At 41.4% G+C, this 144,179-nt stretch overlaps 5 protein-coding genes and 1 long non-coding RNA gene across 7 annotated transcripts; 2 read left to right on the top strand and 4 right to left on the bottom strand.

Moving 5' to 3' along the window:
* Nucleotides 1-26,319: 26,319 nt before the first annotated feature.
* Nucleotides 26,320-32,207, top strand: fgf16 (fibroblast growth factor 16). 2 transcript variants are annotated; one of them, XM_083915684.1, is made up of 3 exons: nucleotides 26,320-27,134; nucleotides 28,856-28,959; nucleotides 31,204-32,207. In XM_083915684.1, the coding sequence occupies exons 1-3, from the start codon at nucleotides 26,831-26,833 to the stop codon at nucleotides 31,444-31,446; spliced, it is 651 nt and encodes a 216-aa protein (XP_083771810.1). In that variant the 5' UTR covers nucleotides 26,320-26,830; the 3' UTR covers nucleotides 31,447-32,207. The 2 variants fall into 2 exon arrangements, with proteins under 2 accessions (XP_083771810.1, XP_083771809.1); XM_083915683.1 differs by having other exon boundaries at nucleotides 31,201-32,207.
* Nucleotides 32,208-34,786: 2,579 nt separating this feature from the next.
* On the bottom strand, nucleotides 34,787-71,249 carry atrx (ATRX chromatin remodeler). The gene is made up of 34 exons (XM_083915539.1): nucleotides 71,085-71,249; nucleotides 65,942-66,004; nucleotides 65,196-65,239; nucleotides 64,965-65,086; nucleotides 64,792-64,872; nucleotides 64,502-64,611; nucleotides 64,314-64,381; nucleotides 61,338-63,619; nucleotides 60,156-60,228; nucleotides 58,922-59,076; nucleotides 58,678-58,830; nucleotides 58,469-58,589; nucleotides 58,263-58,362; nucleotides 57,807-57,977; nucleotides 56,928-57,069; nucleotides 56,703-56,812; nucleotides 56,189-56,335; nucleotides 55,889-56,066; nucleotides 55,333-55,470; nucleotides 55,066-55,241; nucleotides 54,855-54,972; nucleotides 53,691-53,821; nucleotides 53,333-53,427; nucleotides 53,075-53,214; nucleotides 52,267-52,414; nucleotides 52,020-52,120; nucleotides 51,100-51,208; nucleotides 50,776-50,953; nucleotides 50,501-50,692; nucleotides 42,647-42,796; nucleotides 40,765-40,878; nucleotides 38,304-38,399; nucleotides 37,971-38,099; nucleotides 34,787-36,398 (listed from the first exon to the last, which is right to left on the bottom strand). The coding sequence occupies exons 2-34, from the start codon at nucleotides 65,996-65,998 to the stop codon at nucleotides 36,174-36,176; spliced, it is 6,354 nt and encodes a 2,117-aa protein (XP_083771665.1). The 5' UTR covers nucleotides 65,999-66,004; nucleotides 71,085-71,249; the 3' UTR covers nucleotides 34,787-36,173.
* Nucleotides 71,250-81,948: 10,699 nt separating this feature from the next.
* LOC310948078 lies at nucleotides 81,949-82,559 on the top strand. Its single transcript, XR_014593233.1, has 3 exons — nucleotides 81,949-82,003; nucleotides 82,151-82,261; nucleotides 82,453-82,559. It is a non-coding gene; the product is annotated as an uncharacterized lncRNA (long non-coding RNA).
* A 430-nt stretch (nucleotides 82,560-82,989) lies between these two features.
* Nucleotides 82,990-99,458, bottom strand: kif3a (kinesin family member 3A). Its single transcript, XM_083915188.1, has 17 exons — nucleotides 99,311-99,458; nucleotides 97,768-98,050; nucleotides 97,364-97,508; nucleotides 96,686-96,770; nucleotides 96,383-96,488; nucleotides 95,839-95,978; nucleotides 95,501-95,698; nucleotides 95,117-95,291; nucleotides 94,931-95,029; nucleotides 90,357-90,513; nucleotides 90,027-90,207; nucleotides 88,291-88,401; nucleotides 87,911-88,036; nucleotides 86,102-86,155; nucleotides 85,944-86,012; nucleotides 85,696-85,826; nucleotides 82,990-84,196 (listed from the first exon to the last, which is right to left on the bottom strand). The coding sequence occupies exons 1-17, from the start codon at nucleotides 99,314-99,316 to the stop codon at nucleotides 84,148-84,150; spliced, it is 2,115 nt and encodes a 704-aa protein (XP_083771314.1). The 5' UTR covers nucleotides 99,317-99,458; the 3' UTR covers nucleotides 82,990-84,147.
* A 1,166-nt stretch (nucleotides 99,459-100,624) lies between these two features.
* sh3rf2 (SH3 domain containing ring finger 2) lies at nucleotides 100,625-116,503 on the bottom strand. Its single transcript, XM_083915913.1, has 11 exons — nucleotides 116,259-116,503; nucleotides 115,535-115,965; nucleotides 111,968-112,234; nucleotides 110,156-110,251; nucleotides 108,713-109,114; nucleotides 102,975-103,096; nucleotides 102,640-102,810; nucleotides 102,134-102,408; nucleotides 101,750-102,048; nucleotides 101,338-101,642; nucleotides 100,625-101,207 (listed from the first exon to the last, which is right to left on the bottom strand). Exons 1-11 carry the CDS (start codon nucleotides 116,260-116,262, stop codon nucleotides 101,027-101,029), a joined length of 2,553 nt encoding a protein of 850 aa, XP_083772039.1. The 5' UTR covers nucleotides 116,263-116,503; the 3' UTR covers nucleotides 100,625-101,026.
* A 15,570-nt stretch (nucleotides 116,504-132,073) lies between these two features.
* Nucleotides 132,074-141,797, bottom strand: LOC310948019 (BTB/POZ domain-containing protein KCTD16-like). Its single transcript, XM_083915019.1, has 2 exons — nucleotides 140,841-141,797; nucleotides 132,074-132,534 (listed from the first exon to the last, which is right to left on the bottom strand). Exons 1-2 carry the CDS (start codon nucleotides 141,661-141,663, stop codon nucleotides 132,083-132,085), a joined length of 1,275 nt encoding a protein of 424 aa, XP_083771145.1. The 5' UTR covers nucleotides 141,664-141,797; the 3' UTR covers nucleotides 132,074-132,082.
* Between the last annotated feature and the right edge of the window lie 2,382 nt (nucleotides 141,798-144,179).

Here is a 144,179-nt window from a genome sequence, read left to right as displayed (position 1 = left end):
TTCCCAAAGGCTTAAAAACAAAATGCAGGTGGCATGGAAAAATATTATCAGACCTAGGTCCACCCAGGTCAAGTATTTAACCTGTAGAAATTAACCAAGTTGCATTATTACCTGATGAAGATCAAGTTAAACAACTTCAACAGTCACATTGACATGATAGGAAGCCAACATCCTTACAGCACAAGAACAATTAGTTCCAGCAGTGTTAAAGGTAAAATAGCCAGAGGCTCTTTTTTCTACACTGGGATCTGGAACAACCTCTCTCTACAGATTAAACAAAGCCAAACAAAGGACATTTTTAAAGCAAACGTTGAGGTGGCTCTGTGGGCAGAGTGAATGGTCCACTTTTAAGGTAGGGAGTTTGTACATGGGCGTGGAGTTGTAAGGGGGAATAGAGGGTTTATGCTGTAATGTGTTGTTTCCACCGTTGTATGTTTCTGTGTGTGTTTGTTGTTTCCAGCGAGAACAACTTTGGAAACAAGTCTTTTTAGTCATGCAAGTGCAATCCTCTGGGATTATCGTGACATAATACTCATTCAAGTTGTTGTGCGTTTAAATTCCTAATAAAAATCAGATCAAATCAATTGAAAATGGCCGCTGTACACAGCCGGCCTCTCACAGCTCAGCCTAAAACACCTCAGACAGCTTGATAGGCAAAGTAGACTCGCTCTGTCCACCAGTTCCCACAATTTAACTACCTGGAAAAAGTCATTACATGAGTGTGAACTTCAAAGTTCATTTGGATTTCTGAGCTTTACGCACTTATTGCCTCACTCCTACATGAGAGTCATGAGCAATACTTAAACCGGCTGTAAAATTACAATGTGACTGTAATGTTAAATGCAGTTTCTGGTGTTTGCTGCGTAGCGCAAGACTTAATGTTTCCTTTCCCCACAGCCAAACCTTATTTCAGTGCATGCTCCAGTGATCGCTTTGCATTTACACTCTGCAGCACTTTGGTCCAAACACAGACACACATCTAGAATCATCTGTGTCACATGTGATTATGTGAGCAGATGGAGACAGAGTGTCAATGTGCAGCAAGGCTGGAGAAGGAGGAAAGTAGTGAAATGGGAAAACAAAATGGCCCAGGTTAAAGTAACAGAGAGTTGCTGACTGGCCCCCAGTGGCCCAGTAGACCTCTGCTTGTTTCACCGCTCTCTGAATAAATTAAGAGTTTTGAGCGTCTCTCTCTCTCTCTCTCTCTGGCTTTCAAAGGTTCTTTGCTCTTACTTTCTGACTCTATACTCTTGTTACACTGTCTAAACTAATTGGTCATGTTCTCCTGTTAGACACAATTCCACCTACTTCCATGATGCATGGACAGGACAGGGAAGTAGTCCTTAAAGGGTCAAAACTCTTAAAGAGGAAAGCCTTATTATGTGACCACTGTTAAACAACCCTGATGAAGGCTAAAAGCCAAAATGTCTTGGACTCACAATGAAGTTTTTCTTCATAGTTTCCGGAGTTTTGACGCTTTACGAACAAAAATTGGGTATTGCTTTCAAATAAGGTACCCTTTATAAATCCTCATCCAACATGACCCTTAATATTAGAGGTGTAAATCACAAGGTTCTTCTCAATACGTTTATATATCAATTCATTTCAGGGACCTGCGATCGATATGAGACAATATTTCCATTTAACACAATCAGTTACATTTATATCAATATAAATTACAATATAATCATTACTGCATTTAAATTAAAAACAAACTATTGTTTTTAATAAAAAAGAATAAATATAAAGCAGTCATTTTCAAAATAAAGGCGTATCTTAAGCAAATGTATTTTCACTTTGCATCGATGATATTAAATTGTTTTGATTTATTGATTCATATATATGTATCATTACACCCCTACTTTTTAATTATTAAAATAGGCTGATGTTGATTAAATTGTTAACAGATGGACATAGGATGTAGCTGAAAGGATAAAACAAGTGTAATCCTGGAGGAGGATTTTCCACAACCTAGTAACCTAAAAGTCATCCTTGGAAATAGCTTATTAGTGATTTATAAAGCATTAGTGAATAATCTATTATCCAATAATAAAGTCAGTGAACTCTCTGTTTCTTATTGTCTTTGTATTCACCTTATGATGGACTTATTCAACTCTGGCGATTTCATTTGACTTTATTAGGCCTGCGGGTGTGCTTAAAGTCAATTAATATATTAAACAATAAACAGCTTCACACAGGCATTTAAAATAAGACTATGCCAATGGCCTTCACCAGTCCAGCACATAAAACACCTAAACAGTAGGTTTCATCATGCCCTCTGACCTCTACTGAGTCAAAGCAAAATACAAACAATTATCTGCTGAGGTCAGTGAAGGTCCAAGGGTTCACTTCCAGTGCGCTCTGCTGCCAAACACTAAGACTCTATTAGTTCACACCTTGTAGTGCAATGAAACATGCTTGTGTTAGTTTTACGGGTTTTGGCCAATGGTGCTCTGTATCCACACTGACCAGTAAAAACCTCAGAGTGAACAGTGGAAAGTCAAGGTAGTTGGCCCATGTGTGCAATCAGACAAAGACAGTCGGGATGGGAGAGATACAGGCTCTCACAGCTCACCAAGCACACAATAATGTCACACAGCGGAGAAATGAATCCATGGAAAAGACACATAATCCTTATTACAAAAGGTTTGGCCTCTCTTTTTATGACACATGTGACTGGCGGACAATCGTGTATTCTATAATGCCATCAACCAGTCGGCAGCCAGCTTTCTGCAGGCTTAACCTTTGTAGTAATAATGGAATCTCCCCCATCAAAACAGGAACATGTCAGGTTCCTCTCTTTCCTTCACTCTCTGTCCTCATTATGTTCATCGAGCACCAGTCTGACAAATTAGCATGTGCACAGACCAGTATGTGGAGAACTGTTCACATGTCCATCTGAATGCTCATGAACAGGATAATAGTAAGGAAAAGGCTCCTCATTTGGCGCTGACTTGCAGGATTTCATTTGTTCACAGCTCTATGCTTTTTTATTTTTTTTTTGTTGCTACGGCCACAGATTATTTCAGACATTTCTTGTCAGTGTAATAAGGCTATCTGTGAGTGTTTTGCTTTGTTTTAAAGGGGAATGGAAGAGGATAGAATTGGAGAGGCTGGCAGCAATGGTTGAAATAAGACACAGTGAACAATCACACACTGATGAGCCTCTGCAAGATGAGGATGTGTACAGTGCGTGTGCACATCTGATAATCTGCATCCGAAGGCATGCATGTGGTGCATGTGAGTATTGTTTGAGAGGATGGGGTTCGCTCAGTGACCCCGCACAGGGCTTCTCCAGCAGCTTGTCAGGGTTGGCTGCTCCTTCCCTGGGACCTCTGGCTCTCTTATCCAAATTGCAGTCAAGCTTCAAAAATAAAGAGCCCTTGAGTCCCATTCGCCTGAGCAGGCAAACCCCGCACCGACAATGCGTCACAAACTCCACTTTGACACTTTCATGGCTGATTCTTTTTTTCTTTCTTCATCTCTCTCTCTCTCTCTATATATATATATATATATATACACATATATATCACACACACTCACATTTTTATTTTTATATATAAAAAATACAGTATATATATTTATTTTTTTTACCAGTGCTTTGACCTTTGGAGAATTTTCACAATTGTTTCCTGCCTCATTCCCTCTTTTCTTCGTCTACATTTTCCCCCCATTATAGTTGTTTTGTTTTTCTGTTTCTCGCTCTTGATTTCTATGGTGACAGTGCGCTTCCCAGGAATAATGGAGGCTGTGGGATTAGGAGGCGTGAAGGCGGATGGATGGCTTTCTCATAAATAGGTAGGAAACTCCTGGAGCTGGGTGGATGGGATCAGCAGATGTGTGACATGAGCTCAGGCTCTAATTGGAGACTTTTCTATCACTCAGAGAGAACCAGGAAACATTCACACAGCAGAAACACAGGCACCCTCTTTTACAGACCTTCATATCATCTCATCTGAACTGAGGGGCCACTCTGAAACACCACTTATTCTTTCTTACTGTATAACCAAACATAAGGAATACACACTGCATGCACGTGTTAAAGCTCACACATCTCCTAAGCTCCTATGGGTGACGACATCATCTGATGCCAATTGCAGGCTTCATCACAGCGAGGCTCCATGCTGACAGGATCCCATCCAGTGCAGCTCCAAATAGCATGTGAACCACACACACCGCAAAAAGCCTCAAGTCAAAACACATCAAAACACTCAGCACACACACACAGGCAGCAGAACGGGAGGTCGAACAGAAACAAGCTCAGTATGTTTATAGTCTGATTTGACTTGTTTGGAAGATAAGTTTGGACTATTGGTGGGGTCACTGGTGTGTTTCGGTGCAGTGTGCAGCGATTCAAACACAGTGTAATGAGGGAGTTCGACAAGTGGTTTCGACAAATGAAAATGCCAACCTCTGTGGTACAGCACCTTTGGCCTTTAGAGAGTGAGAGAGAGAGTATTGCTGCTCAGTGTGTGTGTGTGTTTGTGTGTGTGTGTGTGTGTGTGTGTGTGTGTGTGTGTGTGTGTGTGTGTGTGTGTGTGTGTGTGTGTGTGTGTGTGTGTATGTGTGTCTTAGAGAGCATTCGTGTGTTTGGGAGCCTAAAACATCCAGTGGCTGCCACGCTCCATACTTGCCTGACCGCGGTAACCACAGGCGAGCCACAGCTGAGCCTCCAAAGCCAATTAAAATGTTATGAAGTGGAGTTCCCTTTATTTATTTATTTATTCCTCCTGGCGGGGAATAGCCAGACACTTACTGTAACTGCACAAAACTGGCTTCAAGCATCAGGCCTCCTCCTTCTGCTGCTGCTGCTGCTGCCTGTGGGAAACATGTGAGTGAAGGTCCTTCTGAGGCCTGGCAGGGCAGACCAGACCTCCAGATTTTTTGAACAAGCTTTCTGACAGACTGACAGCAGGGAGGAGAAGGCGTACGCGCCTGGCTGCCATGAAGCAGACACCAGACAGAGGCTACAGGAAAGGCCCCGCCGCTGCACTGAGGCCGACCTACCCGCTGCATACCGAACATATTGTGCAGTGACGCATGGTGCACTGACCACGTAACCCTTAGAAGAGCTAAGGCCTGTAAGCACCTGTGTGTGTGTGTGTGTGTGTGTGTGTGTGTGTGTGTGTGTGTGTGTGTGTGTGTGTGTGTGTGTGTGTGTGGATCGCCTCCCTTATAAAAACATCCTGCAGGTCCAGCTGAACACACACCGGAGTCCCCAGCAGCCCTAAGCGCAGCACATTGGGCCGTATGGCAACACCCCAGGAACACACACTTCTTCAGGCCTCACACACATCCCCACCCTTACCCCACCCCCCAAACCCCACCCCCACCCCAACTTCCCCAAGGGAACCACAACCATGCTTTTCCCAGGCTTTGCTCATATCGTGTGTCACAGGTGTTTAAGTAGAGAAACAGCGTTGAGGCTTCAGAAATACTCTCACTGCCAGTCGCAGGCGTGAGGGAACATGCTTGATATTGCCTTGACAACATGTTTATTTCTTTGCTGTTTTGCCTTTGCCTCGGCAAAACGCCTCTCCCTGGAGTTCGCTGCATAAGTCCATGTACAACACCAACACCCTTTAGATGACAAGGCATCACCTGAAGTAATACCCGATTCCTGATGTAATCCACCTGGCCTCGCTCTGCAGCAGTGTGTCTCTGTTGCCTTTGTGTGTGTGTCTGAACGAGAGGAGGAGCGCTTTCTTATTTCATACCCTGCTTGTGTGTGTGTGTGTGTGTGTGTGTGTGTGTGTGTGTGTGTGTGTGTGTGTGTGTGTGTGTGTGTGTGTGTGTGTTTGTGTGTGTGTGTGTGTGTGTGTGTGTGTGTGTGTGTGTGTGTGTGTGTGTGTGTGTGTGTGTGTGTGTGTGCCTCCTGCGCACTGCAACAGGAGGGATTACAGTTTATTGTATCCACAATCTTGTCGGGGGAAAAAACTGCAGTGAAATGACTCCTTTGTCTTTCTCTTCTCTGTCTCTATCACACACACACAGACACACACACACACACACACACACAATCCTTCAGGGCACCTTCACCTCCTGACTGAGGAATGTTTTTCTCGCTCACCCATCAACACAGGGGGAAATTGTTCGTGCACATGCGTTTGTGTGCTTGTGTGTGTGTGTGTGTGTGTGTGTGTGTGTGTGTGTGTGTGTGTGTGTGTGTGTGTGTGTGTGTGTGTGTGTGTGTGTGTGTGTGTGTGTGGGTGTGGGTGTGTGTGGGCAGGCTCAGGGGAGACAGCTTGTAGAATACCTGTGAGTGGGAAGACAATATCTCATGTCTTAGCAGGTTGAGGAGACAAAGTAAACAGCGAGTAAGATGACAACCTGTTCCTAAAACAGGCGGAAAGTTCCACCGCACACACATTGTTTTCCATCAGTTATCTAGATTGCTATCAGGAAAGATCAAATTTTCAGGCATTACCACTCTCCTTGACGTGAAAGATGCATAGAATGGAAAAATCAGATGGACACCAAACTGCACTTAATGGAAAAACGTATTTATGCCCCATGAAATTGCTGAAAAGACACACACAGCTTGTACCATCTTTTCCTCATGTCTCGCATTGGGTTTTCTGGTAACCACTAGAGACCGTAGTTTGCTCTGAAGTGCAATTTGTCCAAAAAAAAAAAAACACATCCAAGGACGAGGTTATGAGAGGGATGCTCTGAAAGGAATGGAGGAATTCAGATTGCATGTTCGGTAAGAGAAATCCAACTTGAGCAAGATGCTTTGTCCTCCGCTGGGTGAAGAATGACGACATTAATGAGGCTCTTGTGGGATGATGGATGTGTGAAGAGTTGTGCTTCGCCATGGCCCAAGAGGTGTGCTTCCTCACTCTCCAAATCCTCCCCAGCCCTTTGATATCATGTCTTCCCTGCAGCATGTTTGACCCTGGCAAGAACAGCAACACTTATCCTCCCTTCTGGAAGGAGTGAGAATACTTGTATTTGTCAAAATGAGGGGAAACATGGAAGCCAGAGAGAGAATGATTCCCACATATCTGAGGTGAAACTTTGAAGAAACACTTTTGAAAAGCCAGAGGATAACTGCACTGTATGAGCACGTGTATATTCGTGTGTCAATAGAGATACTTCTGATAAAAAACAGTCAGCGTCTGAGGACAAGTGATGGATTATAAAAAGTGTCTGAGAGGAGGGAGTTCTTTGGGCTTTGGGAGGAATTAAAAGACAATCATGTCCTCCAAAAACAGCCAGCAGGAAATACCGCAAACACATAAAGTTGTGTGAGGAGCTGAGAGGCTTCATGTATAATTTGCTCTGCCTTGTCCACTTTTGATTTAAAGTTCTTGGATATGCATGGAATCTAAAACAAGCAAGTAAATCTGAATATAGAGCTAAACGTCAGAACTTTGACTCATTTCTCGCAAATAAAGACTGTTAGCCATGGCAAAGCAGATATAACAGATCATATTTTCTTCACAATTATCAAAGGGAGCAGCACCAGACTTCACCGGGGAACAGGGGGGTGTAATTTACTTCGGAGTGGTGCATGAAGATCATCTCATATCGCAAACCCTCTTTGATCTCATGTGGTAAAGGATGTGAGTTTTTTTTCCTTCGCTTGAAAAAACAAACAATGGTGTTCTTTCCAATCGAGTCTACTGTATGTGCAGGCGAATATTTGTTTTCCCTTTTCCTGCCCCCTCACCCCCCACCCCCCAATCCCCAATCCCCAATCCCAATCAATTCCTGATAGAATTACTGCATTATTCCATGGAAACTGCCTAACATGAGCAGGTGTCTCAGACTTCGAGCTGATTGCCAGACGGAGCAGGCCAGGGTGCAGCTGACTGTTAGCGCTAATGTGAAGTGACAGGGCCTCTGACGCCGGGGAAAGAATAGACGATCCTTCTACTTTCCAGAGCTGCAAGAGTTATCAGGTTAACCACAGGTTAAACGCAAATCAGAGAAAACACTTAGATCCAACAGTAACTCTTTTTTAACTGCAGTTGATTAAATGGCACATTGCAGTTCATTGCTTAATAGTAAAATAAATCATATTATAGAAATAAATAATGATACAGATTATTAATGTAAAGCCTCAACTGTATATCATATTGTTCACTTTATAAAGACTGAACACTTTATGCAGGACTAAATCACAAGGAGGTGAAAGTACAACATTCTTTGAGGCTGAAATAATAAAACAAAAAGATATATCAGTGATATTTTATCCCTGAGTTTACTGAAGATTATATAATACCAAGATAATACTTCAGCAGGGCATAAATGAATGATGAATGCTGCTTCTCTCTCCCACAAACCATCCGTGAAATGAACTCTCCCCACCTTCAAATCACAGCTCAAAACACATTGTTGTAATATTAGCATATTCTGTCTGACCACTCACTTCTCATTATTTCTCTTTTTTTCATGCAGTTGTCTGTATTCTTGTTTTTAATTAATGTTTTACTGCTGAAAGGTCACCTTGAGTGACAAGAAAGGCGCCCATAAATAAAATGAATTATTATTATTTCTCCTTAATTTTAATGCAAGCATATGGCACACATTTACCTGTTTTATGAGCGTATCAAAAATATTCACAAATCATATGTCAACCAAGAAATAGTTTTCACTTTGTATTCTTTCACGTTGTCCATTTTCCTGTTTGACTTTCTTTTGTGAGACGTGAGAGTATCAACTTTGATTCGCCATCCGCCCCAGCACAGCAGGTGTTTTGAAAGCGGAGAGACACTCCATAAATCCAATGAAGAACATGTTCACAGGCAAACAAAATGTCATCAATCCGACCATCTACCAGGTTTTCAATCGAAAACAGAAACCAGCAGGAATCTTGCTCACATCTGTTTCTTGTGACGCCAACGGACAAAAGTCATGAAATCACTCACTAGAGAGGCAGGGAGGGATGGAGGGAGAGAAAGAAACAAGAGTCAAGGTGGTTTCAATTAGAGAGCTATAGATAACCCTTCATTTATTTGAGGCTTGGCCTCAATGAACAAACGTTAAATTCACACTATTGGCTAATAGATTCTTCCTTAATGAAAGCAGATACCTCTATCAGTCCTGGACATCATCAGCTGCTGGCTGTTTTTAGCCAAGTATCCAGCCATGCTGACAGGATGAAGAGTAAACACTGGGGAGGGCGCACGCAAGGCCCGAACCTGTACTCCCTGGGCTGAACCTCTGACAGAGAATAACTGAACGTCTGCCACGGCAGCCTGGACTAGGAACAGAGAGAGGGCCACATCTGTTAGGCTCATGACTGGGACGATCTACACAGAGTCTGTGCCCCTATGCAGGAGCCGAGACTAAAAGCAAAAAGTCAGAGCCACCGTCAGAACTGTTCCACACCTCGCCCCCTTGTCCCAGCCCCCCCACCCCCCCCAAAAACATGATATCCCCCAATAAAGACCATGCTGTTTTTAAATCACCCTGGTCACCCTGTCAGGACAATAGCACCTAATATTGCACCACAGAGCAGTCTGCTAAAAGACGACAGCACCACTCAGTTTGACTTTTTGTCAGTGTTTTAATATTCAGAGGCAGAGGACATATGAGTGAAACCTTATGGGCCAGGTGCATCCGCAGTGCAGCGTCAGAGTCTCTGATTGAGACACACAGAGAGAGGAGGCAGACAATAGACGGGCTTTGTGAGGACAATGAAAAAGCCATGTGTCCACGTGGGCATTTCCAGACCCCGGGGTCAGAGATGTAAAATTTCATAATGCAGCAGTCACTCTGCAAAACCTAAACAAGCCTGTGATTTTAACATCGCCGACTCTCCACCTTCTCTGGAAAATGACTTAGGTCTTTGCCTCTGGAATGTGTTTATATACGGCAGTCCACCTGACAAAACCATCGGCAGATATATGAACTACTGTCACCAGTCACTTCAAAGGTTATGCTCATATCTTCCAAAGAAGCTGCCGCTGTGTGTGTTCTGTCTCCATTATCCTAATACTGAATTCAACAGAGGGAAATTTACTTATTACCATAGTGTCTATTTCCTCTATTTCCCACAAATTAAAGTCACCCACTATATGAGTGTTCACTTTATTGCTACTTGGCTGTTCCTTAATTCCCTCCCCCGAAAAGCGATTGCCCAATCACATCTTAGCAACTGTGATCAGGCATGGCAGGCCTGCCGAGCTTTGGATTTCTCCACATGCTGAAGCACTGTGCACATATAGACTGTATATAAAGATGGACAACATGATAGCTCCCAAAAGTGAAGCCAAATCTCGATCACTGCAGTATAGGGCCCATTACATTTTTTTTATTTTAGGTCGCTCTTATCACGCTGATGTGTGTCAGCATGTAGGTGCAACTTCTCTTGAAGGAGTACAGCATCTAAATTTAGTTTTCATACAGTGTATGTAAGCAGTGAGAATATACCATATGTTACTGCAATCCTTGTTTTTATCTGTTGCTGCTTTTTACGTATTGTTCTTATGGGATGAAATGACATGATTAACTGCTGTGACTGACACCACTACTACTACTACAAATCCAAAATTACAAGCTGGCAGTGCCCATATCCAAGATATTTGGGATTTTGTACAGTTGGAGGAAGTGGAGACACAGTGTCAGCCATCTTTTAATATAGTCCATGGTTGTGCACAAGACTGTAATAGGAGCAAAATTCAACATCTAAAGAGTTTGGAGTGTAGTGTCCTTTTGTTAGCCTTTCCGAAACCAGTGTGTCCATCTGCTCTAGCAAAAGCTGCAACTGTTAGCATTTCCAACCAACCAGCTTACTACCTACAGCGTTACTGAACGTTACTTCCAAGGCCAACGATCACATCTTAGCTAGATAACTGACCAGGTCATTTTCTGGGTTACAGGTCATAAAATGACTTTGAAGAATTCCCTCACTATCCGTAAGCTGGTCCTGGCTAATGCAAAGATTCTCTATTATGTAGATAGCATGTTACAAGCTGCGTCAATGGTATAAAATGTTACACTTCCCGTCTCCTAAGTGTGCACAGACTTATTTGGAAGTGTATGAACGTGGGGATCAATGAAAAGTTATATTTCATAATGTATTTATATTTTATTTTCCTAAGAATAGATTTGAATAGATAGATCAAGGTCCTGCTGAATGTGAAGAAGAGGGCCTTCAGAGAAGGGGACAGAGAGCAGATGAGGCAGGTCCAGAGGGAGCTGAAGGAGAGGATCCAACAGGGCAAATGTCTTTTAGGTGGAAAAAGGCAGCTCTGGTGATTTGATTGACGTGGTGTTCAAAGGAGAGGTAGCTGTAAAATATAACTCAGAGGTTGCCGATAAGTGGGGAGGGAGACAGGGTTAAGTTGATGATGATGATCATGTCTGATTCATAACATGTTATGTTGGAGAAAGGTGATTTAACTTTGGTGAGGTGGTTGGTCACAGTGGAGTGAGTTGCATAGGAGATGTAGAGCGTAGTAGTAGAAGTGGAGGCTGTGATGGCGTATGTTATACGATATTATTATATTGTTATATGATATTGCCAAGGGGTAGCATTTAGAGGATGAACTGGAGAGGACCAAGCACTGAACCCTGGGGGACACCTTGAGACAGAGGAGCGGATGAGAAGGTGCAGTTGTTGATGTTGATGAACTGTTTTCGGACATAAGCCAGGAGAGGGCAGTACCAGTGGGTGGTATGAGTCGAAGAATGAGGGATGGGTCAAGGTGGGATGAGTCAAGGTGGGTCGTACCATAAGCCTTAATGAAGGCTGTTTCAGTGCTGTGCTGCGAGCGTAAACCAGATTGAAATAGTTTAAACAAGTTGCTGGAGATGAGTTGGGCTTTGAGATGTTAGGCGACGACACATGTCGGTATTTTTGACTGAAAGGGGAGATTGGAGATGGGCCTGAAATTATTCATTATATTAGGATAGAGTCCAGGTTTTTTGAGAATGGATGTGACAGCATGCAGTTTGAGTGGATTAAGCCAGAGCTGAAGGAAGAGTTTATGATTTCTGTGATGAATGAGGATATAGATGGGAGACAGTGCTTAACAAAGTTGGATGGGATGGGGTCCAGAACACAAGTGGAGATTTTCATTTCGACCATGAAGTTGCTCTATTGGGGACACTGGGCTGGGTGGTAAAGCTAGATTTGGTATGTCACAAATTCTAAAGGCAATTGCTGTCTAGTATGCTGACAAAGAAACCTGAAACTTCCAATGCAGCGGAAGAGTTTGCATTTGCATAGTGAAAGTTTTGACAGCAAACATGGTGGAGTGTGCAGATTTGGGATGTAACTGGACCCTGGAGCTTCCTTCCACTATCTACCAAAATGTGCCAACATCGTAGCAGATATAATCGTATGTCTGACAACCACTCGCTTAGTCATCCACTGCCAGGGACAAGCTAACAAACAACATAAAGCAAACTATTACTGCTATGATTAGTATTTCTACATATTTTAAAATGTGTCGGGGGGGGGGGCGACTTCAGTCAATCACACTGCGCTCTGGTAAAACAAGTTGCATACAATGTATTGATAAAGAAGTAAATAAGTAGTCTATATGTTGAATTGCTAGATAAACATTCACTTTCCCTTTTCTCTCAGTCTCTTCAGCTCTCTGATGGCTTGTGAGAAACACCTCACTCTGAGGCACAAAGGTCTATTTCTGTCTCTCTTTATATACAAAGCTGCCTGTAAGTCCTCTGAAATGCAGCTGTTGCCTTTACTACAGCTGAGAGACTGTGATAATTAATAACCTCACTTGTGCCTCACAAGCAAAAGCCAATAAGAGCATGTTTAAAGTCAAAACACACACAATGCCATGACAAATTGTTCCATATTTCATCCATGAAGTTACTGTTTTGGTCTTCAATGGCCAGCAGAGTCTCATATCCAATCTGGTGTGGCTGGCAGCAAGCTGATGTTGTGTACTCTGTGATGTTGATTTGTTATAACTTTTTTGGAAATGAAGTGGATGATATCAGAGGATGATTTAAAGGTTCTCTGTGTAACTTTCAGAAAACCCTTGTAAATAGAGACACCAGTGGCCATTATGACCAAAACAGTGAGACTGAACATAACTGACCAGCATCCCGTTGGCATAATGCCGTAAAATGAATTAAAATCCTATTTAGAAGCTTGCTGCTTGCAAATCACTCCATCAGCCAGCGCAGATTCATCTCGCACAGCAGAGCCACAGCCGGCTTAGGTGTCAGTCAGCAAACAGCAAGCCAGCCACAGCATTTAGCTCTGTCTGATAGCTATCAATTCAGCCGCATTAGAAAGCAAGCTAACATCAGCTAACATTAGCCAGCTAAAACCAAAATATTTCACATGTTAGTGTTTCTTCTAGGAAAGTCCACACATGCTGTGCCTCAACTACACACACTCTGCAGCATACCCTCAGCCAGCATAAACCCTGGCACCAAGAGTCTGGTCCCAGACCACAGGTGCAGCAAACTAGGTAAGTTGCTGCCATTACAGAGGACTGTGACCAACCATTGATCCATCTCCAGGCTGCCGCTGCAGAGAACAGCACAAGAGGACTCAGGTCATTTGTTGACGTTAGTAGACTCCATTTAGTTATCCCTGTTGGCTGGCAAGTTGAAGAGAGATGGGCGCTTTAGGAGCGTGCATGACGTTTTGACCTTCCTTAGGAGTTTCCAAGAAAATCTGTCCCGAAACCTTGATATAGAAATGTCAGTCCACAGGCTGACAACTGAAAAAGTTGGTGAAGGTTAAAAATGTACTTATTACTTTACTTATTTTCAAGTTGCAAAACAACCCATTTGCCCACTGGCAATATAAAATGATGAATATGTGTAAAACGTTACACACAAGACCTTTAAGAGGGATTTTGTCAGACTTTCAGAACCTGAAAAGGGCAAAGAGACTTAGCCAGTTGGGAATTTGTGTGTTTTTTTTAAGTTTGGAAAAGCAAATATGCTCAAATACTATACATGCAAGTCCACATAAAGCAGAAAACATACACATGTGCCTCATCTCTATGAGTGTGACTAGCTGTTCAAACGAAACAGCTGCTGTCTTTTCTCACTGACAGATTAGAACCTGCGCCGCCTGGAACCACAAAGGGCAGTTAGAGTGAGGGTTCGATTCCAACTCTGCATTGTAAAATAGACTAAAGATGTGAACAAGAGTATGTAACCACAGGGAAGAGGCCAATAGGGCAGCACAGTTTAAAACAGGAATTCACTACTTACGTATTTGCCCAGTAGAATCACACATCTATCAGGATAAAGTTTAATATTCTGACATATAGAAAAAGAGTTAGATGAAAAGGTATTTATGATTATCGTAGCTTATCATCACAGCTAGAAACAGAGGGAAACAGCTAGCCTGGCTCTAAATGTAGTAAGTTCTGCTGGTTGTTAAATGTATTTATTTGTTCTGATCCCAGAAGGAAAAAAATGTTATTACCAGCAGAATAATAAACACACAAGTAACAAGCAGACAAAGAACACAACATTTTTCAATAGGGCACAAAGGGGCCCCCAAGCTACTATTGGGTAAGGTCAACTTGAATTTGAGAGAAAACAGTCAGGAGTGAACCAGAATGATGCATTTACAAGTTAAATGGATGCATGAACCACTTACGAGGATTATGAGGGTTTGGATCTCCCCACTAGTTTCAGAAAAAAAGGGGCTCCTCAAACAACATTTTGCATAGGCCCCCAAAAAGCTAGAAACGTTCTTGTTTTTCATGAATATATGTACTCATTTACACTTGATGATCTCTTGATTTATTTAACAGTGACCTTTTGAAGTGTATGTATGTTCATTTCACTTTCTGAGTTTGTTTTTTGTTTTTCAATCTCACCAGATCAAATGTTTTTCAGTTTGTATATTTTTGGGGTTTTGTGTTTTGTTACCTGTGCAAACAAGTAAACTTTATAAATCTTTTCTGTTCAGCATGTCTTGATCCTAAATTCCATGAAAAACCAAATCCTCTAGAACTATCAACCAAAGCAAAAGGGCACCACAAAGACACTGTTCAAGCAAAATGGAAAAGGAGAACAACCTGCAGGTAAACCAAAGAGCCTTTGTTCCACCACGGTGTGTCCGATAACTACTTTTATCTTTGCCCACATTTTTCCCTTCCTAATCCCCTGCACATCGACTAAAAACAAGGAAATGAAAACTTTTATTTGATTCCATAAATCCATTTGGCACGTAAACAAGGCCTTCTCTTAGTGTGTGATCCCAAAGAGAGGCAGCGCCTCATCAAATTACCACAGCTATTCATATCTGCCTCCCAGAAAGATTTAGGTATAAACCAATCCTCTCGCTCAACAATCTTCAATTTCTCTTAATCGTCCACTGTTTAACTACTGGATTAAATAGCATCAGATGTACAGCCAGCGAGAGTAAGATTAGGCTTTCATTATGTAAACTAATAAAAAATAACCTAAAAATGCATCTTCTTTTGATAGTCTTTAAACGTTTGTATCAAACACTTTGTCTCTTTGTCTCGTTTGAACCAGCTAGTAAGAGGCACAAAGTTTAATGTGGAGTACAACCCACTATTTATTAAGATAAATGTTTCTTATGGAAGGATAAGAAAGACCCTCTTAATCCAAATTTAATAGACATTTTCCAACTCTCTAGACAAATTATGGATCTGCAAAGCCCAAAAAACTTCTTTTAAACTTTTTTTAAACGTATTTAATGTAATTAGATTTTTTTAACCAAACAATATCAAATTTGGGTTCAATTTGTTCGACTTGAATAAAAACTTCATGGTTGGCCTTCACAAGCTGGAGACGCCTGGTTGTTTCTCCCCTGAGAAGAAACACAATCAACTGTTGTCCAAAGATAATCAATGAAATTACTTTGCATGCCATTTCTTTTAACAGCCATGAATCGAGCACCAAAGTGTCTTTGAAATAGCAACACGCAAACATTATCTCAGCTTGGCTTTGCTTGCTGAAAAATGAATTACCTTGTGAGTTAGAAGGAAGAATACATCTATGACAAATATGGGTTCAAATAGTTCTTTTTGGCACGAGTCAAAATGCCTTGCAATGGCTGTATTTTTTAAGTGGTTATAATTCTTTATTTTGTTCAGCCTGGACCACAGGGACGGAGCAGCTAGGAGTTTGGAAGACTCATTTTCTTTGGGAGATGCACAAAGCTTCTGTGAGTTTGAGGACAGGGAATGCACCCTGGTGTCCTGCAGTGCTGAAGTTTCCTCTTGCTCAGAAAATGTACTATTTTACTTATGCAGCTTAGAACTGCACAACTGTCTTGTTCGTGTTGCAGACTGACAGTGAATGGAAATTCCTATTTGATTCAAAAAGCTTCACAATATTGCAAAGCTTGATGTTAAAAATTGTGTAGAATCACTGAATTGGCATTGTTATCCAATCGCTGCAACTGGCCAAAAGCAAAACACAAACTCAACTTTTTTTTAATCACATGAAACTTGACAAACTGAATACAAGATGGCATTTGTGTTTGTTTGGCTGCAAACACCTAGATTGATTAAGCCTTTGTATGAGAGTCAAACAACAGGTGTCTTTGTGCATATAAGGCTGCAGCGGGCAGAGAGCGGACGGCGCTTAGGGTTTCACTCTTTGAAACTGATATGGGTGAGCTGCTTTTCTCAGGCCTAACCCCAAATCTGCCGTTGATGGACGGACCACCCAACTCTCAGCTCTTATAGGCGCACAGTGGGGCCGCTCGCAGCAAAAGCAGCCCCCTGTCATTCTCCTTTGGGAAGGAAATGGATCAGCCGACTGTTTGTCAAGCACATTGTCAGAGTCTCCTTCGCAATCAAACAGCCAGATTTCCTAAACAACGGCATTACACTAATGGATACCTCTGGAATCCATACAGCGCTTTACAAACCGAAACCCTTTACATCAGTCTTAAGATGGCTGAACATGTGACAGCACCAACAGGAAAAAAAAGTTCAGGCCTTGCTCTTTGTTGAAGTACAAAAAGGTATCTTGTAGGAAAAATGGGACCGTGTGATCAGAAAAGAAGGATCCGTAAGATAAATTACATTTTTATGGTGGTCGGTCTTCTTCGGCTCTCCAGTGAAGTCTCTGTTTCACTTTATTGTGGGACTTTATAGGAGGTTTTGATCACAATAAGGATTCCCTCAGGATGTTACAGTGCCAGAGCCGAGGATGCCAGAGCCATTGGTCAGAGGCGGAGGGTCGAGGGTTAGCCTCAGTGGGCTGCTCAACTGACAGCGCTTCGTCGCCAAAAGTGGACTCAGACTGAGACAAAAGATTCACACCCATCCTCTCCTCTCCAGAAGGAGCCCGTCCCTAAAGTCTTTCTGATCAGTCACAGGGCGAACAAAGCCAAAACTGCCCTTGGATTTAGTTTTCTATATTGTTCTAGTTCCTAAATCATCTTTATATTTACACAAAATGGCAACGCACTGGAGGAAAAATATTAGTCGGGAATTCAGTTCACCCCCCCCCCCCCTTCTTTCCCTCACTAACTCAAGAAAAGCCAAACAAATCCAGAGCCAAGAACGAGCTGCTCTACCTCTTCTCCTGGCACATCACACCAACTATCTTCTTGGACAAAAAACCCTTCATCTATCTTTCTCCCAGATCTTTTTTTTCTGTCAGAAGACATGTTACTACATACGTAGCCTAGCTGCGCACCCAGTTTTCTAAAGGATACAAGTCGTGTTTGGCTGGTGAAGGGGGCACCCCTGTATAAATCCAAATCCTAAACATATGTTCCCCCCGCCCACCCCCTTGCTGGATGAGATCTGAGATACGGATAATTACTTTCATGGCTTTTCTGGGGTGAGCTCTTCTGAGGGAACCCCTCCCCAATTAAAGTGGGGCCCCATGTGTCTCTCCAATCAATAAAATGGGAACCGGATCGAATAGCTCGGCCAACAAACAACACTTTGTAAGCCACACAAATTAAAGCCTACCCTCAAGAAGGGAAAAACACAATAGCTGGCCTATATTTATGCAGTTCTTTTCTTTTCTTTTTTTTAATCAAAATATGTATATAATCCATATGCTTATGGAAGCAGGATATGTTAGAAAAAATTTCAGAGGCTTGAATTGGTGACTTTCCTAAAGTAATCCAGCATCTCTGCCCTGAAATAAATCAATCCATAGTCACATGAATCATACAGCATGTTAAACAACGTGGATTGAGAAGAAGTCAAAGCCGTGATTAATTTTTCTGTGGATGTTTTTGTCAAAACGCTTACTTCATCCTACACGTTGTTCATTACTCAAACACATCTGGCTGACAGGTGCCCTGTCTGTTAAATGTTGAGTTATTTCATTCCAGCAAAGAAGAGCAAATGGAGAGGAGTGGAGGATAAGGTACTCTATCTTCTATCTGTGATGACTTCAGGGCTCCGAGAGCTTGTTAGAGATGGAGAGTTAGAGCGGTGTTGCTCCGTTTCTACAGACAGTAATCCAGCCCACCGCTGTCAGTGCCCTTTCAAAGCACTGATTACTCCATTTCCAAGGGCCTAATCTCTGTAAACAATCTCTGTTTTCATTATCTTTTAAACTGATTAGCCCTATGAATATAACTTTCCAACGCTGGACTGAGACAGAAAAAAGCCCTGCCATATTGATGCCAGCTGTAGCTGCATGGCCTTACAAGAGAAATAAAGACGTGATACAAACACAGATAGAGGAGTGGACTGCAGAGAAACATATGTGACTAAGACATGTTTGAGAAGTACGACAGGCATCGGATAAAAAAAGATTTCCTGAGGGAAAATCCTTAACCTGCTTGTGGTTTTGCACAATTTGCAGCTGGATATTGTAGTGGAAACCTGGGAATAAACAAAAGTCTCAACCATTTTCTATCAGACCAGATTGACAGTTACAACACAAGTATAAAGAGGTTTTTGTGGTTGATCTTACTATATACATGCAAATATTATAATTACATCTTGATTGACTTCTCTCTGTCTCTGTCTCTGTCTCTCTCTCTCTTTCTCCCTCAATGTCCTCCGTGCCATTGGAAATTCAATGTAGCTTTCCACCCCATCCTTTTCCTCGCCCCTCTTTCTGGACAAAGTGAGGGAACATTTGCCAGCACATGTCTCCATCTGTTAACAAACACTTCCAATATGTTGAGAACAACATCTTGGCCCTCAGCCTTCTCCATCAGGATGTGATGAACGCGGTGCACCTGTCTCAGCCTCCAGCCTTGTTTCTGGCAGCAGAGAGACTGTCTCAAACTAAAAACTATTCGCCCCCGTGACATCAAAGACAGGGAGGTTGAAGACTTCAGATGAAAATAGTGGGTTTCTGCACTTTCCTTTCCATTTTAGCCTCCCAAAACAAATCATCAACAACGAACCCGTTGCCCCCATTAGTTCATTTGGCGTTTCCTCATTTGCCAAAAATCACTTTAAGTCAATTAAAACGTCTGTGGTGGAGGAACTGTTTAATGTCAATGAGCATGTGAAAGACATGCCTTCTGTTAATCCTATTTGGTAAACAAATGTTAAGCATTCACATGCACAGTCCCACACAGTCACCCCAAACTGTAAATCACTCTGGACAGTAAATTACCTCCACTAATATACCAGATCTGAACGTTCACTTAAGTCAACAGGGGAGGGGAGAATAACAGTAAAACTACGTCAGAAGCTGAAGCGGCCTTGATTAAAGAGACTGAGCAAGAACTCGACAGGAGAGTCAGCGAGTTGGACTCTGCCTCTGTATCGTGACACGGAGGAATGTTGAAGAATGAAAGCACAAAAAAGGATGACCAGCGTCACCCCGCTCTGAACCCCACTTTAATTAACTAATGTATCTCCATTTGTCATAGCGTGACATTGCATGATTCTGAGGCAATCTGAGATGTTGGCTGGGAACTGAAAGGGGAAAACATCAGCACCCTCTACTGACGAGCCGGCCAGCTTCAGGGCCCCAGCGGACTTTGATTACATTTCCTTTTGTTTATATGAAGGTTGCTTGTCTAATTATCATCTTATGATAATGCTGCCACTGAGCTGCCTGCTAACGAGGACCAGATCCATCCTCTGAGCGAGAAAAACTCTGCGCTGTTTTGCATAATTTAAGTCATCGTGACTGTTATTAAACCCTAAGGATTATGAAAAGGAAAACTGTCAGAACCACACAAGGGTTACACATTAAGGAGGTGGTCCTAAATAAGTGGATGAATAAAGTCTAGTGTCCACACTTGTTTTACTGTTTCTAGCTTCCAGAAAGGTTGTGAGGTTGTCACATTTACACTTAATATCATTCTTGCCACGTGAGATTTATTAAATTAAAAAATATTTTCCTATTAGCATATTAAGGTTTAATTGGGTTATCTTAAATTCCTAATCCACCTTTAGTCATCAGTGAGGAAATAATGGCAAAACAAAAATGGTTAAATGGTAAATAAGTGTAAGTAAATAAGTGACCGACCTAATGACATGTTTACAGTCTTACCTTCAACCTCTATTTATGTCTTAAAGATGAACAACTGTAAAAATAAAAAAGAGAAACTTTCAGCCCCTCTCTCTACTACTATAATTTCTGTACAGTCCCTTAAGTACTCCGAGCTTGATAGATGATTTAAATCAAATTAAATAAAAGACTTTAACAAATGACTTTCCTCCAGCTATGCGCATATCAAAGGCCACGTCGGCTAAAATAAAAGGGCAAAGCATTTTATATCAACTCACGAGATTAGTGAGAAAGCAAATATAAACTCTGGTGCCAGGAACGGTTATCATTATAAATCCTTCCCTCCCACATCTGCTTGGACTAGAGGGGACAATAAGTCAGCGTAGCAGGTAGAAATCTTTGGGATATATTTGGCTTTTCTGTGAAAGGGAATGACTAAATATAAAGTGTGGGGTAAAGGTTTGCGTCAGCACTGAGATATTCTGAGATACGGGACGCCTGGCCTTTTTCATCTCTGTGTAACTGGACCTGCATCAGTATGTCACTGTCTGCTCAGCTAAACAAATTAGTATGTTTGATTGATCAAAGTTTATATGAGAGGGGGTATTTGATTTCAAACAGTGAGGGGAGAGAAGGAGGGAGGAGGAGGAAGAGAGAGAGAGAGAGAAGGGGGGGTGTAAATGTAAAGACACAGGCAGAGTGAGAGGGCAAGGGAGGGGTGAAAGAAAGAGAGAGAAGAAGAAAAAGAGACTGAGCAGCTGGATTGCCATGTAAATAGCTGTGCAGATAGGTAGGGTTGGGCTCCGTGCCAAAGGCTCTACAAAGGGCTCCTAACATCTGTTTGAGGGTAGATTCCTGCTCTGTGTTGTTGTAAGAATAATAGTCTCGCTCTGAGGGCCTGTTCCCTCATCAGAGAGGATCATGATCACGCATATACACTCTCTAACATGAGACCGCAGCCCTGAAGAGCTGAGAAACACAAGTCAAGGCTGTTATTGATGTTATTACACCGCAGCTCAGTCATCAGCATGGACGGACAGGTGGAACATCGCTCAGATAGCGAGGGCTCCTTTCAGCTTGTCATGAGGCTTGAGCAGACTAATGTGCTTCTGCAATTAATTAGGCCGTACAATTCCCAAAGATGTAAATTCATTGATGAATATGTGCTTGTGAGATTGAAAAAGCTTAAAAACCGTACTTATATCGCCGATAAGTAGGAGTTTACAACATGAAATTCAACTTTTGGTTTTCCAGTTTATCTTCAAGTAAAACTGCAAGTTTGGAGTACGGACAATTAACTGCTAAACCAAAGTGCTGGAGACGGACTTAAAATATTCCTACCAAGGTTTTCCCATGGAGTAGAAAAAAAAATAGTGGGACATCTCTGTTGGTGTGTCATGACAAGGATCTTTTTCCCTCTCCCAAGAACATATGCAAGCAATTTGTACAACAAATGTTGGTTTTAGAGTGTGTTCCTTGCATACTAGTGGCTTCTCAAAACCTGTAGGGCTCCATTCGTTAGTGCTTGAAAGCAAAGCAAACAAATTAATTAACACTATCTTTACATGGGGTGGCCAAGGAAAGCATGCACTGAAATGTTACACCATTACCTAAATTCGCATGCATCTGTCTGCCCCCCACCCCACCCCCCCTGCCCCGGCACACACAGCGCCCTTGAACAAGGCCGAAGGACCACCTGCGTGAAAGAGGAGACCCTCTCTGTTATGTCTCTGCTAGGGAATGAAATAACACGGAATCCAGCTCTGCAAATAACTCACAGTGAAGATCATTTTCCACATGCTGCTTGACAAAAGGTAAAATAAGAACAGATGATGTCCTCTCTCTCCTCTCTTTCTCACTGGGAGTTTGTAGCTCTGCTCTGTCGCTACACTCAACAGTTCTCATACTTTGTTGTGCTGCTTTGCTAGCCAGGAGACACAGGGGTCTGACCCCTTTAGTCGCCTTGTTAACCGGGTGGTATGAGATACGAGGTCTCGTTCCTAATAGCCGCTGACATCGAGTCAGCCACTTTTTTTTTCATGCCCTCACTTGGCTGAGGTTAAGAGGAAGGTTCGAGGAACCTGATCCCAGACCTGATGATTGTGTGTGAGCCATCAGGAGCAGCAGGAGGCCTTCTTCAAAACTGGGCATCCATCACAGGAGAAGGAGGCTGCAACTGGCTCCACTCTTACTGGCATGAGAGGAGGGATGGGGGGGGGCTCTGTTTCAATACTCTCATTTTTACTTAGATTAAGACGTTTGTCTGACAAATATGAAGCTACAACCAGCTCCTCTAAAACTCACATATTGCCCCATTATATTTTATCAGTTTGATCCGTTCAGAAATCCATTGAAAAACAACAACGGCTGAATATGTGAACAATTACGATCACCTCTTTCGTACATTAGAAACGTTTTTCATCGAAAAGAAAGAGTTTAAATTAAAAATCTCAGATCCGTTCAAACAACGAGGAACACATCACTGCGGCATTGTAGAAATACGAGGCTTGGACACGGAAATCATATTTTGAAAGGCCGTTACGTCACGTCTTAACAGCTGGATAGACCGTATTAAACATGGACGTGTAGTCGCTGTGACGTCATCCATAGGTTATTTTAAAGAGCCAAAATTAAGCTAAGTTTGGTCGCCTCTCCATCTTGGCCGTGCCTGGCGCGGCCGGCTCCTGGTTAATTTAAAACACGAGGTGGAACGCAGTGGAGCTGAGGCTCAATGACGCCTAAAGGCTCCTGTGACGGCACGCACCTGTCACTCAAAGCAGCCATATCCTTAATGATTCAGAGCTCTAAGCCTTCATAGAGCTTCAAGCAACTAAAAACCGGCTAGCACTGTTTCTAGTCTTCATGCTAAGCTAAGCTAACCTGCTGCTGGCTATAACTTCATATTTACCATATACAGACATGAGAGTGTTCTTCTCATCTAACTCTCAGCGAGAAAGCTTATTTCCTCAAAAATTGGACATCAGTTATGACTGTGCAGAATAAAGACAAGCGACTCCAGGGCATCACACCTCAGTCCGCACAACATACCGACCTTTGCTCGCCCCTCTGAAGAGGACACGTGAAGTTTGTCTAATCCAAATAAACAGGTGAGGCACTCATTAGCCTCCAAATTCCCACTGCAAGTGTAACTTCATTTTCAATTTTGACTCTCTGGCTGTGACTCGTGGGAGAGTAACTTCAAAGCTGTGGCCATGCACTTGAGGTCATTATCTTCATTTCTATATCCTTTGCAGGTCCTCAGCATATGGGAACATTTTAACTCTGGATTTCTTTTTTTTGTGAGTGTGTCTGTAGCCATAAATCTGCCATGTCAACTATAAAATATAGCTGACCAGCAACAGATGTAGCTCTAATAGCTACCAAAAAAGAAATGAAATCCAAATTTACCTCCTCTCGATTTTTATTTTAACACCTGAGGCCTGTAAGATTGATTCCACCTCAGTACACAGGAGATTGACAGTGAGCGAAAGTCAGATCATGCTCTCTAGGAGGGAAGAAAAGGGGGTTGGGTGTTTACTTTTAATTTTATATTACTCTGTTTCACTTGCTCAATCCCCTTTCTTTCCATCTCCCCTTCTCTCTTTTCTTTAATCCCTGTCCTTCCACCCTTTAGCTGAGACGAATCCTCCTTTCATCCTCTTCTGCAGCGAGGGCCCTGATGTCTGTTCGCACAAAGCCTGACCATCCCTGACTCCTCATCCACCCCTTTGCCCAATTCATCAAGCAGAGGCCCACGGGCATTCATCACCCGCACCACCTTTCATATCCCACACCAGCTGAAAGCCACTGTCCCTCCTCTGACTTCAATGCAGCCATGACACACCCGTAAGATTTATAATGGCTTAATTAGTAGCAGTGAAAAAAGGCCTGCGTGCTTCGGAGGGTCAATCATACTGTATCCCAGTCAGGGGAGCTCTCAAAGCCAATCGCATCTGCTCATTGCACTGCCACCACAAAAGTTGATGAATTAGCCAAAGACAAGAAGCCAAGAAATTCATCAAAGCCTGACATCAAAATAATCATACATACTTTTGGTCATTTTAACATACTATTTGTCACTATTCATAGAAGCGGGACGCTCTCACAACTCCCTTTTCTCTGCAGGGAAGCTGCTGCTGCTGCTTGTGATGAGCAGCTTTGAGGAGAGAACTCCCCCTCAGGACGGGGTTTTCCGAAAACAGCTTGAAGGAGGTCTAAAATAACATGCCTAATAGTTAAACGGTGTTATTGATGTAATCATGCCCTCCTCTCCCACCCATCCTGCTGTCACTGATATCTCAAGAACAGTGCACTAATTAAAACACTCCTGGAGTTTGTTTTCATTTTGATTCTCACACAGAAATAAAAGTCCTAAACAGACTAAACAGCTGCGTTTTTTTCTTTTTTTTTCTTACGAAGCCACAAGTTGGGACCCGTTGCCCGACCGTACACAGAAGAGATGCAAAAATCCCCATTCAATCATAAATTACACCTATTATTCATTATTCCTGTCCTGGCTTTCTCTGAGTTCTCTCTCATGGTGGCAAAGCTCACTGTGCACCTGAAACATCAAAATGTTTGACCTCAGTGGAGGACATGAGATGTCAAGTAACTAAGTACATTTAGGGTGGGTTTAAGGTACTTGTACTTTTCTTGGATATTCAAATGTTATGCTACTTTATGGAGTTACAACCAAGACATCTTTAAAGGTCCATATGATGTTCATTTTCAGGTTCATGCTTGTATTTTGGGTTTCTACTAGAACACGTTTACATGCTTTAATGTTCAGAAAAACACATTATTTTTCTCATACTGTCTGTCTGAATATACCGTATTCACCCTCTGTCTGAAATGCTCCATCTTAGCGCCTGTCTCTTTAAGCCCCCCTCCTGAAAAATCCCGGTCTGCTGTGATTGGTCAGTGTTTCAGGGTCTTCAGCAAGGAGGGTAAAAAGAGGAGAAGTCACTGCATCATATACAGCCTTGGGACTAAATATATTGTGTTCGAACAATAAAGATGTATATATCCATTTGAGCGTTCCCAAAATGTTCCGTCAGTCAGTAGTACAACCAAAGAGCACCTGAGCAGAAACCATCCCTCTACGCCATCTGCTGTAACCCTCCAAAAGCGCAGGTCATGTTTCATTGTGCATGTGTCATCATACTCCAAAGCTCAGAGACGAGTCTCAGCCTCCCTCAATCATCTACCTATATATAGTATAGTTTCTGTTCTAGTACACAGTTTCTGGGCTGTGTGCATTTCTCTGTGGATTGAGCGTTTTGATACTTTCACAGTATTTATAGAGCAGCTCGAAGTGCTTTAAAAAAAAAAGACATGGAAATCACACTTTTTACAATATGGGACCACTAAAAAAACTTTGCACAAAGGTCAGCAGGGGAGTTTTTGTAAGGTTCATTTTGGAGACATATTGTATATATTTATTTATATATATATATATATATATATATATATATATATATATATATACATCTAAAATAACCTCTGATTCCAAAAGCTCATAGAGTCTCTGCAGCACTCAGATTTGAATCTACACGTCATCAGCATTTGGAGTTTCCTTTTTTTTTCTTCCTTGCCAGTAGTACAAGTGGTTAAGCTGCTGGTTTGCTGGAGCACATTGCAAACGTTGTGCAGAGGGGCGAGGAAGCACCTGCTTCCAACAAGGAGGTGGAGAAAATGCTCTCATGAAAACGTCCAGTGGTTGGCACTGACTCTTGTGCAGGAGGTTGGATTGCTCTGAGATGATACACAGGTTATTTTGATAATCTGAAACGTTCTGAAACGTTCGTCTGATGCTTTGTGGTTTTTCTTTTTTTTTCCCTTTCTTTTTTTTTGTTTTGTCACCACAAAAAACATTCATTGTAAATTATGGATTGCCTCTGTGGTGGAGTGGTTGTTACAGTTTATGATAAATGTAGCTTTTCGGCTTTTTTGTCTGCTTCCCTTTGGGTTCGAACGACGGTGATCTTTGCTCCTGCATCCCTGTCGCATTTTAACGCACCTCAAACTGATGCCATGAGTTCCCTGTGCCAGGATCGGTGATGTGGTTTTATCAGACAGCCTCGGACCGCAGTCAGGAGCGCAGGAGCTATGAGAAGATACTTCTGGAGTTGGATTTGCTCGGTCGGGAAGATAGATACAGCTTTACGAAGAGAGCAGTGACACAGTCGTATAGACAGCGGCATCATCAGTGGTAAAAGTTGGACTGAAAGTACACATTCAGTGAGGAAACTGATGCGCGTAAGAAGGGATGCCAGCCAGGCGTGGCTTGTGTTTGAATATCCAATGTGAGAATGCGTGGGGAGTATGTATATAATAGAGTCTTTCCATCTGATAAACAGAGATATCAAACTGATGATTATAGCATAGGGCGATCAATAAACTGAAAGGCACAGCTGCTGGTTATTTGGAGGAGCACGGCGCGCTGGGTACGCTTTGGACTTGTGTAAACTTTTCTCCCTCCTCGAGTCACCGAACATTTTTAATGCCTTCGCTTAATTTGACAGCTGTGCACACAATGGCTGAGGTCGGGAGTTTTCTGGGGACAATCGACTTGGATTTACAAAGCTTTCCTGCACTCGGGAATATGCCCTTACCGGAGCCTCCAGTGGGCTTGAATGAGCGGCTGGGGCAGATTGAAGGGAGGCTTCAGCGGGGGTCTCCGACGGATTTCGGACACCTCAAAGGGATCCTGAGGCGGCGGCAGCTCTACTGCAGGACCGGCTTTCAGCTGGAGATATTCCCCAATGGGACCGTGCATGGGACAAGACAGGACCACAGCAGATTCGGTGAGGCCATTTCCTCTTTTTTAAGTATGAGAAATTAGAAATACTGAAGATTCTGTCAGAAATAGGCCTATAGTTGTGTCATTATTATTGTGATTATTATTCATATTTTATGGTTTTATGGTTTTTCACGGTTCATATTTTTAGTAGTAGGCTAGTAGTAGTAATAACCACCAGAAACTCCTTATATAGCCTACAATTATTTGTCAGAGGTCTAAATGAAAAGGGGTGAACTATGGCCTCAGGGAATCTCGAAAGCAATTATAAATATTCTAAAATGTAATTACAGTTCTGCCATGCTCTACCGTGCTATCACTTAAGATACTTCTCATCGATGTTCATCTAAAACAGTGTGTTTAATTAAGAGGCTTTTTCCTGCAGCGCGTCCCCACTGAATACTCCTTCGTGCGTCACTATCACCTGGCGCGCAGCGAAGCGGAGCCACTCACCTTTATCTGCCAATCCCCGTTGCGCATGGGAGGCAGGTGTCTCTGCCACAAACAAGCAGCGCGTGCGCGTGCAGCGATCGCGGCAACAACTTGGCGCGCACGCGCCGGCAGCTCTGAAGATTTGGTACCATTAATGTAAATGGGGCGAGGTGCGGCTCACGGGAGAACGATAAACAAATGAGGTCAGAGAGGGCAGATACGCATATGTCTCGCGCCTCATGTCCATGCAGTCATCTCGCAGGTGCAGGACGGCTCGCTCGCGGAATAACTCTAAATTAGAGCATGACCACTGCGGAATTCAGGGAAGGTTTAATGTTCAGACTTCAGCCAAAACAAGCCGGTTTACAGGGATGGGTGGTCCGCGTGTTTGTTTCTGGCTTCACTTAGTTTTAAAATACAAGGTCTTTGTCAGAGCTGCAAGGAAGATATGGCTTTGATTAGAGGGATACGAAACACACTCTTCACCCCATAAAAAAAAAAAAAAAATTAGAGGGATCTTCTCTGTCATCCTCTGGCATCAGATGAGGTCGGGGAGATGGGGACCAGGTGGCTGTAAGCTGGCCTCTGCCAGTCAGCACAGCCAGCTGGATCCTCTGTGACGAACCTTTGTATCACAACAGCCAATGGCTTCTAATTTGACCACTTGTTTCCCTGCCATTGAAGTAGGCCTACATGTTCGCTTTACTGTAACTTCCAGTGAGTCAGCAGCCCACTAAACAACTTACCCACATCTCTGCTTCATAAAAGGGACTTCTCACTCTGCGTTAGTAGCCACTGGGAAGTCCAAAAGACAAGATGCACACATTTATAGGCACCACAAGCTTTTATGTTTGAGTGAGTGATGTATGCTTTATAAAAAGCACGCTAGAAATTCAAATCAATCTTTATCCAGTGCATGTGTGTCTTTTCTGCTATGGTCAATGACAAAATAAGTTATTCAGTGGTCAAACAGCATTTGTTTCAACTGTACAATGGAGATGCAAGCTCCTTTTTTTTCTTTGAACATATGGGAATGATAACCAAAAAGAAACATTGCAGGACACAATCAAGCACAAATAAAGCTCCCGAAACCAGTTAACTGGTGCATATTTTTGACTGGTCTGCTGTCACTTGCTGCTGGTGAGAGGTGTCTGTGGGCTTTCCTGACGTTTTTGTTTGTTTGTGCGTGTGTGTGTGTGTGTGTGTGTGTGTGTGTGTGTGTGTGTGTGTGTGTGTGTGTGTGTGTGTGTGTGTGTGTGTGTGTGTGCGTGTGTGTGTGTGTGTCTGTGGCCTCAGGTATCCTGGAGTTCATCAGTCTGGCAGTGGGTCTGGTCAGCATCAGAGGGGTGGACGCCGGACTCTACCTCGGCATGAATGAGAAAGGAGAGCTCTATGGGTCGGTGAGTCAAAAACCTTCTCCTTTCATTGACAACCCCGCCCTCGCCACAGCCCAAGGTCCCATTCACAACAAGTCTGGCACTCGACATGCATGACTTGTTTTGCAGAATGCACTATTTTTCCAGCCACTCTCAGAAAATATATTTTTTTAAACAATATACGTCAGGACTGAGCTATCAATAATACGTTTTCAGGAGCAATCTGAGAGCGTTATCAAGGTTCACGTCTGCTAAGATGGGAAAACTGCAGTGAGACAAAACAAGCGTGTTTCTTTCACAGAGTCTCACATTCTCTGTCACATATTTCTCTCTCCTGCAATTTTTTTTTCTTTTTTCAGTAGGTGGACCACAGAAATCAATAAAGGTCCAACGCATAATTATCAAAAGCAACACTTTCAGATGCAAAATAAGAAAAAGAAAAGAAACTATGCTTGTTTTTTAGGGATTCAAGGAAAAGCTACAGCTTCATAGAGCAAACCAACCTCTTCATTTAGTTTTCACATATGCAGAAATATTTACATATTTCCCCAAAGTGGAGACAGGAATGTTTGGAGTCACTTTGATTGTGTGTGTGTGTGTGTGTGTGTGTGTGTGTGTGTGTGTGTGTGTGTGTGTGTGTGTGTGTGTGTGTTTGTGTGGGTGAATTTGGTGGAGATTACCTCTCTGTGAACAGCTGGACTCAAGTTTGGACTGCAGTGTTCAGTATAGCAGAAATATCTGGTGCTTTTTCACAGTACATGTAGTGTCTAGAGAACATTTTGTTTTGTTTTTTTCCTCCTGGCTGACCTCCTCTCATGTGGTCGGTATCTGGAGACAGAGAGAGGAAAGGGAAGAGATAAAGACAATGAAGGGGAAGTATGGGAGGGTTACCTGTATCAGGTGTCCGAGGGCATTACCTGAGGGCCTCTTAGGGCTCAGACCCCCCCAAGCCCTCACCCCCCGGCCCCGAACATCTCGAACAGACGCTACTTTTTAAGTACGGCCATTATGTTGAAAGTGCAGATATTGTTACTGCGTGCTATCAGAGTCTGGCATCCTGGAGCTTTGACCCTAGGGGAGGGGGTGCAGGTGATGGTGGGAGGCAGTGATTTGTGGGGGTGGGTGGGGGGTAATTGCACACCTGACTGAGTCACCTGACTGACAGAGGGAGCGATGCAGACACGTCTGTCTGGAGCTGAGAGGCCAGGAGGTAGGGGGGGTGGGGGGGGCAGGTAGAAGGGTGCTTCCGTCCCACAACCGTCAGACCTTGACAAGCTTTTGATCCGATGAGGTTTGTGTGTGCGCGCGTGCATGCATGCATCGTATGTGTGTGTGTGTGTGTGTGTGTGTGTGTGTGTGTGTGTGTGTGTGTGTGTGTGTATTAGGCTGGAGCTGGCCCAGTCATGTGCCCTCAGGGCTGTGTTTACAGACAACAGCTCCACCACATAGCCACAGCCAAGCAGAGCCTGACAGCCAATCAACAAAATTGCTGCTGGAATAAAAACCGAGACTCTTGCACAAACACTTAGAACTGTAACGTGTGTTAAGGGGACATACTTACTGATCATGAAATATTTATCTCGCTGTGTAGAGAAGAAGCCACATCCTACTAGCCAAATAAAACAGTTGGACCAAGGGAAAATTGTGGGAGAGACTAGTAACACCCTCGTATGGGGTTCACATGTGGCCTTCGGTCTTCGCCTATACCCCGGACTCGACTGAGGTTGGACCCCTCTTGCTGCATGACTGACTGGTCTTGGCAGGAGAGCAGCTCGAGCCCTGATGTCTCTTAGTGTTCTCGCACACTCACTCAGCCAGCAGCATACTCTCACCTGCTGAACCCACAGCCATCGCTCATGCTGCGCTGTCAGTGAAGACCGAGGCTTTGAGAGCAGTGTGTGTGTGTGTGTGTGTGTGTGTGTGTGTGTGTGTGTGTGTGTGTGTGTGTGTGTGTGTGTAACAAAGCGAGAGAAGATTATACGCCTGTTCTTGTTGCAATTCTCCGCGCACAACTAGAGGTTAACAGGTCTGAGGAATGAGTGTGGGGCGTAAAGTGGAAAGCAGCTTGTAATGACTTCCCCTCTTTTGTCATAATGAGCACCTGCCTTAATGAGTCTCTACTGGTTTTGTTGTGCAGCACAGAATAGGAAGGGTATACGTAAAATAGCATATCAGGAAGAGTGGAATGCAAAGTGTCAATGTCCATCTCAATCTCTACTGCATTATTTTTAGCTTATGACTGATGTGTGGTTTTCTTCCCGGCAGAAGAAGCTGACAGCAGAATGCGTGTTCAGGGAGCAGTTTGAGGAGAACTGGTACAACACCTACGCTTCAACTCTGTACAAGCACACGGACACGGGACGCTTCTACTACGTTGCCTTAAACAAGGACGGCTCGCCCAGGGAGGGCAACAGGACTAAAAAACACCAGAAACTCACCCACTTCTTACCCAGACCGGTAGAGATCGAAAAGATCCCACAAGCGTACAGGGACTTATTCCAGTACAGGTGACCAGTGCTTACACTGGGAGAACCGGTCACTATAAAAGAAGAAGAGAGAGGGGGTTGTTTGGGACCTGGTACAGAACTGTTTATCCTCAGCTCCCTCCCTGAGGTCACTGTGTTTGCGCCTCGGCCCACTGCCAAGCACTGACATAAACATTGTGCATGTTCCTGGATGTCGGTGGGGAAGTTATCTCGTAAAAAAAAAACACCGCATGGACATGGGCGGAGGAGGCCCACATGACTGCCCCAGCTGTGGGGCGATCAATTCAGGTGCCATGTTCTCTCGATAACCACTTTTTAGAGGTAAATGTGTAGACAAATGGTTTTGAGCAGCACTTAGCTGGTGGGGGGTTACTATGAGAACACCAAGAAGAGACTTTTGACGGGAAGCACTGCAGAAGTCACATTGTGCATTTGTCATGCACTATACACAGTTAAATGTAAGAAAGGGCCCATTCCACATACACAGAGATAGATAGGAGAGAAAGAAACTACATGTTTGGGACAGCCTGGTACTAAAGAAGAAGAATGTTTGCGAGGCATAGAACAAACTGGAGTTTTATGAAGTTGTCTTCCAAGTTAACAATGAAAGAGGGGAATAAAATCTCTAAGAAGATGTGTGATGGATGAAAGAGCACTTACTGCACATCCCTGGTCCCAGCTGTATAGGCTCTCTTGGCCTCGCAGGTAATCATCAGAGTCTAATGATCTCATTCATCACATTTAAATAAAATATCAAGCAGCGTCTTTGTAGGAATTGTATGCAAAACTAGCGATTAAGCAAAAGCAAAAGCACTTCTCTGACTGTGGTTTGTAAAGAATTGTGATGGGCTTTTTTTAAGGGTGGTGACTTGTAATGTTCAGCGTCATGAACATTACTAAAGATGCAAGCAGCTGAGGTGTACATATGGGTGATCCTATTTATGAGATGTACAATATATTTATTTTCTACATATAAAGTATAAATATAAATCTATATATTTATTTATTGCAAAGACTTTATTTTGTAATGAACTTGAAGTTATCTGGACTGTAGATTCTACTGAAATTACACAAAAAAACTGCAATGAACATGACAATAAAATTGTCCTGCTATTGAGAACTCATTGTGAGAGACTATTTTTGCTTGGATAAAAATCTGATGTACCAATTAAAACCAGATGTAGAATCTATGTGAATGTTGCATTTCTTTCCTTTTATTTTAAGCCATGCTAGCATAATGACAATCTCAGTCAGTCGGGCTTTGGTCCAGACTGAAATATCTCAACAACTGTTGGATGGATTGCCATAATATTTTGTGCAGACATTTGTGGTCCCTACAGGATCAGTCTCAAAGGTCCCATATTGTAAAAAGTGAGATTTCCATGTTTTTTTTTTAATTAAAAAGCAGGTCGAAGTGTGTAAAGGATACTGTGAAAATATCAGTGACTGTGCCTTTAAATGAGCCGTCGGGACTTCGGTACGGTTGTGATGTCACAACTATACTATATATAGGTAGAAAGTGCTGCTACAGCGTCATTAAAGTCATTCCCCGACTGCAATGATGATGCAGAGACACAGAGAGCGCAGATGTGGAAGACCCGGAAACGCTGACCAATCACAGCAGACTGGGCTTTTTGGGTAGTGGGTCTTAAAGAGACAGGCGCTAAAGCAAAGTCTTTCATACAGGTATATTCAGGCAGACAGTATGAAAAAAATGAAAAAGAAAGCATGTAAACATGTAGAAACTAAAACTAAACTAAACTCAACTAGTAAAAACCAAAATTTCAAGTATAAAACCTGAAAATGATCATTATATAGACCTTTGATAAAACCGGTGATACCTCCAGTCCCACCGTGAGGTTGACATTTCAGGTTTTCACCTGATAATGAACAGACCGATCTTTCAAAAGCCTGAGAGAGATAAGTTGACCGTTATTTGCCGCACGTTCATTATTATCAAAATACCTCAGATGTAATGTCTTTTAAAGCAGTTACTGAATATCCTGAATGCCCTGCTGTCCGAAATATGTAGGTAAGAAGATACAGCACATTTTTTCCCAGAGGAAAACACGATACAATCCCATGCCAATTTGCCCTCATAAACCCGTTACCAAGTAATGTGCACAGACCCTCTCTGTCTCCATAAGGTCTTAGTCAGCCTACATCCACCGTACAAAATCAGATTCCTTATGCAACTGGATCCTGGCTCCTAATTGGCTTTACACATCAGCCTGGATTTAGAGCAGTGATTGGTTGCTCATTGAAGGGGCCTCACAGACTCCACTATAGTGTAGTCTGCAGCCTCAATGGACAGAAACAGCTGCCTGCTGCACAGAGAACCAGCAGGGATGTGCTGCAAACCTGGAGTGGTGGTAATCTGGGGCTGAGAGGGGATGGGATCAACATTTCAACATCTGCAATAGTTGTAATGTTTCGCCACTGGCAGATATCTGTAAGCTGTGAGAGCAAGCTCCCCTGAGGGGTGGGGGGAATGGAAAAGTCAAAGCCATGCAGGGGAAAACCCTGGCAGACTGAGAAATGAAAACAATACCGGGAGAGGGAAAAATAGATGAAAGATTGAAGGGAGAAGAGAGTGGGACAAAAGGCACTTGGTGCGGTGGGTGTGAAATACAGGGACACCGCATCAGGTGTCCACTGATTTTCAGCTGTCAAAAAACTGTTTTAAATTACAGGAAATATTTTTTGCCTTCTCATCAAGAATGAGATGAGAAGATCGATACCACCTTCTTATCTGTGCAGTAGATATGAAGCTGGAGCCATGAGACAAATAGCTTATCTTAGCATAGAGGCTGGAAACAGAGGGAAACAGCTCACGTGGCTGTTTGAAGGTAAAATAAATCTGTCCATGGTTATATAGTTAGTCCTCCAGAGGGCACTGAAATTTTTATTTTAATGTCCAAATTTCTTGCTCAAGACTCAGCTCAAAATCTTGGTAGGAATTCTTAAAAAAACAAATTACTGGGACCCAAACAAGTATATTGTGTCCCTGTTCTGGTGGCCTAGGGTTTAAAAACACTGACCATTAATTACAACGTTCCTGGTTTAAGTCTAAGCTCTGCTGCAGATTATTTCACAGCTCTCATTTCTTCTCAAGTTCATCTGTTAGCTGTCCAATAAAGGCACACAACGCACCCAAAATACTAAGCATTATTTTATTGCCCAATGTTTAGACTCAAATATCATATATATTACTATGCGGTGTATAAGAAAGTTTGTGTTGCTAACCAGAATAATCAAATCTACGATCATCAGACGATGCGAAGGAATAAACTGTAGGTCCTTGGTCAGTATTTCAGTCCTTAAAAACAAATGATGGAAACAGGAGTTGCTCATCCTTTTGGTCACTTTATTAAATGTTATATTAAATACTTATCAAGATAATAGCAGATCAGATTCATGGCAAATCTCGTGTATTTGCCAACATAAGAACATTCTTAGAGGAGGGCAAAAAAGTTTCTCTACATTTATGAAATACACCTTGTGCAAACACAGGAGCCAACTAGAGACGACATCTCTTTGTGTGAGAAATGTACATTTTCCTCTTGATTAACAGCTACACCAGTTTAAGCATTTCAAAGCAAAAATGTGCCAAAGTAGAATACAGGTGTAGCCTGGGGGCCTGCCTGGTGAGACTAGTGTCCAGAAGGCATTTCTCACAAAGCAGAGAACACAAATCAGCCAGATATATAATATGATTTCCTTCTTTACTACCATCAAATTGACCATGGTGGAAACGTATAATTCAAACTTTGACAGAGCGGTAAAGGGGAAACTTTTGGGCCCTCTGATATCTGTCTGAACTGGTTGTGCTTTGTGAGACCCAGTCACTCACCCAAGCTTGGGATCAACACAAGTGGAACATAAACAATGAACAGGACGCACAGTGCTATGCTAGACAACACGTGACAATAAGAATGATGTTACAAAAAAAGGTCATAGGAACCGGCAGGCAGTTTTGAACAACACAAACATTCCATTACCATGTTCAGCGACAACTAATGAAAACAGTTAAGAGCATAATAGAAAAGATTCTCAACAAGTCTCAGAACTTTACAGAGCTTTTTTTTTTTTTTTTTTTAGGAAATGAACATAAGGCCTTTTTTCTGTTTTCATTGACTAATCCCTTTCTTCTATCTCCCAAAAAGAGCAGGACATAGCAGCACCATCGACTGTCTGCTTTGATAGATATTGGTGAAGGAATCTACTGGGGCTAAAAATCATACATAATAGAATCCTGTCACCAACGGCACTGGTCCCACTCAGGTTTAGTTACGTATTTGAAACAGTATAAAAAACTGAGTTTAAATAATAACGCATCCCTCTATTAAGAGAAAAAAAGTAATACAATGCTTAAAACATTGGGGGTAAAATTTGTTTGACCTTAAATAAGGAAAACTGAAGATATAGAACTTGAATAACATTAAGGCGGTATATACATTTTTTTTCTGTTGAAATTCCTAATAGACTCCTTTCACACAGTCATTTATACATTATATTCCACCTTCTCTCAGTGAACTAATACAGAACTGAGAGTCTATCCCACTTGAGGCCCCAGTGGACAGCAGCCTAGTCTCAAAACTACTCCACCCTCTGCTTGGTGCACCAGATTGCTTTGAGCTCTGAGCACTGGTGTCACTGTGTGTTTGTTACAGAGAACTTGGCCTTGCTTGGACTGGCCCACTGGGAGCCAGCTTGCTGAGTGGGAGGGAGGTGAGGATGTGTCCCTCTGACCTACATGCCCTTGGAGGGCCCAGGATTCTTGCCCCTGACTTGATCGGCGCCCAGACCGTGGAGCTGCTGGTAAAGTCCCAGCAGATCCATCTGGCTGAGCCCGCCACCTCCCATCATGCCGTTCTGTATGGCCAGCTGGTTCAGGTAGTTGGCCTGGTTAGCCATGGCCATCTGCTGCTCCTGCACCTTCCTGTTGTTGATCAGCTTCTGCACGAACATCATCAGCTGGGCAGAAACAAACACAGAGGGACAGTTACAATAACTACTAAATGACAAATTTACCAAAGTACCAGGTGAACAACCAAGACCTCACTGCAAAAACTACTGATAAGAGACAAGAAAAACTAAACTATATAAATTGAAATGTGCCAAAAAAAAAACATCACTAAAAAGGTATCATGTTATGGCTTATTGAATTATTAAACTAAATACAAGAGAGCAAATGCTGTGTGTACAAAAAAACAGGTTATTAGGAGAAATATGGTTAAGACAGGAAATTAAAGAAAAATCTACACTACAGCTGTAAAGATGAATCTATTAGTAATCAATTATTAAGATAATTGATTCATCAGAAAAAAAGGCAAGCCTTACTGATCCAGCTTCTTATATGTGACTATTTTCTAGGGATCGACCGATACAGATTTTTTAGGGCCGAGGCCAATACCGGTTTTTTTTCATCAGCCTTAGCCGATGACCGATACTGATGTTTTCGAGCCAGTACGACTTTTGCTCCCTCAATTTACATCATAAAAATTACACAATGATGATGATAAATGTTACGAGGCTCAATTTTAAAAAAAGGAACATGTATTGAACTTAAAAAAGGCGTCTCCAGTAACATGGAGATGCCTGTGGACGCCTGTCTGTGAATAATTCCGGGAAAAAACTATTGGCAGACACAGCAGCCCGCATGGGCCGATACGATACACCTAAAAAACGCAAATATCGGCCGATAATATCAGCAGATGTATCGGTCTATCACTAATATTTCTGTGACAGTAAACTGAATATCTGGGACAGTAAACTGAATATCTTTGATACCTTTTACAGACCGAACTACTAATTGATTCAAATTATGGTTAGTTACAGCCCTGTTCTTCACACGAACTGCAATAACCTGGAAAACTGGAATTTTCATGCAGCTGGTCCTTTACCAATTTTCTGTTAAGTGTAAATATGAAGCTACAACTTAAAGTATTACAGCTTGTTGTTGTAGAGTTAAGCATAGTTGTGTCTCAAGAGATAGTAATTTAATAAGAGCTTGTAAGGGGTCAAAATGAGCTTCATTGGTGAGCTAAAGACCCAAAAACAAATACTAATACTGCAGTCCAATCTTTAGCTTCTGCCGGTACATTTTTTCAGCTCTGACTGAGCAATAGAGAGTAGCTGTGATGTGAAACTAGACATCACTGAGATTAAGATTTTTAAATCTATGAATACAACTGTTGCCATTTCTTGGTGTAATAGACTGAATTACATTTGGGTTATATCACTTTCTGAACTTATTAGACTAAAGAGTGAATGAGCAAATGTTTCTACTGGCTTGGTCATGATGTTAACATTACTAATGAACATTCAATTACATTTTGTAATGTAACATATCTCCTTTAAGCAGAGTCAATAAAATGAAAAGTATCGTGATAAATGATTTTTTCAACACGGCCAATTCTAACAAACTAGGCTATTTTCTTTTATAATAAAAGAGCCTAGTTTTGTCGTAAATTGTTGGCAGCATATATTGTATTATTATATATTTAGTCTTCAGCTACGGTGGCTCGCACACGGAGCAGTTCTTACCGACTGCTGCCTGGTGAGAATGTCCCTGTACGCCGCTTCCCTGCGCTTGATCTCCAGCTCCACACTGGCCTGTCGTCCCAGAGCCATGGACTGGACCTGATTCTCTGTGAGTGCTGGGTTCTCCTTCCACTGTGGGGAGAGAGGATAGCTCAGACATGTTGACCCCAACCACCATCGCAGCTATAATCACACCGACTGCATCATGTTGCAGACCAGTGTCAGAAATATGACTTCATTAAAAGCATTTCTTTGGATAAATGAAGATGAATCACTATGAAAAGTTTGACATTTATCTTCGTTGATAAAATATAGATCGATGATTTAGACACTCACAAGTCTGCCGATAGTATCTTCCAGTGACTCCCGTGTTAAACTCTTCAATGCAGTTGTTGCTTCAATGACTTTCTGCCGTCCCTGGTTTATAAGGTCCTGAACACAAATGAGGACAAAAATGTGAAACGAGACACTAGTGAGCTTTTTGCTAAAACAATGGATACAAAGCTGTGGGTATTCATAGAAAGATCTCTGACCAATTAACAGCTGCAATATTCAGCATTTATATTATTGTGATTGTCATGATGCTTTTTTTTTAAAATAAATGTGCTACTTTGGCTCTGATGCAAACACTTCTCTGTCTGTAATCACCAATCTGTAGTCTCGCCCACAGCACTATCTGATAGCTATTACTCATGACCTATAACCAATCAACAAGGAAGGAGAGTTTGCCTCGAACGGGCATAGACAAACATAATTGCAGACTGGAGCTGCTCTGGTGAGCAAAGAGTTGTGTTTGAAACGCAGCAGATATAGCAGAAGTTGCAATTAGTGTTGCTTTCGTCAACGAAAACGATGGCGAAATATTGTTATCACGTGACAACTATAATTACATATATAATGCAATGTTGTTGACGAATAAAAACCAGACTAAATGTGGTTTACAAAATAAAAAACTATGCTAAAATGTCTCTTCATTTTCGTTGACCAAAACAAGGCGAAATAATGTCGCTTCATCTCATTTAGTCACGTTATTATTATTATTATTTTGCAGTTTTTCGGTTTCCTTTGTCTCGCGTCTGGGCGACATCACTTTCTTAATCCCCACACACGGCATTATTATTATTAGATTCAGAAGATGCCGCTGCTGTGGGTTAGCGTTAACAACAACTAAGAAAGAAAAATGAGAACAAAGTCTGAGACTGAGAAAGGGACTGATGGCCGGCCAGCCGGGGATTGTCTTTGGGAGAAAAAGAAGAAACAACATTTGGTAACACTTTAATTACATAGACGTGGAAAAGAAAACTGAATGTGTTGTGGAAAAAGAAAGGGAGAAATGCGACAACAAAATCACAGGAAAAAACACCATGAGACATCTCAGGGCATCCCATAATAACATTTAGGTAAGTCAAGACATTAACGTAACGATACTTTTTGTTTTAGAAAGCTCATGCGATGTGCCAATTCATGAGGCTAAGGTTAACGTTTCGGATTTTAACGCTAGCTTTAGACGTTAGCCACCGGAGCTGAGAACAAATGTGTGTGACTAGCGTGTGTGTGTGTATATTTGTTTGAGAGAGACGTGGGTTAACGTGTGTGTGAGTGTAAAGTGTGTTTTTAGTTCCTACCTGACTGACTCAATCACTCTATAAGTGCACTAAGCTTCCCTTGTTGGCCAAATACTTTCACTAGTTTTGTTTTTCACAGAGCAAATCACACTGAACTGAATTTGGCATCAATATGTTTTTGAATGACTTCTTCTAGACCCATTCATGCATGTTAACAAAAGATATTTGCATGGGTTTGGCTAAAAGAAAATGTTTGTTCCATCAATACTACTAGGTACTTTCATTATATTGATTAAATATAATTGCATTATTAAAAAGAGACTAATATACAATTTTTGTTGACTAAAACTAGACAAAAATAGTCATGGACAATTCTGAATAAAGACAGAAATTCTCAGAATTTTAGTCGACAAACTTGACTAGACTAAAAAGAATATAACCGTGACTAAAACTAATAAAAACTAAAATGACAGCTTGACACAAAGACTAGAATAAAACTAAAAGTAAAACAGGCCCCAAAAAGAACACTAGTTGCAATAAACACAACCATCTCCGCTACAGTTGCAAAAACAGTGCCAGTGTTTCTGCAGGTAACATTCTTTTCAAGCAGCATTTCATTCACTAGACGTATATATTGTGGCTCCCCTGATGTGTCAGCTGTCACTCTATTGTGACTGTGTCCGTTTGTAGAGTCTGCAGTATAGTTCATACATTTCAATGAGCCAGAGAATTATAGAGTAACAAATCAGCTTCATGATCAAAGAATATTTTTGTATCACATCTACACTTCAGTCCATGCTCCCTCAGAGAATTATCACCAAAGTGCAGCTCTGTAGAAATGATTTCAGCTCCCTGTTCTGAGTTTTACGGCATGTATGTTTTCGGTATCATTTGGCCTACAGGCTGCGGATACCAGCAAAAAAAAAGACTGATATATCGCTGCAACAACAATTTCTTACATGCCATGATAACGACTGAAGCGAGTATTCAGTATTTTTTACAATTGACTTCCTTATTAAGAAAAACAAGTTACCACATATAAATAACTGCTGCCCCGGACATGGAGTATTACAAACTGTTGGATGGAGGAGTGGGGCAGAGTTGGGAAAGCCAGCTACTAGACTGTTGTCACAATTAGCAGTGGGGTCTGTGGAATGTGGGGCGCCGTGCCGTGGGGGAAGGAGAGGGAGGAGTACGGGGCAGGAGAGGGGCATGTGGAGCTCATTACTTACCTCCAGCTGCTGGTTGGTCATGGAGGCCAAAGCCGCCATGTTGAAGGAGAAGTAGTTTGAGGTGCCCATGTCCATCTGGTATGGTGATTGGAAGTTGGTCCTCATTGACACACCCTAAGAGATGAAACACAGAAAAAGTGGAGGCAGCCAAAAGAAGAGCAGGATTAATACACTTCAATTGGCCAGATGTTAAGAGCCACCAAAGGCATGATGGGAGAGTCTGTATGCCATAACTGTGGTTGGCCAGAGACAACATTTCACTTCACCCATCAGCCTCATTCACACTGTGACTGGTCCAGCTCTTCTCTTTATGTTCAGTTAGTAATGTTGACAGCAAAGCTTTCAACTCTTAACACATAACTTGTTTCACTCTGCAGGAGTGACAAGTTTCCTGGAATTGGCCTGTTCCTGTTGTATTAGACGTGTGTGAGAGAAGTGACCTGAAGTAAACAGTCTTGTCCCAGTAAAGACCAGCAGGATGCCGAGGTTTGTGTGTAATTGAGCCTGTGCTACAGATGGTTTTCTTGTGCCCTGTAATCTGGCCATCCGGTATGTAGGGGTGTGTGTGTGTGTGTGTGTGTGTGTGTGTGTGTGTGTCTGTGTGTGTGTGTGTGTGTGTGTGTGCGTGCGTGCGCGTGTCAGTGGGGGATCTTTGGACCTGGTCAGAGTGGCAGGTGTGCAGGCCTAAACAGTACAAAACCTCAAAACCACAGCGCACATTAACACACACACACTCTCTTCACTTTTGGTTTGCTATTAACAAACAGTCACTCTTGGACTTGAGCTGCATTCTCAGATGCTCTGCAGACTTCATTCATCTTCATTCAGACAGACACAAAATCTAGACTTAATTTCCAAAACCAAAAATTTATAACATGAGCCTCTCTAGGCTTTGCACTGAGCTGAAGTCATCCCAGTGATGCTGAGGGCTCCTGGGATCAGTTTAGTTTTGGGCGCCTGATCATGTTCTCACAGTTTTTCCCATTTCCTGAGTTGCAAATCTGATATTCATACACATAGCTTTCCCTGGCCACCGCCGGCTAACCCTTAAGTTGTGAAGACATTAGCAGAGGCCGGGTTATGTTCCAGTTGTTTCTCTGACAAAGTATACAACAGCCTCTTGTGGACGAAAGTGATTACTTGCGCATCTTAAGTGTATGACAGATTGCAGTGATGCGAACGTAACTGAAATCCTCACATTCGACCTTAGCGCCACTGGCTGTTTTTTTTTTTGCAGTGACTGGGAACCCTCTCTCTCTGAGGGAAAAGCTGCTTAAGGCACACAGAGAGGAGGAGGGAGAGTGTGTTGGAAAAATAATCGTTAGGCTGAATTAGAATCTAGGATTACAAGGGTGGGTGGGTGCTCTCTTACAACCCCCGTCAACCACACCACCCTAACCCCCCATGCACTTCTCCAAATAAACCCCACTAATTGCCCATTGATTTGTCTCACAAGTAAGGAAAAGAGGGAGGAGACAGACTAAAAAGAATATAACAAGAGGGAAAGAGAAAAGGGTAAAGAGTGTAACACAGATAAAAGAGGAGTCCCTAACCCTCTGCAGGCTTACGTACTTACAGTAATACTGAATCTGCTTGGGCGGCCTCAGTTACTTGAACACATCACTAGCCTGATGGTGGGCCATAATGACGATCACAGTAGTAGGGGGGGTAGGCCCGGTCATCTGCGTACTCTACGTGATAAAAGGATTGTATAGATCCAACACTAGCTCACATCTTGAAATGTCAGTGGTGCCTCACTTAGCTCACCTTACACTTTGATGATTTGGAGAACGAAGGACACATGGGCTTGTTTGTAACTTTGAAACTGGTGGACATGCCACAGTGTAGCATGCATGTTTGTGTGTTTTTCCCAATAGTCTACCTTTTTCTCTGCTTCATACTCTGCCCAGGCAGCCTTGCGATCCTCCTCACTTAGGGCTTCCTCCTCCTTGTGGTCCAGCAGGGAATCGTGTTCATGGTAACACATGATCTGGTCCTTATTGTTCTGGAGCATCTCAGCCAGAAAGGGATCCTACGAAAGATGACAAAAGACAGACATGGTCACAGTGACTTCAAGGTCATCATTGAAGGGGAGGGAGAGATAGCTCTGAAGAAGGTGAAGAAAGACACACTGGCTAGCTGAGTAATAGAAGTTAATATATATTTAGCATAGCAATAACAAGACAGGTTCACAATATTTCAAGTCTGACTTAAAACAAGTCAGGTGACCATATGAACACCGAAACAGCTTTAACTTTGATACTGTTATTCTTCCCATCCATTCTGGCCATTAAAAGATCCCCTCCAATGTAATGTAAGGGCGTAAAGGGGTGGATGATTATCTCGGAGCATGTTTACAGTGTTTGACCCTTTGCGGTCACTTTTTAACGGCTCACTTTCCAAATTGGATATCAAACTTCAACAACAACTCCCTGGTCATTTTGTATATAACTAAAATGTTCCCACACTGCATATTTATGGCTCTATGGGTATATGCAGGTCTTCTTCTCAACGTTGAAGGTAGTCCGTAGTATGAACCAAAGGCAAACTTCACTCCTTTCAACCATAGACTGTATGCTTTCAACCTTGACAAAGGCTGTGCATACCTTTCACAGTAAAAGCCCTAAATGCACAGATGTAAACATGCTGGTATGAATATTCACAGGTGAAAATGTTTCCTTTACTGAAACAAACTTAGCAACAGGAGATCTGCACCGAAACTAGACATAGCTTTGGTTTTGAATTTTGTATCTGGCCATCATCTAGCAGTTTTGTCTCCATATTGGAAAAATTAGGCACCAGTTAGCATGTGTACCTGTATTGTTATCGTGGCAAAAATTACAAATATGTCAACAAGACCTGAATACACAAATCCAACCTCATCTCATATCTAAGTTCTTGGATTTTAGAAAATAATTGCTCCAACTTGCCTGTAGGAGGATTAAAAAGGACAAGTACAAAATCAGTCACAAAAAAGTACATAAATAAGTGAAGGTTTTTGGGGGGCTTTGGTTTCCATGGCTACACTGTTATTGAAAACAATACCTGAGTAAAATTAAGAGAGCTGGGCCAGGCTCTGCTCACACAAACATGGTTTAAATTACTCTCTCTGCAGCACGTTTGCTTTTCTTTGTCTTGACTTTGCTTTACATTAAGCTGGAACTTTGCAATCTGGAAACAACGTCATACAGAAGTTGCATCATTAACATCCACACGGGCCAAATTCACAGAGGGGCTCTGCTTTCCTCTCCTGCCCTTCTCTGTCTCACTTTGTACAGTGACAGTGAGTGTGAAGTTACAAACAAAATTAATCATAGATGTCACTGGTATTAGAGAGGGAGAAAAAGAAACACCAAACTATGAAATTAAGCAGTGATTGCAGACTTGTATTGGATAAACAGAAAATAAACACCAGGACAGACAGAGTGAAACTGAATCCCTTAAAATGGGGGAGAAGTGCACTGTACTAACACTACATAAGAACCTATTTTTATGCCTCACATCTCCAGAGAGTGACAGATAAGGCCACAGAGCTGCACACCCTTATACTCATCAACCTCCTACAACCCAATTGTGCTCCTCATTGACACATGTTTATGTTTCCCAGCCATCACACTCAATCAGGAAAAACCAGGCCACCCCTGAACAACCAGACATTGTGGAGCAGCGACATAGCCAGCGATTCAACTGCTTTTTTGCTCTCTAATTAGGACATAAAAGCACAGAAGAGCCTGTTGGCCTGACTCTGATGAAAGGCATCCATCATGTTTTTTTTCTGCCAATGTAGGTGGGCACAGGGTCAAGTAAAGGCCACAGTACATGCCAACACGGTTCTTATAGGTTGGCAATGGTATAGATACAACATGCGTTATGATTACATTCTGTGACAAAGCTAAATCTCATTGAGTGGTGATAAGGGCTGGATGCTCAGAGGTTCAACTGGGAAAGTTGATTAGTCAGTAATTCCCCCCATAACAGAGTAAAATAAATCTACTCATTGTCACTTTACTGCTTTGTAATTGTAAGAAGGAGGAGAGGGATGGCACGTAACTCTGACTATGATGCAAAACAAACTGTCCTCTGCATTTGGGAAATAGGAATTTCAATAGTTTGAAAATGCTAAAAGAATTTCTGCAATATTTAGCACATCTTGCAGTTGATTCCTAATCTAAAAGATTGATCTGGATTCTTTTTAAATCAGTGACAAGTACAGCCAGAGCTGGCAGCTTCTTGCCTGTTTAACAAGACTGTCATACTGGGAAAAACACCCCAGTTGCTCAACTCATCTGAAAAAGCCCTAGCCATGCTAAAGATTTGGGATTTTTTTAAATGTTTTGGTTAATGCTGTAGTTTATGTCAACTACTAAAGTTTAAGTTATATATGGAAAGAAATCTGTAATCTTTTGAGTCTGTAGAAATGCATGTAGGTTTTATTCAAATGCATAAAAGAGGAGCACTTTTGAATGTTGACAAGGTAACGGGTCAGTGGAGCTGCAGGTCAAATGACAGTACAGACGCTCCCACTGAAGCCCAGTGCATTCTGGGACATCTAAGTAATCCCCACCAGAAATGGCTCTGGGGTGGTCCGGTCCATCTCCAATCCCAGTGTGCTCAATTTGTGTGTGTTGTTTGTGGTGTGTGTGGTGTGTGTGGTGTGTGCGTGTGCGTCAAGCCAGCACTAATTATCGTAGGTAAACTGACCTGGGCTATTGTCATCCTTATGGAGCTGCTATGTAAAAGCCTATCAGTTTACTGCAGGGGAGGCAAAAAGTCAGAAAAGCTGGGTGGGCATATGCTCAGACAGAAAGAGGTAAATTACCCCACTCAACTCAACTTGTACATTTTTTCCCCCTCTTAGAAAAAAATGTGGGAAGCAGGGTGAGGATTTCTGGGGGGTGAAATCTGTGAAGGAACTTCAGCATTTGGCATCACAGAATGCTCACGGTGGATGTAGCTGTCCACCTCTGAGGATAAGCTCAAGACTTTCAGTTTAGACCAAAGAACCTCAGCAGAATCAGTCTGAACGAGGGCCTGATAATCTGCTGTCTTGATTCTAAACAGCCCCTTTGTGCAAAAAGAAGCCTTTTATTCAACAAAGGGTCTGCAAATGTGCTCGTAATGTAAAACAAGCTCCAAGTGAAAGTTCGGGCTTCTGCTGAAAACTAAACTAAGCAAAGAAACTTAACAATTAAGATTAGTAAACAAGAATTAGTATACACACAAGGCATCCAACATGCATGACATTTACCACTGTGAAACCATTTTCATTGAGAGAACAATTTATGCGCTACATAAGCCAGATTCTTGTACATGTATATATTATGAAAATGGCCCAACTGCCAGCAGTCCATAAATGATGTAAAGCAGTTTTCAAACTCAGCAGCTCTAACATCAGAAAGATGAAAACTTGGGAATCCACATAAGTGGGCCTCATGTGGACTTTACAACTTGGCACAGGCACCAATGCGTACTTTACCAATAGACTTTAGGTGACGCTTAACTGTAAAAGGTCTGATGCAATTAAACACCCGCCTGCATTAACAGCTCTGGGTTCTATGCAGGCAGGATTGTTGGCCACATTATCAGATATTTTTTGAGCTGAGAACATTCTCAACCATGTTAACCCAATTTCCTGCACCTAAACAGCCGCTTATTGTGCAGAGACTGCTTTAACCGTGCTTCTACAGTTATTTCTGTCAATGACACACACACGCGCGCACACGCACATGGGGAAGCAGAGGTTTGACTGGATACCAACATAAAAATAATAAAAGTACTGTTAAGGAAAAGAAAAAAAAGGGACTTAAAGGAAGAGGAAAATGAGCCTGAAAGTGGCAAAGTAACAGAGATCCCCAGTTGTCAGTCGAGTGGTCTAGTTTTTGAATGTATTCAAAGTGGCTGTCAAAGCCAGAAACTACATTTGACGCACAGGTGAGTTAAGCATAGCACCAAAGAGTTGCCAAGACAGGAGTGGCTGAGATATTTGTAATACCTAAACATAGCCAGTGAAAACGTTCTCTCCTCCAGCTGCACAGGAATGATACACATAACCCCGTGGCCTGCTCTTAAACAGCTGCTCAGCAGAAACTAACTTAACTTGCTCTCAGGACCACGTTATCTTTACACCCTCCAGAGCCAGCACACAAGTCAGAGGGTTTATCTAGCTGTCAGTTAGTTAACAAAGAAACAAAATCATGCATTTAACAAAGGGCTAAACAAAGACAAACGTACCACATTCCTATAAAAACAAGCCTCAGCTAGTAGCAGTAGGGGGGTGTATTTCTACAAGAGCGCACTACAAGATTGGCCAGCTGGAGCTGGACAGGCAGGTCTGGAGGGATTCACAGGGATTCAATTAAAGTATAATGGTGGAAGTGTACCAGGAGGGGAAAAGTCAAAAAATGGAAATCGGTTTCTGAATAAATCTTAAGTGAGAAGCAGGCTGTGCACTTGTTGTAGCAGTCGATCACAAAGTGTGGGCGTGGAGAGCCTTAAAATTTTCCAGGTTTCGCCATTTCTCATGAGATGTTCTACAGTCTAAGGGTCGGGTTATGCTACAGAAGAAGTGGTTCATAAGATTTGCTATCCAACCGTGTCTGAAATCACAAGTGTTATTGGCTGTTCTGAATGGCCACACTGGAAGGCGTATCATTAGATGATATCACATCTAATATCACTTAGATGTGAGGAAAGTTTCCGACAGTCTTTTCTGGAAGGTAGTTATAGGGTTGCACACATAACAAGTGACAGAAATAGTTGTTTAAAGAAAGAATAAGGAAAGCTTGAGAGAGAAGTTCAAACCCTGCCTCTTTCTCCCCTCTGCACAGCTGACCAATTATGCTGCAAAGTGGGTGTGAATGTCCGATTGCTGTTTTCAAAGAAGTTACAGAAAGAGGTTTCAGAGCCTTCCATCTTTATATGGTTTCAGCACTACAACACTGTTTAAAAACAGGCACTGTAAGTGGGCACTGTAAGCCCATTTAATTTTTTTCCTGTTCACCGCCAATTAAACATCTCAGACTAGCCAAATAAAATCAGTTGCAAGCAGTGAAAACAACCATCTCTATGCATAATAAAGTTCAACACCCATACAGAGATTCATCAGATAAAAGGCAAAGACAATATCTCTATAGACGGTAGTCTCAACAGACCAGAAAGCAGCTAATGACGGCCATGGCTCTCACTTTTTTTCTCACCTGCAACAACACAATATCTTGCCGTTACTATAATTAGTGTTCTCTCCACCTGCAATGCAACAAGCTCAGGCATGTTTTATGACAGCTGGCAAAAAGCATTCTGGGAAGTATGAGAAACCACTTACCAAAGCAGATATACAGTAGACTGGGCAAAACGAGTTTGGGTACACCAGAAAACGCATTTACACAACTTTCAGCTCAAAAAGAACTCCTGTAATTCACTGAACATCACTGCCTGGTGATATATAATGTTTAGCGTAGACAAGGGGGGGTTTCCTTTAAGGTCAAAGTGACTTCCTACCCCTAATGAGACAAGCATGGTGTGGCTTATTGCTCCTGTATATACTGTGGTTTGAGGGCAGCCTCCCCACAGCCCTTGAGTGTACCTGACAGAGCGCCTAATGACCACTGCAGCCATCACCTGCTGAGAACACATACAGGGCGGTACGCCCACAGCCTGCCAGCTTGACCAACAGTGCACTATGTCGCAACATTTGCAGAGAACGCAGCAAAGTTGTATAAAAATTGTCGAAAAACTCGGAAGAGACGAGCATGATGAACAGGAAATAGATGGGGGTGTCTCATGATGGGTGGGGAGTCAAAATCCCGTGTCTGGGCTGCGAGGACCTTCTTTGTCATTAGGAGGAAGTGCTCCTGCTTCCTTTGTCTCCAATTAGTTTCTCTGAAGAGCGCAGAGACATCTTTAAGAGAGGGGTTTAAATAATGACCCTTCATCACGCAGGGTAGGCCAGAGGGAGAAAAAGAAAAACAACTTCACTGAGCTTGCTTTGAACATTCAGAGGCATGGCGAGTTAGGGCAACAGATGGTCTTGAAGATGGCAGGGAAAAGACAGGGTGGGGTAATGGTGGACAGGGAAGAGAGTGAGGACATCAGTAAGGACAAGGGGGAGGAAAGTGGAGATAAAAGTAGGATATGAGGTGAGGGTGGAGCAGAAAGTACCACGGCAGGATATTGGCAGGAAGCAGATAGATGGGAAGATTGAACAGGAGCGGAGGTGGGTGGGAGTGAGAGAAAAAAAGACAACTCTTTAGTGAGCTTTTCTCATTACAAGGCTTTACACAGGAAAAGATTAGTCCTAAAATGAGACCAACTCAGCGTCTTAAGCCCAATTATCAAAACACTGCATATGTAGCCTGTGTGACCCGAGTTTTAAAGCAATATGCCTGCTCTTGATGAGAAAACAGCATTTCCCGGTGTGAAGAGTTTAGAAGAAGAGGTAAAAAACTCCCTGTGTCGTGGCTCAAATCATGCTCTCCTTCTGTGCGGAGCGTTGTTGGCTGAAAGTGATGGAGGGTGTCTGACTCATCTTCACATCATTCCAGACGGCAAATTCCTTCCGTAATACTGCAGCCCTGCTGCCACATCATAGTTAACCCCCTGGCCAAAACAGGTCAGCTTGTTAAAGAGCTTGTCAGCCTCTCCGTCTTTAATACTGTGTCACATAAATGTCACTGGGCTCATTAAAGATCATACACATCTAACAGGCGGCTGCTCAATGAACACATCTTTCCTCTTTAAATCTCCAACTGTGCTCCGTTGCACTGTAAGTATACTAATCCTGCTTAGGAGGAATATGGAAGGTGAGATCAATGATATCAGATGTCAGTGTGGATTCATGCAGCTCTCCTACCTGTTAATGCCCACCTTTTGACAGTGTAAATGGAAGTTAAGATTTTTTTTGAAAGGCTTCTCGATTTTCCGGTGAAAGAGCAAGCGAGTTGGCTATACAGTGTTTGTCTTACACATTGTGTTTACTGATGTGTCTCTGCCGAGTGTACCTAGGTCGTACCAAAACAAACCACTTAAGATAATCTGAATAAACCGTGTGACTGAAGAACAAGGAAAGGAGTTGGAAAGGATGGCAGTAATTCAAAGATCAACAGAGAAGTAAAAGACAGCTAAGAATTAATGAAAAAAGAGGAATGCAGGTTTATAGTGGGGCAGAAGCAGTGTTGCAATGAGAAGACTATTTAGTAAATAGCAGTAAACAAAAATCTGTGCAGCTGTGCGAGGTTGGATGGCCTATGTAAGGGTTGTGTGTTCTTATTAAACCCCAGGGGGGCCAAATAGTGACACAGCACCTGCATTTAGGGGAGAAAATGCGAGTTTAGGATTATGAAATCGAAAGATCCCGGAAAGGCCAAGCAGGATACAACCTGGCATTGTGTTTAAATAACACTTTATCACTGAAGTGCTTAACTTCAAAAGGAAGAACATACTACTTGGTGCTAGTTTGGAAAAACAACCTTGGCATTTAAACTGGCATTCTGTGCCATGTTTGTTGAAGAAAAGAAAAAAAAGACAGTTTAACTACTGTTAATAGGTTTCAGCCGCTTTTCTGCATTTCCTTTGGGGATCTGTCTAAAGAAAACCATGAAATCTAAGTCAATGGCTCGTCAAAGCCCAAAAGGACGTATAATTCATTCTGAATTGAATTCACAGAAACATACTTAGTCTTACACAGAAGCCTATTTGAACAACTTAAGTGCATACATAGCGTACATGTGTACATGTTTACCTTAGGAAGCAAGGGCGTGGCTTTTTTGCTCTTCTTCCCTGAGGGATCATCCAGCAAGTCTGGCTCAAAAGTGTAGAGTTCGGCCAGCTCGTTGGCTGAAAAGTGCCTCTCAATCTGCTGCTGGTCCACCACCCGGAATGACAGAGATTGTTTGGTTACCTGCCGGTCATAAATCTTCTCCTCCATTGTACCCTGAAAAAAAAAAAAATCAAATGTCAAGAAAGAATAATTACAGCTTTTCTACAGAAATAACCTATACGGTTTAATAAGCTCACCTGAGCCAGGAACCTGTACACATAGACGGTTCTAATCTGGCCAAAGCGATAGACCCTGAAGATACTCTGGACGTCGTAGGACGGATTCCAGGAGGCATCAAAGATGATGACTCTGTTGGCTGCCACCAAGTTGATACCAAGAGAGCCGGCTCGTGTTGAAATGAGGAACAAACGACCTCTGGAAAAACAGCAGGAGAGTGAAAGGCAAGTTAGTGCTCTTAAATGAACAATGGAACCTTTTACTTTTTAAGCATTAGTTAAATTTTAGCTGTTTGTTAATTTGGTCCTATAATTATTCTTTGTTATTTAAAATAAAAGTATTACCTTACGTTACTGGTGTCATTAAACTCTTCAGCCCACTTCTTCCTGGTGGTGGCATTGGTGGAGCCATCCAGGCGATAGTAGTCTATGTTCCTGAACCACTTGCCTTCACCTTTACAGACATGTTAAAGTTAAGAAACTAGTCAACCTATACATCTATGCTCCACAAAACATTCAAAAACACATGCCACAATCAGCTAGGCCTTTCCCTTGTCAGAAGGACTTAGTTTGGGTATTAGCAGACAGCAGATAGACGGTTGTGTTGCTTAAAGGCCAGCCGTGTTTAGCCTTCAAGATGGCCAACCCCCTACCAGCCTTCATAACCAACATGTCAGTATGTTTCCAATTACGGCACTGTGATCTTTTCATTACAAATTACAAACCCTTGAGCAAACATTTTTTGTGGAATAAAAAGTCAAGGTCTAATCATTTTCAAAATGAAAGTAAAAACAGCTGCTGAAGTTTAATTAGGAACATGACCTTACACCAGCGGCGGTGTGTATGTGTGCGTCTGTGTGTGTTTAAGGGTAATAAGCACACCAGCATGTACAAAAATACATGTTGCATGCGGGCTGTCTTACGAGTGTGAAACCTGCATCTCCATATGAAAATACTTCAGCTTTCTCCAAAGATGTGATCAAGAAGCCTATTTCATATCTCACACGCAGTTTAGTCAGTTCAAAGACTTCAGCGTAAAACCACAAAAATTAACCTTGAGACACAACAACTTGCCTGCTCAAGCTCCATGACTCAATAGTTGGCTTATCATGTTTAACATTGCTCTATGATTTTAATAACATACTAACATTAAGAGGGAAGCTGATCATAGGCAACTGGGGGATCATTAAGTGAAATAATAAAGTTAACTCATTGACAGGCTTGTTGACTGAGGACAATGAGAGCTTGATGAATTAGAAATCTACCTTTGTATGGAGAGACTTTTTGTTCATCTTTAGCTCTGCAAGAAAGCTCCAGGAAATCTTCGATCAGGTCCAGAGAGATGAGAGACTGACTGAACACCAACCTGAGTGCAGAAGAGGATAGAAGATACACAAAAGTCACTTTACCACAGTTACAGATCACTGTCATTTCAAGTAACACTGCAAACCAACTGCATGACAGAAAATGCCAAAAATATTTTATTTGCACATAGAGCACAGACACACTTACACTTTTTCATCTACTTCCTCTGCCATGCGCAGGATCTCAAAGAGTAGCGTCATCTTTCCAGAGTGAGCCAGAATCTCAGCATCAGCCTCAGTGACAAACTCCTTGTGCCAGTCAGGAGACTGGGGACTCCCTGGTGCTGAGCTCCGAGCTTTGTGTTGGACACAAAATTACAGATTAGTCTTCATGCAGTCTCACGGCAACAAGCAGTAACAAAGACATGCTTAAAACAGAACTTCACTATTACATGTTCCTCAAGTGCCAAATGTGCTGACCTCTAATGTCTTAATATAGTCACCTTTAAAGAAACACATAACCAGCTCAAATATGGGGTTTAACCATAGTTTTTGTTTTACTTAAGGCCACACTCAAAAGGTCTTTGCTTGAGTTAGGGGTGTCATTAAGGGACACATTGTTAAACTGCTTTAAGGTTATCTAGATCACATTAAACCAGCCAGAGCTAAAAAGGCTGAATACACATTTAGTTAACTATTTTAAAGATTAGACATTGTTTAAAACTAGTCCCTGATGGGGGCATATTTTTTCCAACTTCTGGCTGCCATGCTCAGTCAATTATATATCTAGATTATCTAGGAACAACAATTGAGCACGTAATAATTAGGCCTGCTTCTACCCTTTATAATTGCACATGGAAATAAGTGTTAAAATCCATAATTTTTTTTTCAAATATGAATGAAATCTATGTATTTAAAAGTAATCAATCTAGACGGAGGCAAAACACCGTACATATTCCCATACCTCTATTACCCATGCGCCTACCCATAATGTTCCATAGGTAAAACAGACTTACGTTCTTCTACAGGCTCTGGTCTGCTTCGACTCTCTCCATTTTTGCCCCGAGAGCTGGTGTTCCACTCCTTGATGACCTCCACGTCATCACTGTCAGAGTCATCAGATCCTCTCTTTTTTCCCCTGGCTTTCTTCTTTTTCCTATTAGAAAGGAGGAATGGTTGAGGAGACAGGGTCGGTGAGAGAAACAGATGTAAGAGAAAAGCGCAGTTAAATTAAGTCATCTCTAAAACAAGGGGAAGCGGAATCTATATCTTACTTTTTTGCCTTTTCGTCCTCAGAGGTCATACTCATGGAGGATTCTTCTGTTTCTGAAGCGATGAACTCATCCATACTGTCCTCGTCAAAGAAACCCTGCAATTGAGTGTGCTTGCGTGAGTCAGTGCAACGATATGGGTCAACCAAACACTGGAAACACTGGAGCCGGATCATGGGTAGTAGAAATGATGCAAAAGGGAAAAACATTGCCAAAGTGGCAATATGCATGTTGATCTCCCCTGGTGCATGACCTGTCAGCACTAGATTTCTATTGTTTCTCCGCTGTGTGTGTGATTTGCACCAAGACATTTCATGTTTTTGAGTAAGTGTTTCATGTGGTTTAATCTCCTCAGCCCTACCCTGTTTTCTTTACTGATGTAGTCCAGCTGAAGGCACCAGGGATGGGTCCAGATTCTGCTGAGAACCTGGAAATCCTGGAAGAGTTTGGTCCCAGCACGGCCCCGGCCTCCTTCCATTGCATTCCCAATACCTGCACACAAGGGAAAGAGCATGAGGAGGAAGATGGATGTGTATTTGCATTTTGTACCTGACAGTTTGCCTTCAATCTCTGCATACATATAGACTTGTATAGTGTTGAAAATATAGTGCAACAAACAATTAATGCCTGACCCAAACCACCTGACTATGGCCGAATTGGAGTAAAGTCATTATTATTTACACACACACACACAAAAAATAATCATACCAAGCACAGAGGATCATTCATTCTTTTCACAGCAATATAAAAACTACAACTTATCTAGCCCGGTCTGTTCAATCAGTGGAATTATGAAGTTAAGTGAGTGCCAGCTGCTGCTGTTAATTTCTGCCTGCATTGACCAAGGGAGGTCAGAAGTTATGGTGGGTTTTAACGTGGCTTCTGACCCGGGCCCCCTTTCCCCATCCTTTTCTTACATACCGGTCCTCCTGTTCTTTGTTTTCGCTTTTGGTGTAAAACCTCTGGCCCCTCCTCCCTCTAAATTTCTTTCCCCTTCCTTTATGCCCCCTCATTCCCCCCTCTTTTACCCCCCACCCACTGTTCCCTCTTTCCCAGAGCTCTTCATTAGGGAGACGTGGGAAACTGGGCTTAAACCCTGCCTGCGGCACTCTGCCAGCTGCCACTCTAACACACACGCGCATGTGCGTCCTGGGCCACATTCTGAGAGGAAAGTCCACTAAACGACTTAACAATGCAGCACGAAAAAATGAGGCCTCCATTTATCTAAAACCCTTGTCTGAGTAAAAGACGTTCAGTCAAGAGAGCACTTTGAGAAAAAACAAGATTCCTGCAGAAGGATTTAGCCCAGTCCTAGAGTATGCATGTTTTCCAGTGTCCTTATCAATTGAATTTTATTCTAGTCTAAGATTAGGCTAATTCCCGGCCTGGGCAATCAGACCCCGCACTATAAAAGCCCTTGATGCAGGCTCTGTTGCTCTTTACACCGAACAAGATCAGAGTATTTTGAAACAGCCAAGCAGGTGACATTGCCATTCACATTAGATTAGATTTGCATGGTTCTCACCTGTGAAGTGCTCCAGGTAGTATCTATAGAGTTTACACTGGATCGGAGTCACTCTGACCGACAGCACATACTCATGTTTAGGAGGCAGGAACTTTGTGAGAGCCGTGTAATCTTTCCTCTGCAGGAAACAGAAATAAATTGTTCCTTTATAGGACGAAAAGAGAAGGTGGTCACAGAGAACAAGAGTTGATTGTTCTAGTCGTTTTTTCACCTGAACACAGCCGGCCAGCATCTCATAGAGGATGTGAGCCCTCTTCTTCATGATCCGGACATCCTGTAGTGTGGAGTCGGCACACTGACCATTCTGAATGGGGTTAATGAACCTGTTCCTGAACTCCTTAACTGACCCAAGCAGGTTCTCCTTGATGAAGTTCACCATGCAGTGGTCTGGTAAGGAGACAAAGATAAGTGTTTTCGATACATCCACAAGCACACAACATCTTGGTCTGATGTCAACTATACAACCAGAAGGTCTCACATTCAACAAGGTTGTTTTGTAGAGGCGTTCCAGTCAACACAACCCTCCTTCTCGTCCTGATAGAATTCATTGCTTTGGACACAGCAGACGCCTCATTCTTTAGGATGTGACCTTCATCACAGATCACCATGTCTGGACCTGGTGAAAGTAAAAGATGAAAGAAAAAAAAGCTCATCATCACAGGCTGAAGTACAGCTGGAGACATGAAAAAAGGCAATTGCTCATTATGAGCTACTAACTGGTGTCTTTTGGACTTTCACACTCTTTCATCTTGTCCACCTTTTCTATAAACACCAAAAATAATTTCTTTACAAGCAAGGAACTGCAACGAAGATTATCTTTGAGTAATTTAAAGTTGCATTAACTAAAGATGTGACTGTTAAGACTGAGGCCACTCAAACAATGTCATTATTTTAGGAAACAAGGGGCGGGGGGGGATGCGATTACATTTATTTTCTATTCACTCTTAGTAATAAGAACTCATACATTTGGGGACTGTTTTTTAATGTACATTTAGTTTAACTCAAAACACAAGGGACATTACACAGTGCTATACCTGGATCTACCAGTGTCTTCTGGAAGGTTTCTTTGAGTTTCTTGCTCTTGATGTTCCTGCCCTGCGTCAGGTTGCGGTACATCTCGTAGCCGATAATCATTATACCACCCGCATCGTGCCATTGCTGGAGGGCATATGCTCGCTCCTGTGGCCTCTTCACTGTGGCCAGCTCAGTCACCTGGCGAATCAATCAAACAAAGAATCCATAAATCAGGGGTGTGATAGATGCACACAAAAACCAAACAACAGCACAACAATCAAACAGGAACTACTTGAAAGGTTTTAAAAGCAACTCCTTACCTCTAAACTCTCATCATCCTTCATTCCCACTTGCCACTTCTCAAACTCGTTGAGCCAATTAAGAACAGTGTTTAAGGGACAAACCACCAGCGCTGTGGTGAACTCGATCTTCTCACAAAGCAGCAAAGTATGAAGTAATGCCACCACCTATAGGGCAAAAACAGAACTACAGTTAAAACAGTGCAACACCATACATTTCTGCAGCCACTGATTAACCCAGGCTTACGGTTGCAGTTTACATATAACATTCTAGGATTTCTTTCATGCACTATTGAAGGTTTGTGACACCTAAAAGACGCATTAAGTTTCACCTGCTGCAGTTTGATAAAAAAAAAATCTGGCAGTACCTGCAAAATAAAGTAGTCAACCCAAGCCAAGAAGGATATATACACATCCCTAGTGGTGTTATATTTTCCACATCAATAGCTTTACATTCATGTTTTGCTTTTTTACATATTGCAGAGCTTTACTGTAATTTTCCCCCCAGACACGCATGCTGCTCTCTCCTCCATACCTGCAGAGTTTTCCCAAGACCCATACAGTGGGCAAGGATGCAGCCAGAGCCAGAAGACTTCTCAATCTTCTTCACAGACTCACAGCAACAGTCCCACATGAACTGTACCCCTGAAACCAAAAAAAAAAAAGAGAAGCACTAACATTAGCCCAGATCATCTCAGTATTTCACACGCAGAATTATGTTGGCTAGGATTGCTGCTTAGTCAAGTGACTATGTCCTTACCGTCAACCTGGTGAGGTTTGAGTTTTGTGACAAGGTTCCTGTGCACCTGTACCAGCGGCTCCTTGGTCTCTTCATCCTCATCCAGCACCAGCTTGGTGGTGATTGGACAGGTCATCTGGGAAGACTCCTCGACCACAATAACCTGAAGAAGGAACAGAGATAGACAGGAGTCACACAAATAAAACGTTCATTTTGAAAAAAAAAAATGAAAAAAAAATCAAATGTACAGGAAAAAAAGAAATATCTTCTACAGTTTTACAGAAATAAAGCACGACCCTGCTGGAAGATGCTGCATTGTCAGATTATGAGTGAACGCAGAACTTAATTGTTTGTGTCTTGGTAAAAGGGACACACTGCTTATGTGTTGTATGAGACACGGAGGGATTATGATTTTTGCCATAATCGAGCAGCCCTAATGTACATAGTAATATATCCTGCTAGACAGGTAAAAGGTCAGTTATTTAGCTGGCAGCTAGCCATTATAAATGACACATGGCAAGTAATCCATTAAGTGTGGGCTTTACTGTGGTAAATGGTGATGCTTTTTTTTTACATTTTGTTATACAAAAAAAATACTTAATTAAATAATTCTGATACGTCCATGTTCCCTCCCACAAAAAATGGTCTTTGGAAACCCTGCATGTATCGCTAGAGGGTCATACTGTCATAAAAATAAAAAATGTGTGGTTTAATATGAAAATGGCTTTTAAAAAAAGACCCTGCTAAACCCGCACCTCATCTCGTCTAACAACTGGGGAAAATCCTCAAATCGTATCACAGTACTGAATGAAGTCTTGAGCCTTGTGTTGGGAAAGTAATAGCCCAGGGCTTTAAACACAACCACTGTGCTTCAGATTAAGCAAAACACTCCATTTTTACCTCTCGAAGTTTCTCCCGGAGCGCCTCTCTCTCAGCTATACGTTTCCTTCTGTCCTCCTCTTCTTTCAGAGCATCTCTCGTTTCCGTCCGCAGCTTGTCGTCCTTCAGGATTTTGCGGATCTTTTTGCGTTGTTTTTTGTCATCTGCGTCTTCATCATCTCCCTCGCCACTCTGTGGAAATCAACATTAAGTTCAGCTCTCTGATCTTCAGCCTTAAAAAAATAAAAATAAATCCCTTCCTATGATCAGAAGCCGAGCAACTCTATGATTAATTTGTGCCTTCAATAATCCTCCCAACACACTCCAGGGGTAAGTTCAAATTACATTTTATGTGTCATGCATGACTTCACTAAGAAATGTTGTGTGGGTCCATCTCCTCCACCTGGAAAATCCTGCCATAGAAAAAAGAAACTCTGGGAAAGTTCAAGACTTCCAAGGGCTCTGCATTTTAAACACCTTCTCATTGCTGGAAGAGGAATCCTGAACCTTGATCCTACGTCGCTTCTTCTTCTGCTTGTAACTTCTCTTTTTCTCCTCGTCCTTCTTCTTCGAAGATCTACAGACACAAACAGAATCCATATAAGCAAGCGCAGCAGGAGATCAATCCAGATCCACTGGCAGTATTAAATTACTATTGAGTGGTTTAAATTCTTTCTGCTCACCTGGTCTTTCGACGCTTTCCCTCGTTCTCCGATTCACTAAGCTCCTCGCTTATCCCCGACTCTGCACTGGACTCTGACTTCTCAAAGTCAGAGTCTGAGTCTTTAGACTCATCACTGCTCACTGACGGACAAAAAAAAATTCAGTTTCAGAGTACCAGAGTTTAGAATATTTGGGTACACACAGGACAAATTAAAAATTCAGAATGTACCTTTCTTCTTCTTGCCCCCCTTGCCCTTCTTGTCTTTAGCTTGCTCTTCTCCTGATTCACCTTCACTCAGTGAGAGTTTATGACGAAGCAAGTTGTGGCGTCTGCCACGCTTCTTCACTTCAACATCAGAGCTAGAGTCTTCAGAGTCCTCGTCTTAAAAAGAGAGAAACAAATAGTTTGAGACAATATAAATTAAACAGCCTTATTTGAAACCAACTAATTGTATGTAGCTCATTTATGCTACCTTGCTGCTCGTCATCTTCATCCTCATCCTCATCCTCTTTTCTAACGTTCTTGGAGGACTTTTCATCCTTATCGGCATCTTCATTATCAGAGGAGCTCTCCGCTCCAGAAGAATAGTTAGATTTTATTTGCGCGAGAAGCATTTTCTTTGCAATCCTTTAAGAGAAAAAAAACATGCAAACATTAAAAATATGGAGGATGTTCAGATTCATCATATAAAAATGTACTTAAGCAGAATAATAAGGTAACGCTTTAAATTAAGATCATTTTAATAAGTGCTAGTTCATAGGTAATAAAGGGCCTAAGTTCATATACGATTTTTATTAACATTATGTGTTAATGCAAAAGCATCCTTAACATGTTTGTTAGATTATAATATTCTTAAGCACTACTAAGAAGGCCTTATTATATACATTCACTTACATAACGTAAAGTAAGAGAATGAATTACAACACAGGGCTTGAATCAAACCAGGGCTTCAGTAATAAAGACTCATTACACGTTGCACATGCCCCACCAAGCCCTAACATGGCATGATTCTCCTGTAGCTGCAAAAACATAGCCATCAGTCAATAACTTTAAAGTGTATCTATTGAATGTGCACATAAATGTCTTATAATCTAAAAAACATTTTACACAATAACATACATAATGTTGATAATCTTCTTACAAGGCCCTTATTAACTAACTTATTTCAAGGACATTGATATGCGTTACCAAAAAGTAATATTAATATATATATATATATATATATATATATATATATATATATATATATATATATATATATATATATATATATATAAAAATAATACTATATTACTTTTAGGCAAAAACTCTAAATTTGCATATTTATCAATAAATCACATATATTAATAAATGTAATTTGTATATATAAAGATATAAGATATATATAAAGAAAGTCTTTCTCTGCAATGTACCATTACTACACAGCCATTTACAACTGGAATATTACAGCAATGTGATTTCCTAATTGGAGCTAGCTAAAGGACAAATTATGGAAACAGGCAACCTATAGAAATAGAAAATTGAAGTATGCTTTCAGAGTCAAGCTAATATATTAGGTAGAAGAGCCCTACCTGAAAGACACTTCAAATTCTGAAATTAACGCTAAAAACTAGAACAGCAGCAACAACGCTGTATAAAAAGCTGCGTTCATTGTGTGGAGTCATGTGGACATAACTCTTGATCAATTGTCACTGTTTTGTAAGTACCTATTTTCAGGATCATCATCATCATCATCCTCACAGACCTGAGGGACGTTCTCTTTATCATCCTCTTCGTCCCCTGATAAAACAGCACAGGAAGAAATAATTTTACATTTGGAAAATATGCTTGCTCTCTTGCCAAGAGTTGCTTGGCAACATTATGTTTTACACTTAAGTTTTTGTACGGCTTTAACAAACGAGATAACATGTCCATCAGTGAGCATTAAGCACAGTTCAAACCAAAGTTTCGCAACGCAACAAAACTGTTTTAGAACGTTGCAGGTGAAGGTTGCAGCGGTGTGAACTGACCCGTCTCGTCTGGACTCAAACCGGCTGATGCCTGCGATTCAGCTTGTCAAATAGCCAGCAGCTGGTTTTAGAACATGACACACGTCATTTGTTGCAACAGCCAATTAAGTCTTAGCAAAGTCCACTGGTCAAGTCACTTATAAACCGTCAGCTGGTTGAAAAAGGCTGTTTTGGACAGAGGCTCAACAGGCGTGTGTGAGCGAGAAAGAAAGAGAGAGAGGGTCGAGCTAACAATACAATGACTACGGAGAGCATGCACCGTAATCAAGAACAAAGCAGTGAATCAGCAAAATAAAACAGTATTTCCACTGTTTTGTCACAACTAGAAATGCAGCTGTAGCAAGTGTCTTTGTCCTAATTTATTTTTTATAATACTAAAAATTATATCCAGCTACGAAAAAGTCTGAAAAGTCTTGCCTCGTATCATTGGTGTGAAATGGTTGCGAATCTTTGGTCAGAACTGGGCTTTAGAGGCACTGATTTACCTTTGGTGGGAAAATGAACTCAAACATGTTATATGCTACACCTGTTTTGCTGCCAATGTGTATATGATTAAACTGTTTACTAGAGTACAAAATTGTTACCAAGAGCACTAAGTTTCTCATGGATCTGGTCTCTTAATTTGACTCTCAAAGTTAGTCTTTAAACTGCAGTATTATATACAATGCTTTTTTTTTTTGCCCTTAATTGGACAAAGCCAGTCTGCTGGCTCCAGCTACATATTTACCATAAAGCCATGGCAGTGGTATCGATCTAATCATCTAACTAACTGCAATAAAGAGAATAAGTGTAGTCCTATATATAGAAAATGTTGAACCTTTTCTATAACTCGTGGATGCCGGGCTGAGTGCCACTAAACACTCCTCTAGAGCAAATTACCTGAAGATTGATGGAAAGGTCCACTACCTCCCACCACACTATCCTCCAAAATAGGTTTGAGCTTCTGCTCGTCGCTGTCCTCTCCAGAATCACCTTCAGCCTCATGCTCTCCCTCATCATCACTGGACGACGACTGCAACTTGGAAGTGGCTTTGGAGCTCTTTCCCTTCCGCTTCTTCTCGTAAGACCTTCTCCGCTTGGCTGCTTTACTCTCAGGTGAGTTTCTATCTTCCTCTTTTGCTTCATCCTGTTTTTTTACACGACTAGATCTCCTCTTTGCTGTGGCCTCTTTTTTCTTGGTCTCTTTCTCCTGGTCAGAGTCAGAGTCCTTCTGTTTCTTCTTCTTGGACGTCTTTTTACTTTTGTTCCCCAAGTCTGAATCAGAGCTTTCAGACTTCCTCTTGCGTTTAGGCGCTTTGTCTGAATTGTCTGTATCCTTTGTGGATGTGTTGTTTAGTTTGAATAGACACTTTTTAGCACTTGTGCTTCCCTGTTCCTCATCTGTGCTGTGGCCTGCTGCAGCTTTCTCCAGCAGTATGTTAGGAACCTCATCTGAGTCAGAGTCCGACGGCTTCTTCTCTGAATCCTTTTTCTTCTCCCCATTCTTTTTGGTGTCACTGGATTTCTTAGAGGATTTGGCTTTCCTCTTAGTATCTCCCCCAGACTCTGAATCAGAAGACTCTTTCTTGCCCTTATTCTCAGCCTGCTTCCTCAAGGGAGTGGTCTTCAATCTACTAGATCGACGGCTGGGTGGTGGACTGTCTGTTCCCTCTTCTGCATCTGAAGCATCATTTTTTTCCTTCTTATATTCTTCTTTACATTTTTTTTGCGTCTCTCCATCCTTTTCTCTGTTTTTGGATCTGGAGGACCTTGACCCAAGTGTTGTCACAACTGGCACCGGAGTCAGTTTGACTATGAGGTTCTTCACCTTAGGATGGGTGGGTTGAGAGTCTGTTGAGTTTCCATTTAACTTTGAATCAGCATCTTTGACCAAATCACTGTCAGTCTGTGAGAGCATGCTGGAATCTGCAAGACTCTCCACCATCTGAAAAAGCTCTTCGGGAACAGAAGGAGGTACAGACATAATGTCATGGTCTAGGGACATTTCACCAGTGGACACTAGCTCATCATCACATACTTCAGTTTTGATTGTCTTTTTGGTTTCATAAGTTTCTGTTTCACAGTCCTTCATTCCAGTATCACCTGACACCTGATTATTGTCCACACCCTGCTCATTATGCTGCTCCTTGTCCAGCTCCTCTGCTATATCAGCTTCCTCCTCTGCTATGTCAGCCTCCACCACCTCCATAGCCTCCTCTGCGTCCGCCTCCTCTGCGTCCGCCTCTTCTGCGTCCGCCTCTTCTGTGTGCGCCTCTTCTGCGTGCGCCTCCTCTGCGTCCGCCTCCTCTGCGTGCGCCTCTTCTGCGTGCGCCTCCTCCTCCTCCTCCGCCTCCTCCTCCTCCGCGTCCTCGTCCTCCGCGTCCGCCTCCTCTTCTGCGGGGGCCACCTCTTCTGCGTGGGCTGCCTCTTCGGCGCCAACCTCTTCCTCTGCATCAGCCTCTTCCTCTGCGTCAGCCTCAGCATCAACATTCTCTACTACATCAGCCTCCTCTGCATCCACCACATTATCCATGTGGTCGTTTTCTACAGGGGCCACAACATTTGTGCTTCTTCTCACAATATGTTGCCCTTCATTACCATTCTGCAACTCCATGTTTTTAAATTCAGGCCCCAAAGCCTCCTCCAAAGCACTGTGGGCTTTTTTCAAATCAGCAAGAACAGCCTTGAAGGCTTTCAAATGGCGATACCTGATAGACTTATCTCCCTGCTCCTCGACTGCCTGCTGGATGAACTGGATGAATGTATTGTTCAAACCAGTTGTCGTTTCAACCAGCTTTTTTGCCTTCTTTATAAGTTCTTTGGGTACCTGCAGTTTTTTGTAGGAGAATGACATGGTCCCTGAGCCCTCGTTGTGTTCTTTCCCATTGACAACAGCTTTGTGCTCTTTAACTGCTTTGTTCCTGTGTCTCTTGCTCTCACGTATCTCACTTTTTTCCGTCTTTTGTTGCTTGAGTTGCAATTCTTGTTTTTCCATGATGCCGTGGCATTTGGAGACCAGATCCTGGAGGGGCCCCGACTTGCAAACATAGCAGTGCCACTTTGAGTCCTCATCAGTAATGACTGACAGCTCCTTCCTGCCCAGGTTGCGCAGGATGCATTTCTTGCAGAAAGCATTGTTGCAGTAGTCACAGCAGATGAGCTTGCCACCTTCAGCACACCACCTAGAAAGAAAAAATTCAACTGAGTTTTGGGGCAAAAGGCAAACTATTTTTCAACAACTATATTTCTAAAAAATATATTAAAGACTGATCTGATAGAAAAGAAAATCTCAAAAGGGTAAAAAACAATTTTTTAAATTATTTTATTGAATGTTGCTTTCAAATGGGATATTTAAATCATGCCGATTAACATGGGGAGCAGACATACAGCCTGTGTAGTTTGTCAGTAGTGTGTGGCTGCTGCTTTCACGTATGCATGTTGAGATTTGCCAAGAGATAATGCAGTTGGTTCTGCAGAGTTTGGAAGTTGTGCTACATCAAATTGCCATCTGGTACAAAAATGTATGTATGTATGTATCTTAATCATTTTAAAACAGATTATACTTTCTTTTTAAAACCGTTTTATGTAGATTGTACCTGCTGGAGGGCTGTGTAGTAGTGTGTAGCGACAAAAACAACAGACATGGCACATAAAAATAGAGTTGGGCTTTGCAGGCATCGTAGTCCAAGTCTTAGCTTTAATTGGATATTATGAACATGATCTGCTGCGTGCATCTCACGACAGCCATGTCATGTACCCCCATGTGTTGTAGCCGCCACATTGTGCATTAGTTATTACTTCTATTGTGCATCCTCTTGTCATTTTAGTCAACAAATAAATCAGATTGTTTTGTTGTTCTTGTGCAAAATGTCTTACCTGCACTGTTCATCCATCCCGTCAGAGTCTCTGTTGATGTCATCACTTGTGTAATACTTGTAGCAGGACTACAGGAAGAGGAAATAAGGAAATTATGCATCAAGAATAGAAAGACTGAAAAACATCAGTGTTGAACTTTCAAATAATGGCCATGAAACTATATGAAATGTAGATTTGAAGTCTCCCACCTTGCAGATAAGTACTTTGAGCGCAGGGTGCTCGTACACAGAGTTGCGCTGAAACTGGTTTACTTGTTTTCCACAGGCAGTGCAGCTTACTTTCTTCTGCAAGTTATCATCTGTGATGAAGAGAAAATAAAATAAATATTTTAGTTAAATTAGTGTCACTTTCTTCCTCTCACTCCCTAAATTATGTTTTACTTTCAGGCTATGCACGTACATTAAAATCGTATGCACGTTCTCTTGTGAACATCAACATACCAAAAATATATTGTTTCTAAATAATGAAATTAAGTTACCTGTATGTTTCTGTTTGAAATCCACTCTGAGCTTCATGGCACCTTTATTGTCATTCCCAGCTGGCCTCATCACTAAAGTGCCTTTTCAGAAGCAAAAACAAGAGTCTCAAATAAGCATCTTATTCAGCATTAATATCTTTAACAAGACCAACACGTACCTCCATAGTCCATACCTTTAGATGCATTACTTGTGTTATTGTCTGAAGTGTTGTCAGAGGAGGCCCCCTCATCTTCACTCTCGGCTGAAGAGTCAGATTCATTCTGTCCAGTGTGCTTAGCTACAGTAGCAGGCTTCCTAAAATGAGTTAGCACGCAACTTTAATATTTCCAACTTTCTGTGAGAACTCTTTCGAGAACATGTGTCTGCAAACAATACAATAACATTTAAGAAAACTGATCCTCACCTCTTGTTGCGAGAGGGCTTCATAGTTTCTGTTGAGCTACCAGGCTGATGGGAATACAAGATTAATGTTAATAGCTTGACACTTAAAAACAAAAACAGTAAATATGTGCCTTTAAAGCTGGGGGAGGCAGAAAGCAAGAAAAAAACACCGTATGAAGTAGGACCTCTTCACATACAGTACGAGTAGTCATTAATTTCTACCTGATTCCATTACATAGTGGCATTTCTATGAGGATTACTGTGACACACTGATTCAGGGCTCTACGGGAACATGAACTTATATTAGCTGCAGCCCTGAGCCTCTGGCTGTAGTTAGCAGAAGGCTAAACTATTAGCAACATTTATCCAACTCCAAAATGCTTGGCTGATACCGACTCCTGTTTTATTCCATCTTATGCACTCTGCAATTTTATCATGTTTATCAGGCTCTCTTTTTCTTCCTATCTCTTTTAGACTGACAATAAACGGAAATTACTATCAATATTGGCAACGCGTTTCACAGATGCAGAGAAAGGGATGTACACATGCATCTACGTTTGTAACCAATAGGAACGCGCTATCTCTCTCTAAAACTGGCCAAAGTCTCCGACACAGGCTAGATTTTCTAAAGCCTGAAAACAGAGATGAGAGTTTGTGGACAAGTGTAGTTTTCAACATCAAAAATAAACCGTCTACCCCAGCTTCAATGATGTATTTTTTTTTTTTTGTTTTTTTATCATTATCATAAGTTTGAGGCTGTATCCTTACCTCCTCTGCTTTGTCTGACATTTGGTCTGGGTGTGATTCAGAAGAAGCCAGACTCATTTTTACCTGAAGAGACATATACTGTTTTTACACTGACCAAATAAGACCAAAAAAAAAAGGTGATAATAAAATGAAATAAGTTTCCACTGAATGTGTATTTCATTAATCTACAAAGCAGGCTGGCTGGCAACGGAACTAACCACTTAAGAACAAGCACGAATTACACACACATATTGTATAAAGACAATAAAAAGCTCATTCTAAAGTAACAGGCCAGGAAAATAAAAACAGGAAATATGCAAGAAATTGTGGATGGAATTTTTACAAATCTCAGTTTATTTAAATTGGACAGGGCAATTGCACTAACAAAACTGTGTGAACATTTGTAATAGTTGTTGTGTTCAAGCAGATTAGTATCTAACAATTACCCAACTTATATTCCTCAGGGTGCGAGTCTAAGTGGATGTGTGTTCTCCAGAGTTGCTGGAGAAGTCAAATGTTGCAGTCAGTGCGTTTATATTCGGGTTAAGGACATACCCCGGTTTCTCAAACGCCTTGTAAACACCATACTACAGGTAAAATCAGGGTTGTCATAACCAGAGGGCTGTTGCACGTAGGCAGAATTAAGACATCCTGGATGAATGAAAAAGCCAGCCCTGAACTAGTCTAGTCTGATCATCCTGGCTAAATCGGTTGCACGTACGCCAAACCAGGATGAGAAGCAGCGGCTATGTCAAGCCAGGTTTAAGTAATTCTGTGCGTTTACGGATTCAGAGGAAGACCGTGCGGTTGAGCACAGATTCACGGTTGCAGACGAGGAAAAGATGTGTGCAGCGTTCTTCTCTGCGTCTGAACGGCAAGAACTAATGGAAACTTATAAGGAAGTGAAGCATGTCATTCGGCCGCTACTATTAAACCGCTATTGACAGGCAATATCAGACTGGCTGGACGCGCAGGTGTTCAAAAATATACACCTTTCATTTGTGTCACGTCATTTTCATAAATGAACAGGTGAACACATTACCCTTGAAAGAGCAGTGGAATTTAATGTTACTCTAAAAGACAAGCTAACTACAATGTCACACACACACAATTAGTAGCCGGTTTCTCATCTGCGCATGCTCCATGGGTTAGAAGCACATTCAATACATGTGGGGAAGGGGATATCAAAACGTTCATAATTATCTTCAGACCCTCTACTAAAAAAATGTAGGTATTAAGAATTTTAGACCCTAACAACATGGAGTTATGGGCAGAAGGAGGGCGCGTGGATACAAAGAGCCGTAGTGAAACACCTCCAGCAGCGTAGGTCCAGTCTCCCTAAAGGCCCAGGGCAAGGCTCCGGCAGAGACACAACTCTGCTTTTCGCACTTTTAAAACATTGTGTCCTATGGTTTTTCTATTGTTTTTCTCATGGACACAGTAAAAGGTTTTTCTAGCATGCATGACCTACATGACATTGATACGTTGTTTTAGGCAAGGGATTTAGGGAATTCCTAATAGTACTGCTTCTGTCATTTAAAATGTGGATTTTATTTACGGTATGCAAACTTATTTTTATTTATGTAAATATGCTGTTTATACTTCTGAGTTTATAAAGAAATGTTTAAATAACACATATTTTGCATAGGGCATTAAGACTGTGGGTGACTGGCATCCCAGACAAATCACAGTTTCATCATGCATGGCTAGGGTTGATCAGGCCGGCCTTTGTTTAACAATGTTCATTGTTGTTTATCCATGATTTCAAATAAGAATTCTCCAATAGCGTTTAAGTGCAAACCATTGGCCCATAGGCTATTACGAAAGTAACTACTTGAGCACTAAGTAAAGCTCAAATTACACAAAAATAAGTTATTGAGTTGAAATCCTTTGCTGACAGCTTGGTCTTGGCAGACGTGCCATTTCTAATAAATATATGAATACAAATATATAAATATAATAGTTAGTTATATTCAAGATAGTGCTTAGGGCTGGGAAGTAAAACTAATATTTCTATTTTCTTTAGATGGTATTTTTGCACAGTTTAGTCAGGGGATTGACATTTTAAAAAGCTCAACAGACGTTACAAACATTACTTTGTTTGATTCAAACTTTTAATCCAGTATATACTATTGTTATTTTGGCTCATTTAAATACATTTAGAAACATATGCCAGCTACGTATATTAATATTTACACAATCTACTAACAGCCGAGCCATATGTACCATGGACAGAAAAAAATATATGAAAATATCATACTCTTAAAGAATAAGAGGCTTAGTTCGTTCGAGAGACTCGCATTGTTCTTGCCGCTTTGGTATTTCTACGTCCGGTAGTCCTCCCGCAGTCCTACCGCCCGAGAAGCAAAAATGGCGGCATCCCTGTGGGAGCCTGTGCCACTGAGCAGGTTTCCATAGGAATCTAACCGAGTCACAAATCGGTGAATTGAAATTTGGTTCAAATTAATAAACAATATTTATCCTGCTGCTGAAACTAAGAAAAGGGTTCAATTTTGAATTAAGTCTGTGAGTTTTCTGTTTGACGGAACACGAAACAACTGAGCACCTATTCTTCTCTTGTTCGGTCACATTGGTGTTCTGGAAAGATGTTTATCGATGGATAAATATTGGGACGAACAACTCTTTAACAAATTTCAAGTGATGATTTATATGGATGGTCTGCCAAAAAATCATTATGGGAAAATATCATAAACACAAGAATAAATGGAATAACAGCAAACCCACCATAACCTGTTATAAAAATGAAATTAAAAACTATATGACATCCCTAAAGGTATTATCGGAAGAAAATCAGTCTTAACGATTTATATGAAAAATGTCAAAGTCTCTTGCTCTTTAAGTTACAATCCAGTATTATTTTAACAAAGTCAAAGTACCTTTGTTGAAATGTCAACCCCTGTGATTATTTTATCTTGTTAATGTGTTTTAAGCTTGTACTGTTTTGAATGAAAGCAAATGTTTCCTCATATGACTTTTTTTTCAAATTGAAATCGAAATGTAAAAAAATTGTGACATGAAATAAAGGTCTCCATGGAATGAATGGGGTGACATTTTTGGTACACGGTCCGTTTGTTTTTCTATGTCCATGGCCGAAAACAATGTGAAAGCCTAAATAATAGAGCGTTCCCTTTAAACAGAGGGACGACTTTGCAACGGCAAGTAACATTACTACCAAGAAGACCTGTTTGGGTCATAATTCTGTCCAAAAGTCATCCGTTTGGGATTTTGACAAAGGTAAACGGGGAAAAAAAGCTGTATTCAGTCCAGCTGTATGTTGGCGGAGCGCCACCTACTGTACCGGAGGTCGAGTTACTTCATCATTTTCCCATTCAACCCCTGCTCATGTGTAGGAGGGGAACTTTAATGACCTGATTATTCCCTTAACCGGGGTAAGGCCATTCCAGGTCACTGACGTGCATGTAAACGCACTGACTGTTTGTGTTGTTGTCAGTCAAGGGAGAAAAAAACAACTCCACTGAATGTATGTAGAGATGGATCTGTTCGACATTCCTGCCTGTTGGAAGGAAGGTTTGTGTTGTGCCTGTGTGCACAAGAGTGCTGGACAAATACTGTATACAGATATTATGATTTTTACTACTATAGATGTTGCGACTTGCTGCTGCTCATGGAGGAATTATTGAGTCTCTGTAAATCTTAATAAATCAGAGTGGGGTCTAGACCAGGGGTCTGCCACCTGCAGCTCCTGGGCCACATGCAGCTCTTCAGTCCCTTTTCAGTGGCTCCCTGTAGCTTTGCCAAAAAGTAACATGGAAATAAATATTGCAGGGTTTTTTGCAGTGGACAATATCTCAAGTGAACACCTGTTGTCTTGGAGTTCAAGGTGATACTGTGACAATGAAATAATATATTTTTTAAATATTACTTGAAACTAAAACAAACGTCACATTCTATGTACGGCCCAGCGCATTTCTCTGCAGGAGGCTCATCTTGAGTTACCTGTATGCTTGATATGTGGTGAGAAATTAGCAAACAGGTGATAATAGAAGTAAAATGTCAATCGTTTTCTTTATTATTCTATAATTTCAGAAATGCAACAAACTATATTTTTTGTATATCATATAACTACATATAAAACACTTCATAAGCTGTGATATGATAATATAATTAATGACAAGTATATGTTCTGCAGCTCCAGATAAATTTTATTTGGTGGAAGTTGAGTATTAAAGGTTGCAGACCCCTGGTACAGACCTTAACCATATGTAAAGCGTCTTGAAATAACTTTAGTTATGAATTGGCACGATAAACGAAACTGAATTTAATAAAGTTAATACGCCGTTAATATTACAGCATTTATGTGATTATACACTTATACAATGTGTGTGTGTTACCTACGTTATTGTGAGCATATCACTCCTGGGACAGAAGCGCCGCTTTCTATTGTATCGTTTTGCGTCATCATAATGTGCTGATTAGATCGGCATGAGCTGCGTTTAGCTATCACTCAGTGTTTCCAGCAGCGATCAGGCCTTAAAACGTATCCCAAGTGTGTGTTTCAGCCGAAGAAAATAGCGCACTCATATGTAGCTCTGTGCTGCGTCCTAATTTAACGTCCTCAACGGAGGCCTTCCATGTTTTGACAACACAGGAACTCCTGACTATCAGGGATGCCAAGTTGTGCCTTGCTAACACTTGAGGGTTTACCGGTCTTTACCGTTAACGCGGAACTACTTCTTTTCACTTCTTCACGTTGCCCTGGCAACATTGCAATCTCGGCAGTGCATACCAGGTCCAATGCATGGGCATGCACTAAGAAATGCACAATCAGGCCTTCCCTCATCCTGACGTTACCATGGCACAAACCGTGGTGCTAACGGCAGCCTGGCACAGTTACCTAGCAGCATCCGAAGTAGCAACGTCTATCTGGCTACAATACAAATCAAAGTACTTGCATTTTTTAAAACACGCACGTTTTTTTAACGTTTCAATTACTTTTACAAGCATTATGTAACACGCATATGCACAACTGTACCTGCGTTTGATCGGATTTAAACATTGCCGGCTACGCAGCTAATAGCTACAACTCGGCTAACTTAGCTTTGCTATGGCGCGGGTCGTCGTTTGCACGGTAATCGATGCACAATTGACTTGTCCAAACAAACAAGCTAAGCGGAGTTCGTACCTGCTTTGCTCCGTCGTCATTCCTTGTCTGACAGAGACACGTTCAGTTTTAGGTACAGGAGATCCAGTTCGATCCAATTTGCAGATTTTTCGATGATGCGGAAGCAAAAATAGCCTCAAAATACAGAAACAACTCCGTTCAGTGGAGACAAAGCAAGGGGACCATCTTGCCGGATGGCTATGGAAGCAACAAAATGGCGCATCTAGCCCAAATCCTCTGAGCTTTCCTATTGGCTGAGCATGTCAGCTGTTCTCCTGCTCTGATTGGTCCAGGCTCACCGGAGCTCATTGATTCGTTTAGCCGACGAGGGAATGCTTTTCTCTGGGAGGTACATTTTGTATAATGTCCCATTCATTTGTTGATACTGTGAAAGGCGCGCTGTTTTAATAACAAATACATTATGGTGTGCTATGAGAGTGTATAGGCTTACAGTAAAAATAAGTCCCACATGTATTGGCTTCAACATTACAATAGTGCACACTGATACCTCAACAATATCCAATAATATAGGCTACACTTAGACCTAGACTTAGACTTCTCTTTATTGATTCCTTTGGGATGAAATTGAATTTCCAGCATCTTACAAAAACACAAGGGAGATATAAAACAAAACAGTATAAGATACCCAATAAAGTCTTAGCTAAATAAATAAAGTATAAAAAAAACAATACACTCTTAGTTCAATATTTAGGAAGTAGATTAGAAGTAGAATTTGCGGAAAATGAAATCTGATAAGTTCAATGTAGAGAAAATGCATAAGATAAAATATGTATGACTGTATATGACTGAAATGAGCAGTAAGATTAAATGATTGCACTTAAGTGGTGGATTAAGTTATTGCACCAAAAAAAGAAGATAAGTGTCCAGGTATGTATGAGTATATTATTAATTGCACAGTGAGTGTAAGTATATGTTGATGCTAGTACTTTTAATAAGGTAACAGTTTACATATGCAGGGCTTTTACTTGTAACAGAGTATGTCTACATTGTGAAATTTCCACTTTTATTTAAGTTCTTTCAGACCAAGTGGATCCATATCATATTAAAAAAAACACCACAGCAAACATGACAAGGGGCCCCATCACTACTTTTTCATAAGGGGTCACAAGCCAAAAAGGTTGGGAATCACTTTTTTGTATTACATAAGCCTATTCATTACTACGAAAAATGTTATTTGGACCACCAACATTACAACTTGCACGAAAGAATGAAAAAACATGATAGTTTGGAGCATCTCTGCCTGTGGCCCACGTACCCTTTAATAAAATGCACTGTTATGAATATTGTGAATCCTACAGTTTACAAATATCGCCTGAAGATGGGGCTCTTCTTCAAAGGCTGTCAGTGCATGTACAATGTAGAGATGTTAACTATTCAAGATTGACTGATGAGCAGTTGTTTAAATAACATTTGGACATGTCATAACAGAAAAATGCACAGTTTATTAATGATAATGGCTCAGTGTCACATACTTTAAGTCAAAATGTCAGACACGAAATAGGCCTGTAAGCTTCTCTGTTTCGCAGCAGGCTGTTTAATTCAGCTGTGAGGACACAGCCATTATACAAGTATACTTATTAACATTTTAATAGGACAGTTGTTGGTATGACCTGGCTCATGGCTTCAACAAAAATTACATACACCATAGCATTAAATTAAAAGGTTAACTTAAGTTATAAAATAATGCTGACTTTAGCAGTGTGTGATGAGTGAAGGATTTGGGTGCGGATGTTGTAATGTGCAAGACAAAGCATAAAGATAAACTAAAGCAACATCAAAACCAGAACATTGGGTGCTTGGAGAGAGGCGCAGAGAGCGAGCTGAAAGGCTGCGAGGCTGACTAAATCTCCAAGGGCTGTTGTTTTATTTCTCTGGCGCCTCAGCAGATAAGATGGTCCTTGGTCCTTGAGACAGATCTGTAGATTATGTGATGTTCTTTGTATTCTTCAATCTTATGGTATCTGACTATGTCTACACGCTGTACCAAGAACTTCTCTGATCAGATATTTGTATCAAACAATATATTCAAGTAAGGATTCTTTATTCATCATCCAGAAGAGTTGTCATTAAGTTCAAGTTTTCCACATCACAGGCTTAAATAACACACCGGGGCCCTCAGGTGTTCCAGGCTCCAGGATCCTCGGCTGTGCCTCAGGAGGTAAAGCTAATCAGAGGGTCAGTGTTTCGATCCCCTGCAGTCGAAGTCTGCTTGGGCAAGATACTGAACCCCCAAAAGATGTGTGAGTGGGAATGTTTACCACCTGCAGAGTGAGCAGACCAGGTGAATCACACAGCAAACTAAATGACATCAAAGGGGTTATCACAATATTTTGACCATTTTTTCCAGAGGTGTATGTGAGATTTTCCATCACTAGGATCACGTAATACTCAAACATTATTTGTAATCTGGCCCAGTTCAAGTTATGGCCTGGTATAAAACAAGAGAGATCGGGGGATTTTGTAGCACATACCTCACACAGAACAGAATGTATACAATCCCAGAAAGGTTGTATTTTCATGCAACTCCAACAAAATATGTCTGTGGGTTGGTTCCATGTGGTCCCTAGTCTCCAGCATCATTGCTGAATATTCATTTTTCATTTACGTTTACTTTAAATCTTGGACGTGATGTGAGGTAACAGACTGAATTCTTCCAAATAAATTCTCTGCACTGTGATTGTGTAGTTGATTGTGGCAGTCTTCATTCAGTTCTCTCACCCATGTAGGCTAAGCATAAAAATGTTTAATACTCAGATTCCATCAAACAAAAGTACATGATTGACATGACTCTGGGAGTAACATTGGTTGGACAAGAACCTTTATGAAAGGATGTATTTTGTTCTCATTTTTCTAAACTGTTTTTAAATATAATAGTCCATCATGTGTAAATATCTAAATAAGTCCTTATTTGTGAGGTCATGTGTTATTATGCGTTATTTCACCCTTTTGAGTAACCATGCTGGTGGAAGTTATACCCATCCACCCACACCCACTGTTTGAATCTAAGGCCCACCTGGTTTAAAGTGACCTTTGAAAATAGGTAATTTTAATAGTCTAAGCTCCTTTCCCAATTTCAGTTGTTTAACAATGGAATACCAGTAAAGGGTTTTATTAAGTCTAGGTCTACCTCAACTTTTATATGGGCCACAATCTCTCTTACCACAATACTTGTTTGAACCAGGAACTTTAGAGACATTTAAATATCTTTTTATCCAGCTGCATAATCAGCATTGCAGCAGTAGTGGACACAGTTTTGTTGTGTGACAATAGCCCTTTAGATTCAGACTTGCTATTCTGCTTTTTTCTTATAGCTGTAGTGGTATACTCTCTTTTACTTTCCCATATAAATTTGATTCACAGGCAATAAATATAACAAATGTAGCAGAATCACAGAATGTTAATTTTCCATCATCATTATCCATCATCTTCAACCGCTTGTCCCTAATAGGGTCGCGGGGGGCTGCTGCCACAAAACTCAGTTCGGGGCGCAGTGGTTAGAGCAGTCGCCCCATGTAAAGAGGCTGAGGGTCCGCTGGTTGAACTTCGACCTGCGGCCCTTTGCTGCATATCTCCCCCTCTCTCTCTCTCACCCCAGTTCCTGTCTTTCATATCTAATGAAAGGCTTGAAAGACTGGCAAAAAAATGATCTTATAACTCAGTTGGTAGATAGGTGTGGTATGAGCAAGCCCCCGCCACACACTTTACACCCATGGCCCACTTTGCTGTTGTGGCTGATGTGATGCCAACGCAAGATGGTCTCTAGTTTTTCTCCTATGTCAGATATGAAAGTTCCTAATGTTACTATTTAACGCCAACAGTATCTAAGGTAATCCAGGCCTCTGGTAAACTATTGCTTTGTATGATGTGCAATATTTTTCTAATACCGTCTTGTATTTGCTGACCTTTGTCAAAGCCAGTTTGGTCTTCATCTATCCAGTCTGATACTGATGATTGGAAGTCTGTTTGATAAAAAAGAGATGCAGAGCTTGTAGAATATTAGTTAGTTAGGTATATTTTCCTATCATTTTGGAAATATTATAATATATGAATATGCTTTTGTCTCTATTTCCTAGATAATCATCTTTATTTTGCACCTCTTTCATTTCTTATTGTGTCTTTTGGTCAGATTTCCTTTATGTTTTTGTTCCAATTGTCTTAGGTTAATTAAACGTATCTTAAATTGTGTTACTTTTTCTTTTTTGAGGTTACTTGTAACTGGAATCATTTTTTTATGACTGCTTTTAATGCATCCCATATAAGGCCTATATTGCTGGGTTCCCCTCACCATTTTTATTTTCCATCAGCTTTGATTTGCTCAACAACCAGCTCATTATTTAATATTACCACGTTTCATTGTCTCCATATGGTATTTTTACATCTGCAACTCATATAAACCATCAGTTTAACAGCGCAATAATTTGACATCCTTGTAGCTAGTCTATCCTCATTCCTTCGGCATGAAAAAATAATTAATTCTAGAGCAAACTGATTATGTTACTGATTAATGGCTAAAGTCTCTCAGCAAAGTTGATAGTCCCTTCACACACATAGAAAGCCCATTTCCTCTCATGCATTATTCACCAACACTTTAAAAAACATTTTTTAAACTAGTTATGTCTAGGTTTTCGTCCAATAGTGAGGTCTCCTTCACACTTACACAATAGTTTGAGTGAATACTATAGTGTGATTGGCTGCCCTTGTGTATATAACCAAATTTAATCCATATACTTCTCACATATCTAAGGTTCTGTCCCAAAACACATATTTATTTTGTAAATATCCTCCTTGAATGGAAATTTGAGATATGCTACCTTTTTTGTGACATGCTCATTTGATTTTGGGTTTAGCACTTTGCTGAGAACCCCATTGTTGAACAGCAACCCCCCTTTTTCCAATACAAATAAAAAGATGACTATATTAGAAAATGGCACTAACATAAGAGCTGGCAGGCATACGTGCCCCTAAGCTTCTGACCTAAAGGAAGAAAACCTAAAATGCACTTATCAGTTACAGTGCATACAGTAGCCTCTACTTATTCCCTAGTGTTTGTTTGTTTTTCTCAATGTAAATGATTTGTTGTATTCCTTTTTGAAGTTATTTTATTTAGCACAAGGGAAATATACAAAATGGGGGGAAGAAATGCAAATATGAAGGATAGAACTGAACCAATAATAATATTGCTACAACTTAATTTAACAATCAATAAACGGTCGATGTAGCATTGTACCGGAAATAAAAATGGCAATTTAAAAAAAACACAAGAGAAACAGAACAGATATACATTAAAAAAATAAAGAAGCATGGACAGCAAATACAACCTTAATTAGAATTAAATAATGTATTCCTTATCAACATGAGCCATTTAATATGAATTCTCACATAGCAGGAATACAGTAATACAGAAGTTACAACTGAATCGAGGTGGTGTTAATAATGAAATAGTGGGTTAAATACACAACTCATTTTCATAGGATATGAATGTAGTTGAGATTTTCATGTCCACTATTCTATTTTCAGCAGCTTCAGATGAACAGCACAACCCTTCATTTTTACCTCCTGAGTTTTCTCCTGGAGCACCTCTCCCTCAGCTAAATGTTTACTCCTCTCCTCCTCTTCTTCTTTCCAAGCATCCCTCTTCTCTGTCCACAGCTCGTCCTCCGTGATGATCTGCGGCTCTTTTTGCGTCTTTCATCTGCGTCTTCATCATCTCCCTCTCCACTCTGTGGAAATCAACATTAAGTTCAGCTCTCTGATCTTCAGCCTTAAAAAAATAAAAATAAATCCCTTCCTATGATCAGAAGCCGAGCAACTCTATGATTAATTTGTGCCTTCAATAATCCTCCCAACACACTCCAGGGGTAAGTTCAAATTACATTTTATGTGTCATGCATGACTTGACTAAGAAATGTTGTGCGGGTCCATCTCCTCCACCTGGAAAATCCTGCCATAGAAAAAAGAAACTCTGGGAAAGTTCAAGATTTCCCAGGGCTCTGCGTTTTAAACACCTTCTCATTGCTGGAAGAGGAATCCTGAACCTTGATCCTACGTCGCTTCTTCTTCTGCTTGTAACTTCTCTTTTTCTCCTCGTCCTTCTTCTTCGAAGATCTACAGACACAAACAGAATCCATATAAGCAAGCGCAGCAGGAGATCAATCCAGATCCACTGGCAGTATTAAATTACTATTGTTTGGTTTAAGCCTGTGAATATTCTCATTAGTCCAGGTCATCGTTATCCCCAAAGCAATTTCAGTCAAAAGCAACTGGACTATGGTTATTTGTCTAGGAAGACGTTTCACCTCTCATTCAAGACGCTTCAACAGTTCATGTACACATCTGACCGGGCTGGGACTGGTCCAACTAACTGGTGTGAGATCCAGGTATTTAACCTCTCACAAGGCTGATGATGTCACTGGAACCCTTTGTGCTCCAAGGTGCAAGTGTGAAGGGCACAGTCTTATACTGTATGTTGCCGCTGATAATCTTGGGGCTCACTCTCTTGCAGGATTCCTTGAGAGATTCAGTGTGCTTAGTTATGTCCACTATCTTCCAGACCACTGAGCCAACAGACATCAGGGGCCTTTGTCTTCAGGAACTGCAAGTCGTCTTGGGGGATCACCAAAACCTGGATCGGTAAGTATCTGAATTAGTTTTGAATATCTGCATTATTGATTCACAACACGACCATCTGATACGAATTTACTATAACAAATAAATTACTATTACTTACTCTAAATTACAAACAAATTAACATTGTACAAACATTTTAAACTTTCATCTTTGTCTTTATTTCTGTGCAATTGCCATCAGCTAGTGTGAGATGGGGCCACAGGGATGGACCCCTCTTTATTTTGCTGCGGACTATGAAAAACCCTTACATAAATTCTTCATTTTTTAGATTAAAGGACAATACTGGTCTAAAATGTGTATCAACTGCAACAATTGCATCTGTACTGGAAATAGTCAAACTTTTCAGCTTGACTGAGACTGAAAAATGTCTCCATCTCTGCTGAGCTAGAAAACAATTTCAGCACACAGGTTTTCAAACAGCTCTTGTAATGCACAGTTCAAATTATGGCAATTTAAATTTGATGTTGTCCAACTTTCTTAATTTTTGTGGTCAACACAGCATTATTAACATTAGAATGTCCTCTTTTGTCTGTTTCTTTTTTTACTGTTAGGATGCAACTGACAAGGACTTGTACAGTGAAACTTCAGTGGGAATCCTCTGCATTGATGAACATCCTCAACTCAACCCATCCAGAGTGAGCATCGTCTTGGAAGGGAGTGTGGTAATGGAGGAGCTGGCCAACCTGCCACAGGCTTTCTGTGTCCTTTTTGGACTGATTTATGCCATGCACTTGGATTACCCCAAGTGCATGAAAAGCACGTTCCACTTTATTCAACAGGTCATACTAAACCTGGGCAGAGGTGAGCTGACACCCAAAATTCAATCTTTGAAGAATCAACTTTCTGTCTAAAACAGGGGTCTGGATACGTGTACACTTATACCACTGCTCTGGATTGGAGTGCTTGGTTATTTGTAATGTTGCGCTTTAAAAATACTATATTTACTGTCAGCACTGTTTGATATGCAAGTTATTTTTTATGCATTGCCGCTGATATTGTTTGATTCCATCCTGATTTGGTGTGTGATTCATGCTATTAGCACTGATCTACTTTAATTCCTATTGCTGCCTATTTTGTATAGCATTGCCATTGATTTTGTAGTTTAATGCTATCAGGTATCACAAGAGTCCTATTTGATTTTTTGATGGCAAACCTATTTTGTTGGTTAACATGATAAAGACAGGTTTAATAAAACACGTAGACAAGAATGTACTCTTGTGTTTTTGCTTTTTATTTTCTTAATTTAAACTGTATAGTTAATTTGTTTAATTAAACAGATTTTATTTGACTCTTCTGATAGTGAAGTATTTGCGCAAAGGAATTTTTAAGGGAAAGCAACGTGGAGGTTAGTGTATTCAGCTTAAAGTTTTAAGTCAAATAAATATGTAAAGCAATTGATATTACTAATGTTTTTAAGTTTAATCATATTGGAGGTAAGTGCACTTAACTTTAAGTTTTAAGTGGAAAAAAGGGGCAACGCAATTGATATTACTAATGTTTTTAAGTTAAACAAACTTGGTATTGAGCCAATGCCGTCCGCTCATTTTTTAAATATTAAAACAAACATTATTTAATTATTTTAGGGCAACCAGTTTGCTAAAATGTTTTAAGTACTCAACTTATTCGGGTTAACAGTCAGGCCACTCTGAACACGGGTGGCAGGTCTCTGGCCTCAGTTGTCCAGAATGCAAAAAAACCAAATTAAATCAAACTTTATTTATAGAGCACATTTTAAATGACCAACAGTCCACCAAAGCGCTGTACAGTTCAGTTCAACACACGCACACACACACACGTCCTTCTTAACTTCCTGTCAGCTGATTCATCATTCGCATACACTGAAACAGGAATCAAACTCGGACACATTTAAAATGTTTAGCCCATGTTTACAACTTTGAAAAGTTATATAGATGAATTACATTATTATTGAAAAGGATAAGACTTACCCGGCCTTAGTCCCTAATAATATACATATAATACAATAATATAAAAGCCTATACATTATTCTGAAATTTCCCATTGTGCATAAGTAGGCTACTTTTACTATTTTATATTTTGATCCTAATACTTTTGTGTTTTTACTGAAGTGGAAGGGCTCATACTTGTAACAGAGTATTTTTACATTGTGGAATTGCTACTTTTACTTAAGTAAAAGATCTGAGTTCTTCTTTCACCACTAGTGAGCAGAAATGTACTGCAGCAGTGTGGTCCAGGGACTCCTACCTTAGCTTCCTAGAAAGAGTTGGCTGATGTAGGACTACACATTGCATTAAATCTCTTTCTCTGAAATGTTTGATAATTTTTGTGCCTTAACTGTTATTTTATTAAAACCATCTGAGAAGTTTAGAGGGTAAATGTCTCTTTCAGTGAAACTGCTAACAACGGGTAGTACAAAATGAAAATATCACCTGCAGGTGGGGCTCTTCTTTTAAGATTGTGTAAAGCGAGGAGGTGTGAATGTTTGAGTATGCTTCTGATATGAACTAAAGTTCAGCTAAAACTTCCAGTAATCCTCCTACTCTGCAATATTCTCAACAATTAGTATTCAAACTGAAATTTTGTTTTTATGAAACAGTTCACCAAAAATGTTGCCATTTCAATAAAGTACTCCTCAACGGGTCAGCTTTTGAAATTATTGGTAGGATTGCTGGCAGCCGTCACAGGCGATATTTTACTTAAATGTATTTAAGTAAAATTAAAATAAAAGTAAATTTGTTTTTCTTAAATTATAATAACTCTGTCATTTGTTTTATTTCAATAATTACACAAATTGCATGTATTTTAAGATGAGCAGGTGAGCAGGTGTTAAACTAAAACATCCTTTGACCCAGAGTAAAAGGAAACTGAAGCTGACAGGATTTTGTTCTTTCAGTCACACTTTCCTCTTCCTGATGTGTGGGATAAAGGCTTGACTCAAAATATTTCCAATGAGCCTACTCACTGCAGTCATTTTGAAATGCCATGACATTAAAGTATGACAATAATGAGATAAACATAATAATATAAAGGATAATGGCGGCCTGTTGGCTTACACACTTCAATGTTTAGAGTCATCCTTTCTTTCATTGGTTCGGTTGAGGCAATTTCATTTTTAACAAATTAATAATTCAACTCCGACAGCATTGGTTAGGTTCAGAGGTCTTACTAAAAGCATAGGGTAACAGAGCATATACAGGTTGGACAAGATGACCAGGATACTTGGACAGAGGCTCATAATAAAAGGAAAAACAGGATCCACAGCATGGTCGTTCATGACAATGCTAATCAGTGCCCATGCGACTGACTGCTCCTGTGTGCCTGAAGGTTTAAGATGCAGTCTGTGTTATTTAATAATTTCCTGTGTCAGCTGACAGGGAAATGCATCCTGCCGCAAACATATATGAAGAAATTGTTCAAACAGAATGATAAATTGACACGACGACTTCCACCTGTGCTTTCCTGTTGCAACAAGTCAAAATGTCCCGTGTAAAAATGTCTGTAAGCATCTCTGTTTCACAGCAGGCTGACACAGCCTTTATAAAATTAAACTTTATACTATATAATCAATATTTATTGTATATTTTACTTCTATCCACTGCACTTATTGCACCGTGATTGCTCTGTATGTCTGGCACATATTGCAGACTTGACAATTAAGTTGACTTTTGATATATAAATACACTTCCACTACACTGACAGTTGAAGTGATAGGATTAGGTCCTTTTTGCATCCTTGAATATTAGGACAATCTTCATAAGATGTTAACACATCAACAAGTTGATGACCAGCAATTCTTGGTGAGCGCTTTACTGATAAAGGGTTAGCAGGTAATTGCTTAGTAATATTACTCCAAGCTTCAGTGGAACATTTGATAGTATAACAGATACACATCACACCTTATTTGGCGTCTTCCTCCTCTGACGTGTCTGTGTGCTGTGGCCTCAGAGTGTCAGCATAATAGTATAAGTAGCAACCGTAGTAAGAGTAAGAGGGTATTCAACTTTTCTGCTCAACCTGACAGTGCAGGCTCACAGTCTCTTTCAAAGACATGAAGAACACTCTACGTCTCACGCTGATGATGATGGGGGTGGCTGCGATGGGCTACGCAGCATCAATACATTGTAGAGATCACCTGCTGGAAGAAATTCATGACGTGGCAAAGAACCTGTCCAGTAAAGTGGTAAGAAGACTACCGAACCACATGTGGTTTGTTTGTTTTTTTAATATACTGACTTAAATATTGAATCTCGCCAATGCAGAAATCAGAAGCACAAGTGCCAATGATATCAACAGATCGTGACGCAGTGTGTGTGGTATGTTGGAAATAATTTCTTATTCTTGTGATTATTGTGCACATAGTGACTTTTTCTGAACTCCTCAAGATTATGTTTTGCTGATTTCTACAGACTTATTCAACTTCAACTTGTTGAATACCAATAATTGTGTCTTTCTCTTCACAGACACAGTTCTTCTGTTTGGCTGAGAAGGCTCTGAATAATGCAACAGAACCACCCAATGCACATGCTAAGTACAACCGACTCCGTCATCTGTTAAATCAGTGCAACAAAGAGGTAAAGAGGAATTCAGTTACTGAACCTGCTTTTTAGTCCTAAACCAGACCAAAATACATACATATGTATCTTTCCAGTGACTTACACTCTGATCTAATGATGAATATGCTCTTTGTTTTCAAACATTTTGCTTCAGTTGTATTCAGCTTTGTTTGCTTCAAACTAAAACTGTCATAATCATTTTGTTTCAGATGAGCCATGTGACTTGTTCCCTGAACACAACTGATACATATTCTCTGAAAACTCTTCTGAAAGACATCATGGGCTGTTCAGCGCGCTGCAAAAGATGTGTGACCGCATGAATTATTAGGAATGATGTATTATTTATGTAATATGTTATAAGTTATTTCTATTTATTCTAAAACATATTTATTTTTTCTGCAGATCTTATTTTTGTACTATTCGTATTTATACATCAATAAATTATAGTGGCACATTGGTTTGTTGTTTGTCAATTTTTATTTCACAAAAAGCATATAATATTTTATGCCGATCCACCCTCCAGTCATCCAGTAAAAGCGGTTTTAGACTGAAGAACAACTTTTTAACAAGAGGCTACTTTTTAAGACACCACTTACTTACTGGGTTTACAGTTTCTCCAACTGTAGGAAATGTAATATATAATATAACATGGCTGTCATGTGCCATCATAACCTTTTTCAAAAGCACCAATAAACAATTAGAATTATCACTGATTTAAAAATGAAGGCGCAACAAGAATGTGAGATAAAACATGTAAAATAATTTAATAAATAAAATATCCATGGGTTTGTTGGATGTGAACATTTTACATACATTATGATACAAAAAGAAAAGTTTACCTCGACTACAGAACATCGTAAAATTAAATCATCTCCACAAAAAAACTCATACTAGTGCATTAAACTAAGGCATATAGTATGTATGGTGCATTTCAATATAACACAAAATGTTCTGACATTCGAAATAAATAGAAAATATGACTTGCTTAGATCAGCAAATGGCACTAACATTTCTGCTGACTGGCATGCATGCCCCTATGCTGCACTTTGCATTTACACATTCTCCTCTATTTTTTACCTCCACATTAGTGTTTCTTTGTTTCTCTCTCGATGATTTGTTCGATTCAGTGGGAAGAAACACTAAGGCTACAGCTTGTGCCCAGAGATTAATCATTTGCTTTCATTTAAATGACGTTACACCCTTAATTAGAAATCAGTTATAATGTATTAATATCAGCAAGGGTAGTTTAATATGAATGCTCACATAGCAGGTATCATCATATCATATCAGTAATACAGAATTTACAACTTAATCAATGTGGCGTTCATCATGAAACAGTGTGTTAAATACAATACTAATTTCAGAGGATATGTGAAAAGTGTTTGAGGTAAATTCCTACTAAATGCTAGGGGTAAAAGAGCTTAATTTATACAGAAGCTGCTGCCACCGAAATGTGTTCAAAGCAAAAACGTGTGACACAAAGAAGTCTTACACTATAATACAAATAACAGCTCCTCTTGGTCAAGAAGTCCTAAAGGGATAGTTCGACATTTTTGAAGTAGTGTTTTATAACATACTTACATACATACATAGTGCATTTCTTACAGTAGATGACAATTGGAACATCCCGTGTTTGAAGAAGCAGACGGGCGTAATTAGCTGTCCTCTATAGGCAACACATTGACTATGTACCAGTACCTCATACAACCCCACTTGAAAAAGCTCAACTATCCCTTTAATCCTGTCATAGGTACAGCTCGTAATACCATACCACATATACAGTGTATTCAGATAAACTTTAACTTTTAATGTTCAACAATAAATTCTTCAGATTGGACTAATGACTTCTTTTCTGAAAGTAACATGAAAGTTGCAGTGAAACCAAGCTCTCCTCTATGCTATCTTCACTGCAGAAGGGATTCGATCACAGCGTCTGGCTTTGCAGATCTTTTCCTGTGTGGAGATAGTTACACGATAAGTGTTATCAACAACTTCAGAGAGCTTTCTGCATTCTCGTTTCTCAGAATATTAGTATATCATGATAACCTCAAATACCGTCCTGCTTGCGCTTCATATCTGCGTTCTATACATAGCGTGTTTATAATATGAAGTACAGACGAAAAACTGTGAAACCACAAGTTAAATTGCAAATAACCAGCTAACATGAGTGTGAGCAAAATAACACAGAATCAGGGGTATTACATTAAGACCAGATATGGAAAAAGCAGAGTGAAAATGCAAACCAAGAGGTATTAGAGATTATTTGAAATGTGATGGGTCAAACCATCCTTGGGAGAAAGCACATTGCCCAGAGGAGCTGTATGTGAGAATGCATATGCCCCAATCATTTGGATTGGACAGAAAACTGACTTTAACCTGCCGGTTCCCTCGTACAAAGTCTATGTAATCTCCGATTGAGCCCATAGCGAATGAGTAGGCTTGTTGATGAAATTTCTATCATGCGGCCTGTGCAAGACTGGAAGAAAACAAACATCCGATGGTGAAGAAGCAGGGTCATTAATACTAAGATGCCTACGAAAATGTCCAACTGAAGCAAGTTTGTGTCTCTGCAGACCAGAGACGTTGAGAGGGCTTGGTCATTTTTTTTAATTTGGCCAATATGAGGCTTCTGCTCCTCTGCCAATTAGAAACTAATTTTACCAATATGCTGCCTGAACCAGTTTTCAATCAATTTTCAATTCAGCCAATAACTTCACAGTTTAGGCTTTTTTACAGGCTACTATCATTTGTATTTCCAACCTACTCACTTGTATTCAGCTGGTTTGCTAGCTAGCTTGCTAGCTTCACCATGCTTTAATGCTACACTGGTTACAGAAAATGAGCCGAACAAAGTTGTCACTGGTTTGGCAATAACACCTTTCTTTGTGGATGAAGCACTAAGTTGTTACATTTTTACTTATTTAAAAGCTGGCTGACTAGCTGGCTTGCTAATTCAAGCATGCTCCACTTGTTACTGTAAATGAGACGAACAAAGTTGTCACTTATCTGATGATGTTTTTTTACTGTAACAAGAGAGTGTGGATTATACATTTTAACTTGTAGAACGACTGGCTGGCTGGCTGATTAGCTAGCTATCTAGCTAATTCTGACATGTTTTATTCCAATTACTGTTAACCAGCTGTTGGATAGGTGTAAATGCATCTGTGTCTCCAAGATAATCATTACTCCTCCCACGTTTATGTGTGCCAGTGAACAGTCAGTGGAAGTGCACATTTACAAGATCTGCTGCTTTGATAATGGCAGTGACATTTACATCACTTTGAAATCAGCCATCTCTCTCTTCCCGTCATAAAATTAGTAGCAGCAAAAAAGAAAAACATCTCGCAGAAGGTGTTAAGTGCTGTTGTTGCATTCATCTGATTGCTGATCAGTGTAACCTCTGAATGATCCATATGGGGGAGAGAACAGAGCCTGTGTAAAAAGTAGATTACCTTCGCCCAGTCTTGGGTCGTCCACTCTTGCCACTTTTAGAGGTTCTGGGTCTCTCTAGTTTCATCAGTGACTGCCGCATGCTCTCCTCTGTGTAGGCCAGATACACATGGGACAGATCCACCTCAAATGGCTACAGGCGGAAGGAACAGAAAGAGAGAGGTCAACACACACTCTCGGGGGTGGGGGCTGATGGGTCACTACAGAAAGCTTTCTCAGGTAGAAATTAAAACAAGTGCAAATGACATACATCTTTTTCTTTTTTGTCCGGAGCCGGGGTCTGTTTTCTCATATTGTTGCCAGTGTATGCCACACATTTCTGAAAGACATAAAACACAGAAGCACTTTACATTGATGTCCAGCAAACTGCAAACAATAGTGTGCATGAATTATGCAATGTGAGCTCACCAACTGCCATTCTCCAATGTCTTCATTCCAGTGCACGTAATTCTCTATCATCTCCTACACAGGAAAACATGAGAAAATATAAAAACTAGATGCAGGCGATGAGTCGTTCAAATGCAGTTTGTAACACTTTTAGCTGCCGTTTGGTTGTGTGTGAGTTAGAGATGCAAGGATCAGCTCGGACGTCATCCAAATCGATGTTTTTTTGGCATCTTCAAGCCTTTATTAGGATAGGGTAGCTGGAGGTTGACAGGAAATAGGAGAGAGAAAGGGGGTGACATGCAGCAAAGGGCTGCAGGTTGGAGTCCATCTGCCACTCAACCACATTACTTATTTTTTTCTCTTTAGAGACCCATTGACGTTTCACTCTATCAGTCCCTGTATGAGAGCCTCTGCTTCGTGGAGCAGCGGACGTCTGCTTCACAGAGTGGTCTGTGGGATAGGTCCACTTGAAGCCAGACAACGTTTCTCTGTTCATATGGTCACGGTCACAAATCATCTCAAAAGTGGAGGTCGGCTCTGCCTCTGCGGAGCGCTCCATGCAAAGTATGCAGAACTAAACATTAAGCTTCTGAAAAAAATCACTGAAAGCTGCTGTTCCTGGTGCATAAATTCACACACACCATCACTTTTAATGGGGACTCCGACACACATGCCTGACGTAAAATGATCAGCTGTCTGCTGCAGCAGTGGAAAGCAGCTCTGCTTTCTGCTACATTTATAGAATGCAATTAATATTGTCCTAAATTATGTACTATTTCACCCAACCACAACCCATCCGCTGTTAATCAGAATGTTATTGTTTATGAACCTACCCATCTGATCGACAGATTAATTGCTGCTTGCTAACTCCCAGTGCCCGCGGACATTAACTGCAATCCGTGCATCACTAGTATGTGTTTTTAGGTTTTACTATTTTACATTTCGAACCTAAATCAAACAATTGCGTTAACTGAAGCATATTTTGTGTCACAGTGTGCTTTTTCTCCCTCTGGAGGGAAGTCTGCTTTTATTTGAACAATGTGTGCAGCCTGCTGCATGTTCATGATTTGGTAAGTTTGTGAGGTTGTAAGTGATATATAAGCCAGGCTAACGAGGTTATTTAAATAAGAGAAAAAAAGAATCTTCGAGTGTCCACAAATCATATTTTATGAGGGCCAGCATCTATTTTCTATTGTTACCAATGAGGAGAGAGCATAAGCAGCCGCCTAGAGAAAAGGAGCAGGAGCCAGCATCTTTTTACCGAGCACTCTGCCTTTTTTGTACAGCCGCTCCGAGCACTTCTAGTTTAAAATCTCTGAACCTTTTAGGAAAAACGCTGGTGTGCTCCGTTTCAGGAAACTATGACAACAAAGAAAGAAAAGCCCATTTGTGGGAGCAGATCAACCTAACACTGACTGTTGCTACTGTGTGTGGTACTTTTATCAATGCACATTGTTATCTTGTTGTTAGCTGTGTAGCCATCAAGCTAATGTAAACACTGTTGCCAGAAAAAAAACACCATGTGGACACAGGCCCTTCATCATGCATCAATTAATTTATATTGACTGTCAATGGATCAACTGTGTTGCCTACTTTTCTAGCTGCTTTATTATACACAGAATAAGAAAAACAGCTCCATGAATAACAATTAACTGTTCCAACACGACCTAAATAAGATGAAAATCTGTCTGTAAGCTTATGCCTCTTTTTTGTGTGTACTGATGTGAAGGAACAATACTGTGAGGGAACAATACAAGCCATAGGTATTAAACAAAGGCAAAATACTTCAAATTTGATAAAGTTGCTATAAATGTACAAACACAAACACACCTGGTATTCCTGGGGAATAAAGTTGTCTATGATGAGCATCTGGAGCCGCAGCTCCCGGCTCAGCTGGCGAATGTTCTCCAGGAGGCCCTCAATCTCTCTGTGATGCTCTTGCTGCAGATCTGCCATCTAACAAACAAAACACCCACAGTGGTTCAATGTGTTTAGTTTCCCTGATCAATCTATACAAACTTCAAAAAAACAATAAGTTTAAGCTCTGATTAAAAAGTTTTTTAGAAAATATTCTTTATGAACTCGATCTCCCATAACACTCTTGGGGCTTATGATCCTACGTGCTGAATGATTGTACCTACACACTACACCACCCTGCTAACAGGGAATGTCTGATCTATCTCAGTGTCGCTCTTTTATGTTATGCTTACTTCTGATTTAGCAGCCATCAGCATGGTCCATACTTTCTTCAGCTTTTTGGTCTTTCCTTGAGCCTCCTCTTGCAGACTAGTGTACTTCTCTTCTATGTCCAGACGTTCTTGCTGTTTAAAGAGGGAGAGATATCAGTGATTATGAAGAAGCAAGCTGTAGTCTGTGGTCATGACAGTGAACAACCTACAGAGATTAAAAAGGCAGTCATAAAATTAACATCTTAAACCTGTCTTAATACCGAGAATGTAAAAAATTGTTTTTAAATCCTGACGATTACATCACTACCTCTGAACAGCGGTTTTTACTTTGTACACAATGAAAGTGAGAGAGTGAGAGAGTGAGTATGAGCGTGGAACTATATTTTCCAGTCACAACGGTGAAGCCATTTCAATATAAATCAGGCCAACATTGAGGTTGACAACTCATGTAAACAATGTGGTATTTGATGTCATACTTTTTCCACCTAATGTGCAGCATTACATGACGGAATTGTAGACGGCTGATGCATCTGTGGGTGAAGATGGTACTATTCTAATTACCAGCAGCGACAGTGACACTGGTATTGTTTTCACCTTGTGAGTCTGTCTGTCTGTCTGTCTGTCTCTCTGTCTGTCTGTGTGTGTCATCATAGCACAATGGGGTCATGGTGACACCTACTGTAGCGGGAACAACCACAGAGGGGGCTGTGCCAAATAGGTCTGCAGACATATTTTGTCGCCACAGTAGCATCGCAACCATGCAAGATACAGTCATAAAATTTTACAGGTAAAGCAGGGAGATAAGGCAGGGAGACTCTTGGCTCAGCAAGGCAGTTAGAGCTTCTAGACTGATCTCTAAAATTCAATGCACTATATACTTCTGTATTCTATATACTTAGACTGTTTAACATGTCCTCAGATTGATATAAACATCGCTAGGGAACTCGGTAGACCCATCTCTCTGCTGGAGGTGCATGAAGCGATCAAGTCTATACAAAACAGGAAATCTTCTGTTCCCGATGGTTTTATAGTTGAGTTCTTTAAAGCATACTCGATGCTATTAGCTCCCATCCTTTTGAGAATGTTCAATGACTCCTTTACTGAAGGCAGGCTGCCAGCGATCTTGTATGGGGCATCTATTTCATTGCTCCTGAAGAAAGACAGGGATCCTCCCTCGTGGCAGCTACAGACCGGTCTTACTTTTAAGCGTAGATTGTAAGATTGTAAGGACAAATCTAGAACAAATCTAGACCAACAACTTAACACCTTTATTTGGGAGAATAAACCAGCCTGTATCAAAAAACATATTTTTCAACTCCCTAAACCTAAAGGGGGACTAGCACTCCCTAATTTCCGCCCTTACTTCTGGGCTTGTAACATTAATAAACCTTTATATTGGCTCTGCGGTGCCTACCCGCCCTGGGCTCATACTGAAATCTTCCTCCTGTTCTTTGAATTCTACGATTTGCTCACAGCTCCCCATAGCGGCCAACAAGGTCTCACCTAATCCGGTTGTCGTCAGTAACATTAAAATTTGGATCCAGTTCAGGAAGCAGAACGGCTTGCAAAGGGCTTCGATCCTTTAGACACAACTTGGATACAACTTTAACTTTACTACGGTTACAGTGTGGCTGGAGTTTCCAATATGTTGTAACTAATGCACACATTCATGTAATCATTTCAGTTCATACTGACAACTACATAACAGTCAGTACTTGTTATTGGCTAATCCAAGGTTTTTGGTCATCTATTCTTACCTCTTTCTCCTCCAGCTCTCTCCGCAGCCGCTCTGCTCTCCTACGACGTTCTTCAAGTTCATTGTTGGACTCCTGCAAAAGCTTCTCCTGCTCCTCAGCCTTGGCTAAGAGGTCCACCCCACCCACGATCACCTTCTTCTCTAAGGCTGACAATTTATCCAGCAGAAGGTGATGCTCCTGCCTAAGGGGTTAGAGGTGGATCAGGCTCAAATGAGAGATTACCACAGCCACTAACAATTAAAGACATATTAAAGACAATTATTTGATCTGGATCATCATGAATACCACATTTAAAAAGTTACACAAATATTTTTCTTTTCATGGACTCACTGAGCTTTAAGCAGGTCCTTCTCCCTCTTCTCCAGCTCTGCTCTTGCCTTGTTCCTCTCCTCCTCCTCCATGTCCAGCTTGGCCTCCAAGGCCTTTCTTTCCTCTTCGATCTTAGCCTGCATCTCTACCATCTTGTCTGGTGAAACCTTCTTCCTCCCTTAAGAGAGACACAGTGAACCATAGTGTCTTTAATTGACAGGTTGTATTAGATGTATCTTCCAAGTTACTCGTCAATGCAGAACATTCTATACTGTGGTTTTTAATCAGCATTAGTATAATTTAATATGTGCTATTTTAGATCATAAATTTGCACTTCAGAAGCCAAATTTATGTTTTTTTAAGGAATCTCAGCGTGACCTCCTACGCGTGAATGCCAGTGAGATACAGTTGCACAAAGTTCTGACTTGCTAATGCACAGTCTTAAATAATTGTTAGTGTAAGCAAAATTGAAAATAAGGGAAACTAAAAAGTGCAAGATTCTCTAAATGACATGGGGGCTATGACGATGGAGAGCATGAGACACGAGTGAGTGATAGTCAGTGAACAGACAGAAAAAATGTTAACAGCAATTAAACAATAAACCTCTGTTATCAGATTAGTCAGAGTTAGTGAAATATCTACTGAAACACACGGTGGCCATCTGGATCATCTGTGTAAGAAGAGATACCAGTGCTACAGGACAGAAGGACTACTGTATTTAGATTCTTACACCAACCTCTTTCTTCTTCAATTAAGAGGTGTTTAGCAAGTCAGACAGGCAGCATTTGCACCAGGAGGTGGGGAGAGAGAGACAAAGAGCAGCACATTACAGAGTGATCTCTGACTCTAAAGAGTTGAACACCACATATTGGGGCAGGAGTGGGGACATCAAACAAAAGAAAGTTTCTGTAATAATAACTAACTATCATATGGGAATCGACAGTGGATAGATATGATGCAAAAAAATAAATAAATATCACTTATAAAATGAAACAGGATGTGGGTGATTTATGTCTTTGACGGTCAGGGGTTACAGGTAACACAATAAAGCCTGGCAGAGGTGTAAGCTGACACTGAGGATTTTAAAATCGTCATGCAGAACCAGTCCAACATGTCGAAACTGTGTTGATTTAGGTCATTGATGGAAAAAAAAGTAGGAGTAATTTGACTTCAGATTTTGCCATTTTTTTTGGAAGGATCAGTATAACAGTGCAACAGTTCATTTAAATGTATGGATCTGCCCCAAGACATTCTTATCAACACTTGCACACCACCAGGAACCTTTGCAATCATTTTCATGTAAAAATCTTTGGGGGGGGGGAGGGGGGCTGGGATGCGAGCCTACAGGAGTGGCACAGACAAGGAAAGTATAAAGCCCCTTTCACACATGTACTGTAATCCAAAAAACCTCTGAGAAAATGAATTCTGGCAATTTGCCTACACAGTACCCAAACAGCTCAGGTGTCAATCAAATTAACAACAGTAACAAATAAGGTTACCTTAAAATGTATTTACTGCGGTTCAATAAAAAAAAAAACCTGCCTCCTTCTACTTACTGCTGCACAGCCCTTGCACAGCCCAGCATTTGTATCTGTATTAAAACACATAGTGGCGGATAGCAATTGACAATTATGACATGCTTGCGATAAACAGAAAAGCTGTTGAAAAAATCCCTGAAGCCCCGGGGAGGGTGACCGAGCAGTAAAGGCGCCTGTCCCCAATTCATGTCCGACCGGTCAACCTTTGTTGCATTCCTGTCTTGCCTCACTTTCTGTCATCTCTCTATTATTCTCTATCAGACCAAGGCATAAAAACTAAATAATTCCTTAAAAATGCATACATACAGATTCCACACCTAAGCTGCTCAGTTAAATCAAATTTATATGCAGACCTGTTGCATTTTATTGTTAATCATGCGCACCCATCTACAGACGGTTATGCAGTTACAAACACAGTTCACGCCGACCACTTTAAAGAGGAAATACTAGGAATGACTCAATCTGTGTATGAGACATCAAGTTATCAGGAAATACCCTAAGAAAACCACCTAGGTACACAGATAAAACTTTTTTTTTAAATGACCACACTCAAATACATCGGTCCCGATTTTCCACTTTCATTCATGCCCATTTACAAAATATTAAGAAACATTTAAAACTAACTCTTTTCCATTTTTTTGATTAAAGTATTCTGACAGACTGCAGAATCATCCATCGTATTTAATTTATGATCAAATAGATATGGCAGATTTCTTAAGGGGCGCTACAGGGTTTTATGATAAACTATTAAGGTTGCTTAAGTGGGGCAAGTCTCCTAAAGTCTCAAGTCATGGTGATAAACAGTCAATCAGCTGGAAAATCTGCTTGCTAATCATTTAGATAGCCTGTGCGGTATGAGAACTGATACACTCTTAATCCTTGGGGTCATCTTTTTGTAACTCGATATCCTCGGACAGTAAATCAACCATGGCATGAAGAAAATGGGTCTCCGTCTAAAATCTGTATTTAAAACCAACAATTTACTGGTTCCATGTGTGAAAAGGGCTTAAGTTTGTGGGCAGGTGGGTTGGTAGAGCAGAGTGCTGCTCCAACTCACTATTCTGAGGTTTATCCTCAGTGGTCGGTGGCACTGAGGAGGACCAGGCAAATTCTGAGCTATTGCTGCTGCTGCTGTCTGGAAAATAAGCAGAGGAGGACCCCTTCCACCAGAGCACACAGTAGTTGCCTTTCCACTACAGAGCAAAACACGGGTGAAATTGAGCGTGCCAAGACCAGTCGCTTTTCTATTGTCACTTCTGGCGTTAGATGCTGCTACGGTGGGCCTATGTCGGGGCCATGTTGCAGGTGAACATGACCCACCATTCAGAGCAGGAGTGAGCTTTTGTTTTGCAGGTAAAAATATTATAAAAATATTGAAAATATAAATTGCTGTTTCGGATTAATGCCGTCAAGAGACCGCCATGGCCACAACCAGGTGACCGTAGGCAGATTTATTTGGTTAGTTTTTGGCATTCATTTTTTTGCTAGCTAAACAGCTTTTTGTCTGATGAGTCTGATGCTGCGTTTCAACAGTGGTTCAAAATGCACTCATTCACTTCCCCTCAGCACTTGCCCTCGGGGGAATCCCCACCGCCATCATAAGTGTTTCTGAAAAACTGAAGTGAACTTGGTGAGATCGACCCTCGAAGGGCTGAGTGATCGCGTGAACAACAATGGTCACTCCAGAGGTGGATATCACCCACAATGCATTGCAGTTATCCATTTGCTTTTCAGTTTTTCTATATATAATGTGTTATTATAAGTCTGTATTCTTACATGTGTAGGCTGCTCACTCACCTATTCAGCATAGTTTCTTAAGAAAATCAAATTTATAGCTTAATATTTTACTGAAACATTACTAATTACACTAAATATTTAGCCTACTTAGTATATATTTATGCACACACTTGACTTGTGTAATTTCTTCTCAACGTTATTTGTAAATGCACGGAATGTAAATTATTTTGCTATGTATCATAGCAATATTACTGATGATAATGATGATATAGATCACAAACAGAAGTTTTAGAATCAAAGACGGGTGCAGCTATTCAGAAAGCGGCGACGAATTGCAGTAGTCCATAGAAAATGCCTTCATCCCATTGTAATGATTCTACAACTGATGTCGGATCCATGATAGTTTGGGCTTAAAGTGAACAAGGGCAGGTGTGTTCCATTTCATCCCCCGCTCCTCCCCTGCTCCTTCCGGGGCCTCCGTGTGACGTATGCTGTTACGTAATACCAAGGGCTGAAGGAAAGTGAAGGAGGGCATGTTGAAACACTACTGAAATGCAGCATGAGTGACGCTTATTGGCAGGTTTGAGGGCAATACTGAGGGGCTATCGGCCCGATAACAGAAAGGCATATGTTTTTTTTGTTCTCCCGGTTTGCGACCCAGGGTCATTAACACCGACTGGCTCAAAGATAGCCCTAGCTCGCAGCGGCCTGGTTGTGGAAAGACAGCTTGTGAGAAACAGGTAGAGGCAGAGAGCTATCGGTTTGCAGAGATTAAGGCCACATGTAGGTGCTCTATGTAGGTCCAAAAATCCGACAGCTTCGATATCAACTTTCAATATCCTAACCTAATACTACAGTATTGGAAAGTAGAATTATGACACCACCAATACCAATATAAAATCATTGTGGAACATGCCCTCACAGGAACATTAGTGTCAGCATTACAATGTAATTTTGTGACCTCATTATGTTTTTTCATCTGTACATAACACTTTCCACTTACAAACAATGAGGGTGAAGGTGAGAACACATGGGAACGTTCCAGATGAGAAAAGTGTTGTTTATAGAAGCCTTTTAAAGAAGTGTAGAGCCAAACTTGTGAACTTGATAAATATCTGAAGAATTGAATGCTGACTCGTATTACAATTAGCATACTGACAAGATATTGAACGGATGTATAGCCAACCATTTATGAAAACCACATACTTAACCACCGTATAAAAAAAAACGATCCCCACAGGCTTATGAAGATTGCATCAACATATTTTCAGTCATTTGCTGAAATACACACTTGCATCTCCATATTCTCTATATTCTTACCTCTTCGTCTCCTGCGGCCTTCTCCTGCCACCCCTCCTTCATCATCACCTTCATCCATCTCGTCTGATCCACTGCCCTCTGAGCCAGAGATCTCTTCACCTAGAACAGCACAACATTTTGAAAAGACATAGTCAGTGTTTAAAAAAACACTTGTTCAATTCTTTTTTTTACTGTCAGGCTCATTACCTTCCACCAGTTTCTTCTTTAGCTCCTCAATCTCCTTCTGAAACTGGCGCAATAGGGCATCCTTAGGATCCTCATTGATCCTTGCTTTGTTCTTGATGTTTTTAGCCCTATTAGCATAGCGCAAGGTACTGATGGTCTCGTCATAGTTATAGTCCGCAGGGCCTATATTTGCACACTGGGGAGAAGTATGTCATTTAAAAAACATGAGCCAAAAAATGTAATGTCAAAGTTGAGTTTGGCAAAATTTGAAATTGTTGAGAAAATGTCAATTTGTAGATCGCTGAAATTAAGCAAGTTTTGATTAAAACAATTCAGTTTAAAAAGAGTCTGTTGTGCAACTCGAGCACATATGTTTCTAGAACAGTTTTCAAACTTCCGCATTACCATCATGGTCTTGGAGTTTCCTCCTAGTGAATCCTGCAGTAGACGGGTAAGTTTAGAGTTCCTGTAGGGCACGTGTGTGCTCTTGCCATCCACCAGAGCAGAGATGACGTTACCCAGAGTGGAGAGAGAGAGATTGATCTTTGTCGCTTCCTTTAAACGCTGACCTGTGGCTCCTGTCTTGCCCTGTCTTTCTGAGCCCTGTAGGTGTAGGGTGGCAGATTAATGCAGGTGGTTGTTAGATGGATTGTGGAAGATAATAAAATGTCCTATTTATATCTATATTATCTAATTTTCTTGGAAGCAATGTTACTGAGAAATTTCTGGGCGCAGATACATACTGCAAGGTCAACCAGATGAAGCTTTCCCATGCGCACATGCTGGTTTCCATCCACACCTTTCTCACTGCACTCGATGGTGATGGTGAAGATCGCATGAGAACGGGAGCTGTGTTCATTCATGTTTGTGGCACCGACAGACCCTAAACAGTGAGATACCATTTGATCAGAAAACATTAGTCCATATGAGAATGGATGATAACATATCAATGTGCATATGAACCTAAAAAAAAGAAGAAAGAAATGAGTTTGTTTTTTTATGATTTTCTATATTTCAATCATTTTCTACTAAGAAGAGGAATAAAATATGGCACAAGTAGTCCTTGCACATAGCCCATTGCAGCATAGCTTACATGCATTGAATTTTTAATGAAGAAAAATGCCTCTTTAATGTTCAGCTATATTTCCATTTCTTGCTAAATGCTTCTTATTGTCTGAAATGTGATTTTACTATGCATCACACAGACACATGCCAGTGAAAAAAGATCAAAGTGTGATTTTTATGGGTATTTAATTCCATCTTCATGCTGTCAGTTGTTCTGCTTACGGTTTTTGTGGCCCAGCGTCATAATCCTGTCCATGTCGTCAGCATTGTTCACAACGTAACCCGAGAGGTCTTTGATATACACGCCAACATCTGGTCTTTCTTTCACCTTTGATAAAAAAAATCAGCATCAATCAATCAGCATCAGTCAGCATTAAACAGTTAATAAAGGCAAATGTATTCAGACATCTTCTGCAAGTTTTCCTGTTTAGAAAAAATACTGTAGTTTCCGTCATGACAGTTCCTCCATGACAGTTTTGATATGAATCACTGAACTTTTAGAGCTGGTTTTGACTATGCTTTTACCTCTAGCCTCTGCATCTGGTCCTTGCCCAACAAGTCTCGCACTTCCTCATTGTAGATCTCCAGGTACGAAACACGAACCAAAAACCTGTGGAAGAATGTTTATTCAAAGTCCAATAAATGCTGAAATGTAAAGCTGCAAATGGCAAAATAGGCCATGTAAATACATATTTCATTCATAACGCTTGGACGCAGTTCAATCTTAATAAACATCTGAAATAAATTTAGGTTCCTTTTTAAAAGGGTTGGACCTAAACTGTCATAGTCCGTTAAACAAATGATTTCTTTAAATGCTTTGCCTGTATGCTTTGTAGTTCTCTGAATATGTGCATGCATGAGCATGTTAAATCCTCTCCACCATTATTTGTTATTACAAGTTTGTCTTTCTCAAAGAAACCATCTTTGAATAGGTGATTTTTTTATTTGTAAGATACTCTTGCTTCAGTACAAATCCAAGGCAGTTTACTAATAATAGTATCAAGCTTTGTCCAGAGATTACTTTATTTCTAAAGATTGTGTGTGGTAGAGTGTGCATATTGGAAAATTAAACAAGACACCAAAGTTCTGACTTTATTTGGTACTGATGTACACACCGGGAATCGTCAGCTGGACTGATTATGTGTATAGACAAAATATTTCTGTTTATTTTACTGAATGCTTAGAGATTGATTACTTTCCTACCTTGTGTCACCCTCTGCCTTTGCAATGTGACCAAAAATATGCGCAAAGGAGTTTGGGATTATCCCTCTGAGTTCTGGCACTGCTCTCACACCCTCCATGGTGAATGTCTTTCCCGTGCCAGTTTGTCCATATGCAAAAATGGTGCCTGAAATCAACAGCAGAGCATAAAATCACAGTGTCTGTGCCAGTATTAAATATGAAAAAAGGTAAAATTAATAACAGTCCTTATTATATCACAGTAAACACAAATTTGAGGGATAGATATATAAGATGCTACAAAGTACATTATGAATGTCTGTGTTAAAATATCTCCAACAATTGATGCAGTCGTTACAATGAAGATGAATATTTTACAGCAATGGTTTCTTAATAAAAAAAATAAGGTTATGTCACATTGATTTTACCATTGTATCCCTCTAATACTGAGTCGACGATGGGGCGGGCAGTGAGATTGTAGACATCCAGCTGTTTGCTGTCTGGCCCAAACACGGTGTCAAATGTGAAGGTCTTTGGAGGCTCATGGGGAGTCTCCAGTTTGTTGACAGTTATGGTCCCACGGTTCTCGTCCACACTGACGGCCTGTTTGTGGCTCATCATCTTCTCTTTCTGGTTGAAGGGACGGCATCTAACCACCACCTTGACATTATCATTGACCTCCGGCTTGTCATGTTTCTCAAGTTTATTGCTCTGGGGAAAAAAAAAAGGACCCTTATCAGAGATAGTTATGCCATGGCATGTAACGTTACGTTATATTATACAGTGACAATTTACTATGGCTTCAATTTCAATTAACCATCATGGACACAACTGCATAGCTGTCAAGGTGTTTGATGTAAATAAAACCAAGCAGAAAGCTTAAGTTTAGTCAGAGATGCTGCCTGCCAGCAGGCAAGAGTGGCAGCTGCTTGGGGCTTCAGGCCAGTAGGGGGGGCCCCCGAGGGTTGACAAACTTTACAGCAGTAAAAATGCGCAAAGTTTGCAATGACAGCAGAAGACCTGACCTCCCTAAGGGGGCCCCACCTAGTGGCATAATGCTCGAGCCTGCTTGCTAATAAAGTGGGAACATTGCAAGACACTGTTCGGTCCCTGCTTTTACCACGGCCACAATCACGACCACTGCGAACAAGCTCTCATTACGTCACACAGCTGGTTTTTCAGGTCTTTCTTTCTGATGCCGTTCTGACAAACAGCCAGCAGATGTCACTGTTGTGGCTGTATGACATGCTTCGAGGCAGTGTGTCATTCATGACGCAGCTGTATCAATTTAGTTCACTGGTTCACGAAGCACCACCTGCCCCACCTTACATCACCCTTATATTTTTTCCTTCTGTTTTGTATTGTTCTTAATATTAATATGTTAGAATAACAATTTTTTTAATGTTCATATTTTGAAAATAATTTAAATGTGCACTTTTGCACAATATTTCTTTTACATGTCGCTATTTTGTTGTTGTTCGTGTCAGATTGTTTATAATATAATGTTGATGAACGCTGGTTCGAGGGCCCCCCTGTGCATTTTTGCCTGGGCCCCAACAAACTCAAGAATCGCCTCTGACTGAAGTGACTTGGTCGAAGCGAAGCTAGCTGGCGGTAACTGCTTTGCCGTTGATGGGTTGCTAGGCAGGCCTTTGCTGGGTTGCTAAGCAGGCGAACGCTAACGTAACGTTACTAACGTTGGAGATAACGTTAGCTGTTTAGCACAATAAACTGACAACGGCAAATTTTGAAAATAATCTGACAAACCCCCACACTGTTACTACTTCGTGCTAACTGATGTGTGGTGAAAATCCAACGTTGGGAACAATGTACCGTTTCCTTGCGTCGTAAACGAACTGGGGGAAATGGTATGCTAACGACGCTAACCGGTTAGCATCACATCAGTGAGGAAGGAAGGGAGGAACCCCTTTGCAAAGAAAACAAAAAATGCCAACAGGCGTGTCGACTTACCGGCATAGTGAGAATGCAGAAGGACGATTATAGTATGTATAATGACAATGGAAATGTTTGTAAAGCGTGGCTCATGTGACTCTAGGTTATCCGAAGGATTTAAATGCCAGCGCAGAGCCCATATCATCAAAGGCTCACATCCGATAGCTTGTTGTCAGGTCTGTGTCAGACTGCGCATGCGTTGCAGGGTAAGTGGAAGGAGGGTGTCTTTAGTTGGTCCTAATAGGTCTTCAACATGTTTTAGGCCAAGGACCCCTTAGTTGAAGGAGAGATGAAGCAGGGACCCCCTATTACAACTTGTAACTCAAGTTTAATTGAGTTGCATATTAAATTTGGTCACACAGCTAGGTTGGCCTTAAGCCTATACGCATCTTTTTAAGGTGCATACAACACTAAAATATTACAATGATCATTGTCAACATATTCATATATTTATACATCAGATTTTAATGTTAAACATACATTTGGAGGGCACATTGAAGCCTTCAGCTCAATTGTATCTGTGCATGGCTACCTTGCCTGTAAGCCAGTAAGCCTATCGTCGAGGTTATGGAAATTTATTTTTTTAAACAAATTTATCTTTGATAATAATGTGTTGCATTCATTTAATGTATATTTTCAGACATTTAAAAAAAAAAACATTGGCTAGATAATCAAACACTTTGGTGGACCCCCTGCAGTAACTCTGAGGACCCCCCCCCCTGGGTTACAATAAACTGCTGTAGTGTACTAAATGGCATTGTTGTGCTCATATATTTAATATGTGGTGGTAGTATCAAAATGCATTTACTGCAGCACTTACTGTAGGTGATTCAGTGCAGTGCTTTGGAATAAAGGCACAAAACTCAGTTGCAGCAAAGAACAGTTGGTGGCTCCCATTTCCCCCACTCTGTGCATGGTGTATTATTATTGTAAGTGTGCTGCGTTAACTTGGTTATACGTACATTCATTCGGCAAATATTCTATGTGCAGAAATATTAAAGGTGGTGAAAAATTGTTTGGAAATGATCTTGTGCTGGGCATGAGCAACACACACAGCCGGACATCCTAGGGTTGTACATAACCCAGCCTTGCTGATGATGGCTTTAGGTTTGTTCTAAAGGTTATTTCCCAAAACATAACATGGAGCGGTTAACTCAGCTGTTTATTTTAACATGCTGCAAGACAAGGTTCACCTAATTTTTCTCATTTGCAGTTGAAGTTACAAATGCAGGACTTTTGCATTTAATTTTACTATTATGATGTTGTTAGTTTCAGGAAACTGCTTTTAGTTTAAACCTGAAGTAAGACAAAAAACTAAATATGTTCTGGATAGTTTATTACCACAAAAGCAGTACATATATTTTACCTCATAATTTCTCTAAATATATTAAATATAGTTTGTTTCTTTGTGGGTTTTGACAAAGGCACTCACCAATGCGCGTAACATGGGTACAACAAGGAACAGTCATTTGGTGGGATTTAGTGCAAATCTTAAAATAGTACATGTGTAACAAACATGCACATACATTGAAGAACACACAATATATCTCTGGACAATTTAACCACAATCTCATATGCACTCAGGACAAAAATAAACCCCTTCTTCAAAGGATTGGCAGTATTAACCTTTCAACCTCAATACGCATCTTGTTGTGCGACACGTCAGTCAAGTCATTTTAGCAGTTTAAACACATGGAATATAGAAATATACATAACTACAGCTGTACTACACAGTCAGCTGAGCCTCTCGAGGGCTTGAAGAACAATGCTGTGGAATAATCCTGTCTGCCCGCTGCTCTCCTGAGTAACCAGAACTCGTCCATCAGGTCGAGGTCTGTGGACGAGGACGAGCTCTCCTTGAAGCAGACTGAGCTCTGAGTCCGTCTGGGCTAAATGCGTTGTGGTCACTCTGTGTCTGGAAACAAATGGCAAAAAATACCAGAGGTTTTTGTCTAGTTCAATGAAATACTTCCAAGTCTACCTTGCCTGTCTGATAATCAATGTGCTTTTCATTTTCAAGGACAAACATTAAAAATCCCACGTACCTGCTGGGACTGAACTGAGCTGAAACAGCTGAAAGTGACGGCTGTGACAATGTCAGATTCTGCGGGTTCGAATTTAGATCTGAGAGGGCAGTTTCAATACCTCTCCTGAGAATAGGAGCTTTTCCTTCTTTGAGAATGATCCCAGGTCCGTCTCTTCCCAGTGTGAGCGATGGGGCCCACACTTCTAAAGGAGGGGGGCCAGGGTGGCTGTTGGAGTGAACGTCATTTCCTGATGACCAGGATGAGGTCCGAGGTCTTGGAGGAGGGGAGTCTTCATCTGTGAAGAACCGCACTGACTTTGCCGGCTAGAGGGGTAAAATATTTACTGTAAGGCACATGCAGAGCAGTGATCATAGTTGAAGAACAATGCAGACAGAGTACTTCAGACAAGAAATCATCATTAACACATTACCTTGTCTGTGTTATTCTTGTGGGAGTTGGGTCTGACTAGAATTGAGTGAGGCAAATTGGGAGCCTGTCTGTCGTGCTCAAATGTTGCCTCATGTGAAGTTGTGAAGTCCTTTAGGACTGCGGCAGCAGAGGGCGCTGTTGGCTCAGTCATCCAGCCCCAATGTCTGCCAGAGTTGGACAGGAAGCTGCTGTTTTTCTTCCTCTGCAGGGCAGGTGAGTATCCGGTCGCCTGAACTTGTGCAAAGTGCTGTGAGTTGGACGGGACGTTCAGATTGGATGTTCGGGGCAAATGGCTTGAGCCTGGAAAAACATTTAATTGGCATTCATTGACAGCCTGGTGAAATCTTTAATTCAATCAAGTAATTAGAAGCTAGATGTGACTGACCTCTATGAGGGTTAAAGATGCGCCTCACAGTGTCCCAACCTTGTGAACCCCCATAGAGGGACGGTTTTCCAGCGCCAGTGAATGACTTTGCATGCTGTGCTCCATTTGGCACAGATGGGACCTGTCCTGTTGAGTATACCGCTCCATCAGAATTTACCCTATCAAGAGCAAGGACCACAGCAGGATTCTTGGCAGCTGTGGGTTTCTTTCCAGCTACTGTGTTGTACTGTGAGGACGCATTAGCTGCTTTTGTCTCCAGGAGTCGGGCCGAGGTTCTGCAGTGAGGCAATGAGACACTTTAGTACATACTCATACTACTTACTGAATATCACTTGTTGTACTGTAGTTTCTTTGAACCAAGTACCAGCCTCAGTGTTTTATTTCTTTTTAATGATTCATTGAAATATGTGCATGATGACATGTCGTCCTGCCCGCACTAAATTACTGTCTGGATCCAAATGTCATTCAGCTCCCACTTTCTGCTGTCAGGGATCACAGCCCCTCACCTCAGCACAGGCGTGATGTAGTTGCTCGGCAAAATGCCCACTTTTCCTGTTCTTAGCGATAACCCACGCAGCCAGCCTTCTTTGAACTTTCCGTACACTCCCACCATCTCTCCTTTCCTCAGCTCCAGTTCCTCAGGCCGGCGTGGTTTGTAGGAGTACAGGACGGCACACCTGCAGTAACACAGGTGTATGTAACTATCACACTTTCTACAAAATACTGTATCGTCAGATTATGCTGTCTTTTTAATGGGTATTTGCGTGTTTCTTGTTTCTTTTTCTATTCATATGTTGCACTTCATCACATCACTAATATAATGTTTAGAACAGTGACTCACACACTGATGGAGAGCTGCTGCGTGGAGGAGTTTTTGCTATCTGCAGAGGCAGAGGACATTTGGGGATTCACCAGAGCCATAGAGATGGTGGGTGGAGTCTCGCTGGACATCTTCTTCTCACTCTGTAATGGAAATGGTTGAAAATTTATAGTCATATACCGTAGAATGAAAATGGAGATGCATGGCACATTATTTAAGATTTTCTTGTATATATGTTTGCAAACTCGCTTACCTGAAATTCCCCTTTAGGGACAATAAAGTATTTTGAATTGAACTGAATGATTTGAATGCTATCATCAGCAGGCTAACATGTTGATGTTTACCAGTATAATTATTGCCACTTTCACCGTCTTAGTTTTACTTTTATTTTACATTATTGTGTGGGGCATTAATGCACGCACCAAGATGTATGGCAACACACCCAATAGCTGTCAAGATACTTCACTCAAAGCCCAAATTGTGAAACTGCTGGGGCCACAAGAGAAAAATCAGGGGATAAGCAAAGCCATTAGCATTCAGCATTCATAGCTGTTGAGATATTTCAGGATGGACCAAAGTGGTGGAGGTAATTCTGTACTAAAAAGAAGGTAACTTGATTTATCTAACTCAGACTGCTGAAGCCTCAAGCTAAATTCAGATAAATGCTGGAAAGTTTTAGATTGTGGCGTTTTCCCTTCAATTGGATGATTGTTGAATTGTTTTCAGACAGACAAAGTGAACCTATCCTTTAATTTAAGTCTTCTTATAATGTCAAATAAGCTGAACTAAACCAAAATGTTAGTGTTTTAATGATGGTGGTGGAGTCACTGTCTTCAACGTGTGCAGCAAGATGTTGGAGATCTTTTATCAGTCTGTGGTGGCCAGTGTACTTTTCTTTGCTGTGGTTTGTTGGGGAAGCAGCATCGGAGCCAGCGACACCTACAGACTCAACAAACTGATCAGGAAGGCTGGCTCTGTGATTGGCTGCAAACAGGACACTCTGGAGGCTGTGGTGGAGAGGAGGACACTGAAAAAACTGCCTTCTCCAGAAGGCTGCTTCAGCTTCGCTGTCGTAGCAACAGATTCAGGAAATCTTTCCTGCCACAATCCATCACTTCTTACAATAACTCTCTCACCTCTGCCTGACAGAGAACTCTGCTCTCTCTACTGTTTGTTTTTGTATATATTATTATTGTTATAGTATATTTTGCATATTTTGTTGTATATATCATTATTGTTTATTGTTTATAGCACACTGTGCACTGTATATATACACTATGTATATATTGGATTCTATTTATGTTATGTACAAAGTTTTTATTTGCTGACCCACTACTGCTGTTACAAAATAATTTCCCAGTCTGGGATCATTAAAGTAATTCTATTCTATTCTATTCTATACTAACATGTCCCTCCAAAGTCTCCTTTAGACCCTGAATTGGGTTGAGATAATGTGACAGTCAAGACCATATCATAAGATTCATCAACTATTCAGCGACCTGTTGTGTTCTCTGGTGTTTCCTTTAATTTGTCACACGTCCGTATATTAGATATGATTTGTTTGATCTTCTATTTAAATAACAATTTTTACCTCCAACTTTATCAATAGAGAAATTATGATGTATACATTTGAAGTCATTTAAAATATAGTTATAGTAAAAAATATATGGCCTTGCATTTTATATTCATAGATCCAGGCTGCTTTTTTATTTTTAAAGCTGAGAAACCCTGGCAGGTTTGAAGTCAGCAGGCTGTGACTCAGGCCTGACACAGCCAGTGACTAGCAGGGAGTGACACTGGGGTGTGTCCTACAGCCGTTTACAAACAGTATGAAACTTAATTACTTAATTGCCAAACTGAAATTTTATCATTCTTTATGTTCTCCTTCAACCAAGCAAACCCCAAATACATGATGTTTTTCTTATGGACATCATTACAGAGAGGCAGAGGTAACTTTCTCAGCGCCTATTATCTCAACAGCAACATCTACAGAGGGTTGCTGCTATTTACAGCACGACCACTCAACTGCTGCTTAAAGCATTGATGCTGGCCTGTGAGCCTGAGGTTCTCTCTATACAGCATGTGCCTGGATTCTGCAGCTCTGCCACCATAAAGCTGCAATTCATTCTCACTGTACCTCAAAGAAGCACAAAAGAAGTCCTTATGAAGAGGCGGCCGTTTCTATAAGCACAGCCTCACTTGTCAAAGGCAGAGCTCTGAGGCAGAAGTAAAGTGAGATGTATAATGACCCGAAGACACACCAGCCATCACTCTCATCTAAAGTTGTTTTGCCAATGTGTCATTTCACATTCACATGACATTTACACTAAATGCAACTTCATGAAAAAAGAAATGAAAACTTCCTCTCCTTGATGTAATTTTATATGTCCATTTTTTGTTGAGGGAAAGGCAAGAAAAGTTATTTTTGTATGCAAAAAAAAAAAATCCCTTTTCATCTTTAACAGCAAAGCATTGCTATCTTTTTAAATTGTGGTGTAATAGGGGGGAAAAAGCCCAAAACTACTTTGTGTAAAGCATTCAATTATTTACTTCTTTTCATGACTCAGTGTCCTTTTTCTATTCTTGGTTTGTGTTTTGTCAGACACTGCTTCAGTTATGCTGCAGTCACGCAATGTGGGTCAACTATTTAAGATAGCCTCTCCTTTTGTCTTGTAAAATGACCTGATGAACGTCTGTGTACCAAAACATTGTTATAAAATATGAAATAGTTTCGACTGTAAGTAAAGAAGACAGTGTGCAGGAGTCTGTTCAGTATTGTCCACCCATGGTCTTCTCCTACGGACCTGTTGATCTACAGATGTGCAAAAGTCCTGCTCTTTGTGTGATATTCTGCAATATAATCTGGGCAGCCTGATGGAAATGTTCTAATTTAAATAAATAAATAAATGACTCAATAAATAAATGAATGTGCCATTAAACCTACCACAAAATATTTCAAATAAACGTTTCAAATGTGACATAAAGTGATATTTCTGTTTTAATTTGCTTCTTTATTCATTTACATTTGTAATTATCATTATTAATTACCATAATATATTTATTGTCAGGTTCAGTCCTCCATAGAAACAAAGCATCATTTGTATCATTGATTCATTTGCCTGTTTTTCTTAATTAATCCAATAATCATTTTGTCAATTTCCCAAAGCCTGAGGTGACACCCCTTTAATATGCGGAACAATGTCGTCATCATCATTCAGTTTACTATATTAGAAGAAAAAAAGCTATGAATCCTCAAATGTGGGAAGCATATAAGAGAGAATAAGAGAATAATAAAATAATAATAAAAACGAATAATTCATGTTTTATTTCATTCCATCTCAAATATTTTTGCCTAAGTCCCTCTTCACCTGCCTCAGCAAAACATCCTGCTGAGCTTTTGAACGGGTCCTCTGAAATGTCTCGTGTGACACCAATTTCTATTTCTCTGCACGGGCTACCCATCAAATTCAGCACTCGATCTAAGATTATTGTGATCTTTGTGATTATAAGAGCAGTGCACGGTCAGACAGGAACCTAACTATATTAGTCAGTAGGTCTTCGGATCGGTCAGGCGTTCCACACTGCAGGCAATAACTAAAGGAGTGTTTGGGACACCTTACATGTTTAGATGTGCTTTTGTGTAATTCGTATTTATGCTGTTATTACTCTTCTTCAGTGTTTTTATATTTGCTACCTTATTTTTGTATTGTGAACCACCACCATGGTGTTCGGCAGTTGAGAAAAGCTATACAAATTAACCTATTTACTTACAAATCAAGTACCAAGATAACAGCTGATTAATTTCCTCTTGATCAACTAATAATAATGTAGTGAACTCATATTTCAGGTCAATTGACGGGCTTCAAAGGAACTAATTACAACTAAGCTTTTTGTAATATGATCCCAGGTGTTGTGGTGTACCTGTGCACCATGATGTGGTATTGAACCTGTTGCATTTAAACATGTCGTATTTGAAGATTTTTTTTTACTTATGGCTCATTTCCATCCAACTTTTTGCTCTTGCATAACCATGCCAATATTTGTGGGAAGAAACATCTCTCTGTGTAACAGTGCAGCCAGAGGTGAGAGCCAAGGGAATGCAGCACTAAGAATAGCACATGTGCTGGCTTGGTCAGTGGGGAGCTGAGCCCCGCCTTCAGGGACAGAGCCCTCTACTCTTTAAAAAGGGTGCGTGGCTTGTCCGCTATTACCGGCCCACTGATGTGAGAGTGAGTGTTACCTGCTTAGTGAAGAGGAAGGAGTTTGAAGGCAGCGGAGAGAGGGGTCTGTTATGTAACCACCAGTGACTCATCATCGTCAGCATGAGAGAGATAAGCAGACACACTGAGGGACTCTCCAAGCCTCCCACTCTCCACATATATCTCCTTCTCCTTCTTTCTTGTGTTTTGCCTTTTTTCAGTTTGTTTTCCATTTCTCTCCTGCTCTACAGCATCTTTTTTTTCAGTATTTCCTCTCCCTCTTCTTCTCTTATATATCCCATGTCCTGCTTTTTTATCTTGTTCTCAAGTCTTGTTCACCTTCCTTCCTGTCTTGATATTTCTCTGACCTACGTGAGATTTAGCAATTTTTTTTAGCCTCTGACATGAATAATTGCAGGGTAGAGCTGTGCAATTTGAACTGAATCAAAGGAAATTATTATCTCACGGGGCAGCAGGTTACATTATTAAACCTTTCAGGAGCTTTTATGTTGGCACTGCACTCAGACACCGACTGCTTCAGTCTTCACAGTATCTCATTACATCAGAAATAATGTCATATGGCAATGTGCCCGGCTGCATACATAAAATTGTTGATATGAAATGTATCCATCAAAACTTTTAAGCTAAGGTGATGAGCACTAATATTATTTTAGCATTTTCATAGCAGGCTATTTTACAGTGTTTCAAGGTTCAGATTGCAAAACATAACTTAATAAATAAAATGCCCACAAACTCTGTGTTTCCTTGAATTCTTAAACAAGAATTTCTTTTCTGATGTGCCTCCACACTGAACGAAGAATTAAAGTAATAATATTTCTTCAATTTATCAAGAAGAAGAATATACAAAGGATCATTTTGAGGGTGTAGTATTCCTCTAATTCATAGATGCCAAAGGCGGCCCTGAAAGAGCTTCATTAAACATCAACAAAATCTGTAAAAATAAAATGGTCTGTTTGATAACAGTAAGGCAAGCTCAGATTTTTAGTAACACTGTGCTCCCTAAAAGTTAATAGAAGTACTTAAATGGGACCTCTATGTGTTAAACACTTAAACACTCATCTTTATATCAAACAAAGTCAAAGGAGCTATTCACCAATGAGGGAAACCCCAGCTTATGTCCCTGGACTCTTGATTACAGACCTTTCAAAGTTTCAGGCCACTCACCTCCAGTCCTCACTCCTTTCATATCTCGCCCTTTTCCACATCTGTGTTGTCTTAATGAGAGCCATTTAATCACGTAGCGGCCAACAAAAGGGCGATGCCGCTCTCTCATTCATTCCTTAAGATTAGTGTCATGGTTCCCTCCCTTCATCCCTAAAGACAACTTGATCTCTCAGTGACTCAAATAAAAATATCTATTATCTCACAGAAAACTGTTGCCTCTTGCCAACCACATGTTTTCTGTTTGAACAAAATCACTGCAAAGCCAAACACAGTTTAGCTCAACAATTATGGGAAAGAGGAATCTGATAAAACTAAGAAACTTCATCACATCACTACAGTATGCAGAAAGGGCAGATATGTTGACACATGACTCACCTGCAGCAGGTGTCTGTGTGTCGTGTCAGAGTGGCGTCTAATTCGCTGAGAATTCACTCTTGAGGGATGATGGTGGCCCCGAGCAGGAAAAGACACAGAGAGGTGGTGCGGCTGACCCTGATGGTTGAAGCCGTTTAAGTTGCTGATGTTGGTCGTCTCTCCTTTGTTAGTCGGATAAAAGTTGAGGCTTCCAGCTGTGAGTTGTTTCCGCTGGTTGGAGAGGGGTAAAGCATTGGTGATGGATGTCTTTCCGGGGACTTGAGGGACTCTGTGATGGGTGGTCCTATTGGATACGTCAGTGGCCTTGTCTTTGCCCCCACTCCCAGTCCGACGGTGAGCTTCTGCTGAGTCACTCCACCTCCGATTCTTTCCCTCTAGCAGTTTGGCGGCCGCTGAGTTTGGCTGAAAGAGATGAACAAGTAAAGACAAACCACTGTGAAAATCGGGATAAATTCTGACACAAGATAATTCTCTCCAACTCGCTCCTACCTGCTACTAGCGCCTGCCAACCTCTGCTTCTGCTGATCAGGGAAACGGCTGTCTAAATACACCCACTTATCTCTACTCCACTCACCCCTACAACTTGTTGGACAGGCAAGCAGGAGCATAAGTACCAGCCAATAAGCCAGGAAGTGTTGACTGGTGCTGAGAGAGAAGCTGCACAGACAGACAGGCATGGCAGGGTTAATGCTTTCAGTCCCCACAGAGATGTGCTGTTATGCCACCCAAGCAGAGAAAGCATTACTGTGTCTTCACGCCTGAGTGCACGACACGAGGAGAGGCAGGCTCAGAAAGGAGAGGGGAGAGGAGAAAATGGGAGGATGCAAGAATAGAGTGCAGAGGTAGAAAAAGATGAAGAGCGCCGCTGAGGCAGGGCTTTATAGGAGAAGACATGAGTGGTCTGGAGACGAAAGGAGGTGACGAGGAGGAGAGGACTAATAAGAGGAGGGGGAGAGAACCAAAATATAAGGAAAAACTAGCAAAAGAGTTGACAAGTGAGGAAAGTAAACAAGAACTGAATGAGGCACCACATTAACCCTACTGCAGCAGCATATGCAATTTTCCCCGGCATGCGTGAAGTTAATTCCTGGAGGCAGAAAGTACAGAGGAAAACAAATGACAGCCAGGTAGCTAAGCAAGCACTGCCTACATGAGTAAGCCACATAGTCACACTAATGAGCAGCTGCAGACACAGCAAGGCTTCACAGATTAGCTTTCCACCTCAACACAGCAGTGACATGTATGGGTGAATCGAAAATTTGAATGAAAATCAAGGTAGCGCCCTGGCAGTGACCTGGAATTAATGACATCTATGGTTCAATTCATTACAAAAGCTACACCATCAGACCAGAGTGCTAAAATACTGGTGTCAACCTTGATCACACTGAAAAGGCCTTGACCCACATTTAAACATTAAGGAAGGAAGGACTAAGAAGAACTCACCTCTGTAAACTGCAGTGGGCAAATTCCAACTTTCTCTCCAAGCTTGGCTTCAATCCAGTGTTCATCCACCCGTCTGATGACAGTAAGAATGTCTCCCTGCAAACCAGAAATTAGTTACAGACTCACAATTGAACTTTAAAAGTGGCGAAAAGGTGAGAGGCAGAGAAAACGCTGGAAAAACAAACAAAAGAAGACAGGATGCCAGGTGCTTATAACAGAGTGTGCTCGCCCCCGGAGACTGAGCACTCAGAAACTCTCACAGCTCTACATTTCTCCTGCAGCATGTGACATCAACAGCCTTTGTGTCTGCCGGCCCAGTGCTTTCTGTGGCCAGCCTCGCTCTAAAAACCATTTGACCATCTGCATTAAAACTGTAAAAAAAAAAAAAGTGTGCTTAATGGAGAGCATGCTAGTGCTGAGGTCCTTATATAACTACCTCAGAAATCCTTCAGGGTAAGTAAGAACCACTGCAGCAGAGGTCTGAGCCTCCAGCTCCACGTCTCTCAAAGCAGTGAAAAGTAAAAAAAGCAATGACACTAACCCGGGGGAATCAAGCTAATTTTAGAATTCATTCATCAAGTCGACCGATAGAAAATCAATCAGCAACAATGTGGATAATTGAGTAATTGTTATGTGTTTTTAAGTGAAAATGGCTTAACTTAGCTGGTTCCAGTTTGGGTTTTGGACTGTTCATCAGACAAAACAAGACCTCTGAAGACATCACATTTGCTTACTTATAAACCCACTGATTGCTTAAAGAACAATTAATCAAGAAAATAACTGGTAGACTATCGCCGAACAAGTATTCATCATTTATCAAAATTGCAATATGGAATAGGGCAATATGCAATTGCAAGGGCTGCAATATATGTTAAAGGCAATATATTTCTCAGAATACAATTCTGGATGAAGTATTGTGGTGCTGCAGAGATGTCCCGGCAGACAAATCGTATTCTAACTTCAGAAAAAAATCTTTGTTTGGTACAGATCCTTACAAAAACCACACCATGATCATTTTAATATATTTTAATGAAAACGAGAATGATGCAAAAATGATTAATGCCTCCAATGTTGTGAGGGCTCACTTGACATTTTAGCACAAGGGTTACCCCAGGTGATTGTTTAGCTTCCTGATTTTACTGCAGCCATTCAAGCTTTAAACTTTAAAAACTTCCTCTTAAGTTACAAGAAAACCAGTCTGTGGTGTGTGTGGAGTAATAATTCAACTCTTTGTCTCGTTTTTTTGCCCTGCGATAGACTGCCGTCTTGTCCAGGATGTACCCCGCCTTATGCCCGATGTCAGCTAGGATCGGGTAGAATACAGCCCCTGTACCCAGATTGAGCCGTAATCATATATTACTTGTCCAGATGTACAAAAACGCTTCATGGAGCGATGTCCTAAACTTAAAAGGAAGTCGGCCATTTTGAATTTTTTTTCGACTTTGGAGAAGTTTCTGGAAAAGTTATAGGGGGACACAAAGTCTTTCAGGCTGTATTTTCTATGATTTTAGGTCTGCTACAAAATGTATTCCTTCTCTAAAACACACAGATGATGTCCTTCCATCAAGTGTATCATACAGCACATATTGAGAAGTTTCTTTTTCCCAAGCAAAAGTTATATGGGACACAGATCTTTTTAGACTTTGACCAGGTGTAAGGGCCCGTTCATCGCTGCTTGCAGCTTTAATTCTGTATGTTATCCATCCAACTATCTATCTAAAGACACTAGTAGGATTTTCCTAAAAACATAGTATAGACTCAAAAGTAAGTAAGTGTTCCAGCTGTGCTACGTTAGTAGTTTGAGAGTCAAACCTTGAGGAAGCTGAGACAATATTTACTGTCTTCCAGACGCTTCTCATCAGGGTTAAAGTCTTGCAGCGCCCTGCAGAGAGCCGGAGGCATCTGGCTCACAGCCTGCAGCGTGCTGGCTTTGACAGACGTGTCGCTACTGTCACCGGCGTTTCCGTGGTGCCAGCTCTCATCCACCTTGTATTTCGGGGTGATACTGTTACCAGGCGCGAGGACCAGCTCTCCTGACGAATCACCTCGATGGTTACGGATCAAACCTCTGAGAGCAACCTGAAGCACAGAAACAAAAAACATCACATATCAGCTGCAGTACGTTCAAATGAAGCGGTGAACTTATTTAACATAATGACTATCATTTCTGAAGCTGGTGACATCAGTCTCTTCAAAGATTTTGGGGTTGTAAAGACCCTCTAGGATGCAAGATTCAAAAATACTGTGTCGTGCCAAAACATGTGGTGAAACCCAACTGGGGCAAACAGTGACCAGGGACGGTCACGGTTCAACACACTTGGGTTTCAGTTTCCAGGACATTGATCTACCGTGCGAGGTGACAAACCTCTGCATGTACAGATTTTGTGCTGATCAGACAGATGTGAGATGTTCTTAACTGCATATGCAAATATGTCTAATATGACACAGCCTTTTTTCTTTTATGCTGATAATTTCTTGTTTCAGTGATGTTGAGGGGGAGGCAGCACAACAACGCCCAGAGATATCTTTCTGCGAATGTAATAAAGAATATTGCATAACTTGACAATGACTTTTCACAAAATGAATTGTAACTCTATTACTCCGTAGTCAGTCTTGCATGTTACCTGAAGATGAGGAGAAGCCTTTTCAGAGAATTATTCACAATGCTTTATATTATTAGTTTGACATTTTCAGGAACTTAAAGGAATCTGTAAATAATAACACAACTGCCTACATTGATCTACTTTCCCTTCTTTTACCTCTTTCACAACAATGACCAGGGTTGGACCTGAGTTATCGGACCCACGGTCAAAGCTTCTTTTGAAAAATCAAACTAAGACGGGTTAATCCCTGGTTATGACAGTTTAGATATGACCTGGGTCACAACTCGGGAGCAATGCATCCCAGTTACCCGGTTCAACCCCTGACCAACCTACCTCTCAACCTGTTTCGCGAAGACGAATTTGCCAATGCAAATGAACCCCTTCCAACAGCAAATGAACCCTGTTTGAGACCTCGATGTGAAAGGAGTGTTAGTCTCAGATCGATTTTTGTCAGGTTCTTCCTCGTCAATCTATCTACGTCTGCGGAGGACATGTTGTTTCTTTTTAGATAAGGACACTGAAATTAATTGTTGTGTTATGGTGGAGGATATCACAATATATTACATTTTTGCACCGGAGGTTTCTGCGTTTAAATGGCAGAATGATAACAAACTCACCCACATGAACTTGGCTGCGCTTTTTTAAACTCTGGCTGAATTTAAGCTACAGATTAGAAGACAACTCTTAGACGCTCTGAGCAGTTTGTGCAGAGGACTATGGAGAAGTCAGTGAGCTGTGCTTCTCATCACCTTAGAGAATAAAACATCAGCATCAACTGAAAACTTGGTAATGATGAACTGACTGTGATGGGTACAATTTAGGTGTGAAATGTGTTGCACTGACCTGCTTTATACAGATACATTTTTCTGACAATAATATACACCTGTAAACCAGTAATACTGAACGTTAATGAGTTTTAGACATGGTATGATTCAGCTGAAGATATCAAACCAGGACTCCAGTAAAGTTCAAATCTATGGGTCTTTTTTTTTTTTAATAGATCTTTTTTTTTTCAAGCCTTCAATACACAGGACAGACAGGAAATGGGGTGAGAGAGGGGGGGGGCAAGGGGCGCAGGTCAGAGATTAACCCGCAGCCGCTGCATTGAGGACCATCAGCCTCTTTACATGGGGTGACTACTCTAACCACTGTGCCACCGGCCGTCCCAAAATCGACAAGTCTTTGAGCTATGAGCTATATGATTCCCTTATGTTATAGAAGTGAAAATTTGGTTTCGCTTGGTCGTTTGTTTTAGTACTGTCCACTAGTTATCTTTGAATCCTTGTATCTAACACATTCACTTCTCCCATTTCTGTTTCTTATATTTAGACAATTCCTACCGTAGGGTCTACATATTGCCCCATACATACACATACATTTATAGTTAAAATAGATCTCATCACATCGGTCATATCTGAAGCCAAGTAAATGCTCAGGACCATTATTGTGGTTCCTTATGTTCTATAATTTGAGGAGGAAACTGTCGCCTGTCTTAAATGCACCTGCAGTGTAATGACAGACACCATTCGTACAAGTTTGAGGGGGATCTCATCACTTTAGGCCCGAAGGAAGAGCTACTCACACTCAGGCGGGGGAAAACATTTTGGTAGGTCAGATCACACTCCAGCTCTTATACACCACATAATCTCATAGAGTGAGACAGCACATTTAAGATTAAGTTTCCTGTTGAACAGAAGTGAGTGATCCAATACGTCAGAGATGAGACACGAAGACCTACACCACAAAGTGCAAAGGAATAAATCAATAAAAAAAAGATGGGCGAGAAGACAATAAATACCATAAGGAAATATACATTTATCAACCCTCAGAGATGATGTCATATTGTTTATACTGAGCTAGATGTGTGGGCGTGTTAAGACATTGTGGTCAATGTTGCAAATCCCTGAGCAGGAATGCTTTATGGCAAAATAGATTCTTTTTTAATGATTCCTGCATAAAATACTTTAATTTTTCTGGTATTTAATTTACTGGATTAACCAAAAACAGACATTCATGTCTGGTGATTTCATCCATTAAAAGTTTTTCAATCGATTCTCCAGAAAGGTTCTGCAATATTGTGATAGAAAAGGACTGTACATTCATATAAATTCAGAGGGAGACCTGGGGCCAGTGCTACTCAACTTGAGTTTTCCAATTCACAATGAAAAAAATTGATTCACACTGAGATTTTGTTTTTGTTTTTTAAATGTAAATAAGTGTGAGTGCATAAAAAAGCTTAAAAAGAAGCTTGTTTATTACATTTCTGAAATGCCAGGTGAGGAGGGAGCCTTTTAATGTTTCTTACTTTTATCTGATAAATATCATCAGTGTTTGTTTATTAACTGGCCCCTGGCAAAAGGAGCCTCCAGGCAAAGCAAGGTGGGTACCCCTGCTCTAGGAGGTCATGTTTAAAATCCAAAGTAAGGAGGAACAAATGCATTTTTAATCTAAATAGAGTCTAATATGGGCGTTGGAAAATGGTCCACGTTGATGGAATGTTTGAATAACAAATATGTTTTATATTTGTAGTAAATAGGCCGTTGACAAAGACTGGCATTTTGGGAAGCACTTAGGCAGCAAATTCGTCTTTGTGGGGGTTGTAGCGTGTAGGCCAATTACAGTCATCAAAAGATTCTGTAAATTACTGTAATGGAAGCAAAAACTCACAATCAAATAATTTGTGAGACTCAAACTGTCACCCAAAGTAGAGACAACGTTGCTCTCGCTTATATTTCTTGTGGCTGTGCAGAGGATCGGGCCGGGGTCGGGCACTGACCTCATGGTGCCCTTGCTTCTCTCTATGTTGACTCTCCTGCTGCTGCTGACCCTCCCTGACTGCCAAGCCTCCCCTGCCCGAGGGCATTGCGTAGCAGGCGGTCTGTCGGTCCCCCGCTGGGCCCTGGAGCCCCTCCAAGAGCCTCACTAGCAGGTGGTTTGCGGGAAGCTCCTCCACTGTCCTGGCCGACACAGGAGCACGGCACTCCGGGCAGCGCAGCTGGGACTGGACTGCCTCCTGCCTCTGCAGGCAGGACACACAGAAAATGTGCTGGCAGGGCAGGACCTTGGCTGACACATCCAGGGGCTCAAAACACAGAGGACATTCCAGCAAGGCACTTAGAGCCAGCCCCTCCATTTTAATTGTATCTTTGATCAAAGAGCTGCTGCTGCATCTGAAACACTGTACTCCTGAGAGAAAAGACCGAGAAACTAATTCAATGGCAGAAGTTAGAACGTGAGAAATTATACAATGAATGAGTTACCACATTAAACCGAATTCATTTTCTATAACAGGCAATAATACACGAATATAATACGTTATCCTCAAACAGTTTGATACGGTGGAATGACGCAGGTGAGACGCTTTGTAGTAAACACTGCACGCTGCTTGCTTACAGGTGTTAGCTCACCTGGACGCACAGGTAAACAGGAAATATAAACAGAATAATAATGTCCCCATATTAACACCGATAACACAAAGTACAGAGACACAACGTACTTACACATGTATCTGCCGACTGACACAGGGATATTCCTCACACTCCGGTTAGGAAATGCGTAACTTTTTCACCGCTGTCGCCATGACGCAGTGCGCCGAGCACGGGACAGTACGACGCAGGACAGGCGCGCGAGCTTTACATTCACCGACCGACAACTCGTGCCCACATTTATGACGACACGACACCCACCTGTGAAAATGAGACGTAACAGTAAAACAAACTGGTAACGAGGTCTCAACCGCAGCCAGGCTAATTCATCAGGAACTGTGTGTGTGTGTGTGTGTGTGTGTGTGTGTGTGTGTGTGTGTCAGATTCCAGTGTCATGTCCGACTCAGTTTAACCCTTAACAGCTGATCAGCTCTTAAATTTACTAACCCATTGACAGGAACATTTGATGACGTGATTAAAAAAAAATCTTACAAAAAGGTAAAATAATGATAGAAATCGTATTTATGTCCAGACAGCACTTTAAGAATAAGTACCACTCGTTTTTAAATTAAGAGTAATTAAAATAAAAGTTTGAAGGGCTATTTTACTAAGTAGCGAATTCCTTAATTCAGTCTGATAAGAGTTTGGCGATACTTATATCTCCTTATTTCTATAGTTGTTCTGTGAGTACCACTTTAATTGATTCAAATGTGTAGAAAAGGGCGAAACAATAGCAGAGTGTTAACAGCACTGTCATGTGGCATGGTCTCCCTCTGCTGGTGCATTCACTGACCAGCTCTGCAGCTCCACCTGCAACAGCGAGCACAGTCCACATCGGCCCTCCTGGAAACAACTAAGACAATCAGATGAACCTACCAGATGGCCATCATCTTTGCTGACCATGCAAAGCAGTCACGCTTATTGATGGAGATGATACTGTTGGTGCACACAAGTCATAATTGCTGGTGTTTATCAATTTGCTTTATTGTTGTTTGGATTCCATTTGCAGTACACACCCTACATTCCCTTTCGGGCATCCCAGGACTTTAATAATTTATCCATATTGGCTACGTAGAGAAAGTTCAGGACATCTGTTTGAATTTTTTAAACTAGCATGAATCTTTCATTTCTTTCTCCACGTCAGCATAACTCGGGGAATTCTAAAAATGTGCATATAGCTTTTACAGGAAGAGATTAGCCATGACTTATTTACATGTTCATATCAATGTTGGTATGGCTCTTGCAAAGAAAAGGGATCCTAAACAGGACTTGGTTTTAGTTATGTAATGTTTCTTCTTCTGGATTGAAAGTTAACTTATTGATGGCTGTAATGCTCCCATCTGTGAGTGAAAGACACAGAGGAAGTCAGTGCATCAGTGCCCATCAGCTCCTTACAGCCTGACGGTCAGTCTGGCCTCCCCTGAGGAGCCTCGATGGACGTTGAGGGATGATGGCCCGTGTTTGATGATTCTGATACATAGTCTTTCTGATGAGAGGGAAGGGCCTCCCCAGGGATGACTCTTAGCTTGGTGTGCTGTCTCTCAGAATATCATGGCTTGTCACAAGTTTCTGTATAAGTAGGAGTGCCTTCTTCTCCAGCTTTCATGTTTTATTTAGTCTCACTCAGAGAGTGCTGCTAACTCATTGGATGTGATCCGTCTCAGCATTGCCTTCTCCTCTTTTTTTTGGTTGGGGTGTTCTTTCTCCCCTTCTGTCTGCGGCTGTGTTTGATCATTTGACTGTGGTGTACATGCGCCTCTAAGTGTATGAGAATGTGTCTCAGCAGTTTAATTTCAACAAGGTGACAGTCAAAATTGTGTAATCCTTGTGCAGCAATTTGATGAGGATTAACGACAAACGGAACAGCACTTTGGGCGCATAAAAGCCACGTAATTAACTTCTCTCTTTCAGTGGGAAATAATCTTCCACAAAAAACTTAGTCACTGTCATAGTTGCAGCAGTTCCTAGGTGCTGATTAGGTGACTCATTACTGTTGTTTCTCTTTTTCTGAGGGATGTAATGACTAGCTTCAATAAATGCCAGCTTTCTCTCACAAAGTAAACACGTGAGGTGGGGCTGTGTTTGGAGGAAAAACACAGCACTCCAGTCAAACTGGCTCAACCGGAACATCTGCAGTTTTTAGGATAAACGTATATGTGTGTGTGCACTGTGAAGACACCTGCACCTTTTATGCAGGTGAGGTGTCCATTCCCATTGTCTGACAGACAAAGTCCAGCTGACAAAAGAGTGGTATGTTAATGGTCCACAGTGGGGTGTCACTCCCGGTCAGCTGAGTCAGTCATGACAGCCTGAAAGTCTGGTAATGTAATTTAGGATGAATATGTATGTAGAGCAGCAGCAAGCATCCACCAGATGCTGTCATTAACATCCATCCGTAAGGCAACTTTGTGATTCTTCCATCCACAGTTTGCTCTGCCTGGGCCTCCTCTGCCGGCAGATTGAAACCTATAAATATTTCATATTTGATAAATAAATGAAACAACCTCTTTTCTTACTTCTGGGTAGAGCACTAAGTTGCTCCCCTACCTACATATGCAGGAGCTTATTATCGCAGCTCTGACAGTTCAGTCATCGATGCCTCAATGAGATTTGGCTCAGGGACATTTTCCACTTGTTTTTCAAATATTCATCAGATGCAACCGTTCTTGCTGGTTGTTTTTTATTTATTTATTTTTATCATAGGTGTTCTGGAGCCATTATCCAGGTTTATTTTAGGATTTCCTAAAGCATTCCATGAATTAAATATTTTGTAACCATAACAGTGTCACAGTGGGAAAGAAAAGATATTCTCTCATTTCTATGCAGCCTAAAAAAGCACCTAAGTCCATTAATGCTCTTCCAGAAGACACTGGAGTTACAACTCAGCCCCTCATGTCATTAATGACCTCCTCGGACTGCTCTCTCAGCCTGTTGGCTCCCTCCATACATTACTCACATGGGACCTATGCTATTTACAGCTGTCGTACTTGTCAGACTGCAGGGGGTGTGCATCAGCAGCACACCGGCTCTTGTGACTTTACGCTAGAGCTAACCTCTGTGCTTGTGTGTAAAAGTAACTCAAGCTAACTAAAAACACAACCTGAGGGAAGCGGTGCCGAGGCCCGGGCCATCAGCTTTGAGCCGAAACACCTGAGCCAGAGTAAAGTTTAAGCTTTTCTGTCTGCAGGAACAATGCTGCTCAAGTCTTTTGGTGTGAAAATGCTCCAGCAGCTGTTTGAGTTGGAGATGTGCATGAGTGAAACTAAAAATAGGACATGCAAACCTCTGAGCCAGCTGCCTCTTCACAGCCTTTGGGACTGCTTTTGCGTCTCCCCTCTCTCCTTTTTCAGGCCTCTTGCTCTCTTCCCTTTTGCAGAGTGGCTGTTTTTACCCCCTCTCTATTTTTCTTCTTCAGTCCCTTTACCTGGTCTGGCCGGTCCTGTGCTGGCATGAAAGACCTGAAACAGGACACTGCTTCCCCTCACTATGGTCCATTATCCAACCTGATGGGAAACTAGAACACTGTGGTACAGATATTGAAAATGTGAAGTGGCTGAGTCTTGGATCCAATTATTTGAGAAGCAGCATTTGAGAAGTTTAAATCCATCTCAAATTAAGAAGATCTGGTGGATATTAATATAAAAAATGTGTGTTTGGAAAGGATCCTAGAAAAATGCCAAACATTTTTGTATTCCAAGGTTGGCTGGACATCAAGCATGCCTTTGTTCTGTGGAGCTATATCTCTGTACTCTTAATAATAATTATAATAATAATAATATAAATATTTTATTGCTTCTCAACAGACAAACTTTTCATCTGACATCTGACAATGGTAATTTTGGCATTGTTTATATACATTATAATGTTTTGGCACAACAGTGTAAAAGAAAAAAAGGCTAGATAAGCATTTCCTGAATTGGGGACAGGTGCCTTCAAACCATATCAATAATGGACAATTATGAAAACCAAAAACAACCTTTCTTTTTGCAATATATGTGAATGGAAAATACAGTGCTTAATATAGGGGAAAGATCATGGTCGTAGCAAATTAAATATGATGGTATAGGGGTTGCAACTACAGCAGTTGGTTATAGTTTGGAAAAGTTTCTGATTAAACTTCAGTCGCAGTCAAATCGTCCACACCCTTCCTTTTGCCTCGCCACATTAAGTGCACACTACTTCCTGTTGGCAAATGGATATAAACTGGGAGGTGCAGAATCACCCAATGCGGACATTAATGATACTCATCTAGGTGCTGACACCAAATGTGTATTGATCCACATATGAAAATTGTCCCAATCATATATACTATTTGTTTTAATAACGTTCACTAAAACCACCATAAGCATCTTAGCAAATTACTAAATGTTTTTTTTAAATTAAACTATTCATTGGTGACCCATTGAATGAAATGGTTTTTGAACTGAGCTCCATAGATAGGATAGAGAAGTATGAAAGTACTGAGAAAAGGCTTAATGTTGTGCTGTTTTTCTGTTGGTTTTGTCTTTTAAGTAGAGCAGCACGCCAAAAGGCTTTTGTACTTGTAATTCTACAGAGCATCAATTCAAAGGTGAAGCAGCAATGCAGACCGATATTTGGCTCTTTTCCATGAGGGACAAAAATCAAGCAGTATGCATGGCTTATGAATAAGACAGTGGCCTCTATTTATCGTCCCTGCAGACTCTGCGAACAGGAAAATTCTCTTTCACAAAGTAAATGCAGTAACATGATTATTATGGCCTGACGTTTGTGTGCGATGATGAAAGTAATTCACGTCTGAAATGACTGGCCGAGTTTCTTTCACTCATCTCCTGTGGAACAAACCTCCTCAATCACCCTTTGATGTGAGCCTGTGTATGTCTAACTCCCATTCAGTAGTCAGATACATGTGTCGCACCATTTGCTTGGTATCAATTTTTGAGAAAGACTGTGCATTCAAAATAGGCTATGCAACCTTTTTCTTTCTCTCTCTGCCTCATCGTTATTCATGCCCGTCCATTACACAAACACGTCTGAGATACAGCACTTCTACAGCAAGAAAAGGTTGATTTTTATGTGAACATTCAATTTTACAAGTGAATTTTGTAAAAAGTGAGATCTTCATCAAAGTATCACAGAGAAACAAACAGGTATTCAGAAACAGTGCCTCAAAGTGTAATTCCGGCGCAAAATCGTCCTATGGCCTTTTTCATCACTTACATACATCAAATACGCCAATGAGACAGTTTTTACGTGTTACAACTATTAACGGAGAAATCCGAGAGAGTCACTAACAGTCGCTAACAGCCAGACGTGGCTAACACTGATTAGCTCGGGCAGTACGGTGAAGGGATTAAAACAGCTTTTTTAACCACTAATACTGCTCAAAATAACACCAAACCTCTGCAGTAGCATGATAAGACTCCCTGCACATAAAACAAAGAACCAACAACGTAGTTAGTGAACACACAGAGTGTTTTAAAGACTTACCTATTGGCCCTGGTACCAGCTCCTCTCATAGTAAAGTCTACTCAAGTCGATAACCAAATGCAATCCAAAAGGAAGGAGCCCATTGATGCTTCGTTTTTATGTGTAGGGATAGATCACGGGAAAAGACCATGGGATGATTTTGCGCCGGTATTACACTTTTTTTTTTAAAGATTTTTTTTGGCAGTTTTTCAAGCCTTTATTATATAGCACAGACAGGAAATGGGATCAGAAAGAGGGGAAGACATGCAGCAAAAAAGGTGGCAGGTCAGAGTTCTACCTATGGCCGCTGCCTCGAGGACCTTCAGGCACTTTACATGGGGCAACTGCTCTAACCACTCAGACACCAGAATGACACTTTAAAGGAGCCGTCAGGACTTCTGTACGGTTGTGATGTCACCACTATGCTTTAGAAAGTGCTGCTACAGTGCCATTTGCAGGCATTTAGACGAGATCAGGCGGTCCAGCGAGAAGGCAAATCTGCCCATTCATTTTGAATATGGGAAATGCGTTTAGGCATCTGCGGTAGACGCCGCAGGGAGGTGAAAAAGTGAGTGGAATATTCAACATCGCTGCCGAAAAAAAACATTTTTTAAAAACTACGAGGGTGAAAAAAAGCCGAAACACAAGCACTTAACTGCCCAGGAGTTTGTGTGACAACTGATTGTTTCCTGCGACAAGCTCCAGAAGAAATCTCAGTCCCAGAGCTGCAGCGACAATAGGTGCATTTCCACTATGGTCAAGTACCCTGAGTGAGGCGGGTCTATCTTGCAAAAAACGCCCCTAATTTACATGTGAGTAGCTCAGGAGGCCATTTGACCGGGTAGAAAATGGCCTCTTTTGTTCCCATTTACCTGGTTGCTGATTGGATAGCTCTCAGCGGGATGGGACGTGTGGAAGTATAGACGCCACAACAACCCGGTGAAGTAGAGTATAGACACTTTTATCCAGTGGTGTAGAAGAACACGGCACTAGATTTCCGACCTGTGGGCTTTTGCTGCATGCTCCATACCTCTCTCTCTCTCTCTCTCTCTCTCTCTCTCTCTCTCTCTCTCTCTCTCTCTCTCTCTCTCGCTCTTTCTCTCTCGCTCCCATTTACACACACACGCACACACACACACACACACACACACACACACACACACACACACACACACACACACACACACACACACACACACACACCGTACTGCAGCGGGGTGACTGCCTGTTACAGTGCCTCGAATATTTAAGGTGGAGTGTTTTCTTTCATGTTACTTGTACATAAGTTGATGTTGTGAATCACACGGGCCACCTTAAATCAAACTACAACTATTCTGTATTTCTCATTTAGAGGAAGAGCGGTGCGCCGCTGTATCACTTATCAGCTATCACCGGCAATCCAAACCCATTCAGAGTGATACGTCACCCCCGGAGTCTCGTAAATCCCTCTCTGGCCTTTTTTTGTAATGGAAACATGGCAAGTGAAAGGCCATTTGCCCTGAAACTTTCCAGGAGGCCACTCTGTAGTAGTAGTAGTAATGGAAACATGCCTAAAGTGTGCAGATGCGAAAGACCCTGAAAAACACTGACCTACACTGAGTGTTTTAACATAGAGTGAATACAGGTATATTTCAGTATGTGCGTCTTGAACATTAAAGCATGCAAGAATGTTCTAGTAGAAGCCCAAAATGCAAGTATATACTTGAAAATGAACATTATATTAGACCTTGGACCTGGACTAATGAGAACATGCACAGGATATTAGACCTTTAAAATACTAGTTAAGTTCTTCAGTCAGTCAAGCCTCTCTATCATGTGACATTCGCTGACGGCGGGTCATGGCAGTGATGAAAAGTGTGTCAGAAGTTATTAAGGTGAATTCCATCTATAGGCCAGATCATGACTCCTGTTGAACCGTGGTTATAATCTGTATAGTGTACAAAACCGAGAAATGTCACCAGTCCCTTGGAGGGGTTTACATGTATGCTCCAGGCTCGCTCTCGCTCTCGCTCTCGCTCTCGCTCTCTCTCTCACACACACACGCATGCATGCACACACGCACACACACACACACACACACACACACACACACACACACACACACACAGCAGCAGTAATTAGATGTTTAAATGAATACTCACTTTCTATCACGGTTAAGAGTATTTTAGCAACAGTTCCACTGACTGAAATTTGTTTGTTTTTTTATTTTCCTAAAGCATGTCCCATGGAGAGTGAAGCGTTCTTCATCCTGTATGTAAGTCTCGTCTCTATTTCCTTGAGGATCTCTGATCCTGGTTGGCCAGGCCTGCAGTCTCCTTTATCTAAAGTTAATCACTCAGCAGACCTGCCCCTGACTCATGGCTGGCACCCAAACTGTGGATTTATCTCTCACACACACACGCACACAATCGCGCACACACACGCGCACACACATGCGCACACACACACACGCTCACACACATACACACACACACACACACACACACACACACACACACACACACACACACACACACACACACACACACACACACACACACTGGCAGGGCAGCTCAGTATCACCGGCACCTGCCTTTAGCACATTTGACCTTCCTCCTCTCTCACCTTCACTTCACTATCTTGAACCTCTTGTAACTTTAAAAAAAAAGATGTTGATATTCACTCAGCACAATGAGACTTGAGGCATTTGAACAGATGATAGACGAAGACAGAGCTACAGATTTAATCAGTGTTACCTTTGTGGCTTTGGTTCAGTTGTGTAAGAAGCTTGTAGGTTAAAATCACAGGAGTAAGCTCTTTGATTGTCTGATAGACTGTGATAGACTGCGTCTCTGTGAGGGTGACTAATTAGCAGTGCCCTAATTTGGAAATCAGTCATTCTTTGGCGGAGAAAGCAGGCCGTGATTTAATACCACAATCAAAATCAAACCCAATCACCAGGGCTTTCAGGGTCTGCAGGATTATTTTTTGAGTTTGTTGCCATGGCAATCAAATCCATCCCATCGTGGCGTTTCCAGCGTGCAGTGAAGGATTAGATGGTGATGTCAGACATCTGTGTCAAATCCTTCTCCAGCTCATTTCAGCCATTTGTCATGTTGTCAGATGACAGCCAGACACAGGCAGAGGAAGTAAGTGTACTGCAGCTCCATGATGAGTTTCTAACTCTTGTTTATACCCTACTTCCTTCTTCCGCCTGTTGGCTTCCTAGTTTCCTATCCCTCCCTCCCCCTGAGGTAATATGCCCTTTGAGGTAAATACCATTTGTTTTGTGGCTTTCCTATGATGGCTGAATAATGGCTGGAAGTATGTGGCTAAATGAGAGTCTGAGGCCGGGGATGGGAGTAATCTCGCCTTCCTTTCTGAGCGGTGACATAGGCCAATAGAGATTAATGAGAGTGCAGGGGTCTTAACACTTTCACTGCTACAAGAGAAACAGCATCTGCTCGGCTCTGTGTTGTTTACACTCACAAACAGCCATTTACTCGCCCTACGCTGATACACTATATTAGTATCAACGCTACACAAGTCTTGATGAAAAAGAACCAGGAGTTTAGAAGTCTTTTAGGGTCATAAATCCAAGTCATTTAAGTCTTAAATAAGTCCCAAGTCATTTTTATTCTTGGGCAAATTACGTCCCAGGTTATTGTTTCTTTGTGTGCCTAAACCTAACTAGACCCCAGCGTTACACAACAACATAAGACAAAATTATACAACTGATAAAGGCCATTTAAATAACCTGAGAGCTAACATACTGAAATCAGTCTGTAAATGACCCACCAAGTGTGAGTGCCGAGAGCGCAACCTCTAAAAAGCAATTGTTGTCGTCATTACCGGACCTGAGAAGGTTAATGCTTTATTTTAACTCACCACAGCAAACACTACAATACTCATGTTTTATTTCCTGATTTCATGTTTCCATGCTTTTAAGTAATCTGTGCGGATATATTTAGTGCACTGTTGATAATCACAGAGCAATGGTAGCAGGTCAACTGATGTGGATGCAACATGCCCACCATCTGTGTGTGCTACATTTTAATCTCTGGGAGGATTAATGTGGTAGTCCATATGAGGGGTTTCTTACATGTATAATGCCCTCAGTTTTGTAGAAAAGTGAGTGTTACCCCTTAAAAATACATCCTGCAGTCCTGCACTGGAAGGTGACAATGAGATAATTACTTCTCCAGAGAAAAGAATGCTGTTTAATGAGTGGAGCTGGGAAATAAATGTATTTGGCTTTAAAATGCAGCTTCTGTTGTGTAGTGCTGTACCCCCCATCCTTTAAAAACAACAGATTAACACTCAAAATAGATTGGATTACATTCAAAGAATTGTGACAGAGAGAATCGTCCTCACTGTGCGCCGCATGATAGTCGCTTCCAACTGAGATGACTTATTCACTCCGATATGAAACTGACTTCAGCTGCAGAAAATACAGTGATTTTTGTTAGTTTAAGCTCCAATTTGTTTTATGAAAACCCGAAGCCCATCTATCGTTTGTATACTCAAAGTTAATACTGAGATTATTTGCTTATACAGTAATAGCTCTGTAATGCAACCAGAGCAGAATTTCTCCCTAGGCTCTAGTTAATAGCCATGGAATAAATTAACAGCGAACAGAGTCTTTATCTCGCTTATATGCTAAAAAGGGTTACACATACACGGAAAAGTGCTCTGAAGCTATTTGAGGATTTTTAAAAAAAGCAACAACACCTCAAGGTATGGTCCGGGCATGCAAGTCTAATTGCACAGCGCTGGAAAAAGTGTTGGGAGGAATTGAGACAATGTTCCCCAACTGATTATTTAATAGGCCGACACATTAGCTGAGCGCAGCACATTTTGACTGAACAAAATCTGGCTCTGGATCCCCCATTTTCTCTGCTGTATTACAAACTCCATCATAAAATTCAAAGCATAAAAGGTTCTTATCATAATTTCATCTTCTGAACAGGCCGACAGTAAGAAGGTAAGTAAGTCCTTGTCCATTGTCCCATCACTGTTTACCTGTCCTGCTGTATTCATTGTTTGATATCACAGCTCACTGACGATCCGTGATTGTTTCCCAGATTTACGATATAGTGTCCTACGGTATTTTATCCTGTGCGATATACTCTGTACTCTTACTTTGATTTATAATAGCTGCTGCCATGCTCAGCAGCACACACTGCTGTGTGCACCGTTACGCTGTAGCGTAGCAGTGCTGATCAGTAGCCCTTGGAGGTGATTTATGAGCAATGGGATTTCCGGTCAGAACAACTTAATTGAGCCTGTATATTCTCCAGAGCAGTCCTTGAGAACGGGATAAGGTAATGAGGGGGGAAATGACAAGTAGAAGACACTTTGGCTGTAAATCAGCTTCCCTGCAGCTGCCAAGATAAAACGTTTGAAAAAAAACCCACAAAAAAGTACACCTGCACAGACGCTGTGGAGCTTCAAAATCACTTGACTGACCTCAAGTCAGTCAAGTGGCCTCTCCATTGTGACCTCATTCTTCTCTCTCTCTTCACCCACCGGTGGACTCTTTGTCCCAGGGGGAGCCCGGGTTAGCATGGGTTACCCAGCTCGCTCTCCCTTACTCGTTGCTCAGGAACCCTGAATATTTAACGTAATTGGAAGCCTTGCACCTGGATCCAGAACCTTGTTTTTGTGCGTTGTACAAGGCTGGATGGATCCCAGAGGATCCAAGAATGTGAAGGGCTGCAGATAATACATCTAACTTACTGTAATGCTGACAGCAGTTGTGTAAGGAAATTAATGATTGTTGTACCTCAGTGCTGGCGCCAGAGCAGTGAGCTGATGGGTGCTCTAGGGCGCCAAAGGAGAGCAAAAGTGGACTCAATGCCTGCTGAAGTCAGCACTATTGAATGACACCTGTCACTGCAATATATATATATATATATATATATATGTATGTATATATATATGTGTGTGTGTGTGTGTGTGTGTGTGTGTGTGTGTGTGTGTGTTTGTGTGTGTGTGTGTGTGTGTGTGTGCGTGTGTGTGTTTGTACTTGTATCCCCAAGTGTTGTCAGGGCTGCAATGACGCCTACCTAATTCCATTTAATTTCAATTTTACTGTTTGGGGTTGAACAATATTTTTGGTTACCTCACTGATATAAATAGGTGCTATATAAATACTGGGAACATGTAAGAACGTTCAATCCACAGAGAAATGCACACAGTCTGTATTCAGAAACTATGTTTTTAAATGAGCCGTCAGGACTTCTGCATGGTTGTGATGTTACAACTATAGAAAGTCACACTACAGTGCTGTTACAGTCCTTTCTGCGGTGCAAAGACGGTGCATAGATTGTGCAAAGAAGGTGCAAAGACGGCCAAAGACCCACAAAAGCTGACCAATCAGAGCACACTGGGCTTTTTCAGGAGGGAGTCTTATAAAGAGAAAGACGCAAAAACGAAGTGTTTCAGACAGAGGGTGAATACAATTACATTCAGACAGACGGTATGAGAAAAATAATGTGTTTTTTTTTTCAGTAAAGCATGTAAACATGTTCTCACTGTAAGCCTGTGTTGTGTCTCCGTTAGGGAAGTCCCTCCATGCAGGATATCGCTCCCAATTTCCTGCAGGGGATGATGGTGATGACATTCACCAGGATTGTGTCATTTATTCGCCTGAACTCATTTGTAATATGTTCCATTGGTATTTCCACACATTGGACTTGACAGAATCAGGACGGAGTGAGACCCCAAATGTACTTTAAGGCTGTAAATTGGCTCCTATTTCTCAAACTACGTCCCAGCAGGCTCCTTATGAAAGAGCACAGTATGTAGGTTCAGTATAGGCACAGCTCTGAGCACAACGTGGCATCAAGATAGAGATTAACAGTGTTAACAGTGAAATATGATTTTTAACACCGTGAGAAAACTAGGTCCCTGTGTTGATGCAAGAATGTAAATGTTTTGTTGTGAATAGCTATCTTCACATTTAGAAAAATAATAATTTGAGTACCTTCTGGGGAAACCAGCTTAAGTCACTGTAAAATTTGAAGTGAGCCAAAAGTGTTTGCACATGTTTTGTACAGCATTTGTCCTTTTTCTTGAATATAATCATAGGAATACCCTTTGTTTTGCCGCCATGATGAACAAATATGCAAATAACAAGAACCTCATGAGAAAGATCTGAGTCTCCCAGTTAGTCAACCACATTTCCATTCACTTCCTGAGATGTCAGTCATCTAAAATTAGATGAGTGAGCAAAAAAACATGTTCGTGTTGGATATTTATGGAGACGTGCTGAAGGCAACAAGACCTCTCCCGGTAACGGTATTTTTCAGAAGAAAGAGATAAATTGCATGTTTCATCTTTCTAGTCCCGATGTCAAGCTTAGCAGAAATTATCCTGTGCCTCGCTTGATGTAAAGCTCCAGACATCTTCCACATTGCTACAATAACACCAGTTATCACCTCGGATTTATACCATTACAACAAAAGAGAATTGTATAATACAGAGTCTAATCCTTATATTCAATGTATGAAAAATGAAATCCTGTTTGCTCGGTTTTACATCATGCCTCTATTATTCCATGTGTGAATATTTTTCTGGTCGCCTAATATCTGATAAGCAGCGTAATTCTCCCACTCTCAGGCTTTGCAGTCATTTTCTAATACAAGGGCTATAATCATGCTGTCAGACCTGTCTCATGCTAAAGAAAGCTGTGGTGGGAAATGCAAGGCCTGCAGGCAACCCTGCTGGATAATTGAGGGCAGTTAGCGGTGGAAGTGATGTTTTCTGATTGAAGATTTAATGTTACTTTGCATCCTAGAGGAGGATGTTGGTTATTGACCGCCTATAAAGACCGTTAGTACTGGGCCAGGATCTGAGGCTATTGATCTGTAAGGAAAGCAGAGAGCAAACGTTCAGGTGGTTCTGTGGGATAGGCCAGCAAGGTCACCGGGGCAGGGGCAAGCCAGGCCAGGCCAGGCCAGGCAATGCTGTTATACTGCATATTTTATATGCAAAAACAGATTCATTGATTTTTTTCACGGGGGTATTAGGATTGAAGTGAAGATTGAGAAGTGTGAGCCATCCAGAGCGGATCCGGTTTTCAAAGACGGGGAAGGGGGCATTGGATTTCAAACTGTGAGATTTCATGCTGTGTTCCTATTGAATGGAGGCTGAGAGGAAGAGATATGGGCCCGGGTGCAGAGTGAAGGAAAGGCCACTATATCCCTGACAAATTCATTACGTTACAGTCCCCTTCTAGGTTTTTGCTATTTTATTCTCTGCTGAATCTAATACCCTTTCTATGAGTTTCTGGAAGTCCATTCAGAGCGTAACCCATATCTCTTCTTAGCTAAATAGCAGCTAAACGGAGACTTAAAAATGTCTTTTTTTTCTTTCCTTTTTCTAACATTTGGGTGCAGGCTGCTGTCTTATTTGACCAGGATTATAGGTTTCAGTTTGCATTTCTGCCTTAGCTGAAAAAAAGTATAAGGGCTTTGGGGGTATATGTCTTATAATCTGTTTTTTGTCATATGCATTTCCGCACGTGGAGCAAAAATGTATCACAGAGCCTTAACAAAGCTTTTCCCTGTGAACTTGTGTTGGAGGACACCCACTGTCCCAAGAGAGAAGCAGTTCTTCATCTATCATCACACAGGCTGTTTTGGGGGGTTGCAACGATATGGTCCCCAAGCCTCGCTCCTTTATGGATGCACTGTGGTAACACTGCAGAAATCTGTTCTCTAAAAATAGCGCTCTCTATAAATGGTGCTCATGATGCACAGCTATGGATCTCTTCCTGTTTCCTTGAGATCCTCCCAAGAGGATGAGGCACACACTGAAATGTCAACAAGGAAGGATCTATTTCACTTCTTCAATCAAGCCAGTTTTGTGTGGGGTAGGTTGGTTGTCTGGCTGCTGATTGTGACGGCATGTGCAACGCAATTTACTTTTGTTTTCAGCCCAGCACAGTATCTGGTAAATATAAAAAATCTCAACCAAATGATTGTGCAAATATGCAATTTCCTGTCACCTCTTGGAAACATGGAGCTTTACTCCTGTCACTTGAAGAAAACAGAAGAAAGTCTATCCAAATAAGCTTAGATTTTTACAGAAATAATGTCAAACCATAATCTCACAATCCAAGTGAAAATAAACCCTGTATTAGCTCTTTTGCTAACTGCATGGAAAAGGGTAACTAGCTGGTTAACCAAGCTAGCTGTTTGGTTGTTGTTTAATTAGCCTCAGAAGTTTATAGAGTTACTAGTGGTTAGTTTTGTGTGTGTGTGTGTGTGTGTGCGTGTGTGTGTGTGTGTGTGCGTGTGTGTGTGTGTGTGTGTGTGTGTGTGTGTGTGTGTGTGTGTGTGTGTGTGTGTGTGTGTGTGTGTGTGTGTGTATGTCCTTGTGTCAAAATGTGGTTCTATTTCATTTAGGCTTCGCCAGGCTGTTGCTGCACTCATTGGAGTTACGACGCATTAGAAACAAGCCACAGTCTCCTGGGTGAAAGTCCTGCGCTTATTTGACCCATCCACAACCCCGACCTCCTCCCCTTTGCTGCTGGGAATGAGAACGGGCTAGACAATCGTGTTTGGAATGAAAAGGTTTACTTCTTGACCAATTATGACATTAAGACCTGTGTTGAAAACAATTGGAATTTCCATGTGAATCTAAATTTACTGAAGATCACAAGAAAGTTCAATAACAATAGATACAATTCAATCCATTTATTAGCTTTTTTTGCACACTTACAATCAAGGATTAGTCAAATATCCACTGGCATTATATACTCTACCGACACAACATCATCTATCCAACACGTAATGACAACATTGGACAAAAAGTTTTACAATTGCAAACGAGGCAGTGCTTTCCTTGTGTAAGTTAGCCCCAGTCATAACACACCATTTTTGCCCATCACACAAAACAGTGAATTTAAAGTTTGTTTGATATTGCATATTTATGCTTAGGGTGAAATGACATGCAGTGCCGATATCAAAGCCTACTATAAGTATATGTGTTATCAGTGGAGTATTAGTGATATTCCAATGCTAACTCACAGCACCATATGGGTACATCCATTTTTTTTAAATCAGCTGTTGTGGGCAATTGCACATATAGTATGTGATATCTTGATGGATTGAAATGTTGCCCCTGAGGTTGCTTTGTTGCTTCAGCTAGTGATATAGTGGCTGTTAGTACACTCCCGGCTCTCTGAAGTGAGAACAGGGTTAGTAATGTAAGCCCCAACAGGAGTAACCTGATTTACACATGTGCATATCATACACAACACTGTGCATACTTTACAAATCAATGACTCCCACTGCCTTGTACTGTGTGTGCTCAGCTAGTCATGCTGGCGGGAAAGTGGCCGTAGTTTTTATTTTCTAATACAGTATGTGCCTTAGAGGGTGCAGTCTATTGCCTATGCAAGTTAATACTCTTCATCGATGGTGACATGATACTACCACCTCCTCCTTCTTCTTCACACATATTTAGAGACGGTACTTTCTCAGGAGCTCTGATTGCCACATGTACTTCCTCTCCGGAAAGCGATCAGGAATCCTGATGCGCCGGAAGTCCTGAATGCATTTCTCCAGCTCCTGCTCTGGAGTCATCTTCTCCTTGTTGGCTTTCCTCTTTGCTGCCTCTCGTTCTCGGACCCCGAAGGTTCTCACACGGAGCATTTCAGTCTTGCGCCGCATCTCTGCCTGCTGCAGCATGTGAACTGGTCCTTTGGGCATGGGACGGTCCAGCGTCTGGATGTTGTGGCGCCGACTCACAGGTCCACAGATCACCGTTCCCTGAGGGGAACTGGCCTCCGACTGGGTCTCAGAACAGGAAGTGGAGAGCTCGTTGAAGGAAGTGCCACTCTCTCCTTCACGCTCGCCTTTGTGGCTCTTGCAGCAGCAGTCACAGTGAGAGGATAACCACCTTGAGGGTCCACCTAGAAAACACACACAATCACGTTTGTCACTTTTTTTTGACCACATCCAGTACATTACGTACAGTACACGGCAAGACCCTCTTTCGCGCAGAAATGCACTGTAAACTAATGTCCCAGCTGTCCGTATACTGACATATTCTAGCCGTAATCAAAAGAAACAGTTGTACTGATCAAGCAAATGCTGACAAATGCCTTCACAGCAGTTTCAATGTCATACAAATATCTTTAACTGAATATCAGCTGAGTGTGTGTGGGTATTTAAGAGAGTACAGATGTAAGAACATGCAAGTTATTGGCTTTGACATTTAATTGCTGAATTTCAAAGAGCTTGTGGGCTGTGCATATTGCTTCTTCTGATAAGGAGAAGTCCCAGAGCTTAGGGTGGTTCAGTACGGCTCCCTAAAAGACCTTTCCCATTTCCAGAGGCAAAGCTTGTCTCAGAGCCAAAACAATCAGGTTTGCCATTGCAGTTTCTTATTAAAACTGTAACCTGACTGCCTTGTATTAAGAAGGGGGTGTATTATTTAGCTATAGTTTTCAGATCACTCAGTCAAATAACTCGACAAGGTGCTTTCTGCCTTTAGGGAGGCAACAGAAAAAGGTAAACACAAAGAATAATTCATCTTGGGTGATAACTGAACTGGATCAGTGAACAGTGGAGTATATAGATGAACCTGCAGGTGTTCCGGCCTCCTGTCATGACGTGTGGACACTGAACCACGAAGATTTAAGTCTTCATTCTTGTACCTACTTCTTGGATATCGTCTCGCATCCTCCTACACTGCTAATTATAAACCAGAAATACTGTGCTGTGCTCGCCTGCTGAAAGTAAACACTGTAGCTGTGTTTCATTTCCTAAAATATCCCTGAACTATGCTCTCTTTTAGTTGTAGAAATGCAGTGCAGTGTTGAAAGCTGTGGTGCTCTATGTAATATAAACAACACAGACTCTAAAAACCTCTTAATGGCTTTTTCCACTGTGATGATACAGACTCAATAGCAGTGATATCTCAGAGGGAGTAATAATTTGTCCATTAGCTCCTGCCAGTGCATGCACCAAATTATACTGAACAGAGTTCAAGGGGGATTTTAACCTCTCTGCGCACACTGCAATAATGACCTTATCTCTAGTGCGATGATTGCATTGAACTGATAGTGAGAGAGTCACTAACAGCTTTTTAATGGCTAATCCATGAGTAAAGGGGCCAATCAGCGCACCAATTTCCCCCCGCAGAAAATGAATCTAGCTGAATCCAGCAGACAAGCAGCACCCGCCAAATGGATGCAGGCGCTTTAGCGAGGAGGATCAAGAGGCTGAGCATTGTTTCTAAATGGATGGATGCTGTAGTCCAGAGGGGCAACCCGTTTAGGAACCTAGCCAACACCCAATAATAGCATCATAAAATTTGCAGGCCATGCAGTAGAATGAATTGCATTAAAGACGCTCACAGGACGAGAAGCACCTTGCATTTTGTTTTATACAATAATTTGCCTAAATGGAGCATGGACCAGCAGCCACAAACTAAGTTTCGGATAAAGTGGTGTAGTGTCAAGCTTTGATGTCCCACCTTCAGCGCTGAGGCAGGAAGCGACTAAGAGTCATTCTCGGGTACATTTAAACAAGTGGATGTGTGTAATAACCTTTGGTATCTTTTCAGGGAAGTCATTGATTGTATTGTGTTTTCTCAGATCTATATAGCCTTTCTAAGAGGTCAGATTCCAACCACATTAAAAGACGGGGGCTGGTTCTCAGACCAGACTCAGGCTGCGTCTGCACTTCTCATAAATAACACAGAGAGAGGGAGTTGGGATCGGCACAGAGGCGTGTCACACAGGGTATCGTCAAACTCCTCTCCATCTCTAATGAAAAGGAGGGATGTTTGTCCTCGCGTCTGAGAGAGGTCAGAGTTTTATGGAAATTCAACTGCCTGGATACTGATTTCGAAAAAAGTACATGTTTTTTCCCATTTAGATGTTTTAAATGTCAGAAAAGTGGGACGTGACGGGAGCTGAAGGCAGGGGGCTCTGACCAACTCAAATTAAAATGTCAGTGGCTCTCTTGCCAGACAGTATTTTTTAATTTTTTTATCTGTCCCTCTAAACTGACTCATCAACGGTGTGTGATGATTATTTCTTCTTCTAGCAGAGCAGCTCTGTGCTTCAGTCTTGTAATCTGAGAGGCATAAAATAAATAAAGAGAAACAACATAGACTCATCGCTCAGCAATTTCACATTGTCATTGCACATAACCAGGAGACTGTAATGCAGTTTATTTCTGATTTGCACTTGAGTGACCCAAAACTGTCTACTTTTCAAATGTGAATCGCAGCAGTGATGTGAACTGTGCCCTCAATCTGAATAAATAAAAATAAGAGGAGGTGTGAAGTAACTTCAAATTCTTCCGTTGCTGCTTGGTTTTGGTGTAATAATATTCTATGGCTGAGACTTAGTAGACACAATAGGGAGGAAAAAGGGAGTCCTGATTAGTTTGGTGAAAAAAAAAGCTATATGTATTAGCGGTAATATTCTCTGACAGGTTAAATATGCATATTCATGCAGCCAGTCAGGGAGTTAAGCTCATATGAGTTGAGACGCTCTGATCTTAATATTCTCCAGCTCCCATATCCAGTCACACAAATATTTTTTACCCTGCCGCTGCCTCAGGAGGAGTGTAGTTTACATGCTTGTTAGCTCACAAATTAGGCCAGCGTGTCCTTGCAGCAGGAAAAAGGCCTGTCTTGCAAAGGCAGTGACCGTCTGTCCTTTCAGGGTGAGAGCAAATCCATTTCACCAAGATAGTCCTATACGCTGCAAAAGTATCACTTCAGCAGTTTGTGTCAAGCCTAACCTTTTTCTGTACGTCGGGTGGAATAATGTCTGTGATATCTGCATACAATTGAATTTGTCAATATTAATTACCACCACCAGCCAGCTGCTGAAAGAACCATCAGCAGCAGCAGTGATGAGAAGGAGCTGGAGAGGAAAAGTCGGGGTGACCCAACAAGCTTTACGTGATAGTTCAAGGACACTCGTACTCTCATAGACCCATTACTGCCCTGGTCCAGATGATCTGCTTTCCATCAAGAGAATGACAGTTTCATTTGCAGATTGTTAATGACAAGGGGGTACGGTCCCCTCCCAGTGTCAGAGGGTGGCTGCCCCGCTGCGTGTCTCCCTGACAGAGAAATGAACAAGCAACTCAAACAGATTGAAATGTCTGTATTGGCCTCTCCTTGTGGACCTGTCCCCTGACCCAGAGCCCCACTCTTCCTCAACACAAGCACTGATGTAGCAAGACAAAAGCAAAAGAATGTGTCCTGAGCTCTTCTCATCACCTAAATGAGGCCTCAAGAGGCTGGAGGAAAGACGAGGGGCAATTCAGGCCCCTCGCTCTGTCAAGTACAAAATATTCAAAGAGGACGTCTAAGGAATGTGAGTTGTAAGCTTAAGCATTAGATCCTCTCAAAATTGCCATTTCCATGTCTTTTTAATGTATTAATTATAAAGCAGGTCGAGGTGCAACATACTGTGATTCTTGCAGCAGCGGAGTGCGAGCAGATAGGACAGGATAGAGGCGTAGTAATGCATATACATATGTCTGTGTACATTAAAATAGCCATGCACTTGTTTTGGGGTGTTTTATGTGTTGAGTTCTGAGGACTTTTACCCTCTCACAGTGCGTTTTCACGTCATCAGAGTTAATTGTAAACTTGAGGTCGCCTTAAAATGTCAAATGTAAATTGATCAGCATTCGTGTGCACCTTGCTAACAAGCTGACGTTACCTAGGTAGCGCTAGCATTAGCTGGTAATTTAAGGAAAACTGGCGATTTTCAGCCAACTGTGTCACTGCAGCGAACGACACCAGCGACCATGAGGTCCCAGCTCACCCACAGTTTTCCTCTTTAGTTTTTAGCTTAGCAAAGCATCATTGAAATGACAGCAGTATCATCATGTCATGTAGCTAGGTCCTAAATTATATAGTCTATGTACAGTTTATATGCAATGACGGTGCAGAGACACCCAAACTGCAGATGTGGAAGCTCCGGAAACACTGACCAATCAGAGCAGACTAGGCTTTTTCAGGAGGGGGTCTTAAAGAGACATGTACTATACATGTAACTATACTACAGCAGACCCCAAACCTTCATTTGTGCTTTATACAGCCTACTTGCCAAAACAATCACTACCCTGCAAAGCCCCTGTCTTCAGGAAACTCTCAGCCCTGTCCACAGTGTGAGCTCCACCATCCAAGTAGCCATTAAGTGTCTCTGGAGGCATCATTAAGGTGTTGGATGTCAGATGGTAAGAGCTGTTATACCTGTTCTCCAACAACCACATAGAGCAGAAGTAGCAGAACCAGGGATAAAAAAAAGACTATATTCAAATTATAGCTGAACAATTCAAATTGAGGTTCCAACTGTATTTGTCCTTTTAAAGGAACGTACTGGAGTGTTTTATGGTTAGATTGATGGTTTACCTTTAATGCAGCCATGGCTTCCACTCTTTTCAATATGGAAACTGTAAATTGCTTAATGTGGGTGATCCATCAAAGTCTATATTTAGTCTCTTTATTTGTCCAAACTGCTTTATCTTCACTCAGTAATGAAGTTACTAGCCGGGACTATTTTGAAAACTCTCCTTGTTGGTGCGTTCAAGGACACTCCCAACATCTGTGATTTGTGAGTCAGCAGTCAACAGTGTATTGTTGAAAAATCCAACCCAGAAGGTAATCAGTAAGGAAGAATGACAGTGTGAGAGGGTTAGCGTGTGTTTGTAACTTTGACCAAGAAAAAGATAATTAAAAGTTCATTGTAACTTCAAAGTATGATGATTTAAAAAAATATACATTCTTCCCTTTTGCATCTGCAGCCTTTCAATAAGCTTATATTTACTTCCGAGGTGAGCCAGATTGTCTACTTGAACTGATATAGTGCAGAAATGCTGCAACCATTGTGAGAAATAATGGCACAAGCACACACCCACGCCTTACTTCTGACCATCTTTCTGCCCAGGTGCTCTTTAAGACGTATATGAGTTATTCATGGGAGCACCATCCATCTCTTGTAGGCACTGCCAATCCATCCAGACTCTAAACAGGCTCCCGGGGACGGTCCAATCTTTGCCTCCATTACACCCAAGCAATTGATTACCCCAACAACCCCCCCCCCCCCCCCCCATCCCCCCGCCCGGACTCTCTCTGCTGCCTCACAGCCATTGTTCAGGAGCTACTGTGGCCACACATCATCTCATTCACAGCCCAAATGAAGACTGCACAGTTATTAACAAAACACACCTGGCAAGTATAATCAGTCTCCATCTTTCTCCATCTCTACTGTTCTCTACTGTACGTGTCTCCCATTTTGACAAGGCGCTTCTACCAGTCCAACACAGTCTCACATCAATGATGATTTGCTCTGACACTGTGATGTGGTAGCAGTAATGCCAAAGCATCTGTTATTGTGTCCGTGGCGACAGCTAATTGTCATCTAAGGAACTGACTCTTATTTTTGGAATATGACTTATATTTCAAATTGCCTTTAAAATAGGTTAGCATTTATCTTTCTAAATTGCATTTCCACCCTGCATGTGTGGAGACGCTGGAAACATTTTGGGATCACAGATTGCTTTTTAATTAGCAGACACTCTCGTCTTTCCCCGGAGATGATAAGCAATAAGGAGACTGGTCCCAAACGCCAACTGGGTTGTTAATCACTGCAGCAATAATGTTGTCACGGCCAATCAAAAAAAAAAAATGTCCCTATATGCTAATCAACCTACATGTCTGCTTAAAAAAATAGCACAGGATCACCAGCTATAAAAGCCCATTTCTGCCAGTAGAAGAAAAAAAGATGAAAAGTTAGATGATAAGTTTAAACGTAAGGCATAACTTTAAATTCTTAAATTCAGTCGTCATTTTTTTATTTACTCAATCAGAATTTTGACTTTTTATTTTATAATTTTGATCATTTTACACCACGCACAGAAATTTATTTTGAAAAAATATTTTATTGGGGCTCATGAATGCTTGCACACCCCAGTACATTTGTGCAGGGGAAAAATCTGACCAATGACTCAAGCAGTCAACCACAATGTGGAGATGTACTTAACCTTCCTTCAGGTAACCGGTCATCTTCATTCATTTTGAGAAACTTCGAACACATAACAGGAACATGTTTACATTTATTTAGAGTTCTCATGTTAATTCAAGAGGTGAACAAGTCATACCCGGTCAAATGTGAATTGTGCATCATGGCCATATGGAGCAAAAACAATCATGAGGAACACTTGGACACCTGAGGACAGTGCCGTTTCCTCAAACAATTGTTTGTTTTAATCTGTGAAGAAAACAACAGCATAGCCTACTGAGCAGAAGCAGATGCCAATAACTGAAAGGAGAGTGTCTTAACTTTTTGAGGGAACGAGTCCCCTGAATGTTGTATGCAATATAAAGACGAATATCTACTTCTGGCATTTTGGAGACGTAAGTCCACAGTCTTACTGAGAGTCAGTGGAGCCTGTAGAAAACAACTGATGCATTTAACAAGAAGAGCAACATGGATGATGCTAAGGAACTGACAGGCTGGAAGAAAGTCTCTCAATTTATTTACGGCACCGGATTGCTCATTTTACACTCTGAACAAAATCCAGCCTTTCCGTCTCACTCCATATGAGCCAGTGATTGGATTGGAAGGGTGGGGGGTAAAAAGAAAAGCAGGGAAATGTTCTGCTGGAAACAACAAACAACAATAAAGCACAGCTGTTCCAGCCCTCCCCAAAGGTGCACTTGTCTACATGCATTCTTAGTTTAGGTCTACCTGCCCTAGGCCAGCCAGTGTCCCACATTCAGAATCAGGTTACAGTATTAGTTCTGAAAGTGCATGCAGGCCACTGTGCTGCTGTGAAGCACGGCTCTCACGCATGTCTGCCTCTGATGTGTCTATCCATCATCCTGACTAGGCCCCTGTCTCCAAACACTCACTATATATGTGTGTTTCCTTTCCCTCTCACCTTGTCTTGTCTCTTTTAATGAAAACTCAGTCCCTCCCTCTTCTTTTTCTGTGTCTCACCACCACACATGTTTTCTCCTCTCCTCAGTCCCGTTGAACTTTCCTTTTCTGATACTTACTTTAATCTATTTTTGCACCTCGCTTCCTCGCTCTTCTTTCTGCCTCAGTTCTTTCTCCCCATGGTCAGGTCTCATGCAACTTTAACTCCCTCATGCCTCCTGCTCAGCCACTCTCCCCTCCATCTGCTTGCCTCTCTTTTTCACTTCCCTTCAGCTTGCTTCCTTTAATTCCCTCTCTTCCCTTTGTGCTTCTCTTACTCTACATCTTCTTCCTGTCGGTGCTGTATTGCTGTGTGTGTGTTAATGGGGAAGAAGGTGAACATCTACACCATATGCCGTGCTCTAGAAAGTTGAATGACTCAGGAAAATCCTAGCCTAAATGGCTTGATGTTCATGCCGGTCAGGGCAGACCCCTCTCTTGTAATTAGCCTGTATTAACAACCATATTGGTTAATCATTAGCAAACCATATGTCATGTCTCTCCAGCCCACCCGCCTGCACCCCCAACCTTGACCCACCAACTGGGCTGTCTTCATTCAGAATAATGAACAAAGTGCTTTTTAACTGGCCATATGGTCTGACTCCTCCCTCTGCACAGAGTGGAATGGATTTGCAGCTAGTTAAGGCATTTTCTGATGAGCAAATTTTGTCTTTGAGTGAAAAGGAGAGCTGATTCAAGAGAATCCGGCAGCATGCATGTGAATTGCGGGCTGCCCACTGGTGCTTTATTATTCATAACCCATCAGAATCAGAGTTTACCATGACGCATGTGCACTTGAAGTGTAGCAGCATTGTGACTCAACACCCCTGAGGGCAGTGGGCAAGTTTGCCTCCTGTCTCAGCCCCTAAAACAGAAGTTTAAAGTCAGCTATTGCAAGGCATGCAAAGATTCAAAAGGATGTGCTGTAACCCGACCATGCCTCCTTGTGGTTTGAGCTAACACCTGCCAGTTCCTGCAGATCACCTCTAAATCGAGACCATTACAAATTACAAGGGTTTTCTAATTGGAAGCTGTGTGGGTAAACCTTTTACATCGTTTGATGAGAAAAACGTCCTTTCTGGGCATGATGCAATACCATACTGACATAGCCTGCCATAGGACTTGGATGTAGTTATACAGGGGAGGGAGAGGCACTTGTGTTTAACTTGCATTAAACATTTTAATTTTTTCTTCTTATTTCTATTTAATTATTATTTTATTATTTAGAGGTCGAGGAGTAGGAATAAATCTTCACTCACGGTAGAAGATGTACTGTGCGTAATTGGACCAGACCCTGTCATCCGCGTAATGACCGATGGAGGACGCAGTCAGGGACGAATTGCAGGCCACAATGTGAAAGCCGCTCTCTGACAGCATGTCAAACGCTCTCTCCAGATGCTTGAACTTGAGGTAAAACCTGCAGGTGTAACGGTCTGGAAGTCTGTCCGCGTCCCTGTTCTCATTTAGGGCGTCTCCAAACACCTCTTTCGCTAGGCCAATCCTACTGCTGACGAAGATCCTCGGTAACTTTTTGGCCTTGACATCAGTTTGACTTTCCCTGCCTCCCCCAGCGCAAGCGCCTTTGAAGGCGACCGTGATGTAGCCGTACCTCCTGTCCAAGGAGTAAGAGGGGTAAAACCTCTGGTCGCTGCCCTGCGACGCGTCATCGAAATCACTGTAGCACAAGTCGTCTGGAAATTGTTTTGAATCCTCGGAAGACAAAAGTTTGGCCAGATCTGTCAGCTGGAAGTATTCCGCCTCTCTTTTCAACCTTCCTCTCTCGGGGAAGTGGTCAGGGAGCACAACTTGCTTGTCTCTAAGGTAATCCAACACATACCGAAACAGAAAGCCATCTCTGTCAATAAAATAACGTCCTCTGAGGTCCCGGGACAAGTCATTTGAAGACCCCTTCTTGTTAGAGAACAGCTTCCCTAGTAATGAATTTGGAAAGCTCGTCAAGGTGGCATGGCGAGTGTAATACACCTGTCCGCCTACGTTTAGCTCGATAACGTCCGATGGAGGGTTTTGCACAGAACCTTGCTCCTTTGCAGGTTGCGTTTTGCAGTTTTCGCTCAGTGCCATTATATATATATATTTTTTTCAGATCTGAGTCTCGATCACGGAGCGCAAACGTCCCAGAAGTTCAGGGTGTGGGGTATAGCTGCATGGTGCTGATGCCCTCAGACCCAAAGCATAGTTTCGATTCAAGCTGCAGCCCTTTGCATCCAGTGTCTCATGACAAACAATTCCAAGGTGTGCCTACAGTATATCCTTTACCCCCATGCGTAAATGTGCCTGCCCACGGTGCATCCTTTTTGAACAGGATCGATTATCATAACCACTGAGCGCATCATGTTACACACATCCACTGACGGGTCATTACTGTGACTTCAAAGAAAAACAATCCTCACTTCACTCGGAAATGTTCCACCATCAGAAAAGTAAAAATAAACCTTTTTCTTTTAAGTTTTCTGTGGAAATGGTCACCTTCTTGCGTCTGGTTTAAGGTTCAATCACTTCAGTCCAAGATCAATTGAAGAATACATCACATCATTCAGCTACCAAGCGTCGCTCCGGACAACTGGGATGCTAAAACAAGCTCCGAGGTTGCCCACAGAGAGGAGGATGGAAGTGGGGACCTATCTCTCCAAACTGCTGAGTGCGGAAACGTTTGGTCCGGCAGAAGCTTTGAGATAATGTTGCTCCAAGCTGTGCAAGAGAGAGAGAGAGAGAGAGAGAGAGAGAGAGAGAGAGAGAGAGAGAGAGAGAGAGAGAGAGAGAGAGAGAGAGAGAGAGAGAGAGAGAGAGAGAGAGAGAGAAAGAGAAATCGTCCCATGAAGTAATGTCTTACATCATCTTAAAGGAAAATGGCATTTGCAGACGATCGACCGAAAGCGGACGATGTTGATGTGGGTGCATCTGTGCAGCTTTTCATGAAATTCTGATGTAGCCATGGGCGGCGTGCAGCTGGCGGAGAGGATTCAGGTCTAATGCAGTTTAACATCCAGCGTTGCGGATTTTAATCCCTTCTTCTGAGTCTTCACAGAGGCTTTCGCTTTTACATTTAACGCTTTTAGCTGACGCGCTTATCCCGAGAGACGGGTAAGGGGTTAGGTCCCGTGCAGTGTCTTGCTCAGAGACTCATCGGCAGTGACAGCCATAAAGCCGGTGATCTGCAGTATACTACTATTCCCTTTATACTTTTTGTTATTAAGAGTAATAGATCAAACATTAAGTACAATAAACTAAATAAAAAATGACATTCTTCTGCATTGGATTGAGCCTGCAAGCAGCAGCATCACTTCTTGCAGCCAGAACACTGTGACTGAATATGAAAATTGATCCCTTCCTCATCGATTTGACCAAGTGAATTCCTATTTCAGGACCACGGACAGATCTCAGCCTGCTCCAAGTCCCAGCTGCTTGATGCTCCATATGCTCTCATATAAACTGATATAAGAGTAAAACCATGCATTGATTAATATATCTTATAGTCTTACATGTATTTTGATTTTAAATTAGAATAATGCATCAGTTTGATGCCCAATTCCCCCATAAAGTGCATGTTCCTTGTAATTTTCCGAACGATGTTTGAGGGTGGAAGAAACACTCATTACTGAGTCATTTTTTCTGGATCATAGCAGGAAGACAGGGGTTTGGGATGTGGTTATTATTTGCTCAGGGCCTGGAATCTGTCATAGAGCCAACGGTATACTCCACGCTGATGCCAAATAATGTAAGGCGGAAAATCCAGTTTGGAAAAAGTTGGATGCAAAGCTTTATTTAAGGCTGGAAAATGCATGCCATCATCTACATAAGTAGTTCTACAGGTCATAAGCTAGTGTTGTATATAAGGTATTTAGCAAAGAATAATGTAGACGTCCACCTGAAAATATGATGTATGATCATCTGAACCTGGGAGACTTATGGACCTGTTTGTTTTATATATGAAGCAGAAGGTCCCTTATGTCCAGTGCATCACATGCAGCAGTAGCACGGATGTGTTTCACACTGTTTTGTTTCTTATGTTTGATTTCCAGCTTGTTTGTTTGGTTTTGTGTGTGTTTTTAAGCCATGTTGTATTAAGTCGGAGACTTTTATTGCTGCAGTGCTGAGAGAAGGCGTTGGTGATGGGAGCGCACCCTTGACTCGTGGTTTTGAGGAGGCAGCGGTCACGCTTTGCCCTCTTAATTCAGACTATATTGTGCTGGAGAGGGGTTGCTAAGCAGCCACAGGGGACTGAGTGGGATTCAAACAGTGGGGATTGAGAGCTACAGTGAACATACCACTGATCTCTTTTTCTGTGATGTGAGGTTGCGCTGCTGACATTATAGGCTTCATAATATTGTAATGTTTTGTGGATTATATGACCTTAACAGTGGAGAGGAAATCATATTTATAGATATAGATGGTTCTAACGTTGGTTTAATACATTCATATCTGAGTATATCTGGTGCTGGACTTGTATGACAGAAGACTTGGAGATAATTCCCTGTCCCTTGCTTGGGGATGGTTCTCTTCCCAGATGTGCTATAAACCCTATTTCATATTCATCTCACTCATCCTCCCATTAGAGCCAATTTTCCAGCCGCCTGTCT

Source organism: Echiichthys vipera (genome assembly GCF_963691815.1).
Source record: "Echiichthys vipera genome assembly, chromosome: 6".
Classification (NCBI taxonomy): Eukaryota; Metazoa; Chordata; class Actinopteri; order Perciformes; family Trachinidae; genus Echiichthys; species Echiichthys vipera.
The sequence above is the reverse complement of the archived record's forward strand: the minus strand, read 5'-3'. Positions and strand labels throughout refer to the sequence as shown.

Bases quoted from the DNA above. Each gene is read 5' to 3' on its own strand.
- fgf16 (XM_083915683.1), top strand. From the start codon at position 26,831: ATGCCTTCGCTTAATTTGACAGCTGTGCACACAATGGCTGAGGTCGGG. The intron at 27,135-28,855 runs GTGAGGCCATTT...CTGTGGCCTCAG, and splicing joins ACAGGACCACAGCAGATTCG to GTATCCTGGAGTTCATCAGT. The intron at 28,960-31,200 runs GTGAGTCAAAAA...TCTTCCCGGCAG, and splicing joins AAGGAGAGCTCTATGGGTCG to AAGAAGCTGACAGCAGAATG.
- sh3rf2 (XM_083915913.1), bottom strand. The intron at 110,252-111,967 runs GTTTGACTCTCA...TCTGGTTTGCAG, and splicing joins ATTGTCTCAGCTTCCTCAAG to GGAGACATTCTTACTGTCAT. The intron at 103,097-108,712 runs GTGAGTCATGTG...TTTCCATTACAG, and splicing joins CACACAGACACCTGCTGCAG to AGTGAGAAGAAGATGTCCAG.
- kif3a (XM_083915188.1), bottom strand. The intron at 96,771-97,363 runs GTAGGAAAGTAA...ATTCTTCCACAG, and splicing joins AAGGCAGAGGGTGACACAAG to GTTTTTGGTTCGTGTTTCGT. The intron at 95,030-95,116 runs GTAATGAGCCTG...GTGCTGTTCTAG, and splicing joins AAAGAAGAAACTGGTGGAAG to GTGAAGAGATCTCTGGCTCA.
- atrx (XM_083915539.1), bottom strand. From the start codon at position 65,998: ATGAGTCTGGCTTCTTCTGAATCACACCCAGACCAAATGTCAGACAAA. The intron at 58,831-58,921 runs GTAGCATAAATG...TCTCTTTTTAAG, and splicing joins TGAAGATGACGAGCAGCAAG to ACGAGGACTCTGAAGACTCT. The intron at 54,973-55,065 runs GTGAAAAAACGA...TGTTTCCTGCAG, and splicing joins TGCTGGCCGGCTGTGTTCAG to AGGAAAGATTACACGGCTCT.
- LOC310948019 (XM_083915019.1), bottom strand. From the start codon at position 141,663: ATGGCACTGAGCGAAAACTGCAAAACGCAACCTGCAAAGGAGCAAGGT. The intron at 132,535-140,840 runs GTGAGTGAAGAT...TGTGTTTTCTAG, and splicing joins CGCACAGTACATCTTCTACC to GTGGACCCTCAAGGTGGTTA.